This window comes from Muntiacus reevesi, chromosome 2 (assembly GCF_963930625.1).
Source record: "Muntiacus reevesi chromosome 2, mMunRee1.1, whole genome shotgun sequence".
NCBI lineage: Eukaryota > Metazoa > Chordata > Mammalia > Artiodactyla > Cervidae > Muntiacus > Muntiacus reevesi.
Window position 1 is genome coordinate 99,584,842 of NC_089250.1, and position 144,179 is coordinate 99,729,020.

Consider the following 144,179-nt stretch of genomic DNA (forward strand, 5'->3'; position numbering starts at 1 on the left):
GAGAGCCTGATTTGTGGTTCACTTCTAGAAAGATTTTGTGGCAGGTGTTTTGTCTGTTGACCTGTACTCTGAGTTTCCTTTTCCTCAATTAATCTTTCCCTCCTTTAGATTTCTCACTTATTCATTAAAAAATCATGTAATACATTTTTTTTCCTGTAATACTTTTGAAAGATATGTTATGCACTTTTAGAATAGGGTGAAGTCAAGGTAAGGGCTTCCCTGGCAGCGCAGTGGTAAAGAACCTGCCTACCAGTGCAGGAGACACAAGAGATGTGGGTTTGATCCCTGGGTAGGGAAGATCCTCTGGAGAAGGAAATTGCAACCCACTTCAGTATCCTTCCTGGAAAATTCCATGGACAGAGGAACTTGGTGGGCTATAATTCATTGGATCACAGAGTTGGCTATGACTGATCACACAAACACACACATAAGGTAAATAAATGAATACATGCTGTGTATTTTGTATAGTTGAGTGCTTGACCCAAGCTCAGGGATAAAGAGAGACAGCTTCCTGGAGGAAGGTGCTGGTAGAATACACTGTCATCAATTCTTAGGTAGTTTAGTCAATAATGAAATCCCCAAAGTGGCTTGTGATTTGAGGTCAGAAGTTGTAGGAATTAAAGTGAAACAGAAAATCTCATAAGACATTTTCATTAGAGTGGGAGACATTTGCCATGTAATGTAGCCTAATCATGGGAGTAAAATCCTATTATATTTGTGTCTACAGTGAAGGGGAGGAGATTATACATTCTGTCTACCACAGATGACTAATGTGCTTTAACAGTAGATTTTGTCTTAGTAAGAAGTAAGAACTTCCTCTATGCCTCTGGTCCTTTTTTTGACCATCACTTTCATAAGTGATCCAAGGGCATCATTGTGAATGGGAAGCACTTTGAGACCTCTACTCACCAATTATGAGACTCAAAATGCTTTCACCTTCCTAATTCTGGCTTATCCCTTAAGGTCCAGACAATCCACGAAGAGTTGTCTCACTCTCTAGAATAACCCATAGCCTATACTGACCTTGAACTACTACCTGATCCCCATCACCACTAAAACCATATCCACCTGTTATATCTGTCCAACTCACAGCCCACTTTCTCCCACTGCTCTTTCTTGAATGTAAAGGCATAGATGGAAACTTACCTGGCAGTTCAGTGGTTAGGATTCTGCACTTCCACTGCAGGGGGCATATGTTTGATACCTGGTCCAGGAACTAAGATCCCACAAGCCATGTGGCACAGTAAAAAAGAAAAAAAAAAAAAAAAAAAAGGCAATGGATGCCTTTTTAGTAATGGGTCTTTGAGGAGATTGAAAAAAAATTAGTATTCAGAAAGATAATGTTAATGATACAGATTGATATGATAGGCAAGATGATTAACAACTTTTTTTAGGGTCTATCCTGTGACCTTCAAGATCTCCATGTGAGTTTCCAGCTACAGAATTTGCTTCACGAAGTATCCTTTCTTAGAGTGGCTAGATGCTGTCTAGGAGCAGGGTTTGTTTTGCTTCCAGTGGCTGCCTTTAGAGAGTATGTGTATTCTCCAACCACCAGCTGAAATGAACCGTCTAAATGTTTGATAACACCAAGTATCCTGTCTAAGAGGGTACCATAGTAGAGGCTGCTTAGTCATTGCAAGTCTGTCTTGATACTAAGCCCACAGAATCTAGCTTTACCCAAAGTCGGGGATGACCCTGTCATCGGACGAGATGCACCTTTTTGCAAGCAAAATCCTGCTTTCAAAATAAAATAAACTCTCTAATAGTGGGACTTTTCATCTTGGCCTTTTCTGTCTTAAGTTTATAAAACCTCCTGCATATCACCACGGCCTTCCCAGAAATCTATAAAATGCTAATATCAAACTGTGCTCATTTTCCAGATCTGACAACCTATCAGGGATGTAGCACACAGCAGTTCCCGAATATCTGGAATATCTGAATATCAGGATGGACAGCTGGTTATAAGTCATATATTCCAGCAAACCTATTACAACATCTTTGCATTCTGTCTGCTTTGCAAAACCTATTGTCCTTAAACATAATGTTGAGAACTTGTCACATGGCTCCGGTTAAATGCAGGGAAGACTGGGAAATGCAGTCCACCCACCAGTCTATCCAGAAAGAGTAGCCAAGCTTGGTGATCATCTGGATATCTCTCTCACAGTTTCGAAAACAAAATGGAATGCACTCTTGAAAAGCTGAAATACACCTTCTAAATGTCTGATAAGACAAAATCCAAGCCAGTGTCACAAAACTAATTAGTAAAAGCCAAGGCACTTTAGCTACAGCAAATAAACTATGGCCTGGAACTGTAGTTGTTCACATTTGTCAGTGGGAGAACATAAAAATGAAACAGATTAAACGCAGAGCTCAGTCAAATCTGACTTTTGACTTGGTTGACATTCAGTACAATGAGAAATCAATAGTGTGAGTTTTAGCCACACCCAGAGGCAGAGATGAAAGTATCAGAGATGAGTCACCCAAGGTTCTAAAGAAAAGGGAGATGCTCTGCTCTGTCCAACTGGCATCAGAGCATTACAGAACAGGATGATTTATGACCTTGTTAAAAAAATCCTCTGTTAGGACGTGGGACTTTCCTGGAAGATGAAATAGTTTTTTCTCTTGAAATTCCAGTATAACGGTAAAAGTCACAAAAGTGAATCTGAGCACTTACCCTGGGCCAGGCAGTTTCCCTGCACTATCTTAGTTTTCTTCACAAAGAGGTAGGCACTATTAGCCTTACTTTAAAAAGTAAGTAAAGCACTATTAGGTGTACTTCATCTTACAGGTGAAGAGCCAGGACTTAGAGAAGTTAAGGAACTCTCCAAAGTCACTAGCTACTAAATGGTATAGTTGATGTACTGATCTCAATGTGTCTAACACCAGAGACCATGCGCTAAGGCCATCACTTGGAAACTCTTAGTGCAAGGCCTTGGACCTTATAAGAATTTTTATTAAGAAATGGTGTATGTACTAACAGCTTCCACTTATACGAGGTACCTAGAATAGTCAAATTCATAGACTCAGAAAGTACACTGGCAGATGCCAGGGCCTAGATGGTGGATGGGATGGAGGAGGTGGGAAGGGGGCATGGAGACTTAGTGTTTTATGGGACAGAGTTTCAATTTAGGAAAGTGAAAAATTGGGTAGATGGATGATGGTGTTTGAGCTGCACAACGATGTGAATATACTTAGCGCCACTGAACTGTACAGTTAAATATGGTTAAAATAGCATGTTTTATATTATGTGACTTATTGCAATAAAAAACATTAAAAAAGAAGTAATGAATGATAATATATCTGATATTATCATGCTAATTGGGTGTTGGAGAAAAGTGAGCCGGTAAATGGATGAAATAAATGTGGTCACATACTGAGTCTTAGTGAAGCTAGGAAATGGTTCATGGAGGTCATGATGTTATCCTTTTTACTTTTTTATATGTTTCAAGTTTTGTGTAATATAAAAAAGATTCATGAATGAATATACAGTTATGTTTCAGATTGAAATAAGCTTTTGAGGTTTGACAAAGAGAAATTCCAGATATTTATATCTGATCTTTCCGACACCCTCTGCCCTTAGTCTAACTGCTTCAGCTAGAATTTTACTCTCAGTGGAGAACAGTGATTTGTATTTTCTCTTGATGATGGTGACTGTATTTGCCTTTTTCAAATATCATGGCATTACTGGTTTCCATGTGTGTAGATAGCCACACCCTTTCTCTTTAAAGTCTCTGCTCTTTCTCTGAAAACTTCAGCAGGTTTGTCTGTTCCTCACAGTTGGGCAATGGGGCTTCCAAGGAACACAGAAAATACCCTGACAGACAAGAAACAGAGAGCGGGGGAATGGGATGTGACAGATTTAAAGAGTGAAGACAGACAGTCACTGTTATTTAGACCAGAAACCAATGTGAAAGCAGGGATTGAAAAAGGAGGAAGCAGAGACATCCATGCAGTTATTTAAGGGAAAAAGAGCCCAAAGTACATCGTAAAGGATAAAAATGTGGACATTTATATCTCCATTAAGGAGCTTATTAATTAGAGTTGAGTTGTTAACTGGTTTATAGTTCCCTGGGACTAGAACGAGCCTCTGAGAGGAACCCAAGCAGAGAACAGCCAGTCTGGATAATTACCGTGGTTTGCCTCGGGGTTTACCACAGCCTCACAGACAACTTAATAGCCAGTAGTGATGCTGTCAGGCCTGTGCTTCTCCACTGTGAGGCAGGACAGATTTCCAGGCTCCTGAGCAGCTGCCAAAGTGGGCTCCTCCCTTCCTTCGTTGGAAGTGAGAGACAAACTGAGTGGTCTTACGTGGCAGTGGCCTGGACTCTGGAAGCCTTTCCTGAGGTGGGAATGCTCTCGCACAACTGAGGTGAGCTTACACACTTTGTGTCTCTTAACCACAGTGATGCACGGGCACCATGGTCCCAGCAGCAAAGAGTGAGTGGTGTTTGTGTCAGTCAGAGTGTAGCCTCCTGTTCCAGCCCTTTCATTTTCATTTCTCTCTCTTGGTCTATCTCTCATTTATGGATCCCATACCATTGGGATTGATGATTTTGTTTATTTTCATCAGATCTTGACTCTTCAATTGTCCTTTAAGGAGGGGGAAACGAAACAGGCCAGGGGTGGCTAGGAAGGTAATGTCAATGTGCCAATGCTGGATAAAAAAATGATAGAAAAAGAAGGTGAGGACATGCTTTGAAGTGAACTTCCCTGGTGGCTTAGTGGTAAACAATTCACCTGCCAATGCAGCAGGTGTGGATTTCATCCCTGGGTCAGGAAGATCCCCTGGAGAAGGGAATGACAACCCACTCCGGTATTCTTGCTTAGAGAATTCCATGGACAGAGGAGCCTGGTGGGCTACAGTCCATGGGGTCGCTAAAGAGTTGGACACGACTGAGCAGCTGAACAGCAGCAACATACTTTGAAGTGGAGAGTGCCTATTCTATCTAAAGACATTCAAAGCACTGTTTCAGAGCAAATCCTGGCTTGGACAAACAAAATATACCAGAGGGTGGGTCTGTCCTGTGGGTCTGCAGTTGGGAACTGGTGATATTGATTGTCACTTTGGAACCCACCCCATGTTTTTGTGGGAATGTTGCCTGGGTCTATCCTACGGTGTGGGTGCAGATCAGGTATCTGTGGTTCAGATTTGGGTAAGGAGCATCCCATGATGAGGGTACATGGATTTTCTTGTCTTGTTCCTGATCCTGATAAATCCCTAGTGACTATGTCAGAGAGTACATTTCTTGCCACACTGGTCTAATGGCTCAATTGCACAAAAAGATAAACCACATGTTTAGCAACCAATGTCTGTCCCCTCCCTATACCTGCATTTATTCGCTTCTGTTTCCAAGTTTCTTTTCTACCCCTCTGTAAAGACTGCTGGCTTGGTATATCTGGACTCTAGTAAGTAATTAATACTTAATGGACATTTGAGTGTTAAAGGCTTAAAGTTGTACTTGTTTCAGGAGTTGTTCCTTTGGCTTATGGAGAGGTTAAGGCTTAATCTGAAGGAATATTCTCTAATTATAGTTCTCCATGTATTTTAGCACTAGAGCAATGAATATACCTGGAAAGTTAAAAAATATATGTATTTATCTATTTATTTGGCTGGATTTGGACTTAGTTGCAACACAAAGGATCTTTGCTGCTTCATGTGAGATCTTTCATTGTGGTGTGTGGGCTCAGTAGTTGTGGCATGTGGGCTTAGTTGCTTTGCAGTATGTGGGATCTTAGTTCTCTGACCGAGGATTGAACCTGAGTCCCCTGCATAGCTAGGTGGATTTTTAATCACTGAACCACCAGGGAAGTCTTTTATCTTGGGAAGTTTGTAGCAGTCATTTGGTAGATTCAGTTAATGGAGTTAATCAACCTCCAGTTTTAGTTAACCTTCCTTTATGGAGATATTAGAATGCTAAAAAAAAAACCAAAAAAACATTTTCAATAGCTCTTAACAGTTATGGCTCTGGATATGAAATAGATTCTTCCAACTGGATGGATGAAAATATAGAAGGTGGGAGGATGGTGAAGACCATTCTCTTGGCTCTTTTGTCTGTTTCTTCTGGCAAGCAAGGAAGGGGAAATATGAACAGAAGCAACTTGTGCAGACACAAGCATTCCAGTGTCTAATCTTGAATATCAAGAGGCAGTGATGGTTTCAATGGATTCTTGATTCTGCTCCTTGATTCTAGGGCTCCAGGCACAGGGATGTGATTTTGTATGTCCAGTGGCAGCCTTAGTGGTGGATCAGTTTTACATTGTTCTGTGAGTGATTCCTGGAGCTCCATCTCAGAACCTCTTCCCTGAGCCCTTCCATCAGTTCTGTAAACTTTGAATTCCCTGCATTAAATCGCTTTGTACTCAAAATACCTACAGTGCTTTATACTTTCTGTGTGAAAACTTGACTATTAGATCCTTCAAGTGGTTTATATTAAACTTCACTCCTGAACCTATTTCTACTCCTAGAATCTGAATCCTAAGTTTGACATGAATGTGGAGATGAAAAATAAGGGCCCTGTTTGTAGAGAAGACAATGCAAGTATGCAAACTAAGTGCCACAGACTGTGTCATTGGTTTGAGTCTGGCTCAGTGATTAGTTTTTACCAGATCAGGTGTTCCCTGGTATGAACATAAGCAATGTCTTGTGGAGGGTTTAGGTCATTGCAGATTGTATTGGCAGCCAGGGCTTTTATTTTTTAGCTGCCGTTGTGCTAAAAGGCAGATGAGGATGGGCTTCCCTGGTGTCTCAGATGGTAAAGAATCCGCCTGCAATGCAGGAGACTTGGGTTTGATCCCTGGATTGGGACAATTCCCTGGAGAAAGACATGGCAACCCACTCCAGTATTCCTGCCTGGAGAATCCCATGGACTGAAAAGCCTGGTGGGCTACAGTCCATGGGGTTGCAAAGAGTCAGATGTGATGGAGTGATGAACATACTGGTGCTAAAAGGCAGATGAGGGTGGCTTAAGTAAGAATGGGTACGTGTGTTTGCCTGTTGCCTAGCCCTTTCTTAATTGTTGAGATAGATCAGTGAGGATAATGTAGTCATATTTCCTAGTGGGGAATGTAGTTTGGTGAGGAAATAATTGAATTGGTAATGAGAAAGTGGAAGTGTTGTATTGTGCTGAAATATTCATTTCTCCCATAACTGTTGAGTAAATGTAGCCATTAGTGCATGCATACAATCTTCTCTAATCCTCTGAGTATTCCAGCAGCAGGGAGAACACTTCCTGCTGAGAAACATATTTGGGTACGGTGAGCATTTTAAAAAGAGCATGAATCTGTTTGCCATCTGGGACGGCAAGAATTATTCTTCTGTGTTCAGCATGAATTCAGGTGAGTTCAGGAGAAGGGGAGCAGTGAATTTGCTATAAATTTGGCTGCCTACTGAATTCAGCTTTCCTTGTAGCAACTGCAGCTGGAGATACTCCTGAGCAAACAATTGCATAATAGGCAGAACATCATGGAAAGTGAAGAATACCTTTGATGTCTTTCAGACAAGGAGTAATTAGAGGTAGTGCCAGTTTTTGTACTAATACCATGATCCTTTCCAAGATGGTCCTATAACCATTTTTAGTTTTCTGTAGAAATTTTCTTCAATATTTGGTTGCAAATGGCCTTGCTTCATATAGAGAAAACATCTCCATTCTCTTTATGTTTTTTATTTCATTCAATTAAGCCTCATGTAAATGGTTATTTTTGTTGTTCAGTTGCTCAGTCCTATCCAACTCTTTGCGACCCCATGGACTTCAGCACACCAGGCCTCCCTGTCCTCCACTATCTCCTGGAGTTTGCTCAAGTTCATGTTCATTGAGTCAGTGATGCTATCTAATCGTCTCATCCTCTTTCGCCCTCTTCTTTTGCCTTCAGTCTTTCCCAGCATCAGGGTCTTTTCCAATGAGTTGGGTCTTCACATCAGGTGGCCAGAAGCTGGAGCTTCTGCTTTAGCATCAGTCCTTCCAATGAAATTCAGGGTTGATTTCCTTTAGGATTGGCTGGTTTGATTTCCTTGCTGTCCAAGAGGCTCTCAAGAGTGTTCTCAAGCACCACGGTTCGAAAGCATAAATTCTTCGGTGCTCAGCCTTCTTTATAGTCCAGTTCTCACATCCATACATGACTACTGGAAAAACATAGTGTTTACTATATGGACCTTTGTTGGCAATGTGTTGTCTTTGCTTTTTAATAAGCTGTTTAGGTTTGTCATAGCTTTCCTTCTGAGGAGCAAGTGTCTTTTAATTTCATGGCTGCAGTCCACCATTTGCAGTGATTTTGGAGTCTAAGGAAAGAAAATCTGTCACTGCTTCTACTTTTTCCCCTTCTATTTCTCATGAAGTAATGGGACCAGATGCCATGATCTTAGTTTTTTGAAATGGTTGTTACTGTGTACCAAATATCAAGTCAATTCTTAGAACAAATCTTGGAGGTAGGTATGATTGTTTCCTCCATTTTCGAGATGGAAAAAATCAAGGAATAGATAGTTCAAGGAACTTAGCCACAGTCACACAGCTAGTGAACCAGGATTCAAAACCATGCAGTGGTTCTACAGCCCTGCTCTGAGCCACCGTGCCATAGACTGCTCATCTTTTGCTTCTTCTTCACCTCATGAACATGCCATTTTGCCTTCTTTCCAAGGCCAAGAATGTTGCATTTTGTATAGACTGTTCACTCCATAAGAGGGCCTAGACAAGGAGGCTTGGAGAACAAAGTCTAGCCTATCCTCTAGTCCCTGTTCTGTGCACCCACTCGGAGTCTGGTTTGGACTAAGGTGCTGTCCGGGGTAACAGCAACTCACCCTAAGGCTGACATCTCCATCTGCACACTGGATCCCACCCCTTCCTGGCTCTTCCATCACCTTGTAGCTTCATTGACTTCCCAAGCATGGGTAAGAGTTTGACATTTAAAAAATGAACCTATACTTCCTATATATATTTATTTTCTGAAGGTAGTTTAGGTTCTCTTAGGCAAGAGTACCACAAAATTAATGTTCAGACCCTTTCATTATCTTCATAACCTTTTTCAAGGAATCTTTTGAAGTCTCTAGGTCCCTTCTAATTTTAAAGCTACTCAAGAAGAAAAGCAAAGTCACCATAAAAAAAGTATTCATTAAACTATGAAGCCTAACTGCCCTTAATAGCATTGTTTCCATGGGAAAGTGTGTGCTGAGTTTCATTGTAGGATGCCTAAAGGGCTTTTTCCTCTAACCTAAGGGGTTGAGGATGTGGAGTGATAAGTGCTGACCATGAGATGGTGGCTGCCTATGTGACCTGGCCAACTACAGCTGGGTATTTATAGTTTGGCACACTGCTTCCAACTGGTTTCCTAAAGCCACTCTTGTTGTTGCTGTTCAGTTGCTAAGCTGAGTCCAGTTCTTTGCGATCCCATGAACTGTAGCATGCCAGGCTTCCAAGTTCCCTCACTATCTCCCTGAGTTTGCTCCAACTCATGTCCATTGAGTCAGTGATGCCATCCAACCGTCTCATCCTCTGTTGCCCACTTCTTCTCTTGCCCTCAATCTTTCCTAGCATCGGGATCTTTTCCAGTGAATTGGCTCTTCACATCAGGTGGCCAAAGTATTGGAGCTTCAGTATCAGTCCTTCCAATGAATACTCAGGGTTGATTTCCTTTAGGATTGACTGGTCTGATATCCTTGCTGTCCAAGATACTCTTGAGTCTTCTCTAGTACCACAGTTTGAAAGCATCACTTCTTCAATGTTCAGACTTCTTTATGGTCCAACTCTCACATCCAAACATGACTACTGGGAAAACCATAGCTTTGGCTGTATGGACTTCTGTCAGCAAAGTGATGTCTCTGCTTTTTAATACACTATCTAGGTTTCTCATAGCTATTTTTCCAAGGAGCATACGTCTTCTAATTTCATGGCTGCAGTCCCCATTCACAGCAATTTTGGAGCCCAAGAAAATTAAATCTGATTCTGTTTCCACTTTTTTTTCCATTTATCTGCCATGAAGTGATGGGACCAAATGCCATGATCTTCGATTCTTGAATGTTGAGTTTTAAGCCAGCCTTTTCACTCTCCTCTTTCACCTTCATCAAGACCCTTTAGTTCCTCTTCACTTTCTGCCATTAAATAGATATCATCTGCATATCTGAGGTTGTTGATATTTCTCCTGGCAATCTTGATTCTAGCTTGTGAGTCATCTAGCCCACCATTCTGTGTGATGTAATCTGCATATAAATTAAATAAGCAGGGTGATAATATACAGCCATGATGTACTTCTTTCCCAGTTTTGAACTAGTCTGTTGTTCTGTGTCCAGTTCTAACTGTTGCTTCTTATCCTGCATGCAAGTTTCTCAGGAGGCAGATAAGGTGGTCTGGTATTCTCATCTCCTGAAGAATTTTCTACAGTTTTTTGTGATCCACACAGTCAAAGGTTTTAGCATAGTCAATGAAGCAGAAGTAGATTTTTTTGGAATTCTCTTGCTTTTTATATCATTTAGCATATGTTAGCAATTTGATCTCTGGTTCTTCTGCCTTTTCTAAATCCAGCTTGTACATCTGGAAGTTCTCAGTTCACATACTGCTGAAGCCTAATTTGAAGGATTTTGAGCATAATCTTGCTAGCATGTGAAATGAGTGCAGTTGTATGGTAATTTGAACATTCTTTGGCATTGCCTTTCTTTGGGATTGGAATGAAAACTGACCTTTTCCAATCCTGTGGCCACTGCTGAGTTTTCCAAATTTGCTGACATACTGAGTGCAATACTTTAACGGCATTATCTTTTAGGATTTGAAATAGCTCTGCCACTCTTGTCATCCTCTAATTCACTTTTTTAAAATTTATTTTTTATGGAAGGATAATTGCTTTACAGAATTTTGTTGATTCCTGTCAAATCTCAACATGAATCAGCCATAGGGATACATATATCCCTTTCCTTTTGGAATTCCCTCCCATCTCCCTCCCCATCCTACCCTTCTAGGTTGATCCAGAGCCCCTGTTTGAATTTCCTGAGCCATACAGCAAAAATTTGGCTATTTTACATATGGCAATATAAGTTTCCATGTTATTCTTTCCATACATCTCACCCTCTCCTCCCCTCTCCCCATGTCCATAAGTCTATTCTCTATGTCTGATTCTCCATTGTTGCCCTGTAAATGAATTCTTCAGTACCATTTTTTTAGATTCTGTATATATGTGTTAGAATACGGTATTTATCTTTCTCTTTCTGGCTCACTTCAGTCTGTATAATAAGTTCTAGGTTCATCCACCTCATTAGAACTGACTCAAATGTGTTCCGTTTTATGTCTGAATAATATTCCATTGTGTATATATACCACAACTTTTTTATCCATTCATCTGTTGACAGACATCTAGGTTACTTCCATGTTCAAGCTATTATAAATAGTGCTGCAGTGAACAATGGGATACATGTGTCTCTTTCAATTTTGGTTTCCTCAGGGTATGTGCCTAGGAGTGGGATTGCTGGGGCATATGGTGGTTTTATTCCTAGTTTTTTAAGGACTCTCCATACCATCTTCCATAGTGGCTGTATCAATTTACATTCCCACCAACAGTGCAAGAGTGTTTCTTCCCTTTTCTCCACACCCTTTCCAGCATTTATTGTTTGTAGACTTTTTGATGATGGCCATTCTGACTAGTGTGAGGTGATATCCCATTGTAGTTTTGATTTGCATTTCTTTAATAACAAGTGATGTTGAGCATCTTTTCATGTGTTTGTTAGCCATCTGTATGTCTTCTTTGGACACCATATACAAAGATAAACTTAAAATGAATTAAAGACCTAAATGTAAGACCAGAAACTATAAAACTCTTAGAGGAAAACATAGGCAGAACACTCGATGACATAAATGAAAGCAAGATCCTCTATGACCCACCTCCTAGAGTAACGGAAATAACAAAAGTAAACAAGTGGAACCTGATTAAACTTAAAAGCTTTGCACAGCAAAGGAAACTATAAGCAAGGTGAAAAGACATCCCTCAGAATGGGAGAAAATAATAGCAAATGAAACAACTAAAAAGGATTAATTTCCAGGATATACAAGCAGCTCATACAACTCAATACCAGAAAAACAAACAACCCAATCAAAAAGTGGGAAAAGACCTAAACAGACATTTTTCCAAAGAAGACATACAGATGTTTAATTCACTTTTGACATAGGCAGCCAGACTGATCTTTAGAAATGCAAGTATGATTAGAATAGTCCTCTTCTTAAAATCCTTGAATAGCTTCTAACTGCTGTTAGCGTAAGATCCTTAACATGGCAAATAGAATGATCTGGCCCTTCTCTAGCTCTTCAGTTGCCTGTTGACCTGTTCTCCTCTCTGTCACTGAACTTTCACCACTTTGGTATCCTTATAGTTAGTTCTCGTGTTCTAAGTTCTCTTCCACTGTAGTTTTTTCATATGTGCTTTCCCATTTACCTGAAATATTCGACTGCCTTCTCCTCACCTGGACAACTGACACACTTATCCTTCAGGTCTTTATCTTAAATGTGACTTTCTCAGGAAAAAAATGTGTACTCTAGGCAACAAGTGATTTTCCTTTAGAGCCCTTATTATAGGTTGGAATTAAATGTATTTACTGTTTCTCTTCCAGTGAAGACTGTAACCTCCGTTAGGTAGGACCATGTTTGTCTTATTTTTTTCTTCTGCACCTATGTTTGAATAAGTATCTGTTGAATGATTGAGTGAGTGAATGAATTAACCAGATTTGACTTGCATGTGTGCCTGTTTTTTTACCCCCAATGTAGGCTTCAAATTTTCTGAAGGCAGAGGCCATATCTTTATTCATGTTTATAGGATCTAAATAGTCTAGTGCAGTGCTTTGTAAATATGGAGACTCAATGAAGAAATCCCAGTAAATAAATTGACCTGCCAAGCTCAAATGAATTAGGTAAGATATGGAAAGAATAAGGAAAAGGTCAGGATGAAATATATTGAGTCATTCTGATGAAAAAGTATGGTGTTTCAAAAATACAGTGACATACTGGTTCCTACTTATGTCCAGTGATCAGCAAATTAGTAGGTTATACCCTGTATTGAGCTCTGTGTTTTCAGCCTGATAGCTGATGATTTTTGTCTTCACTAAAAGTCTTTGTTGAGCATAGACTTTGGGCTGGGTTAGTAACAGCTGCTGATTGTATTTAATCTTTTGTTTCTGAGAGTGATTAGTGTTTTGCATCAACTTGTTGCAATGCCCAGGACCTCCTGTAATAGTAAGCTGATTAATCTCACCGTGAGGATGGAAACAAGATATCTCAGGGTTTATCTTTTAATTTATTGATTTTGGGTGGGGACTAATTTTCCTGGGTACAGACCGAATGTGTGCCACAATGATCTGCCTTCAATTCTTTCTGTTGGAAGAAGGCAGGCTGGACTACTGAGCCTCTGGTTCAGAGGGTCACAAATCAATGCTTCATCTGTACCTATTGATTCCATCTTAAATTAGTGAAGTTCTACTCTGTCTTTTTCTTTCTTTCCTTCTACGTTTAAAAAAGATTCTCTGCTATGCTGTGAAGAAAGATAGGGAAGCAGAAAAGTAATGGGAGTAGATTTTGCATCTTCTTTTGCTCTGTCTGAATTGTCAGCATCATTGACTTGTTTTCTTTCTTTCTTTGGTCATGTGGCATGTGGGATCTGAATTCCTGGGCCAGGGACTGAACCTGCACTCCCTGCAGTGGAAGCACAGAGTCCTAACCGACGGCTAGGAAAGTCCCTCATTTCCTTATTTTCAATACTCTTTTGGCATATTGTACTTTCAAAGCCCTTTCACACATGTTTATCTCACATGCTTCTCTTTCAGTCATTGCCCAGCTTATAGCTGAAGAATCTTGGGCTCACAGAGGCCAAATGACTTAGTTAAGTGAGTGCGTGTGGCTAGATAATGAGTGAAACTGGGTATGTTTTCTAGGACTCTGCTGGTTGTAAGGAATAAAAAATGAGTCTGAACCAGCTACTAGCAGAAGAGAAAAGGAATATATTGCAAAGAGTTTGGAGTTGGGGATATGGCTGTCAGGAGGGCTGCCATATATTGTGTGCAGTGTACAATTGTGCTCCATCTAAGGGTCACTAATCATACCTTAGAAATCAGATTTGTATGTTTTATTATGGCAGATTTCCAGCAGATGGCAGTAAAGTGTCTTTTCTAAAGAAAGTCAAGAAAATGATTTGAGGAGGTACATTTCTCTGGTTCTCAGAGGAACCAGAGATCAAATTGCCAACATCCGTTGGATCATTGAAAAAGCACAAGAGTTCCAGAAAAACATCTACTTCTGCTTTATTGACTATGCCAAAGCCTTTGACTATGTGGATCACAACAAACTGTGGAAAATTCTGAAAGAGATGGGAATACCAGACCACCTGACCTGCCTCTTGAGAAATCTGTATGCAGGTCAGGAAGCAACACTTAGAACTGGACATGGAACAACAGACTGGTTCCAAATTGGGAAAGGAGTACATCAAGGCTGTATATTGTCACCCTGCTTATTTAACTTATATGCAGACTACATCACGCAAAACGCTGGGCTGGATGAAGCACAAGTTGGAATCAAGATTGCCAGGAGAAATATCAATAACCTCAGATATGCAGATGTACCACCCTTATGGCAGAAAGCAAGGAGGAACTAAAGAGCCTCTTGATGAAAGTGAAAGAAGAGAGTGAAAAAGTTGGCTTAAAACTCAATATTCAGAAAACTAGAAAACTAAGATCATGGCATCTGGTCCCGTCACTTCATGGCAAATAGATGGGAAAATAATGGAAACAGTGACAGACTTTATTTTTTGGGGTTCCAAAATCACTGCAAATGGTGACTGCAGCCATGAAATTAAAGGATGCTTGTTCCTTGGAAGAAAAGCTATGACCCATCTAGACAGAATATTAAAAAACAGAGGCATTACTTTGCTGACAAATGTCTGTCTGGTCAAAGCTATGATTTTTCCATAGCTTTTCCATGGTCATGTATGGATGTGAGAGTTGGACTATAAAGAAAGCTGAGCACCAAAGAATTGATGCTTTTGAACTGTGGTGTTGGAGAAGACTCTTGAGAGTCCCTTGGACTGCAAGGAGATCCAACCAGTCACCTAAAAGAAATCAGTCCTGAATGTTCATTGGAAGGACTTATGCTGAAGCTGAAACTCCAATACTTTTTCCACCTGATGTGAAGAACTGACTCCTTTGAAAAGACCCTGATGCTGGGAAAGATTGAAGACGGGAGAAGGGGATGACAGAGGATGAGATGGTTGGATTGCATCACTGACTCAATGGACATGAGTTTGAGTAAGCTCTAAGAGTTGGTCATGGACAGGGAGGCCTGGTGTGCTGTAGTCCATGGGGTTGCAAAGAGTCGGACACGACTGAGCGACTGAACTGAAATGAACATTTCTCTTTCTTGCCCAAAGGTGCTTAGGGGTACCGAGGACCTTGTCTTCTGGTAGCTTTGAGATCATGCTCTTCTTGAATACAACCAAAGAAAAAAGAAAAACGTTTCCCATAACAGAAAGAACCTAGACAATAACTTTGATGTATCTGGCTTGGGTTCCATCTTGGATCAATTTCTGTGGTTGGGAATGGTTTGTGATTGACTCCTTACCATTTTCCCTGTAGCAGTCTAGTGTATATACATCCACAAACACTCATCTTTCTGTAAATGAAATTCCACTACTACTGCCAGTGAATTCACATATAACCACAGATATATTCCCCACCCCAACTCTTTCAGAGAGGTATTTAAAAGTATCACCAACTATTGCATTTACTAATAAGTCCAGGATATTTGGGAGACATGGCACCTCAAGATTCTGAACTCTGTGGGTACTGGGACTAATTTAACCATTTCTGACCCATCTGAGATAGTGCAGGAAAAAGTAGCCACAATAAGAATTCGGGGTTGGAAATGAGGGAGAAAGAGAAGCAACACAAGTTGCATCTCCAGAGGATATGCCACATTCCACTCTAGAGGACTGGTAACACATATCCATTTTTGTAAAAACCTTTTTATTTTGTATTGGCTAATTATCAAACAATGTTGTGATCCTTTCAAGTGAACAGCAAAGGAATTCATCTATATATAAACATGTATCCATTCTCCCCCAAACTCCCCTCCCATCCAGGCTGCCACATAACATTGTGCAGACTTTCTTGTGCTGTATGGAACTTGTTGGTTGTCTGTTTTAAATATAGCAAAGTGTATATGGTGATCCCACACTCCCTAACTATGCCATCCCCACATTCTTCCCCCCAGGCAACCATAAATTCATTTTCTAAGTCTGCGAGTCTCTTTCTGCTTTGTAGGTAAGTTCATTTGTATCATTTCTTTTTAGATTCAGCTTATAAGGGATGTCCTGTTATATTTCTCCCTCTCTGTTTGACTTCATTCAGTATGACACTCTTTAGGTCCATCCATGTTGCTGCAAATGGCATTATTTCATTCTTTTTTAATGGCTTGGTAATATTCCATTGTATATATGTACCATGTCTTCTTTATCCATTCTTCTGTCAATAGACATTTAGGTTGCTTCCATGTCTTGGCTGTTGTTAACATGCTTCAGTGAACATTGCGGGTGCATGTATCCTTTTGGATGATGTTTTTCTTTGGAATTTGCCCAGGAGAGTGATTGCAGCATAATATGGTAGCTCTATTTTTAGTTTTTTAAGGAAACTCCATACTGTTCTCCATAGTGGCTGTATCAATATACATCCCATGAACAGTGTAGGAGGGTTCCCTTCTCTCCACACCCTCTACTGAATTTATTGTTTGTGATTTTTTGATAATAGCCATTCTGGTTGGTGTGAGGTGAAATTTCATTGTAGTCTTGATTTGCATTTCTCTAATAATTAGCAGTTGAACATCTTTTCCTGTGCCTTTTGGCCATCTGTATGTCTTCTTTGGAGAAATGTGTATTTAGGTCTTCTGCCCATTCTTTGAGTGGGTTGTTTGTTTTGATGCTGTTAAATGTCATGGGCTGTTTGTAAATTTTGGAGACTAATCTCTTACTGATCACATTATTTGCAAATATTTTTTCCCAATCTGTGGGTTGCCTTTTCATTTTATTTATTGTTTCCTTTGCTGCAGTAAGGCATATCCATTTTTAAAATTTAATTTTATTTTTAATTGGAGGATAATTAGGCATATCCATTTTTGACTTAGTCTCTTGGCTACTGTTAGGTCCTTGGCATTCTGTCCTCAGGAGGCTTTGCTTTGATCATTTCCCTTCATGGCCACAGTAGACAAGAGGACAGCTCGTGCAAGGCTATATTCTTACAAAAGCCCAATTGCTACCATTAATAGAGAAAGACCCTGAATTGCCTTAGAGATGGAGCATTGCAGGCTTCTCATTTAAGAATTCTTATAGAAAAGCACCATTTAAAAAAACTAGCTGGCTATCAACATTGAGTTCACTCTGATGGGCTGTTAGCTTATAACCAGCCAGAAATCTTGCTGAGTCATAATATTTGGCTCTAGACTCTGCCTTTGAAATTTATGTCTTCTAGAAACACACCCGTAGGACTTTGACAATCCTCCTGTGGCCTCTGTTTTATAACTTCTTCCTTAGCCCCTGCCTCAGGGCAACTGAAGCTTTAGGCTGAAATGGTAAAATAGAGCTCGGCTGCCTTCTGGCCCCTGGTGGTTTCCCAATCGTTTTCACTGTATGATGGAAGAATTGCTACCCTTTCTTAGGGGCAAGTGCACAGCAGAAGTGGGTGGTCAGGCTTCTCCCATTTCTAGGTTACTCCTGGGTATCCCTTCTCCTTGGTGAAATCACTTCACCATAAGACAGAAAATTCATCTCTAACAGTTTTGCAGGCAGCATGGATTTCAGATCTTTAGCAGTTTTGGATCAGTAGCTACATGCAGAAAGGGCCTCTGTTTTAACAGCGCTATATAGCTATCTTTTCATTTCCTATCTATTTTAAGAAATGTCAACTTGGATTAAGGCTTATTTTCCTTTTAAGGGACCTTACCAAAGGCCATAAGAGGTATCCAATGTGCTCTTGTTTCTTTTTTTTTTCCCTTTCATTTATTAAAGTAATTGTTTTATCAGTCCTTTTTCTGGTACAAATATAAATGAAGTCACTGTTACATCTCTTGACCTCCTGTCAATATTCTATTGATACATTCTAATTTGAAAGTTTTTTAAATTGAAGTATACTTCATTTATGTTGATTTATAATATTATATTAGTTTAAGGTGTATATAATAGTGATTCAATATTTTATAGATATAAATTTTGTACATTAAAAAATTTAGAAATTTTAGTTTATAGATTTTATCCATTTGAGGTTATTGTAAAATACTGGCTCTTTTCCCTGTGCTGTAACATATATGCTTGTTAATCATTTATTTTATACCTGGTAGTTTGTACCTCTTAATCCCCTACCCCTATCTTGCCCTCTTCCTCACTGGTAACTACTAGTTTGTTCTGTATATCTGTGAGTCTGTTTCTGTTTTGTTATACTCATTCATTTATTTTTCAGATTGCACATATAAGTGATATCATACAGTATTTGTCTTTCTCTACCAAATTTATTTCACTAAAGCACAATACCCTCCAGGTCTATCCATGTTGTTGCAAATGGCAAAATTTCATTCTTTTTTATGGCTGAGTCTTATTAGTGCTTTTCTACCAAGCCACCAAAATATTATTGTCTGTCTGCCAATGTATATAGCAGATAATAATTAATATCTACTTTGCTTTCATTTAAGAGTTCCTGTCTTTCCCGCAAGGGAGTGGTATGATTCTCACTTCCTCTACCTCTTATCAACTAAGTACACAAAACTGTCCCAGAGAGAGCAAGCATACAAAGAAGTATAGCCTCTCACCCCCAGTCCCAAGGAATTCACAGTCAGGCTGAAGCTGTGTCCTGCTAAGCCCAGGCTTTCATATTCATTTCTGTAGTAATCAGTAATCTTTATATTGCTAGTGACATAAACTCAAGTGTAACTAACTTAAAGAAAAAAAGTGAGGAGGGGAGGAGGGAAATGTTGGAAGGATCTTGGGTCACTCACATAAGAACTACAGGGAGAGGTGGCTCTGGAAACTTCTGTGACTGCAACTGGAGAGTTGACTCCCCATCTCTTATTCCAGACGCTGTTTGTTGGCTCCATTTGCTCAGACTCATCCTCATGGTTACAGGAACGTCTGGGCCACATGCTGTACCTCACAGTCCCAGCAAGAAGGAGGGTTCTTCCCCTTTGCTCCAGGAGAAAGGTACTGGAGGAGGGCTCTTATGAGCTTAGCCTGGATCTGTCATTGAGGCTGAAGGGTGGAATTGACATCACTTAAATGACTCAGTGATCTAGAAAAGTATGGTTTGGGAATGCTCTTATCGTAGTAGAGTGGTAGTTGCTGAATTCTTGGTTAGTGCCTTGTTTCTTTCTTTTTTTTAATGGTGGTCGAAATTAAATACCTAGTACCTTTGAAAAAATTTCTTTCTTTTTTTTTTTGGCCATGCTGAATGTCTTGTGGGATCTTTGACCAGGGAGTGAACTGGGCCCTCAGCAGTGAAAGCACAGAGCCCTAAACACTGGACTGCCAGGGAAATCCCTACTCAGCACTTTAAAAAAAAAATTGAAATATATTGATTTTGCATTGTTGTGTTATTTTCAGGTATATAGCAAAGTGATTCAGGTATATATATATGTGTGTGTATGTATATTTGAGATTCTTTTCCATTATAGTTTATTAAGATATTGACTATAATTCCCTGTGCTACACAGTAGGCCCTTGTTTATCTATTTTATATATAGTAGTAGAGGGCTTCCCTCGTGGCTCAGACAGTAAAGAATCTGCCTGCAGTGTGGGTTTGATCCCTGGGTCAGGAAGATCCCCTGGACAAGGGAATGGCTACCCACTCCAGTATTCTTGCCTGGAGAATTTCACGGACAGAGGAGCTTGGCGAACTACAGGCCATGGGGTTGCAAAGAGCTGGACACAACTGAGTGACTAACACTTTCACTTTCACATAGTAGTATATATCCCAGTATAGTGTATATATCCCAGTATAGTGTATATATCCCAGTAGTTTGAAATCACACCTGAGGGACTGATAATTTATTTTTAATGATAAAAATAAAAATCATTATCCATTATCCTCAGAGTCAACCAAGTTTCTTTTTAAAAATGCTACGAATTTTTCTTGCTGATGCTATCCCTCCAGCTTTGGAAAAACAGTCATGTTCTGCCCAAATTATGCTTTTGATGAATGTGGTCCCTGGATGTTCAACTGGGACGGTGATCTACCAAGACAGCAATTGAAATGGTCAATCACCAGATACACTCAATCATGCCTGACTCCAGGTGTGTGATTAACAGCAGGTGCTAGAGATACCAGAGCTGGCAAATTAGAGTCTTCCCTGCTTCTCACCTTACCCATGCTTTAGGCTTCCCTGGAGCTGAAATTCCTACAGAGAGGGAAACTTGGTCACAAACAGCTGCTCACTGGATACTTACAATAGACTGCTTGGCAGTGGGAATTACTTTTAAAAGTTATACTTCCTGTCCCTCTGGGTTTCGCAGGTGGCGCTAATGGTAAAGAACCTGTCTGCCAATGTCGGAGAAATAAACAATGTGGGTTGGATCCCTGGGTCAGGAAGATCTCCTGGAGGACATGACAACCTCTCCAGTATTCTTGCCTGGAGAATCCCATGGACAGAGAAGCCTGGCGGGCTACAGTTCATAGGGTTACGAAGAGTTGGACACAACTTTAGCTTGACTGTGAACTTCTTGGGATTGGGGACCAGAGTCTGTACTACTTTGTATATTTGCTCTTTTTTGGGAGCAGATATACAAAGTTTTTGTGTACACAGAGCATGTGTAGCCAGAGTTGGAATGTTTCATGAAGGCATGGTCTGAGACAGGGTGTTGGCACCACTGGCTTTAAAAAGTGTTTTGGAAACTCTCCAGTCTCTGGTGAATGGGGAACTATGCCCATGGAATAAGCATTCATCTTGGAACCAATAGCTTCTGGTTATCTTTCCTACCCTGACTACTTTTTTGAGCAAGAATATTTATTAAATCAACAAACATTTGATTGAGTGACTATTAAGTGCTGGGACTGGGAAGGAAGAGTGGCCCTGATTTAAAAAAAAATCCCTTCCCTCATAGAGTTTTATTCTAGTGAGAGAATATAGAATACAAACGAGATAACAAGGGAGATAGTTACAGGTGATCAGAAGGTGCATAAAGTAAGGATGATATAATAGTGAGTAGCTGAGGTCTTCAGGTTAGGGAGGAATGGAATAAGATGCATTGGAGTTATGCAAGCCCTGGAATAAGACAGATCTGAGTTTGAATCTTGACCTCTCACTCCCTGTGTGTTGTATGGAGAGTTATGTAACCTCTCTGAGTCTTTATTTTTTTCATTTAGAAAATATACTTACAAGGTTGTAAAGAGAAATTAAAAAGGTATGTAAAACGAGTAATAAGTACTTATTGTAATCTGGTCACTGTCTTCTGGGTTGTTACAAAATGATATTGAATGTCTTATATAGAAAGTTTTGAATTTCTATGACCTTTGTGGTCCAGTTTTCTTGCTTTCTTTAAAAAAAGAAAAACTTTTCAATTACTTTTCAGGTTTGAATGTCTTTCAGTGAAATGAAAGATGGATAATTGTTATTTACACTTAACTTTGCAGTCTTCTGAGCTGAATGTCTAAGAAGGAAGACGTAATCATAAATCTTGCAAAATTTAAAATCCATTACCCAGGGATATGGTTAATGGTCTCCCATCGTGAAGTGTAATTATCTATTTAAGAACAGAAATGACTAAAGAAATCTTTCATTGATTAAGGAAGATTCCAGTTGCTCTTAATTTAATTTGTTGCATGTGGTCCCAGGTGTGGGTGTGACAAACCAAAGGATTTATTGGATGAACAGAATCAGATTTTTTATCTACATGTGTTTACATGTAAACAGATTAGAAAGGATAGTTTCTTTTCTTTCTTTTTTTTTCAGAAAGGATAGTTTCTTATAAAATACTATTCAGTGCCCTGAAGCACACATTACCTCCACCAGAGGTGGGGATGGGAAACCTAGTCCTATTGGGGTATAAGGCAGGAAGGAGCACATGGCAAGGCTCATATCCATCGGTTCAGTTTCAGTTCAGTTGCTCAGTCATGTCTGACTCTTTGCGACCCCATAGACTGCAGCATGCCAGGCCTCCCTGTCCATCACCAACTCCCAGAGCTTGCTCAAACTCATGTCCATCACGTTGGTGATTCCATCCAACCATCTCATCCTCTGTCATCCCCTTCTCCTCCTGCCGTCAATCTTTCCCATCATCAGGGTCTTATCAAATGAGTCAATTCTTCCCATCAAGTGGCCAAAGTATTGGAGTTTCAGCTTCAGCATCAGTCCTTCAAATGAATAGTCAGGACTGATTTCCTTTAGGATGGACTGGTTGGATCTCCTTGTAGTCCAAGGAACTCTCAAGAGTCTTCTCCAACACCACAGTTCAAAAGCATCAATTCTTTGGTGCTCAGTTTTCTTTATAGTCCAACTCTCACATCCATACATGACCAGTGGAAAAACCATAGCTTTGACTAGACGGACCTTTGTTGGCAAAGTAATGTCTGCTTTTTAATATGCTATTTAGGTTGGTCATAACTTTTCTTCCAAGGAGCAAGCATCTTTTAATTTAATGGCTGCAGTCACCATCTGCAGGGATTTTGGAGCCCCCCAAAATAAAGTCTATCATTGTTTCCACTGTTTCCCCATCTATTTGCCATGAAGTGATGGGACCAGATGCCATGATTTTAGTTTTCTGAGTGTTGAGTTTTAAGCCAACATTTTCCCTCTCCTCTTTCATTTTGATCAAGATGCTCTTTAATTCTTCCTCACTTTCTGCCATAAGGGTGGTGCATCTGCATATCTGAGGTTATTGATATTTCTCCCAGTAATCTTGATTCGGCTTGTGCTTCATCTGACCCAGTATTTCTCATGATGTACTCTGCATATAAGTTAAATAAGCAGGGTGACAATATACAGCCTTGATGTACTCCTTTCCCAATTTGGAACCAGTCTGTCGTTCCATGTCCAGTTCTAACTGTTGCTTCCTGACCTGCATACAGATTTCTCAAGAGGCAGGTCAGGTGGTCTGATATTCCCATCTCTTGAAGAATTTTCCACAGTTTGTTGTGATCCACATAGTCAAAGGCTTTGGCATAGTCAATAAAGCAGAAATAGATGTTTTTCTGGAACTCCCTTGCTTTTTTGATGATCCAACAGATGTTGGCAATTTGATCTCTGGTTCCTCTGCCTTTTCTAAATCCAGCTTGAACATATGGAAGTTCATGATTCACATACTGTTGAAGCCTGGCTTGGAGAATTTTGAGCATTACTTTACTAGCGTGTGAGATGAGTGCAATTGTGCAGTAATTTGAGCATTCTTTGGCATTGCCTTTTTTTGGGATTAGAATGAAAACTAACCTTTTCCAGTCCTGTGGCCATTGCTGAGTTTTCCAAATTTGCTGGCATGTTGAGTGCATTACTTTCACAGCATCATCTTTTAGGATTTGAAATAGCTCAACTATTAGGAAATGAAATAGCTCATATCCATACCTCATCAGAAATATTTAAGGCATTCTGTATATATGGGTTTCTCAGGTGGCACAGTGGTAAAGAATCTGCCTGCTAACACAGGAGACGAAGGAGACCAGAGTTCGGTCACTGGGTTGGAAAGATCCCCTGGAGGAAGAAATGGCAACCCACTCCAGTATAATTGCCTAGAGAATCCCCTGGACAGAAGAGGCTGATGGACTACAGTCTATGAGGTCACAAAGAGTCAGACACAGCTGAAGGACTGAGCAGGCATGCATCTATATATATATGACCTGTGAAGTCAATTCCATGGAGGCTAAAATCTCTGTCTCTTCTCTGAATTCAAAGCTTGTCCCTCAAAAGCTTTTGCTTTGATATTTATGGCGGGAGTAGCTTGTAAAGGAACTAATCGTAAGTGTCAATGTATTGATACTGTTGTTGGAAGTTAAGGATACCAGTTACCCATCTTTACCATGTATTTGAGTAATAGTTAAGAACAATTTGGTGGTCTGCCATCTATGGGGTTGCAGAGTCAGACACGACTGAAATGACTTAGCAGCAGCAGCAGCAGTATCATATGGAATCAAAATGCAGCTTTATTAATTGCTTAATAGCTGCCCTCTTTCCCTCAGTGATCCTGATATGTTTAACTTTACTGTGTTTGATGAACTTAGACCAGAGGCTCAAATGGGGTTTCCTAGTACCCCACCGAGCTCTCTCTGATTTCAGGGCAGCTGATTTAGACTAGGGCTGGTGTGACTTTCTCAGTCATTGGCTTCTTCCATGGGCAAGGACAGTTCATGGTAGGCCACCTACACAGGGACAGATAGGAAATGAAGGGGAGTGGTGGAGGGGAGAGAGAAAGAGAGAGATGCTCCTGGTGAGTGTTCCGAGTCACCCACTAGTTCACGGAGTTTCTGATGGGAGGAATATCTGTTTTCTGTGTCTGTGAGAAGAGTTCAAATTGTTCATGTCTTTTCCCATTTTTAGTTTTATTTTCATTTTAGGTGTGTGCTTTCACTAGTCCAAGTTCCTAGGTGCCCCAGCACTCGGGCCTTTGTCCTAGATCACCTAGATCACTCGGGCCTTTGTCCGAGATCACCCCATCCTAATGGCCTTTGTCCTCTTAGCTTGTCTTGTTCCGCAGGTACTTTCTGCCTTTCTCACTCTCCTCTAATATACCCGCCTCATGATCTGTTTCCTCAGCCTTCTGTATAATCTCAAGAACTAGTTTCTTTATTGATGTTCACATTTGGTCTTGCCATCATATTTGCTTCTTTTTTTTTTTTTCATAGTACTCTCATTAGACTCTGCATAGTCTAATGCAAAATTGTGACTTACATGAGAACTTTAGGTTTCAAGGCAGGCAAATGGGGAAAATGTTTTATTCACAGAAGATATCTCTGCCTTGCAAATCACGGAGAATAAGCAACAACCTGCTCTGCCTATGCACATAATTGGCTGTGATCATCTTCCATAGCTGTATTTTTCTCTTTACCTGCATCTCTGACAAGCTGAATCAAATTGATTCCAGACTGCTTCAAGGAACAAGAAGAAACTATCCTCTCAATATGACAACATCTAATTTAGTGTTAGAAGAACAGGAGGAACTGGAGATGTTTAGTGTAGAGAAGAGACATGATCTGCAGGACACGATAATCTGCTTCTTATATTTGAGTAAGTATTATTTGGAGAGGGTTTGTTCTTTCATGTACAAAGGGTATGAGTTAAAGACAGGCAGATTGGGAGTTTCTCATAGACAGACTTGCAGACATGGAAGGCTCTTCATTCTTGGAATAGACTGCTTTAGCTTCCTGACCTTGAAGAGGTTTTAAGCAGAGGCTAAGTGACTTCCCACTGTGATGCTGCAGGACACCTCCTATGTGCAGAACAACGTTAGACTAATGACTTCTGGGGTCCCTTCCCGTGCTGAGATCTAATGGTCTTTCAGTATCTTCTCTCCTCTACTGCTCAAGGGCTGGAGGAAAATCTGAGGAAAAAGACCTCAGACTTCCACAGGTGCCAGATTTCTTAGCTTTGTTAAAGGTGAAACAACTCTGGGAAGCCTGGGCTATGAAAGGTTAGAATAAGCTTTTAGAGGAACTGGTGAACCAGAGGATGTTGTCCTCATATTTGAAAGATGCCTTAGGATCGCAAGATTTCCAGAAAATTAATAACCTGCATTACAGTCTGGCTGATTTTGACGAGTGAAAGTGAAAGCGTTAGTCACTCTATCGTGTCTGACTTTTTGTTACCCCATGGAATTCTCAGGCAAGAATATTGGAGTGGGTTGCCATCCTCCTCCAGGGGATCTTCCCAACCCTGGGATGGAACTGGCATCTCCTGCATTGCAGGCTGATTCTTTACTCGCTGACCCATGGGGGAAGCAGTTATTAATTTGCATTTCCCTGATGACCAGTGAAGTTGAACACTTACTAATGTTGTTGGGAATTCAGTTGTCCTCATTTACAAAGTACCTGTTTATTTCATTTTCCTTCCTTTGCTCCCACCCTCCCTCCCTTGCCCTCTCCATTCCTACCTCCCTCTCTTCCACACATACCTTGTATCTGATTAAGAAAGTTTATTTCTAATTTGCTGAAAAAACATTTTCCTTTTTACCATTAAGGATATTGACTTTTATCAAAAGCGTTTTCTACATTTCTAATGAGAGAATCACTGGTTTTTCTTCTTTATTCTGTTAATATGGTGAGTGACATTGCATTTCTGGAATAAATCAAATTTGGCCACATAGCAGTCTTCTTATATGTCTGTGGATTTGCTTTGGATACTTTAATGATTTGCAGTATGGAATTGATGAAATATTTTTGCAAAAATAATTTTTATACTTTATCTGAGCTTCTGAAAAGGCATGAATACCATTTTTTTCTTTTAAATGAATTAAATATTTTGTCTGTGGTTGTGTTTATGCTGACAAGTTGATCAGACATCATTCGGTTTGAATATAAGTAATATAGTATCATTGTAGATGAAAAACTCACTATATGTATTTGCAGCTTATCTTCTCTGGAAGAACTTTATTTTCTACTAGAGCCAGAGTGTAGGATTTGCATGTTTGTACATGGATAGAAATTACAGAAGCTATTCTGTAATTACAGAAGCATTACTTTATTCCTTGTCAGCTAAAAAAGATGCTCAGTGACTTATATCCTGTGCATTTTATGTTCTCTAATTAATATAAATCAATAGTTTAAAATTTTTTATAGTGTTCAGGGGACTTTTTACCTCCATTATCTAATTTATTCCTCACAATCTTATGAAATATATAAAGTTAAGGTTATTGTTAATAAGATGGTCTCATAAAGAGATTTTATTTTCACACTGGAGGATAACACGTTTTAAAATTTTTCTTTCCCGCTTTCTTTGCTTCCATCCAAAACTCAACATGAACCTCAGCTCTGAATATTCTTTGATGGAGACTCTTAAGTGATTTAAAATGTCTTCTACATTCTGTATTTTGGTGACCCTTTTGAAAGGAACCCAATATTCCTGGATCTGCAGTTTAGAATGTTTGATGCTGGGAGAATACATAAGAATTTAAAATATTTTGAGACTACGGGACACAAGGAATGGTTAGATACAATGACCTCTTGTTTGGGTTTATGGATTGTCAAGGAGATGAGGCCCAGGAAAGCCCACCCTCTGTTCTTTTGTTCCTTTATTTTTGGAACATGGCTTGGTTATGATTGTAGGATAGGGAGACAAGTATATAGACTTGAGACAATATAGAATTGAGACATACAACATCTTTGTGACAGTTTTCCTTTCTATGTGATGTTTGGAGCAGAATTTAGCACATTTCCTTGGCATCCTGTGAATCAGTACCAACTGTGACTTCTCCAGGCCACGCTGCATCCTAAGGGACATGCAGACCATTCGGGGAGGGAATGCTAACAACACTAACACTTAATTTTCAGATCAGGTAACTGAGAGACTTGTCAGTTCTACACAGTTGAGGGCTAGAATGGGCAGTGGGGCTGGAACCAAGGTATTCCGACTCTAGTCTCTAAAATCTTAATTTTGACTTTTATATAACTTTCATTTGTCTATTATAAGTACCACTTAGCATTTGACGTGTTTCAGTATTTGCATTTCTGCAGGGGAGTGGTGAACGATCATCAATATTTGTACCTCAGGATGTTGCCTGCTATTGGTACCACAGGAGTGTGCCTGGCTAGGCTGATGGAATTTGTTCAACCCCTCTTCCCTTCTCACTTTTGCCTACTTATGTTTTCAAAAGCAAAGTCCAACTTGCCAAACCCTCTTTCACTGAATCTGATAACTGCACGTTTGTTTTAATTCTTTTTATGTTCTTCTGTTATATGAAGTAGGGTAGATAATTTTCTTTGTCATCATTTCATTGCTAGAGATGTTCAGGCCCAATGAAATGGAGAGAACCCTCCTGAGTCAAAGAACAGCTAAGTGAGGGGCGGATAGTGCAAGGCAATGGTCCTCAGTCCCTAGCCGGCACTACTGCAGAGTGGAGACACTGCTCCTCCTAAGCCTGGTAGTTGTTCTTGTTTTTTATTTATTAAATAACAATCTTATAGCAGCATTAAACACAAGTGTAAAAAGGAAAAAAAAATCTGTCATTCCTTTATTAAGGATTTGTCTCAATTTTTGTATGTTTCTCACTAGTCTATTTTAGTTATTGTTAATTTTTGTTTGGTCTAGGGCTTCGTTGCTGTGAGGGGGCTTTCTCAAGTTGTGGTGAGGGGGGTTACTCTTTAGTTGCAGCAGACGGGCTTCTAATTGCAGTGACTTCTCTTGTTGTGAAGTACAGACTTTAGATGTGTGCGTTCACTAGTTGTGGCGCATGGGTTTCATTGCTCCATGGCATGTGGGATCGTCTCGTACCAGGATTGAACCCATTGTCCCTTGCACTGGCTGGCAGATTCTTAACCATTGGACCATAAAGGAAGTCCTTCTCACTAGTCTTTATTATATTATACAATTGGTAAGTCGATATGCTTTAGAAATGAGAACCCTTTTGGACAAGCTAAACGCAACAGAAAGGTAATGAATGTGGCATTTGTTAGAAAAATCTTAAACTCTGGTTTTCTTTCTTGGGAAAATCATAGTGGTGACAGCTATGGGGCTATTCACAGACTTCTTTCTATTTTGATGTAGTGGTTGTGGTGTCAATTATTTTATCTTGATTTTACTCTAGGGCTTTTAGAATTAGATTTTGCTGGAGTCAGCTTTGATTTAACGCTTGTATGCATTACAGGTATTAGAAAAAAATCCCATTCGCCCCAAAGTCTTTGGAGTACCAGCAAACTAATTAAAGCTACCCAGCTAAGTAAATCCATTTTCCATTATCAGTAACACAGTTTTTTTTTTTAAAGTACAAAGTTTGCTCAGTACTTGAATAAAAAACCAATCTATCATATACAATGCTTGACATTCACTCAAAGTGTACCTGTAGATTTATAAATGTTTCAGTGTCTTTTTACTGCAAAAACCATGGATTAGCTCAGATGGCTAAATTAAGGTGTTTCAGGATCCAAGGACATGGATTTGAATGTTAGATAGGAACTAATTGGCTTTGTCTGCTTCATGACTTTACCGTTGCTTCTGACATGAATGAATCCATCAGTAATTATTGAATGTCCAATATTCTCTCACAGAAACATTTGATGTGATTTTTACAAAGTAATTTTTTTGTTATTAATGAAGCAAAAGTGTGGATGGGCCATTGTAACTGCAACTGTGAGTTTAGGGTAAACATCTCAATGCTTATCACACGGGATGGTGGTTTAGTGGTAACATCTCATATTTAAAGGGATCAGGATTTGCATTTCTCTGATAATGAATGATGTGGAGCATCTCTTCATGTGTTTGTTAGCCATCTGTATGTCTTCTTTGGAGAAATGTCTTTGGCCCATTTTTTGATTGGGTCATTTATTTTTCTGGAATTGAGCTTCAGGAGTTGCTTGTATATTTTTGAGATTAATCCTTTGTCTGTTTCCTCATTTGCTATTATTTTCTCCCAATCTGAGGGCTGTCTTTTCACCTTACTTATAGTTTCCTTTGTTGTGCAAAAGCTTTTAAGTTTCATTAGGCCCCATTTGTTTAGTTTTGTTTTTATTTCCAATATTCTGGGAGGTGGGTCATAGAGGACCCCGCTGAGATTTATGTCAGAGAGTGTTTTGCCTATGTTCTCCTCTAGGAGTTTTATAGTTTCTTCACAGTCCAACTCTCACATCCATACATGACCACTGGAAAAACCATAGCCTTGACTAGACGGACCTTTGTTGACAAAGTATTGTCTCTGCTTTTTAATATGCTGTCTAGGTTGGTTATAACTTTCCTTCCAAGGAGTAAGCGTCTTTTAATTTCATGGCTGTAGTCACCATCTGCAGGGATTTTGGAGCCCCCAAAAATAAAGTCAGCCACTGTTTCCACTGTTTCTCCATCTATTTGCCATGAAGTGATGGGACCAGATGCCATGATCTTAGTTTTCTGAATGTTGAGTTTTAAGCCAACTTTTTCAGTCTCCTCTTTCATTTTGATCAAGATGCTCTTTGTTTTTCACTTTCTGCCATAATGGTGGTGTCATCTGCATATCTGAGGTTATTATATTTCTCCTGGCAATCTTGATTCCAGCTTGTGCTTCATCCAGCCCAGCATTTCTCATGATGTACTCTGTACATAAGTTAAATAAGCAGGGTGACAATATACAGCCTTGATGTACTCCTTTCCCAATTTGGAACCAGTCTGTTGTTCCATGTCCAGTTCTAACTGTTGCTTCCTGACCTGCATACAGATTTCTCAAGAGGCAGGTCAGGTGGTCTGGTATTCCCATCTCTTTCAGAATTTTTCACAGTTTGTTGTGATCCACATAGTCAAAGGCTTTGGCATAGTCAATAAAGCAGAAATAGATGTTTTTCTGGAACCCCCTTGCTTTTTTGATGATCCAACAGATGTTGGCAATTTGATCTCTGGTTCTTCTGCCTTTTCTAAATCCAGCTTGAACATCTGGGAGTTCACGGTTCACATATTACTGAAGTCTGGCTTGGAGAATTTTGAGTATTACTTTATTACCATGTGAGATAAGTGCAATTGTACAGTAGTGAGCATTCTTTGGCATTGCCTGTCTTTGGGATTGGAATGAAAACTGACCTTTTCCACTCCTGTGCCCACTTTTGAGTTTTCCAAATTTGCTGACATATTGAGTGCAGCATTTTCACAGCATCATCTTTTAGGACTTGAGATAGCTCAACTAGAATTCCAATACTTCCACTACCTTTGTTCATAGTGATGCTTCCTAGGGCCCACTTGACTTTGCTTTCCAGGATGTCTGGCTCTAGGTGAGTGATCACACCATCATGGTTATATGGGTCATGAAGATCTTTTTTGTATAGTTCTTCTGTGTATTCTTGCCACCTCTTCTTAATATCTTCTGCTTCTATTAGGCCCATACCATTTTTGTCCTTTATTGTGCCCATCTTTGCATGAAATTTTCTATCTCTATCTCTAATTTTCTATCTATCTCTAATTTTCTTGAAGATATCTCTAGTCTTTCCCATTCTATTGTTTTCCTCTATTTCTTTGCACCGATCACTGAGGAAGTCTTTCTTATTTCTCCTTGCTATTCTTTGGAACTCTGCATTCAAATGGGTATATCTTTCCTTTTCTCCTTTGCCTTTCATTTCTCTTCTTTTCACAGCTATTTGTAAGCTATTTGTAGCCATTACCCTCATGTCAATGTATGGCAAAAACCACTACAATATTGTAAAGTAATTAGCCTCCAACCAATAAAAATAAATGGAGAAAAGTAAATAAGAAGAAAAAATAAAAAGAAAACATTGCTGGCACCATAGAAAGCAGCTTCACACCCCTAGTTATTCTACCTCTGAACTTTTAACACCTTAGCTGTTTTGCCTATTTTTAAACTTTATACAAATGGAATCATACAGTGTATATAAAATCCATCCAGGCTGTTGTACTTAGCAGCAGTTTATTTCATTCATGTTGCAGTACAATATCCCATTGAATGAATATGCCTTACTTTATCCATTCCATTGTTAATGGACATTTAAATTGCTCTTAGTTTTTCAATATTAGAAATAATAGTGCTATGATCATTTGTATACATGTGTTTTAGAATACTTCCAGTATCATATAGATTTTCAATGGTTTATACTAAAAGCTTTATTGTCTAACCTTTCACTACAGTTCTCCTGCAGTTTTGCACATATTCAGTAGATTTATTCCTGGGTATTTGATATTCATTGGTGATACTATAAATCCTACAGAAAGGATTTACTTTTGCTACTAGCATGTAGTTAGGATAGGGAAGCTTATCTTATTCTGATTTTGCATTGATCTAAACCAGATTTGAGCTTCATTCCTTTTGAGGGTTAGGTGTCTCCTGTTACCCTTATGCAGAAGACTTGTATGTATCCCTCCAAAATTAATATGTTGAAATCCTAACCCCAATGTCATAGTGTTTGGAGGTGGGGCCTTTGGGAGGTAATTTGGTCATGTTGGTGGAGCCTTAATAAATGAAATCCATGCCCTTATAAGAAGAGGCCAGAGAGCTAGCTAACTCTCTCTCTGCCAAGGGACAGAATCTTCAGCAAGAAGCTGTCCTTGCTGGCACCCTGATCTTGGACTTCCAGCCTCTAGAACTGAGAGAAATACATGCTTGTTGTTTACTTCACATAGAACATGGAAATATGTTACAGTAGCCTAAACCAAGACATTTTACTCATGGCATATTAGCCTTCAGAAATCCCAAATGAAAGCTTCAGTGTTTTCCAAGAGCCATCTTCTTTAGTAGGTCCTGAGAAATTGTTGACTTTTCTCTTCATTGATGATGCTGAAAGCTCTGCCTAACTCCTCTGTCTGTTAGCCATGGCTTCCTGCTTAGCTTCTCATATACTGTTGATGGGTCAGCAAATGACGCAAGGGGAAAAGTCATGCCTAACATCAGACTCATTTCTTAGCAGTTGCCCTTTCTCAAAGAGGTCTTAGACTCTTAAGTTTTGGTTACCTTGGTAGCACTTGACTCCTTCAAACAAAGAAATTAAAAAATCTTTTACACAGCTTTTAAAAAATTTTATTTTTTAATTGCTGAAAAGTTGCTTTAAAATTTTGTGCTGGTTTCTGCCATACAACAATGTGAAACAGTCATATTTATATATACATATACATATCTGTATATACATATATCCCTTCTCTTGTGAATCTCCCTGCCCTCCACCATCCCAACCCTCTAGGTCCTCATAGAGCACCAGGCTGGGCTCCCTGTGTTACTTAGCAACTTCCCACTAACTGTTTGTTTTACAAATGATAGTGTGTATGTATGTCAATGCTACTTTCTCAGTTCATCCCACCCTCACTTTCCCCCACTGTGTCTACAAGTCTGTTCTCTACCAGATTCATCATACCATTTTTCTAGATTCCACACATATATGTGTTAATATATGATACTTGCTTTTTCTTTCTGACTTTATAAGAGACTCTAGTTTCATCCACCTCAGTACAACTGAGTCAAATTCGTTCCTTTTTATGGCTGAGTAATATTCTGTTGTGGAAATGTATCATAGCTTCTTTATCTGTTCATCTGTTAATGAACATCTAAGCTGCTTCCATGTCCCAGCTATTGTAAATATTGTACACAGCCTTTAAAAAATCTGACCTTTAAAACTTGGTAGATTTTCTGGAGGGGAGCATGTCTTTCTTTCCCTGGAATCTATACATAATTTCTTTTCTCCATTTTCTAGTTTTTTTTTTCCCCCAAGTGATTGTTAGATAGAATTCATTTACATTTCAGGGAACTTTAGCTGGTCAGAAATGTTTTCCTATTTGCTAAGTAACACTTTGATATTACCTTTAGAGTTTTCAGGAATTAGAGCGTATGTGTGTGTATCAACTTACTATAGGTTTATTTAAATTTAAAATCTCCTTTTCCTCTGAAAACAGTATATGCTTGGGTTTCTATAAAAACCTGATATTTAATTATTAGGGTCTAAGTGAAATATTGCATATTTGTTACTTCAAAATAAGAATATCCTTGCACATCAACTACATCTTGCTACTTTAAAAGTGCTTTTATTATAAAAAATACATACAAAACCAGAGAGAATGTATCACATATATGTACAGTTTATAAAGAAAGAATAGAAAGATGAGGCACTTCCCTGGCAGTCCAGTGGTTAAGACTCTGTGTTTCCAAATGCAGGGGATGCAAGTTTGATCCCTGGTCATGGAACTAAGATCCCACTTGCCGAATAGCCAAAACCAACTCACCACCCATGAATCCACAGTATGGTTTAAAGATACAGAAGCTCCCCTCCTCTTTGACATACTCACCCAGTCCACTCTCACACCATCCTTTTCAAAAAACCTCTCTGTGAATTAGGAATGGGTGGGAATCTCCTTCACATGATGAACAGCTTCTAAAAATCCTTCAGCTAACAGCATTGTTGACTGCTCTTCCCCTAAGATAGGGAACAGTAAAAGGATATCCATTTGTCCCCATTTGTATTCAGCACTCTGCTGGAGCTTTTAGCAACTGTGGAAGGTAAGAAAACGAAAAGGCATACAGGTTACAAAGGAAGAAGTCAAACTGTCATTATTTGTGGAAAACATGGATTGTGTATGTAGAAAATTCTAAGACATTTATGAAGAAACTACCAGAAGTAAACGGTGAATTTATCAAGGATGCAATATACATGAGAAATATGTAGGAAACTGTAGTATTTTCTTTTTTAAAAATATCTTAATTTTATTGGAGTATAGTTGATTTACAATGTTGTGTTAGTTTCCGGTGTATAGCAAAGTGATTCAGTTACACACACATATATATTCATTCTTTCCAAGAATCTTTTCTCATACAGATTATCCCAGACTATTGGGTAGGAGTTCTTGTGCTGTAGAGTAGGTCTCTGTTGGTCATCTGTCATATATAGTAGTGTGTGTCTGTTCATTCCAAGCTCCTGATTTATCCTTCCCCCCACACTCACATTCCCCCTTGGGTAACCATAAGCTTATAAGTCTGCTTTGCATAAACAAACTTATAAGTCAATGTCTATAAGTCTGCTTCTGTTTTATAAAGAAGTTCATTTTTATCTTTAAAAAAATTAGATTTCACGTATGAGTGATATCATATGATATTTGTCTATCTCTGACTGACCGGCTTCACTTAGTAAAGAACTACTATATGATCCAGCAATCCCAATCCTGGGCATTTATCTGGAGAAAACCATAATTGGAAAAGGTACATTGAACCCCTATGTTCATAGATCACTATTTACAATAGTCAAAACATGGAAGCAACCTAAATGTCCATCAACAGAGGAATGAATAAAGAAGTTGTACATATACACAGTGGAATATTACTCATCCATTAAGAAGAATAAAATAAAGCCATTTGCAGCAATATGGATGGACCCTAAGATTATCATTGTATTGTCTAACATGTGACTTTTGCAGCCCAGATGAGGACGCTTGGGGTCTTGCCTTTGCAGGGCTCCAGGCAGAAGCATGCCTGGCTCCCAATGCTGGAGAGCTCCCTGGAGAAGGCAGTGTCTAGAGCTCTGACTTAAGCGTGAGGCTTGGCGGTGGAGCATCGTCTGTGATAGTTGTTCACAAGGAAGACCCTGGGGGCACTTGTGTCTGTGCTGCTCAGGGGTCTGTCCCCACCTTAGCACTTGCCAACCTGCAGCCAGCCCTGGCCACCAGCGTTCTCTGGTCATCGCATGGTTCTGGGCCTCCCTGGGACTTGACCATCCCTCAAGTCGGCCCCCACCCTCACAGGAGATGGGTTGTTCCAGCACCCTGGCTCTGGCCAGGGACCTGGCGGAAAGGGCTGGAGGATGCACAGGCACTGATTTCTAAAGTTGCCATTGAGGCCTGCAGGCGCCTGAGCAGGGCCGGCTGGGTGGCCTGTGGGTCTCTGCAGTCTTGATGAGTCTCCCGGAGTGCAGACACCTGCGTCCAAGTTCCACGAGGGAGCAGATGGCGGTTGGGCCGCCCTTTGCCCGTTGGCGCTCTTGGCTGGCTGCCCTTTTTCTGACTCGGGTTCCAACGGACTGTCTAGAGCATGTTGAGCGTGGGGTCGTCTGCCTCGCCTCGAGGAGTCTGTAGCCAGGCGACCTGTCCCGGCTTAGGCTCCATTCCAAGGGGCATACAAATTGCTCTTCTCTGGCAACGGCCTCGGAGAACCTTGCCTCTGCTTGCCCATCGCCCGTGAGTTCATCCCGCCTCTCTGCGCGCCATCTTTCCTACAAGATCACTCCGCGGGCCACATCTCTCCTCCTCCTCTTGGGCAGTTCCGTAAGGATCTTATGCTTTTACCCGTTTGGGTGTACAATTAGAGCTCCCAGAAGAGATGGTGTCCCATCATACCGGCTCAGTACTTGTCCGCGAGGCTCCTCTCTGCATCCTTAAAGAGGACCACTCACGTGTGACCACTCAGAAGAGCTAATACGGTCTGCTCGCATCTCCGAGAATTCTCCAAGGTAGGGGTCACCTGGGAATGGTAAATGCCCCTCCTCCAGGGAGCAAATGGACTCGCTGCCATTGGCCACAAAAACTGTTGATTATCTTTATGAGGCCAGTGCCATCCAGTCATCCTCCGGATCCTTGCCCAAAGGAGACTCAGCTGAGGGCTCCAGGAGAGCGCAGGGCAGGCCCAGGAAGGAGAATGGACAACTAGTGATCAAAGGCAGGATGTTCAGTGAAGAGACCCCACGCAGTGAGAGTATACCGTCAGTATCTATGCCTCTGGAAGCCACTGGAGTGTCAGTTCCTTAAGATGCGGTCCAGGGTTTCTGAACGGAAACCTCCAGTCCAAGCCCCAGGAGATTAAGGAAAAACTCTTGTCCTCTAAGAGGTGCTTCAGCCAAGGTCGGTGCCATGAGCTGCTCACAGCGCCGTCTGCTGGAGATGTTCCACCCCTTGGAGGAGTGAGCTGGTGGAGCAGGGCTGTGTGGTCCAGCCTCGTTATATTGCTGCTTCCCAAGAAACTGGCAAAGGCAGTGCTTGATGAAGGCCTAGGCTCAGTTCTCCATCTCACTGATGTCCAGGAAGACCACAGGGACAGACGCTTTCAGGCCTGTCAAGCAGGATTTCTCTGCCATATCTGCCAGCTGTAAACTCTGCAAGTGGGACATTCCAGTGCCACTGCTGTGCTCCGGCTCCGGGTGTAGGATGGAAGAGGGCTGCCCTTCCCTCCCCAGCTTTCTTGTACAGTTATTGCTGAAGACCTGGGTTTGGAGAAGACAGCCGAGCACCAGTGATTTAATAAGGCTTCAAAGGATAGAACTGAAACCACTCATCCTGTCCTTATCTACATTTACCTTGCAGATCCAGGTTACTAAAACATTACCAGTTCTTGAACTGGCTGACCTGCCAGGTCCTCAATCCTATGTGCCCCTCTGCCTTCTCTCACACCAGAGACTGATTATGAAATGAGATGTGCAGTTCCTAATTCTTCTTATGCTGTTCATGCTGACTCTCCTTTTAGGGTCAGGCTTGTTTGGGTGTTTTCACTTAGTGAGTAGAGAGTGACAGCCCTTGCATTCACATCACTCAGTCATAGCAGCTTCTAGTTTGCCCTCCCACACCTCCTAGCACCTCAGTCCTATCCTTCAGTCTGTCTCCTATGGAATGGAGTCACCTACACCTATGTGTATGGATTCTCCTCCTTTTCTAATACCTCTCCTCTGGTCACCTCCACCAGTTCTCAGATGTTATTTGCCAGCCCATCCTTGTCTCTAGAGCTGTCTCCACTCCTGTGATCAGCACCTCTGCACACTGCATTGAGACCTGCCTTTGACTGAAGAAATTGATGCGGTTACTGTGCCCCTCCCCAGGAGGTCATCTCTAGTCTCCTGTCTCCAGCGACAACATCTTCCCATTTTCCATGGAGCTCCCTGGTTCTGAAAGCATGTCACCTAGTGATAACATTGCCTCAGGCCCAGTTTCCACCAGCTTGCCTGCATAGTTGGTCAGTAACCCACATGCAACTTTCCAGGAACTACCCCTCAGCCCTCATTTGGAGTTCCATCCCAAATGGACTACAGCCTGGGGCCACCAGTGGCAGCTCTTGAAAACCAGGCAGCCCCAGTACAAGCTACTAATTTAACCTCTGACACACCCCAGCCATCCAGTGGTGGCACAACTCAGCCAGGTCTCTGGGTTTGACATCCTCATTTTCCACCTTTGGCATCCCTGTCTGTTCCCAACCTGCCTTTGGAGATGCCCCTGGCGTTTTCCCCATTGGCACAGCCACTACCTCTGGCATTAGAGCTGATCCCACCTTGGCCAGCACCAAGAACAGCAGCTCACTGTTTGCTAACACTATTGAAGACCCATTTGCTTTTCTGGGATCTGCAGCCCTATGGGCAGAAGTGACAGCTTTGGGATGAGTGTGGATGCCCCGGCCCCAGCAGGACCAAGCGGAAACTAGTCCTCTAAGTTGGGGACACTTAGACCTGAGCAGCAGTGTCCTACTGGCTTATAGGACTCCACTTGCCGAATGGAGAGTCCACTTCTACCGAGAGCAATTCTGTCCTGGCAGACACTTTCCTTCCTGCCTATTGTCAGAGCACACGGGGCTGGCCTGGCAAAGGCACTTCTCTGACCATTGGAGGAGTCAGCACCACTGAGAAGAAATGAGTGCTGGCTCACAGTTGTTCCTCCTAGCGATAAGATCAGCTGGCATCCTTCATGCCAAAGCACATCTGTTGTAGTGAGAGGAACAAGCACCATGCTTTGGTTGGGCAGTGCTCCTCTTATTGCCTCTGGCAGAGCTCCTTAGGGTCCCTCTGGCCACATCACATATGCCTCGAGGATCAGCAGCACCCTTGTGCCTGGAGGTACACAGAGTTGACCCTAGACGTTGCGGCAGCCAGTGCCATTTCTATGCTTGTAGGCCCTTATGCTCCCGCTTACAGTCAGAGCACCTGGGGTCCATATGGTACAATGGAAGAAGACATCACCAGACTTGTGCTTGGGGACTTTCTCACTATCATTCTGAGCTCCCGGGGTGCTCATGGTCAAAGCGCTTTTAGTACAGTCAGAGGGACAATGCCCTTGAAGATTTTCAGGGAGATATTTCTACTTTTGCCTCCAGTGAGAATACCTGGTCATCCAGCCATGGTACCCTCCTTGACTTCTTGTGACGACACTACAGAGAAAACACCTGTGTTTGGAGGCACTTTTGTTCCTCCCTTTGGTCAGAGTAGTTTCAACTCTGGTGTGGCCACAGCAAACTTCAGTTTTGCCTTTGGGGCATCTTTGTTTCTTGTGGAAAACAGACATATAGGACCACCAACCCTTTATTTCTCTTAGTGCAAGATGCAGGTCTCAGCAATTGAGAAGCAAAAGCTTCTATGAATGGGACTTGCTGTGCTGCAGAGTCTCAGTTCCTTGTAGTTGTGTCAAACAAACTTAACCTTTCTCTATCTTCCTACTGCAAGCCAAAAGTCCCATACCTCAGGGCACGTGTGTGTGTCGGGACAGATAGAGCTGGTCAAAAGTCAACAATCAGGACCTGATAAGTCCCACTGTTGAAGAGAGTTGAAGAGAGCTCTATATATATCAACTAACCCCTTCCTGCCTTTGACCATTTTCCTAGATAATCCAAGTTCCAAGTCAATTTCTGTCTCATTTTGGAACTGGTTGGATGTCCTTCTCCAGCCTACAGCTGCCCCTGTATCCTTCCTCGTTGCTTCAATGGGCCCTTATCTTTCTGGCCCCTGAGTATATATATAAAGCCTTGTTCTTGCTAACTCATCCCCTGCTCATGTGTCTTTGCTCCTTGACTCAACTTTGGAAGAAGAGTTGGTGTGTATGAATGCTGATGTGTTTGGCCAAGCTCAACCATGCAGAATTTTCTGTAGCCCGCTGAATAGGGAGTGGATGTTCCCATATTTGATGACTTCAGATGTTGACATCTGTAGTCTCTGTGCTTCTAGTATAATGGGTTAACTGTTAACTAGTATAACAAATAGTCTCAGTGCTTTAAGTATAACCAGGAGAACATGAGATCCAGAGGACAGAGACACAGACAGGTGTCTGCCCCCTGCCTCCTTTCTCTGGGCTTCTGTCCTACTATCTAACCTTGCTGTAGGCAAAACTATTGCTGATGTGTATTCAGAAACCACATTTTAATTTTAGTCACTTAAAATTATTTTTTAAATATATATTTAGAATATATATTTTTAAAATATATATTTATTTAATATATATTTTTAAAATATATATTTATTTAATATATATTTTTGGTATGTTTTCCTTTAATTTGGGGTTAGGCCAGTTACCACACATGAACACTACCCAGAGAGGATGGATTTGACATCTGGGCTTCTGGACCTGTGGGAGTAAAGGCCAGAAGAACTTACACCTGCTCTTTAATGGTTGAAACTATAAATATATTGCATATTGCAGTTGTTATACTGCTTAAAAAATCAGAACATGTCATCTTTTTAGAGCAGTAATATAGGGTCTATTTGTGAAGATAACCAGTTTGGTTCTTGCTTGTACTACGAAAATATCAAATTGCAAGAATTACCTTTTCCCCCAAATCTGGCTCACTTTGGAGTCCTGCTGTCTCCACTAGACTTAATAGCTGCCAATGCAGTCTTTTCTAAGGCATTCACAACAGGAGAACCTAACTTATTATGGAAGAAGAAAAGTACAAGCATTTCCCCTAGAAATATCCATATTACTTTATTAGGCATTTATTCAGTTGTGACTTTACACCAGGTCTGTGCTAGGCCCTAGTGATAGAGAGTTAAAAGAGGTATATTGCCCCAGAGGAGTTTACAATTCAGTGGGGAAGACAGATGAATAGACCAAAAATTATAATTGGAGGGGTAAGTGCTAGGGTAATTTGAGCAGGTAAAAGAACATAAAGCTAAGTCTGGAGTAGAAAAAAATCTGAGTTGCTCCTTAAAGAGAAAAGAGGAAATAGCTAGGTGGAGAAAGGTTATTTTCAGGTCAAGGAAATAGTATTTGAAAAGTCTAGGAATAAAGTGAACTCATGAATCATTGGGGCACCAGGCAGGAGTCCAGTGGCTGGTGACTGAATCCAGGGGTGGGACACACTGCTGGAGGTTTCAGGAGGGGCAGATAATGGACAATAATGTCAGTTATCTCGAAAGGAAGCACAGCCATGAAAGGATTGTAAGCAAATAAGGGACAAGATTATAGGCAGACACTTCCCTAGTGGTCCAGTGGCTAGGACTCCGTTCTCTCAATGCAGGGGGTTTGGCTTGATCCCTGGTTGGGGGAACTAAGACTTTACATGGCATTGGCCAAAAGGGAAAAAAATTATGTATAGACTTTAGAAACATCCCTGTGGTTGTGTGAGAAGGAAAGTTAAATGGGAGCCAGAGCAGAGGCAAAGAAACTTATAGGAATCTTTGCAGTGACCCAGGCAAAGACATGAAGGAGGAAATGGCAGCCCACTCCAATTTTCTTGCCTAAAAAATCCCATGGACAGAGGAGCCTAGTGGCCTAGTCCATGGGGGTCTCAAAGAGTTGGATGTGACTGAGCATGCACGCATGCACAGGTAAGGGCAAGACAATAAAACTCAGCTGGCAGAGGGGAAGGTGAGGAAGTAACAGAACAGGGAGGTGATAGAGGTAACTGCAGCAAGACCAGCTGTATTTTAGTCATCTTTTGTGGGTAAAGTTGACAGAAGCAGTTTTGGCAAAAACCATGTAAGCTCATTTTTAATAGTTTCCTGTGGAAGATCCAGATATCCAAAAGACAATTCATTCACTCTATCAATTTAACACATTTATTGAGAACCTGGGACATGCTAAGGACCACTCTAGGTGGTGCCATCAATTTAAAAATGGGCAAAAATCCCTACTTTTGTAGAGGCTATATTCTAGTGGGAGGGGAAGAAATAATAATAGATATGAGTAAATTATCAGGTTACCCAATAGCAAGTGCTAAGGAGATTACAGCAGTATATCAGGATTGAGATTACAATAGAGAGAAACCTAAGTGTCATTTTTAGAAGGGTGAACAAAGCAAGCCTTACTGGGAAGGTAAGATTTGGGCATTTGACTGAGCTACACAGATCCAAGGGGAAAGCATTCCAGACTGTGGGACCAGGCACTACAAAATCCAGAGGAAGGATGTCCAGTGTTCTCAGGAGCAGAAAATAATCTAGTAGCTCAGGAATGGATCAAGAAGTGGGAGAATGTGAAGCAAGGAGGATGGAGAGAAAAGGGCTCCCAAGCTATGGAGGGCCTTGGAGGCTCTCATAAGAAAGTTACCTTGTAATTGGTGTTGAGAATGTTTGGAGCATTTAGAGCAAAGGATGATGTGATCTGACAAGTTTTAACAGAATTGTTTTGGTTGCTGACATGATTGTAGAAACAGGAAGACCAGTTGAGAGGCTCAGTCCATAGTCCAAATCAGGTGTCGTGATGGCTTGGACACAGTGATCGTGATGGAGGGGAAGAAGTAGACTTGTGCATATTTAGAAATATTTACCATTAAGTTGGTTGATGAATGTGTCTGTAGGTGAGGGAGAGGAGGGCATAGAGTTGCATCCTGGCCTAGAGAAAGATTATGGCCTCATCGTTGTATAGTTGGTAATTGGCCCCAAGGAGACAGAAGGCTGAAGGAAAAAAATAAAGGGAAAGTAGGAGGGTAAAAACTCATGTAGTTAAGATCTTGGTTGTATATCTGGGGGAAATGCTGAGATCTTAGGGCTTCCCCAGTGGCTCAGCAGTAAAGAATCTGCCTGCAATGCAGAAGATGCAGGAGACCAGTGTTCAATCCCTGGGTGGGGAAGATCCCCTGGAGAAGGGCATGGCTACCCACTACACTATTCTTGCCTGGAGAATCCCGTGGACAGAGAAGCGTGGCAGACTATAGTCGCAGAGTCAGACATGACTGAAGAGGCTGAGCACATTGAGATCTTAACCTCAACCCATCTCAAAGATTTTAGATAGATTTAAGACACTAGATATTAAAAACACTATTAGGATAATTAAAAAAATATAGGAGATACTATTTACATTCTTGGGGTATGAAGGATTTCTTAAGATTAAAAGTGATAAAATATGGAGAAATATACATTGAAATTAAAAGCCTTATGTTTGAAAATGAGATTAAAAGAGAGAGGATAGGCTTTCAACTTCTTCTCATAAAAAGACACAACCCAGGAAATGAATGGCAACACACAGACTGGGAAAATACTTGCAAAGCATATAGCTAACAGAGGTCTAGTGTGTGGAATATATGAGGTCCTACAACTCAATAACAGAATGCTAAGCCACTCAATAAAATATGGATAAAACATTTAAACAGTCCTTTTATGAGGATGATTCACTGGTGTCCAATAATCACATAAAAAAGTGCTCAACATCATTAGTCATCAGGAAAAGGAAAAAAACCACTGTGAGATGCCATTACACACCCGTCAGGATGGCTAGAGTTTGAAAATCCTGACAGCTTTAAATGTCAGCAGATATGGAGCAGCTGGAACTCTACTAAACCTGAGTTAAGAGCATAAAATGTACAACCACTTTGAGAAAAGTTTGTGCAGTTTCTCATAAAACTGGATGAGAAACTACCCTGAGCCAACCATTTTATTCCTAAACATTTACTCAAGAGAAATGAAACCTTAAGTACATAAAAAGATTTGTTGTACTAGCATATTCACAGAAGCTTTATTCAAAGTAGGCAAACCCCAGAAATATTTCAGCCATAAGAGAACAGAAAACAAGCTTTGTATTCACACTACTCAGCTATCGAGGGGAATGGATCTGTTAACAGGTAGTAGTGTGGAGGAATCACAAAATCTTGATGCTGAATGGAAGATGCTCTGGACAGAGAAGTGCATCCTGTATAGTCCCATGTTCAGGAAATGCTAGAACAGCCTGAGTTAACTTGAAGTGGAAATAATCTGTGAAAGACTGGGCATGGGATTTGGGAAGACTGTTTGCACCCAGAGGTGCAGCTGGCCCTCCGTAGTGAGCAGAGTGGGGAATTGCCAGCTGAGAGGCCAGGTCAGCTCCAGCTGGGGTTGACCTCTAAGAGCTGAACTGTTCTCTCCCTGGGCTATCAGCCTGCTCCAGATTTAGGGTATCATTTCATGGATGAAGTTACCAGTTTAACTCTGCAATGCCAATTGAATAATAAACAGAAATACTGGATGACATTTTGTTCAGTACATTATCAGCAGCAAAAAGCTGCAGTTGTCCTTGATGGAAAGGAGGGAGGGAGTGCAAATGGGACCTTCTGGAAATCTGCCCCTTTCCTTCTCTGTTAAGTGAGATTTACAGTTCCATTGTTTATTTTTACCTAACTTGTTAAAATGAGCAAATATATGAGGAAATGTTTAAAGAAGATAAAGCAGGGAGTGCATTTTAGATATTTTCACTGTGATAGATAGGATTCTAAGACACCCCAAGATTCCCACCCATTGATGTAGATGACCTGTGTCAGCCCCTGCTCTTGGAAAGGCCTGTGACCATGGTGTGCATATGACTCTCAGAGTATGATTATGCTCCCCTTTATGGCAAAGGAGAAATGATCCCATTATCTGGGGTGGCTGTGTGCATGCTCCTTCATGTCTGACTCTTTGTGACCCTGTGGACTGTAGCCCACCAGGCTCCTCTGTCCATGGGATTTTCCAGGCAAGATTACTGGAGTGGATTGCCATTGCCTCCTCCATGGGATCTTCCTGACCCAGGAACTGAACTCACATCTCCTGCCGCTCCTGCATTGGCAGTGGATTCTTTACCCCTGGGCCATCTGGGAAGCCCTTATCCTGGGTCAGCCTGCCCTAATCAAGTGAGTCCTTCCTTACAAGTGAGGAGAAGTCACACCAGACTCTCCTTCTGGCCTGGAGGAAAGCAAGAAACTTTGCTGTGGACCACCTCTTAGAGGGACTGGGAGGTAAGGACTTGAGGGCAGCCCTCAGCTGACTTTCAGCCAGAAAATGTGACCTTAGTCCTGCAACTGCAAGGAATAGAATTCACCCAAAAATCTGAATGAGCCAGGCAGGATTCAGAGTCCCAGAGAAGACAGGAGCCCTAGCCCACACCATGACTTCAGCCTTGTGAGAGCCTGAGCAGAGAGCTCGGCTCCACTTTCCCCGGGCTTCTGACCCGTGGAAACAATACAATAGTAACTATGAAAGTAAGTCATAATAAAAATGAATAAATGATAATTATTTAAGCTACCAGGTTTGTGGTGGTAATTAGAATTTTTAAAAAAATTTTAAAGTTTTAAATTTTATGTTGGGGTAGTTGATTTACAATGTTGTGTTAGTTTCAGGTGTATAGCTATATATTCATTCTTTTTTAGATTCTTCTCTCATATAGGTTATTGAATGTTAGATTTCTCATATAAGTTATTCAGAATATTGAGTATTCTATTCTGGTGCTATATTGTTGACTTGACTATTTTTTGTATGTGTTAGTTGCTCAGTTCTGTCTGACTCTTTGCGACCCCTTGGACTGCCAGGCTCCTCTGTCCATGAAATTGCAGAAGTGTGTATATGTTAGTGCCAAACTATAAATTTATCCCTTTCCTCCACCTCACCCTTCACTTTTGGTAACTATAAATTTATTTTTTGAAGTCTGTGAGTCTTTCTGTTTTGTAAATAAGTTCATTTGTATCATCTTTTTAGATTCCACATGTGATATCATATGGTGTTTGTCTTTTTCTGACTTACTTTACTTAGTATAATAATCTCTAGGTTCATCCACATTGCTGCAAATGGCATTATTTAGTTCTTTTTTATGCCTGAGTTGTATTCTATTGTATATATGTACCATACCTTTATCCACTCTGCTGTTGCTGGACTTTTAGTTTGCTTCAGTGTCTTGTAGATAATTCTGCAATGAACATTGAAGTGCATATATCTTTTTGAAGTATGGTTTTCTCTGGATATACCCTGTATTTGGATTGTTTTATCATATGGTAGTTCTACTTTTAGTTTTTAAGGGAACCTCCAAACTGTTCTTCATAGTGGTTATACCAGTTTACATTTCTACTAACAGTGGAGGAAGGTCCTCTTCTCTCCATACCCTCTCCAGTATTTATTGTTTGTAGACTTTAGGATGAAGGCTCTTTTGATGGGTATGAGGTGACACCTCATTCTAGTTTTGATTTGCATTTTCATGTAGCAATTGAAAATGAATATATTCAGATAGCTAATGCCTTTGGTAGACCCTGGAAAGGTTTCCAATTCAGGAAATGTTACTAGAAGTAAGATGAGAGGCTGTCAGGGACGGCAGGGCTTGAACCAGATTCCTTGGGAATCGAAACCCAGGGAGACTTGGAAGGAGTCCCAGGAGTGCCTGGGAGGCATGTTCCCTGAGGTGAGGCAAGAAGAGGGGTCTTTCTCTTTGGGCATGAGCTGGGTGTGTCGGAGTCAGGTGTGAAACTGCCTAATCTGGTTGTGGCGAGGGTGTTTGTGTCCGTATTTGGGGTAAAGGATTTTGACTGAGAAAAGAGGCTGGTTTCCTCACACATAAGTGTGACTCTGTTCATGCTGGTTAGTGGGTGAGTGATACTTTCCCTGTGGCCTCATTTCCTGGGGTCTTTATTCTGTGGAGAGCGGAGTGTAGAGAGCATGCTGCGCTTGTCCACTTTGCATCACAGATACTTTTATTTGGACATGTCCTTAGGGGGTGCCCGTCCTGACTCCTGACACCCTCTGGCAGAGGCTTCTCCAGACTCTGCTCTCACCAGCGCAGTGAGTACCACTGTGGCTTTGTGAGGCCGTACAATTCTTGGACAGCTTGAGTGGTTTAGCATAGAGCTTTTAAAGACAAGGTCCTTCAGATATGTGAACATAAGTAACATCATCTTCTAATTGGCCCTATTCTCCCCATTTACACACACACACACACACATATATAAATAAATTATTCTACCTCTCCAGAAAGTTCCAGAACCACCACCCTCCTCCCTGGATACCCTATAGAAACTGTATGTCACACAGTGGTACTCTAGGTAAACTAGTTGTCAACATAACTCGAAGCCACCTTCTTCCATTTAGCACTGACTAACATGTGAGACTTGGACTACAAAGAAAGCTGAGCACAGAAGAATTGATGCTTTTGAACTGTGGTGTTGAAGAAGACTCTTGAGAGTCCCTTGGACTGCAAGGAGATCCAACCAGTCCATCCTAAGGGAAATCAGTCCTGAATATTCATTGGAAGGACTGATGCTGAAGCTGAAACTCCAATACTTTGGCCACCTGATGTGAAGAGCTGACTCATTGGAAAAGACCCTGATGCTGGGAAAGATTGAGGGCAGGAGGAGAAGGGGATGACAGAGGATGAGATGGTTGGATCGTGTCACCAACTCAGTGGACATGGGTTTGGGTGGACTCTGGGAGTTGGTGATGGACAGGGAGGCCTGGCATGCTGCAGTTCATGGGGTCGCAAAGAGTCGGATATGACTGAGCGACTGAACTGAACTGAACTGAACATGACTTTGTGGTTAACCATTACCTTAGTAACTGTAAGCATTCTAACAAGCTTTAGTGAGCTTATGGTGGTGGTTTAGTCACTAAGTTGTGTCTGACTCTTGCAATCCCATGAACTGTATCCCACAAGCCTCCTCTGTCCACGGGATTCCCCAGGCAAGAATACTGGAGCCATTTCCTTCTCCAGCAGATCTCCTGACACAGTATTGAACCCAGGTCTGCCTATATGGCAGGCAGATTCTTTACCAGCTGAGTTATGAGGGAATCCCAGGTTAGTGAGCTGGTGGGTGCCTGCAATTTTTTAAGGATCAAGGGGAGTAAAAATAAAATGACGTAACTCTGCTTTCTTACTACCAGGGCTTAAAATTTAGTTGGAGAAATAGCATGTGAACAGTTAATAAAATGATATATGTGAGTGTGTAATAATTATTTGTATGAATTCACAACTTTGAAGGAATTCCAAGTCCTGTGTAATACCCACTCTCTCTCTTGGTTTACACCAAATTTTATGAATGGTGACTCTTGGGAATGTTCAGACTCTCTGAGTATACTGGTTAAATGTTCCCATCTCCTGTGCCAACACCAGTCTTGGCTGCTGCAGCAGGGACTTCAGTGGTAAGTAGTCCTGATGCTTTTTCCTTGTTCATGTCCTGCAAAGGACTTGGATTAAAGAAAAACATGTCTCATATGAAATGAGAATCCCTATGCAGGCCACTTCTGTATGTTTGACTGTTTTAGATTCTGCCTGTGAGATCATGTGGTGTTTGTATCTGGTTGACTTCATTTAGTATTCCTCGGGTCCATCCATGTTGTTGCACATGGCAAAAAACATTTTTTAAAAAGGCTGAATAATATTCCATTGTAAGTGTATATTACCTGTTCTTTATCCTTCAGTTAGCATTTAGGTTAAAAAATGGGTAAAGGACTTGAGTAGACATTTCTCCAAAGAACACATAGGGACGTGAAACACATAGAGCAACAAGGATATGGAGAAGGTGCTCAAAATCACTAGTCAGGGAAATGCAAATCAAAACCATAATGAGATATCACTTTACATCTGTTAGAATGGCTATTACCCACTTAAAAAAAGTGTTGGTGAAGATGTGAAGGAAAGGTAACTACCACTGGTGGAGGGAATGTAAAATGGTACAGCTATCATTTTACGGAAATGGTATGAAAAGTATAGAAGATACTCAGAAAATTAAAAATTGAACTATATGATCCAGTAACCTTATTTTGGAGTATTTATCTAAAGGAGTTGAAATCAGGATCTCAGATGTTTGCATTCCCTTGTTCTCTGCAGCATTATTCACAATAGCTAAAATGTAGAAATGGTTATTTTTTAAAGTTGAGGAATCCTCATTTTTATGTGAAATCCTCAATTTTAAAAGGGACAAAATATAAATCAACGAAACTCTTTGCAAAGCAGCAAAAGAGATCTACATTTGGTATTAATGTGTGGTGAACATTGTTCTAAGCACTTTGTACAAATTTACTCTGAAGTACTAGGTGAGAATCATCCATAGAGGTAGGGGGCCTAGAATACAGGAAAAATGGGTTGGGGTCCCATGGCCCAGATGGATCAACTGGAACCCTCACGGTGGAGGTTACAGGTGGCCTGACCCTCCCCAGTGCCAGACCCACAAGCTCTGCTAACACAGAGAATGTTCCCTCTGTCCAACTCTCTTCTTTTTTTTTTCCCTCTTTGCTCTCTTCCTCTCTGTTCTCTGGGTTTCCCTGGTGGAAAGTGGAAGAAAGAGCAATAAAACTTTCCAATAGTGCTAAATTACAAGCTGTTGTTCCTAACAAGCCATGGGCAGAATTCTCTGTTATTACTACAGAGGAACTTAATTAATGAATTGTATTTTCATTCAGAACCTACACAGGAATGTATAGGCACTGGAGAAACACTGTTCTCTCCTGTTCTGTTGTTGCCCTGGAGCTGTTAGAAAGAAAGTGTCACTGCCCTGCATTCAGGAGGAGAGACCCATCAGCCAAAGTGGTGTTGGGGTGGGTGTGTATGCTTTCCCATAGCCTATGCTGAATGCAGCTTTCAGAGAGGCTCAGCCCTCTACTAAGGGCAGAGAGAGAAAATGGTAACACCACTGAGTTGGCAGCCCATCATACAGAGAAGCCTGAGGAGAGCTTCCAATTCAGCCCTCAATGCTAAGGTCTCAAAGACTGTTTGGAGAGATTCAGGTAAAGGCCAAGCTCTATATCTGACTAATAATAGGAGGTAAGAAGGAGGCATCTCCGGCATAGGACCTGGAGGAGAAGATCTAGGCTCGACTAAATAGAGTCTTCTCTCATGTCCTTCCAGAAGAACTGGGGACTGACACACTCTCTATGGCTCTTGTACAGGGTGTTCCAAAAATCTTAGTGTGGTTTTTAAGCTTTAAGAACTTTAAATGTGAAAATGCTATGAAATTACAAAAATACCATTTGAACGTTATTTCTTATATCTTCTTGTTGAGATTTATGAGCTTTAATAATAATAAATGGGTATAAATATATACACAACTAAGAAATGGTAAATTTAATTTTTTCGGCCTCTATCAAGGTGACAGACATTGAAACAAAATGGTAAAATAAAACATGTTTTAAAATTCACAAAGCTATATGAACATATAAAATGTAAATAATTTATCTTTCAAATTATACTTTTGTTGGCTTATAGTGTTTACACTTCTAGAATTTGGGTTCAAGCATCAGCTATCAGTGCTTTAGAAATTGTCATAAATTTTGAGAATAAGAATCTTTTTTCCCCCCAAATGTAATTTTAGAAAATTATTATCTCACCTTAGGAGGAGAATCATGCAGGTCATGGAATAATAGAATTTGAGTCTGCATTGTTTGGGTTCATTTGTACTCACACAGTTCTAGTAGGCTGGTCAGCAGTCAATCCCACTACATTTCCCTAATCAACTAATTTGCCATTTCACACCACTCCTCTCTTAAAACCACCAACCCTCTTACCTCAACCTGCACATTTTCTTTCATTGAGATAAAAACAACTCATCTTTCCATATGGAGTCTTCTAACCTACCTGTATTTGTGCCCAGATACTCTGGCTCCCTTCCATCTCTGGATGTCCAGTGGACTGCTGGCTGAAGTCAACCCTACAACCTGTACACTGGACACATAATCTCTTTAACTTACTAAGAGTTTTGTTTCTTAAATTTATCCTCTTTCTTCTATATCAGCACCATTTCTCTCTCTGCTGGGTCATTGCATCAGCACACAAACACAGTGTAATTTCCATAAGGAAAAAGCTTCCTTGACTCTACCTTCCAATCTAATTATGATTCAATATCTTTGGTCCTGCTTACAGGAAATCTCAGAAGAATTGTCCTTACTAATTGTTTACACTTTCCTCTCATTCTGTCTCAAACTCTCACAACAGGCTTGTATGCATCACCACTTCATTGAAAAAACACAAGTCAGGACCCGACTCAGTGACTACTCTATAGCTGAACACAAGGGTCAATTCCCAGTCCTGTGCTTTTCTTTTTAGTGTCATTGACTCACTCAGACACATCCTCTTTGAGGCAGTCTCTTCTTCACTTGCTTCTAGAGCATATTTACTGACTGTGGCCTCTCTGTCTGCTTTCTTGGCTCCTTCTCATTTTGCTCTAAATGATGGGACATCCAGGCTTCATTCTTCGACTTTTGCTGACTTAAAAAAAAATACACACATACAATATGAGAGTTTCAAATTAAGTTTATTTGGGGCAAAATTCTCCAAACCAGGCTTCAGCAATACGTGAACCGAGAACTTCCAGATGTTCAAGCTGGTTTTAGAAAAGGCACAGGAACCAGAGATCAAATTGCCAATATCCACTGGATCATCGAAAAAGCAAGAGAGTTCCAGAAAAACAGCTATTTCTGCTTTATTGACTATGCCAAAGCCTTCGACTGTGTGGATCACAATAAGCTGTGGAAAAATCTGAAGGAGATGGGAATACCAGACCACCTGACCTGCCTCTTGAGAAACCTGTATGCAGGTCAGGAAGCAACAGTTAGAACTGGACATGGGACAACAGACTGGTTCCAAATAGGAAAAGGAGTACATTAAGGCTGTATATTGTCACCCTGCTTATTTAACTTATATGCAAAGCACATCATGAGAAACGCTGGGCTGGAAGAAGCACAAGCTGGAATTAAGATTACTGGGAGAAATATCAATAACCTCAGATATGCAAATGACACCACCCTTATGGCAGAGAGTGAAGAGGAACTAAAAAGCCTCTTGATGAAAGTGAAAGAGGAGAGTGAAAAAGTTGGCTTTAAGCTCAACATTCAGAAAACTAAGACCATGGCATCTGGTCCCATCACCTCATGGGAAATAGATGGGGAGACAGTGGAAACAGTGTCAGACTTTATTTTTTTGGGCTCCAAGATCACTGCAGATGGTGAGTGCAGCCATGAAATTTAAAGATGCTTACTCCTTGGAAGGAAAGTTATGACCAACCTAGATAGCACATTAAAAAGCAGAGACATTACTTTGCCAACAAAGGTCCGTCTGGTCAAGGCTATCGTTTTCCCAGTGGTCATGTATGGATGTGATGTTAGAAAACGCCGCGGGAAGAAAGAGCCACCTCTAAGGACCGGTGGTAAAAGGCCTTTATTGGGCGGGCGCTCTCGGGCAGATCTCCCGGGGAGGGGCGGGTGAGCGAGGAGACAAAGGGAGTCTGCGAGGTATGAGAGGTGGGGAGAGGTTTTTATAGCTCGGGCCGGCGCCCAGGCCAGGTCTTTCTATATAAGGAAGAAAGCGCGGGCTGCAGCGGCGGTGGATGTCCAAGGGCTGTGTGTCGGTTCCTGATCGTACCAGGCTGCGAGGGCGGGGGAGGTGGGGGGGGGGTGGGGGGGTGGAGTGGGGGGTTCGGTCCCCGGAAGTTTAGCCAGCCTCCGGAACTTGTCTGTGGCACTTTTCCTGGGGCATGCCTCAACATACCCGACCTTTCATGTGAGAGTTGGACTGTGAAGAAAGCTGAGCACGGAAAAATTGATGCTTTTGAACTGTGATGTTGGAGAAGACTATTGAGAGTCCCTTGGACTGCAAGGAGATCCAACCAATCCATCCTGAAGGAGATAAGTCCTGCGTGATCATTGGAAGGACTGATGCTGAAGCTGAAACTCCAATACTTTGGCCACCTCATGTGAAGAGTTGACTCATTGGAAAAGACCCTGATGCTGGGAGGGATTGGGGGCAGGAGGAGAAGGGGATGATAGAGGATGAGATGGCTGGATGGCATCACCAACTCCATGGGTATGAGTTTAAGTAAACTCCAGGAGTTTGTGATGGACAGGGAGGCCTGGTGTGTTGCGATTCATAGGGTCGCAAAAAGTTGTACACAACTGAGCAACTGAAGTGAACTGAACTGACTAAATAAAGACTATAGCCTGGGAGACAACATTTCCAATATCTCTGAGAAACTGGTCCAAGGAGGCAAGGGAAACAGTATATATGTGATTTTGGTGAAGGGGGGCTGCATGCAACCAAGCACATGTTTTTGTGGGTGATTTCTGCTAGTCACGAGGAGTAGACATCACTGTTTAAGAATTTAGTGCTTTTCCAGCTCTGAGGAGATGCAAGGATTGGCCTCATAAAATCAGGTCCTGAAAATATCTAGCCATCTGAAGACTTGTTCTGCCAATTTCTGCCTGAGCACAGCTGCCTCATTCCTGTTCTTTACCCTGAACTCTCTTCAGGGGGTGTTGAAAGTCAGCAGCTGCGGTAATCCATGATTTAATCCTTGTAGAGGTGGATGGCAAGTGCCCATGGCAAGTCCCAATTTGTAGTTGACACTCTTCTCTCTCTACCTGTATTCTGGACCCATGCTCCTAAATCCTGTTTCTTAGATGACTCAGGTTTATATTTTGAGCCGCCATGTTGCTCTTCACCTCTAGATTGGTATACCCAACTCTTACCTCTTAGAATTCAACGGGTATTTCAAGCCTAACATGTTCCTGAAATAATTCATATTTTTCCCCTCCAAACTTGCTGTCTTTACTCCCTCTCCAGTAGTCAATGGCAGAACCATTTACCAGGTCACATACTTTAGAGTCATTTTTAGATTTGATGTTTTATCATTTTCATTGTGGCTACTCTTGTTAACTCTGGTTCTTGCCCACCCTTGCCCACTCCTGCACTACTACAATAACCTCCTCATTATTCTCCTCCCTTTTAACTTACCAGCCCACAGAACTTGTCTACACAGCAGTCAAAATAATTCCTCTAAAGCATCAAATTTGATCTTGGCACTCCCCTGCCTAAACTTTTCAGGTGGCTTTGCACAATACCTGGAATACATTTCTGTTGATCATGTGCTGTGAAGCCCTTCTTTGTTTAGTTCCTGTTTACTTCTCTAACCTCATTTCTTTCTTTAAAAAAAAAAATTATTTATTTGACTGTGCTGGGTCTTAGCTGTGGGATGTGGGATCTTTAGTTGCAGCGTGTGAGATCTATGAACTTGAGCTCCTTGCATTGGGAATGAAGTCTTAATCCCTCTGACCTCATTTCTTACCACTCTCTTCATTACTGCCCTTTAGCCTGCTGCTCCTGCTGCTCCTCAGGATCACCCCAAGACAGCCCCTTCCCCAGGCTCTGGGCCTGGAGTGCTCTTCCCCTATCCAGTTTCCAGACCTCATTCACGACTCTGCTGCAGTGTTGCTTCTTCAGAGAGGCCCCTTCTCATCATCCTGGGTAAAGCAATACCCTCTCTGAACCCAAGACTCATAGCACATCTTTTTACCCTGCTTTGTATTTTTATAAAACTTATCCCTTCCTGGTATTAGGTTATAGCTTGACTTAAAAAATTATTAATTATCTTTCCCTAAAAAAACAGAAGTTCCCTGAGGGTGGGGACTTTTTGGTTGGCTTTATCTCGAGTGCCTTTGAACAATCCTTGAAACAAGAGGTACTCTATAAATATTTGTTGAATGAAGAAAATAACATAGGCTGGAATTAGAGAAAATCTTCTACTCATCAGCAATGCTTTCTTCTTCTTCTCCTCCTCTTCCTTCTATTTCTTTCTCTTCTCCTCCATTTACCTTCTCTTTCTCCTCCTCCTTCTCCCCTTTCCTTTTTCCTCTTACTTAAAAAAGTTACTTTTAAAAAATATTAAGTAAAACAAAGTAGTTGAAACCATCAGGAATAATTCCCTATTTATTATGTAGTAACGTGTGTGTGTGTGTGTGTGTGTGTTGTGGAGGAAGGAGTGGGCAGTGGTTGCACATAGTGGATGGATGAGTGAGGGGCAGAACTCTGCCTTTAACAGGTGTCAGAGAAAAGGCTGCAGTCTGAGGTATAAGCCAGAATCAAGGAGACATGCATTCTGCTTTTTCACCTTTCTTTGTGTAGATGTTAATGGGGAGCCCAGCTGGGGTCAAGTCAGGGGTCAAAAGGGCTCTTTAATATTGCTGGTTACATCTACCTCAGCACCGTCCTCAAGCTGATCCTGCCTGGGGACAAAGGGTCATCTATTGAATGGATGGACAGTCGGTGCTACTTCCTTTCTTTACTCTGCATCCTTAATAAATAAGCTTGGCTTAGCCCCTGAGGGTTTCCTGCCCTTTAAGTGTATTACAAAGTGTAGTAACCCTTCCCTTATTTGTTGAGTTAATCTGGAGAACACTGAGAATTGTTTCCTAAATGTAGATCCTACATAATGAATAGAGGTCTTAGAATTCTGTATAAATAAGGTAGATTTCAAAGGAGCTTCCCATTTCTGTTCTCTTTGCCTCCTCCTCTCAGCACTCGTCAGTTCCTTTTGGCTACTGTTTATGGTGAGGTTAATCATTCAGAAAACTAAGATTATGATGTCTGGTCCCATCACTTCATGGCAAATAGATGGGGAAACAACAGAAACAGTGACAGACTTTATTTTTCTGGGCTCCAAAATCACTGCAAATGGTGGCTGCAGCCATGAAATTAAAAGATGCTTGCTCCTTGGAAGAAAAGTATGACCAACCTAGACAGCATATTAAAAAGTGAAGACACTACTTTGCCAACAAAGGTCTGTCTAGTGAAGGCTATGGTTTTCCCATCACATGTGGGGATGTGAGAGTTGGGCTATAAAGAAAGCTGAGTGCCAAAGAATTGATGCTTTTGAACTGTGATGTTGGAGAAGACTCTTGAGAGTCCCTTGGACTGCAAGGAGATCCAACCAGTCCATCCTAAAGGAAATCAGTCCTGAATATTCATTGGAAGGATGGATGCTGAGGCTGAAACTCCAATACTTTGGCCACCTGATGGGAAGAACTGACTCATTTGAAAAGATCCTGATACTGGGAAAGACTGAAGGCTGGCGGAGAAGGGGATGACAGAGGATGAGATGGTTGGATGGAATCACCAACGTGATGGACATGAGTTTGAGCAAGCTCTGGGAGTTGGTGATGGACAGGAAAGCCTGGCGTGCTGCAGTCCATGGGGTCACAAAGAGTTGGACACGACTGAGCGACTGAACTGAACTGAACTGAATCATTGCAATGATACAGAATCAGTGACCGGCCAATACTATCCAGGCCATGAGTGGAGAGTTTTCAGAAGTTCTGGGAACCATCTGGTTTTCTTTCTAGGCAGCTCTGGAGAACAAATTGGAATTGTAAAAGAAATCTTCATGTCTGTAAAGTAAGTTCTGAACTCTTCTAAGTTTATGAAAAAGAATTTACTTGGCTGACAGAGAGTTAATTATAAAGGGATTTACTGAAGAGTGCTTGAGGTTTGGTTCAATTAAAAAGTACCTACTGTTCAGCTGAGAGCTGAACAAATCTGCTCCCTGCATTCTTTGGTCAGTTGACACGTTAACTTTCTAATAGGTTGATTTTTGTCAGGCAGATAAGCATAGACCCTCCTGCGTTGTTTGTCTCCAGCAGTGTACATGAAGTGGAGCCCGTTGGTATGGTTTTGAGATTGGGGTGTGGGAAGAAGACGAACATGAATAAACATGAAGGTCAAGAAACCCAGAGTACAGAGGGTTTTGTTATTCTTTCAACATTTGTCACCAGATGCTTGCCTCAAATAAGTCTGGCTTCGAGAAACGGTTTTTAAGACTTGCTTGGATGTGACAGCTGTAAAAGTCCCTCATGAACTCTGAAAAGGCAATCTCAGCCCAGCTGCTCATGTTTAGGGCTATCCAGAATGAAAATGCTGTTAGCAACAGAATTCACTTCTCCCCCAGTAATGGCTCTAGCAAACTTTCAGTCCCAAAGATGAGACTGTGTTTTTCTTTTTCTTTTTTGTATTTTTCCTCCTTTCTGAACTTAACAATGGTACTATGTTCTTGATCACCAGGGGTGTGCGAAAGTAATAATAAACCTCCTGGGTAGTGAAAGCCACCACAGGGCACAGTAAGCATATGAATGATCTCAATTGGGGGAGGGCTGAGTTCCTGTGAGCACCTTGTGAGAAAGACTACGGAGCATCTAGAGAGAGAGAAGTACACCCAATTAATGAATTATATTGGAATTCATGCCTTTTAAAAAATACTGTTCATGGGGTTCTCGAGGCAAGATCTTATACTGGGGTAGTTTGACATTCCCTCCTCCTCCTGTTCTTTCCCTGATGCTGGGAAAGATTGAAGGCAAAAGGAGAAGAGTATGGCAGAGGTTGAGATGGTTGGATGGTATCACCGATTCAATGAAAATGAACTTGGGCAAACTCTGGGAGATGGTGAGGGACAGGGAGGCCTGGTGTCCTGCAGTCCATTGGGTTGCAGAGGCAGATAAGACTTAGCCGCTGAGCGCACGCATGCGCGCGCACACACACACACACACACACACACACACACACACACACACACATTGGAATGCATGTAGGAACTTGCCTGCACATCTCATGCATGTTGAAGTACCCTTAAGAATTTCCTTAAGGTGACTGAAAGTGAAAGTGAAGTCGCTCAGTCGTGTCTGACTCTTTGCGACTGCATGGACTGTAGCCTACCAGGTTCCTCCGTCCATGGGATTGTCCAGGCAAGAGTACTGGAGTGGGGTGCCATTTCCTTCTCCAGGAGATCTTCCCAACCCAGGGATTGAACCCAGGTCTCCCGCATTGTAGGCAGACACTTTACCGTCTGAGCCATCAGGGAAGTCCTAAGGTGATTGACTGGTGTTAATAAACAGTACAGAGTCATACAAATTTATTTATTTCGATAAAGTTAAGTTTGCCGCACATATTTGTGAATAGACACGTCTCTCTTATTGTCAACACTTTGAGGACGTGAACCGTGTCTCATTATGAAGAACAGTATCCTTCATAAACTCTAATATCATGTCATGCACCTCAGTTCCCCCAATTGATTTTGTTTTTGTTGAGTGACACATTAGGACATTAAAGCACTCAGAATCAACTGAAATGAAAACCATGTCAGGATTCGGAACTGAAAATGGGCTACCTACTACCTGTCAATTTGACAGAATGGCCTTCTCTGCCTACGTGTGCTTTACTATAGAGCCTGAGCCAGGGCGTCAGGAGTAGGTCCTTGCTCTCTGAATCCCTGTTTGTCAAAATTCTACTTCTCTTTTCATGGTCTCACTCAAATATCCCTATCTCTAAGAAGCTGCCCAGATCCCTCCACTAAAGTTAACTTTCTCCTCTCTATTCCTAGAGGAGGGTTTCTTAACCTTGGCATTATTGACATTTTGTGCCAGATGATTCTTTGTTGCTCTGGAGGGGGTGGGGAGAGAGGGGGCTGTTCTGTGCATTGTAGAGTGTCTAGCAGCATTTGTGGCTCCTAGCTATTAGATGTCAGCAGCATCTCTCCAGCTGTGACAACTGACAGTGTTTCCAAATATTTCCAGTATCCCTTGGAAGGTGACGTCACCCCTGGTTGAGAATCACTGTCCTTCAGCAGATTTTTGGACTGTCATTATAGCAGTTGTCCTTTCTCTCATTTTATGAGTATATATACTTGACTGTTAGATTTTTAACCTCTTTTGAGTGTGGGGGTAACCTATATTTTCAATCTTGGTAGCTCTCTCTACCAAACTCTTAGCATATTATATATATATATGTGTGTGTGTTTGTGCGTGTGTGTGTGTGTGTGTGTGTGTGTGTATGTATGCCTATCTATCTGTCTGTTTATCTATCTATATGGTGTAGAGAGCTTACCAAGATTGAGAAATATAGATTACCCCTATACTCAAAGAGATTAAAGTCTAACAGTCTATATCCATCTATCTATCTATCTCCCTAACTCCCTGCCCCACAGCCACCACCAGTCTGTTTCCTATGTCTGTTTCTGTTTCCACATATGTGATATCTATATATAATGTTTGTCTTTCTCTTTCTGACTTACTTCACTTAGTATGATAAGCTCTAGTTGTGTCCATGTTGTGGAAAGTGGCATTATTTTGCTCTTTTTTGTGATTGAGTAGTATTCCATTGTGTATGTGCACTATGTCTTCTCTATTCCTCTGTCAACGGACATTTAGGTTGTTTCCATGCCTTGGCTATTGTGATTAAGGCTGCTGTGAACTTAGGGGTGCATGTATCTTTTTGAATTATAAAGTTTTGTCTGAATATATGCCAAGGAGTTTGAACTGCTGGATCATATGGAAATTCTAGTTTTAGTTTTCTGAGAAACTTCCATACTGTTTTCCACAGTGACTGCACCAATTTACATTTCCACCAACAGTATAGGAGGTTTCCCTTTTCTGCATGTCCTCTCCAGCATTAATTATCTGTAGATTTTTTTGATGATGGCCGTTCTGACTGGTGTGAAGTTGTACCTTACTGTAATTTTGATTTGCATTTCTCTAATAGTGATTTTGAGCACCTTCATGTGCATATTGGCCATCTGATGTTTTCTTTAGAGAAATTTCTATTTAGGTTTCCTGCCCGTTTTTGGATAGCGTTTGTTTTTGAGTTGTATGAACTCTTTGTATATTCTGGAAATTAAGCCCTTGTTGGTCACATCATTTGCAAATATTTTTCCTTTCTGTAGGCTATCTTTTTGTTTATGGTTTCCTTTGCTTAGCAAAAGCTAGTAGGCTTGGTTAGGTCTCACTTATTTATTTTTATTTCTGTTGCCTTGGGAGATAAAAATGGTCTTGATAGTTGAAATGGTAGACTGAAGCCAATGAGAATATAGTGAGGATATTGGAAAAGACTTCTCAAAGGACCTATGGAATGATTTTATTCTCTAATGGGAATAGAGGTTGTTAATCTTGTAATAACTTTTCCTTCACATGGTGTGATACACTTTTACCTAAAAAATACCTTTGTGTCTACACTGGGGAAATATATAATAGGTAACTTATAACAGAGTTATGTTTGTGGTTCCTTTTGCTTTGAAATTGGGATTCTTTGTGCTAGCCCAATTGAATTAAATGTGGGCAATTGGGATTTTTTAGTCTTGAGACAGATTGTATGTGCTTGTGTGTGTGTTTTGGTTGGTTTGCTTGAACCCCAGTTGGTTCCCAGGGTAGCCTACTTTAAATTAATTTGAGAATGTCAGAACTTACTTGATATACTAGAGACCATGAGTCCTTAAAGTATTGTCCATGAATCCCTCGGGTGCCTGAATCCATTTCAGGGAATCTGCAAGTTCAAGCTATTTTCATAATAATAGTAATACTAAGCTGCTATTTTTTCTTTTTCACTGTGTTGATATTTGCATTATATTGATAGCTCAAAAGTGGTAGTGGGTAAATTTCTGGCTCCTTAGCACAAATCAAAGGAATGGCATCCAACTCTGCTTGTGGTGATTGTATTTTTCACTGCCATGCATTTTTGATTTAAAAAAAAGCCAGTTTTACTTAAGAATGCCCTTGATAAGTCAGCAAAGACTATTAATTTAATCAAATTTCAACTCTTGAGTGTATATCTGCAAGCATCAGGCATAAGTACAAGAGAATTACAGACACTATTTAATTACAGACTAATTACAGAGACTATTTCCCACAGTTGTGGAAAGCTATCCACTTGTAATAAATTCTTGTTCTATGTATCATTTAGTTTCTTTGATAGAATTCTGACTGATACAGGTCTAGGGGAGGGAGTTTGAGAGCTACCAAGTGGTTGCATGGCTATTATATAACTAAAAAAAGTTGTTTTCTTCTGTGTTGATTCAGAGACTAGAATGATGTCATCATGAGAGAAGTGAGAGGCAGGATAGAATTGGAACTCTGGAAACAGATTAATTTAGTTTGGCTTGGATTCCATCTCTGCCATTTACTTGTAGCTCTAGTTTTCTTATCTGTAAAGTGGTGATAATATGAGTATCTGTTTCATGTGATTGTTATGAGAGTTAAATGAGTTACTATTTGGAAGGTTCTTCAAATAGTGTCTTTCAGGTAGTAAGCACTATTTAAGGTTCTGTCAAAATTTTTAAAGTTGTAGGGAAATAAACTTTGCCTCTTCAAGAGTTTTTAAATGATCACAGCTGTCCAATGAAGTCGTGGAATGCTTTGCAAAAACAGAATCTCACTTGACCCTTGCCAGGAAGACAACAGGGAAAAGAAATACAGATTTTGAGTGTAAGGACTTAATTAAAGTCTTGGCTCAGCCATTTGTTAGCTGTGTCATCCTAGCAAGTCATTTAATCTCTCAAAATCTCCATGTCATCATCTGCAATATAATTTAGGTGAAGTCAGTCGATTGAAGGTGCTTTGCTATCTGCAAAGCGCCATATAAATGTCAGTCTTCATTATTTCCTTGAAAACTTTGAGGCAGAATCTGGTTGAGTGTCTCTTTGTCAGTGACACCAGAGAAAGGATTCTTGTGTCAGAAGTTTGGACTCGATATTCCCTTTCCAGTTTGGAGAGTTTACATATTTTTCTAAGTAGCTTCCCTGTCAAGGTTTGTGATCATGTTAAAGGAGTTAATAAGTGAAGGTTTTTCTTTTTTTTTGACAGAATGAATGAGATGGAGCTGTATGAAATAAGGAAATTAAATCAAGAAATCAGTGGGGAAAGTTAGCTCCTTTTGCATATGTAATTGTCATGATTTTGGTTGAGGCTGTTAACTCATTATTTCAGAGGTCCTTCATTTGAATCACAGCCAGTTGACTTGAAAGAGTGCAATTATATCTTCTCTATGAAGGTTTAGGACAATTTGACTTTCTCATTTTCCCTTTTAGAGCTTCAGATTGTTATGGTTAAAAATAAAGTATTTATCTTCGGTTTAGAAATCTCATAAAACTTTGACATGAGTGTGAAATGGTATAAAGCATCTCTTCAGCAAATCCATCTCAATAACACTTCCTGACAATCAAAAAACCTTCAGGGCCGCTCCTTAATGATTTCTGAAGTTTTAACGGATTTGTACTAAGGATGTGAGAATGACTGGAAATGGGTTTTAAAGTAGCACTAACTTGTTTGTTTTAAAATCTACTTTCTGGTTCAGTTTTTGAGAAGGGTTTGAGAATATACTTCCATTAAAATGTAGACTGATGAGGTGATTACAATAATGAGTGCTGCTTGCCTCTGGTTTGGAATTACCAGCGTACAGCTCCATGGTAAAACTTTTGTAAAGGGAAAAATAGTTTTGAAAAGGTTGGAATTGGGGAAAAAGGGTAGCTAGCAATCTATTGTTGAAGAGCTGAGTGATTATCAAGATTATGAGGTCTTGGGTAACAGGACCTAATGCAGATTCAAACAGCATTGGGCAAGTTTAAAAGATGCAGTGCTTCTTAAACCTTGGGCATAATCATGAAAATTAACTGGGAGATATTTTTAAGATCATGATGCCAAGACCTTAGTCTAAGAGATTCTGATTCAATAGATCTGAAATATGGGCCAGGAATTTATAGAAATTTATATAAACATAAATTTCCAGATGTTTCTGATGGTCAGCAATGCTTAGAAGTCACTAGAATGATGTTCTCAAGAGCTTATGTTTACATGAAAAAGACTGGGATTTATAGAGTGACATTAAGAATGAAGTCATTATAGGTAATCTTTAATTTTTTTTTTTTTTTTTTTGGTTACACTACACGGTATTCAGGATTTTAGTTCCTTGACCAGGGATCAAACCCATGTCCCCTGAAGCAGAACCACAGAGTCTTAATTACTGGACCATCAGGAAAGTCCCTAAAATTTTTTAAAATTATTTTTATTTTGGGAATTTCCAAACTTTCTCAAATGTAGAGAGACTAGTAGAAACAACCATGTAATCTGGGATGTCTCTGTCACCCTGCTTGAAAATTATTACCATACCATTGGTCCTATTTTACCTGCTTTCCTCTCCTCCCCTAATAAAAAAAAAATCAGAATGTTTTATAGCAAATCCCAAACATAAACATTTCTTCTCTAATGGATAAGGACATTTAAAAAAGTAAATGTCATGCTATTATTATGTCTAACAAAATGATAAATAATTCTTTAATAATCCATACTCAAATCCCTCAGTTGTCTCAAAACTGTCACAAGAGTGAATAAGTGGTAGACACTGGGATTAGAACAGGCAGTTAGACTCCAGCAGACTCTAAAATCCATAACTCAGGACTTCGTTGGTGGTCCAATGGTTAAGAACTCGCCTTCTAACATAGGGGACGTGGGTTCGATCCCTGTTTGGGGCCCTAAGATCCCACATGCTACAGACAAATAAAACCTGTGTGCCACAACTAGAGAAAGCCCAGACGCTGCAACAAAGAGCCCACACACTGCAACAAAGACACAGTATAGCCAAAAAAAGTTCATGACTTATGGAAAGAGAAAAGATGTTGTAGGTCATCTTGATGCCCTTGAATTGTGATTGCTGGTCTTGAGGATCTTAGAGAACTAAGAACCAGTTCTCAGCTCTGGTGGGGGCACTTGTAGACTGCAAGAGGTTTAGAGAATGGGTCAGCTTCAGTGATTTAGTTGTGTTATTCTGAGGCCTTGTGATGATAGCAAATGGCCCTCTGTCAATGTCTGACAGACAGAACTTAATGCAACTTAAACATATTCTTTCAGATTTGCTGAGGTCTGAGGGCATTTTCTGGGAAGGTATGCAGTTGCAAATTTTTGACTGCAGGTTGTCATATGGAATCTCATCTCATCTTTTCATCACATGTAACTATAGTATATCTTGGGGGCTTGGCCTTTGGTCCTTGGGTTCAGAATGAAACAAAGTATACTATATGTTTATCTGTATTTATTGAATGAATGAGTGAATGAGCTATAGCTTGTATTTGGCATTCAGTACACCATAGATTAACTCTGCTATATCAAATCCATGATTCTAATTGTCGTGAATACAATTTTAGTAAATAAAATGTTTAAGATTTTTTTTTTTAAATTTTAAGTGTATTCAGAGAATTTACTGTTAAGAATGATCTGGCAATGAATTCTTTCAGAAGGGAAGCAGCTTTATGCTGTGGGAATGACATGTCTTAATATGTCTATAGGACAAGTAATAAGTTTTAAATATTTTTTTCTCAAAATATGACTGACATATGCTTGTATTTTAGAGATGCATATATATATTATATATATATATTATATATATATATATATTAGGTAATATCAGAATAGGGAAGTAGGAGAACCTATAGTTGCTGAAGGGTCCCAATGGTTTAGAGCAAAGGTCTCCAACCTCTGGGATCTAATTTCTGATGATCTGAAGTGTAGCTGATATAATAATAATAGAAATAAAGTGCACAATAAACATAATGCACTTGAATCATCCCCAAACCATCCTCCCACTGCCCCAGTCCATGGAAAAATTGTCTTCCACAAAACTGGTCTCTGGTGCCAAAAAGTTTGGGGACTGCTCGTTTAGAGGAAGGAATGGAAAAAGGAAAGCTTGCAGGATAATTGAAGAGAAAGGTCTCTACTGCTTTGATTCTAAAGTCCTCTGATACAGCATCGAAACATATATATTATCTAGGGTGAAACAGATCACCAGCCCAGGCTGGATGCATGAGACAAGTGCTCGGGCCTGGTGCACTGGGAAAACCCAGAGGAATCGGGTGGAGAGGGAGGTGGGAGGGGGGATCAGGATGGGGAATACATGTAAATCCATGGCTGATTCATGTCAATGTATGACAAAAACCACTACAATATTGTAAAGTAATTAGCCTCCAACTAATAAAAATAAATGGAAAAAAAAATAAAGTCCTCTGATGCTGGGCTTAAATCTTAAGTCCTGTTGTTTTCTTGGGTAGAGGCTATTAACATTTTCCAATATCTGCCTTCTTCTTTTCTGCCTGGGCTCACAGCTGGAGCATATCTCCTAGCCTGCCTTACAAGTTGACATGGTTATATGACTGAATTCCGGGCAGTAAGATGTGACTTATAGTGATGCCCATTACTCTTGGTGTGAAGGGTCCTAACTTTTCATGCATGGCCCCATTCTCTTCCTCTGTCAGCAGACTGGATACAAGAAGTCAGGCAGAGAACTCCAAGGCTCCTTCCATCCTGTGGCTCTGCCCTCTCTGACAGCCTCAGACATTAGATGAGAGAGAAACCTATACCATGAGAGCCATTGGAATATGGCTGTTGTTTGCTACAGTAGTTAGTTTAGCCTGGCTTTTATAGTTTCTAAACAAATATATGAAATTGGCTCTCTTTAGAAATTTATAGAGGTATTATGAGAGAGAGGTTTAACACATACCTGAGCTTAGAAAACAGAAAACTTCTTGAAGTAATGTCTAGTCCCATCTCTGTTATGTAGCTCTGCAGCTTTGGGTTAATTACTTAACTCTTTTTTAGGTGTCAGTTTCTTCACTTACACAATGGAGACAATCATAATACCCACTTCAGAGGATGATTGTGAGAATTGAATGAAATTGCATATCAGAACAAATAACTGTTAATAAAGTTAGTGATTTTTATTAAAATTGACCACAGATACTTTCAAATTTATTCAAGTACATTTTCTAAGTGCTTAGTAGGTCAGACCAAGGTGTTCAGAAAGGATATAAAGATTAATGCCACCAGTTTTTGCCTTTGAAGAGTCCCCAGTCTAGGAAGATAATTGAGGGGCAAATGAATAATTACAGTATATGAATGGCTTTGTGAATATGTCAGCTTTAAGATCTGATGAGTATAATTTATTAAATATTCCTGTGCTAAAAATATGTGTTAGTGGGTGGAGGAGAAAAAGGCTTCTCTTGGGGAGGGGTGAAAAAATATTATATATATATATATATTATATAATTACTGAAGCACAATTGACCTGTGTAATTATGAGTGATAAAAGTAGAGAATTGGTCATTTCAGGGAAATGTTTAGAACCTTGTAAACAGCTTGAGATGATTAATTTACTCTAACAATGGATAAGAGAGCTGTGCTGCACTGTATCCTCAAGGCTGACTTTTTAGTGGTAATTTTACTCAGTCAATTACCTCTTTATCTCTTCATCAATTTCATATCCACCAAGCCATCACAATATGCAGAGGAAAATGCAGGTAGGTGATGAAACATAGGGTTTGGGAATCTTTCCATGCCTTCAGGGCATCTGGGAATTTTACCATGAAAAGGATATGGCATATTGAAACACTAATTAGACTTCCATTTAAAAATTTCAAGCTTGTATGGTCTTTGGAATCAAAGAGATATCCCTCAGGATAATCCTTATTCAAGAGCCTAGTAAACATTCTTTCTGACATGTGAACAATTTTTTTTTTTTTAATCTGTTAGCTGCCAGACCCTGTGCTGGAAGCTTTGGGATAAAATGATGAGTAAACAAGATCCAAACTTTTGTGAAAATTTCATTTATACAAATAGTTACAATTTTAAAATTTTATAAAACAAACAACTCATTGGAAAAGATCTTGATGCTGGAAAAGATTGAGGGCAAGAGGAAAAGGAAGCAACAGAGGATGAGATGGTTGAATGGCATCACTGACTCAATGGACATGAGTTTGAGCAAACTCCGGAAGATAGTAAAGGACAGGGAAGCCTGGCGTACTGCAGTCCGTGGGTTCACAAAGAGTTGGACACAATTGAACCAAAAATAGGTAAATATTCTAATTGTTGCGGTGTCACTGAAGCCCAGGCTTGATGCTGTATCATGAGAGATGCTTGAGGTTGTCATGGTTCAGCTGTGTCTTCAAAGGAGAATGGGAGCTCCCGGGTAGCAGGCTTTGCAGGCAGTAGAGACAGGATGTGCTTGTATAGGGCCCTTTTAAATTGTCATGACTTTTTGGAATCTGGGATATCTTAAAAGATGTCAAGAATCTCTGGCTGAAAGAACTGGGAGATTTTATTGAACACATGACACTTGCCAAACCAAGGATATTGACAAGACTTCTAAACTTGATTCAAAAAGTTTCATATATATATCCCAAACCCCTAAATGATTATTTTCTCAAAACAAATCCTCCCATTGCTATAATAACTCTCCTAATGAAAGGAGCAGGAGGAGAAAATGTCTGCTGTTTTCTTGTCCAGAGGCCCTGTTCTCTTTGCTAGCTTATGATTTATAATAGTTCGGCAAAGTGCTCCGAATATCCCAAGTTACCTAAAATTAACATATCAGTTAATTGGGTTTGATACTATTAGAGGAATGGGGAGATATTCTAAAGCAATTGGTTGGAGTCAAGGACATAAAAAAGCAAGGCATTATGCAAATGTTTGGTTTTTAAGATATTCTGCCTAGAGGGGATAAAGTCAGATAATGAGAAATGAATAAGAATCAAAAGTTTCCTGTGTGTTTTAATATTAAATTTCTTTAAGAGTATTTGGCCTCTTTAGTAGCATGTCTTTGCTAATACGAGGGGACAGAAGCATAAAAAAAAGTACTGGATACCCTGGGGGTGGGTGGTGTGTGGACATGGAGTATTGGGCTTAAGATGGGGATGAGATGGTGTAAGGAAGGCCTGGGGCCATGAAGTGGATGGTTTGATTATGGAGCACTTTACACATTGTATGGGGTTATTTTTTATATAGGTAATAATTTGTTCCTGAACATCTAATGAGGGTAATAACTGTTTATATACCTCCCAGGTTGCAAGACAATTTCCCATTCATTATCTCATGTGGCCATTACAGTAGTTTGGAGATGGCCTGGTGACTGCCCCAGGTCACATAATTAGAGATAGAGATGGATCTTTCTGAAGCTGCTTTCTCTCATTTAATGACTGAAAACAATTGGGATGACAGACCATGAATAACTTGTTATCTTTGGGCATTTAGATAATAATTGATAAATCTGGTTGGTAATGAGATTTTTGAACTTGAGGAAATTTAATTCTGGGGTTGCTGCATCTGACTTGAACAATTCAGGCCACTCACTTCAGTGGGAATCTTTTTTGCTTGATCAGGTCTTTTAAGGCTCCTTGACTGGGCACTGCAGTCCCTGGTACCTCAGATATTAGTTGAAGAAAACCCAACTTCTCTGGCACTGCAGGACTTTTCTGAGAGAAACTCCATCCTCAAGCATTGTGTGAACTGTCAGTAAGAGGGATGCTGAAGACTTCAGTTATGCCCCTCACGGTTCCACAGGGCACAACAGCCCACGGCCAGGGTGTCTGAGGCCAGAAGGCCTCACATAGTGAATCCTCATAGGGAGTAGCCTATTCATAATTTCCTTCATCTTTTTGTATGAGTTTATAAATTTCTAGTTTGTAACCTTAAAGTTGGAGAGAACTGAGCTGGAAAGAAGTGCTTAGGTCTGATTCACATTTTCTAGCAAGACAGTAAACTTCTTTCTAAATAAATTTTCTAAGTCTTGTCCTTCTGACAGGATTGTACATTACTGGAGGGCAAGGATCTTTCTTTTAGATCATTTGTTTTTTACATATGATCATTGGCCTCTCAGCCTTTATAGTTTGTTTTTAGAAGGGCTCCGGTAAAACCTCCTGTCTCATGGGAACAGCAAAATGGCATGGTTAAGAGTCAGGCTCTAGAGGCAGTGCCAAATCATTTCAGTCGTGTCTGACTCTTTGAGACCCTATAGACTATAGCCTGCCAGGCTCCTCTGTCCATGGGACTTTCCAGGCGAAAATACTGGAGTGGGTTGTCATTTCCTTCTCCACTAGAGGCAGATGGCCTGGTTTTTAAAATTCCAGCTTCATCACTCACTGGCTATATAACCTTTGGCAAGCAATGTGACTTTCCATTTCCTCAACTGTAAACTGGGGCTAATATTTAAAACTACCTAATATTATTGTTATGGAATTAAATGAGATATTACATTTAAAGCAGTTGGCACAGGGCTTCACGTATGCTGATCAATAAATGTTAGGGATTGTCCTCATCGATCACTACCATCGTCGTCATCATTGCTTTTATTTTTATTTATTTAAAAATTAATTTCTGGCTGTGCTGGGTCTTTGTTGTGGTGCGCGGGCTCTCCCTAGTTGTGGCCCTTGCCTTTCTCTTGCTGCAGAACACAAGCTCCATAGCGTGTCAGCTCAGTCGTTGTGGTGCACTGGATTAGTTGCCCCATGGCCTGTGGGATCTGTTCCCTGACCAGGGAATAAGCCTTCATTCCCTGGATTGGAAGGTGGATTCTTAAGCACTGGACCACTGGACAACCAGGGGATTCTCCATCATTGCTTTTATTCTTGTCATTGTTGAGGACAGTTGATGATAATGCAGGTAGAACTATCATTAAATTGTTAATTTTGATTATTTTCAGTCTGAAAAGTTGTTCTTGATGTTGCACCACCAGTCTCTGTCCTCTGCTTTATCCTGTTTAGGTGAAAGGAAGGCAGCATTGGCCAGGTTAGGGTGGTACATTAGGGTGATGTAGGAAGATTAAGAAATATAGAACTGACAGCATTCAGGTTTGAGATGATGAGCTAAAGCTGGTAAAGCTGCACACAGTGGAAGCAAGTATGTAGAATTACTTTCAAATTAAAGATCAAACAGATAAACGTAAAAGTGCCTACCTACAGGATGGGAGATACCTGACTAGGTGTGTAAAGGTCTTGAGGGTTTTGTTGATCAGAAGTTGAGTCTGAGATGCTGGCTTGAGGCTTTTCTTAGCAAATACAACCTTAGCCTACTGCCACAGGCTGAGTGTGTTTGTGTCTTGCCCCAAATTCATACATTGAAAATGAATCCCTAAGGTGATGTATTTAGAGGTAGTGCCTTTGGAGGTGATTAAATCATGAAGATGGAGTCCTCATGAGTGGAGTTAGTACCCTCATCACAAAGACCCCAGAGGGCTCCCCTGGCCTTTCTGTCATGTGCATGCTAACATGCTTCAGTCATGTCTAACTCTCTGCGACTCTGTGGACTATAGCCCGCCAGGCTCCTCTGTCCATGGGATTCTCCCGGCAAGAATGCTGGAGTGGGTTGCTGTGCCCTCCTCCAGGGAATCTCCCTGACCCAGGGATTGAATCTGAGTCTCCTGCATTGGCAGGCAGATTCTTTACCGCTAGTGTCACCTGAGAAGCCCTTTTATCACGTGAGGACAGGAAGTGGACCCTCATCAGATATCAAACATGCTGGCACTTTGATGTTGGACTTCCCAGCCTCCAGAACTGTGACAAACAAATCTGTGTTGTTTATAAGCCACTCAGCCCATGGCGTTTTGTTATTAGAGCCTGAATGGATTAAGACTGCTACATTAATCAGAGTGCAGTGTTCAGATCAAGGAAAGCAAAAGATCTGCTGTTTATTGCACCAGAATGAACGCTCTTGAAATATTATGTTCAGGTACCTTTGCAATCACCTTTTTATCATTTCACTGAAGGTTTGAGCTTCTCTCTTAGCAATGGATAAAATGAATTGGCAGGAAGACAGATTTGTAACATCATCCAAACTGCTTATCATTTTGTAGTTGATGACTCTGATGATAAATTTCGATTTGGGGGAACTTTCTTTTCTCAAGTGAGATGCTTCCTCTGGGCTTGATCTGAAAAGCCAGTTTTGTTGCTTAATTTTCTGTTTAAGAGAGCCAGGCCACATTTCTTTTTGACCATTTAATTCTCATATTATGTTACCTTTCCTTAATCTCTCCACTCTACGCCTTCTCAATATTGCACCTCTTTTTCTGCTCCTTCCCAATTATGTGCTCCCACCTTGCCTGCTGGGGTATTCCCTAATTTGCTACCTTTCATGATCTACTCCCTCTCTTTCTCTTCTAGTTAAGGGTTTCATTTTTATTGCAGCTATTTAGATAGCTTAATTTCACCAGGGACTTTCATAGCTTGGTAATGACTTGTATAATAATACAACTTTGAGATTATACATTTGTTTAAAATATAGTGACATTCAGTGCTCTAGCCAAAAGGAGATTAATGGCAAGAATTTCAGAACTTGTAGCAGGCTGGTGCACGGGAGCTTTCTTTCTTGAGAAGCCTCATCATTATAGTGGGCAGTGCATGGTGGTCGTGGTGGGCAAGGATGACTGACCTTTCAGCACTTGTGATGTTCATTTCTTGTGTAGAGGTGAGGGCTTGGCCTGGAGGTATTAGAGACTGGGGCAGAAATTTTTGTTATTGAGGTTATTTGACTCTGCTTTTATATCCTGTGGCCTGAAAGGTCTGCACACATTTGGATATTAAAAAAAAAACAAACACATTATTTGTTTTCTGGCTGTGCTGGGTCTTTGTTGCTGCACTCAGGCTTTCTCTAGTTGTGACGAACAGGCTTCTCATTGTGGCGGCCTCTCTTGTGGAGCATGGGCTCTAGGGTGTGGGCTCAGTACTTGTGGCACACAGGCTTAGTTGCCCCGTGGCATGTGGAACCTTTCCAGACCAGGAGTCAAACCCATGTCTCCTGCATTGGCAAGCAAATTCTTCATCACTGGACCACGAGGGAATTCCTGATATTTGGATTTGATTTCATTTAGCTGGGGGTCTTCTGGAAGCAGTGACTTGCTTTTATTATGATGGTGACTATTTTAGGCCATGCTGAACCAATGCAGGAAGGATATGAGGTGAGCAGAACTTTTATAGACCAATTAAGCCAGGTGACTGAAGCTGCAATTTAAATAAATTGCAGAGTACTTATTATTCTGTGCCTTTTCACACCTTAACTACACACATGGATCTCAATTTACATCTATATGAATCTCATTCTTGTCTATAGTGAGGGGAACTGGTATATCTATTTTGCAATCATTTTTACTGCAGAGCTCATACACTCCTCTTGGAGATCTTCCATGATTTATTTATTTTTTTGGTTACAAATTATGTCAGTCATGGGAAGTGATTAATGTAAGAGGTGAAGACTCAGGTGGAAGAAATTTTAATGTGGCACTAAACCAGTTGTGATTGCCTTAGTCCCTGCAGAGAAAAATGTCACATGACAATGTCTTCAAGTAAAGTGAAAGAAGTGAAAGGGTTAGTTGCTCAGTCTTCCTGTGTATTTTCACAGATGTGTGTCTGCTACGCTTTAAGGAAAGGAGGTTGCAGAAAGGATGATGAAAAGGAAGAAGAAAAGAATAATTTTTTGTTCTTGAGTTTTATAATTTTGGAACCCAGGGCAGAGCAATAATAAGAGAAAAGGTGCAAATGGCCAATTTTTGGCTCTGACCTTGAGAGAGACACAGGAGAGCTGTGGGAAACCAGTGGGCCCTTTGAGTCTTCAAGTCTGGGAAAAGGGAAATAGGACTGGAATTCTAAAATAGGCAACATGAAGAGGCCTGGTAGCAACATAGATGGCAGCCTCAGTGGATGCAGCATGGAAGGATGATGACGTCTTGGGACTAAAGGGATGAGTCACATCTCAGGGACACTCACAGAACAGACACCTCATAGACCTTAACACTGTGTAGTCTCGCCTACCCCTCCACTCCACCCTGGGTACAACCCTTAGAAAATAAGGATGTCCTAAATTGACGAAGTGTATTCCCCTCTTTCAGGGAGAGAGTCTAAAGGTTAAAGCCTAGGTTTAAATCCTGTTCTTTTTGTCTATCTGTGTGAGTCTAGCTGAGTTACCTAACCTTTCTCAGCTGGTTTACTCCCAAGATAAGTCTTAACCTCATAGGAATTTAGGAAGACAGAATGAGATAAACTTGTGAGCCCATTATGTTGTCTAGCAGGAAAGTATCTCAAAATTATTTCTCTTAATGTTCCTCTGGAGAGCCTGTTTAATGTAAAGGTGTAGAACATAAGTTAAAACTGGCTTGAATGTAAAAATTGTAATTTAAACATCGAATCAGCAGTAATTAAAGTCACACGTTCACTTGCTACCTTGTCCAGGGCTGGGTTGGAATCACCCTATTCACGGCAACAAATGATCAATGCAATTGGACCACCTAGAAGGCAGAGTAGGCATGGGGCTCTGTCTCTCTCTGAAGCTTGCAAGAGCTTTCACCTGTTTTCATCCCAAGTCTTCCTTTCCTTCTGGCAAGCACTGAGAGCATTGTTTAGTGGTTTTCATTCAGCTGCTGCCAAGCTTGAAAATCCTGGAGGTGCTCTTTGTTGTCAGATCTTGAAATGGAACTTGAATGGAGAGAATGTGCTTTCAGAACAATGTATTTTGAATGCATTCTCACTTTGGTGGGGAGAGGAGGCACAGATGGCTGACTCAGGACATGTGCCAGTTCTTTCTTCATGCCAGGCATCGAGTGAATCCAGGCTGTGGGAGAGGAGCTTCAGGAGACCAGCAAAGGCTGAAAGAACACAGAAAGTACTGCATGATACGGTCCCTGGGCCACCATTAAGAGCAACTGTTTTGGATAATCAAAGGGCCTCCCCTCAGAGATAATGCTGACTTCTTGAGTATTTATTGCTTTGTAGACCCTGAATAGTAGGAGTTGGTCTCTGTTATTTTCTTCAGAAGCTGGTCTATTAGAGAGAGGGGCTTGGATGAGAACAACCAGTGGCTGGGAGATCAGATCTCTCCACCCAGCAGCAAGCTTGTCAAGATGTAGGTTTCCTGACTGTACCTGCTACCCTCCAGCTGGGCCAAGTGGCGAGGTTGCTGGCTGAATGACACTCCTGAAGCTCTTCTTCAAAGTTGTTTCAAATTTCCTGATCCTCTGATCTGAAGATCCCCAAACAGCAGCTTCCTTGTTTCTAACTGCTTCATTTTCTCATTCCTAAACACTGCTGAATTCTCACCAAGTTAGCTAAATTCATTCAGGTTTCAGAGAACAGAGAAGCACAGGTTGTCCACAGTGATTGGCATTATTGTCGGGAGGTGTGAGCAAGAGAGAAGATGGAAAGTCTGCTTAGGAGCCAAGTAGTTTGCCTTAAGGAGCTGAGCAGATGTTTCTGTTTTAACAGTAGCTCTACATACATGTCTACGGGGCCTTCCCCAGTGGCTCAGTGGTAAATGCATTGCATTCTACCAATGCAAGAGCCACAGAAGACACAGGTTCGATCCCTGAGTCAGGAAGATTCCCTGGAGAAGGAAATGGCAACCCATTCCAGTATTCTTGCCTGGAGAATCCCATGGACAGAGGAGCCTGGTAGGCTACAGTCCATGGGGTCGCAGAGTCAGACATGATTGAAGCAACTTAGCACACATGCACGCTAGGTGTCTGTGTTCGTTTGCTAGGGCTGCCTCAACAAACTTCATAATTTGGGCGGCTTAAGCAATAGAAATGTATTAGCTCACATTTCTGCAGGCTAGGTGTCTGAAATCAATGTATTGGCAGAGTTGCTTCCTATGAGGACCATGAGAGAAACTCTGTTCCATGTCTCACTCCTAGCTTTTGATGCTTTGCTGGCAATCTTTGGCATTCCTTGGCATATAGACACTTCACCTGTCTCTTCCTTTATCCTCATGTGGTCTTTTCCCTGTGTATGTGTCTGTTTCTGTATTCCCACTTTTTGTAGGAGACCAGTCATAATGAATGAACACCTACACTAATGACTCGATTTGCACTTCATTGCCTCTTTAGGGAGCCTGTATCTGAATAAGGTCAAATTCCAAGATACTGAGGGTTAGGATTTGAACTTAGGGATTTGTAGGTAACAAAATTCAACCACTAACAGTGTTTAACAGTCATTCTTAATTCTTGGTCCCTCAGACTAAGCCAGATTCCTGAATAAGTTCATCCTACCTCAGTTTCTTTAGAGATTTTATCTTATCTGCTAGAGTCTTTGGGCAATATTCAAACTCCCTGAGAATCCCACTGGCTTAATTGTTCACTGTCTGGTACAGAGCATCCCTCTGGCCAGGTTCTGCTGTGGGCTACTCCATGGATTTCCACTGGCCTTGAAGGACTGACCCCTGGGCCAATCAGCTGTCGCCGTGATCTGGTCTCAAGGACAGATGTCAGCCTGTGCAGAAATTATCTCCCATGGCTGCTTTTCTCAGAAGGTGGCTGTGGACATGAGGATGTGCCACATGACCTGCACTGTGCCAAGCCTTTGGGGTTCAGAGAAAAACTATTGTTCCCCTCCAGTACATTCTTTGTGTAGATGTGCTAAGTGCTTGGCTCATAAAATGGAGGAATCTCTGGCCTGGGAAGATTTGATTTTCATGGTTCTCCTGACTTTGAGAAGCTCCTCACAGAGCCATCACTAGTTTCAGAGGCTACTGGTATATTAAAAAAATATTAAGAGACAACTTTAGAAGATTACAGATATTGCAATAGAAATGCTTATATGTAATTGCTTTTAATCCTTTTGACTATTCCTAAGATAATTATTCATTAGACAGTCTAGCAAAGAAACACAAGCTTATAAATTGTATGATGACTGTCTTTTAAAAATATAATTTTTGAATTAATTAATTTATTTGGCTTCACTGGGTCTTAGTTGCGACATGCAGGATCTTTTAGTTACAGCATGTGAGATATGGTTCCCTGATTAGGGATCGAACCTGGGCCCCATGCATTGAGAGCGGAGAGTCTTAGCCATTGGACCATCAGGGAAGTCCTTTGACAGTCTTCTTTATTCTACCCTGTCAGAGTGTCTAGTGAAAGTGAAAGTGTTAGTCACTCAGTCTTGTCTGACTCTTTGCAAGCCCTTGGAGTGTAACCTGCCAGGCTTCTCTGTCCATGGAATTTCCCAGGCAAGAATACTGGAGTGGGTTGCCATTTCCTTTTTCAGGCAATCTTCCTGACCCAAGAATCAAACCTGGGTCTCCTGCATTGTAGATGATTCTTTACTGTCTGAGCCACCAGGGAAGCCCAGAGTATCTAGTGGCTATGTCGAATCTCATTTGAGGATTCTATCAATGTCTAAAATTCAGGAGCTTTGTGAATGTGACTCCAAACTGGATGGTGTTCCTATCTACTCCAAATCTACTCCCTTTGCTTCCTCGGGAAGAATTGGAGACCAGAAATACAGGCCCAGAAGGGATTTTACTAAATTCACTTGGTTTTCTCTAGGTTCTAATATCAACCACTGAATTGTTACATAAGTGAAGTAGCCTACATTCCATGTAAAAATTCCCTTTGATTTTATAGGGATCATTAAGCTACACTCTGTGCCTAATGGTGCACTAGGCTCCCAGGAGAATACAAAATTCACTGAGGCAAAGTGTTGTTTCTGAGAAGCTCTCAGTGGGTGTAATTCCTTGGTGATAATCACCTTGTATTATGATGAATCTTCCATTTCAGCTCCGGGTTGCAGGCATCTGGGTGGCACTGCCCATAACCCTTGCACATCTCTAGCATTCCTCCACGTGTATTGACTCTAGAATTTCTTATCAACTTGTAGATTTTCTGGTTCTCATTTTCCTTTTGATGAGACTAACCATTTAGCCTTCCTGCTTCTCCACCAGCATTTCCTAAGGTTTATGTGGCTCAACTAAGTGTAAAGGGTTTTTTAACAAACATATACTTCCATAATGTTCTTCTCAGTGTTTCCAACTTAATGTCCTCATTTCTGTTTTGAAAGCAAGATGATTTGTGAGGGGTTCACAGAGAATTGATTTCTTGAGATCTGGGCGATCCTTGGCAACATGCCTCGGGTTTTGCTGACTAGTTCTCTAGGGTAAAAACAAAACAAAACAAATAAGAAGACATTACTTGAGAGGGATTTTATTTATCTGGTTTTCTCTGATCAAATAAAACCAGTGAATTCAGTTGTTTTATTTTTTGAATGGTGAAATTCACTCAAATACTCCTGGTTCAAGAAGAGACTATTTTTTGTTTGTTTTTGCAATAGTCACCTTTCTATTAGAAGTTAGAAGTTGAAATGGTCTTTCCTTTATCTTTCTCTTGCCATCTTTGTGCTATTTGAGCACTTACGTCTTATTCTGTTTTTTCTTGAGTGACTTCTTCCTGCAAATTTTAGAAATTTAAACTCTTGGGATATTAAAGCCAAAACATATTAATAGCTTAGAAATCTCTTGTTTCCCAGCTTTTTCCTTATTAGAAATACCCATTATATTTCTAAGAATTTTATGGTTTGTAATCCTTAAATCTGTCAAAAATTCATTAGAATAAGTAACTGAAGGCATAGAGTTGCCATTCTGACTTATTATCAAGCTGAGGAGTAGCCAACCACAAAGTAACTTTATGTTCTAGTTTGTTTGTAAGGTTTGGTGATGAACAAATTAGAAAGTTTTATTAACTATTTCAAAATACCAAACATACCAGACCTCTATACCTCCAGACTTCCAATTTTATGAACCACTGATATGAGTTTGTTCAGTTTAAATACTGTGACTAAAGGTCATATAGATAGTTTATTTTCAAGATGAATAAGAGTGATACAACTAATGGACAATGATTATAGCTTTGGTAATGTTCCAGTGGGATAGAGCCCAGAATTTGTACAGGTTGCTTACATCAAACTATTAAAAAAAAAATTGGGAGTCTTTCTGTTTGTCGCTCTCTGTCTCTCTCATCTCTCATCATAATCTCTTACATCCTACCATCGCAGTGCCAGTATAGGTATTTATATTTTGCCTTGATACTGTCTTCAGAGCAACAGAGAAGGAGCACAGGACGTAAGGCGGGCATGAACTGCTCGCAGCTCAGAGGAAAGGATGTGAAGCAAGAATGAGAAAGCTGGCAGGCATCTTTTCAGTCTCCCTCTGAAGAGACCTTGTGTCTCTGTCTCCTGGGGGCTTCTGTTCTGCTTTTCCTTTCCTTTCTGCAGATGCCTTTCTCTTTTGTCAGTGTACAAGGAAAAAGGTGGCTCAGGTCAGGTGCCGAGCTGAGAATGACCAGAGCTTCTGAATTCCCAGGAGAGATCGGATCGACCTCCTTGGGTCAGCTGGCTGTGCATGTTCCTTGAATGATCTCAGAGGATGGCAATTGGAAGACTGCTCTCTAACTTCAAGAGTGTCGGAGTCATGGGTTTAATGCTCTATAGTACACAGACTGCTTTCCCCAGGCATTAACTATGCTAATTTTCACTACAAACCTAAGAGTGGATATTTACTAGTGTTCCCATTATATGCAAGAGGGAACTGGGGTGAAGAGGGAATATATGGTATGTTTGTTTCTAGGGATGCTGAGCAAAGCACCGCAAACTCAGTGGCTTAACACAACAAAAATTTATTATCTCACAGCTAGAAGCCTGAAATCAAAGTGTCTTGAGAGTTGGTTTATTTTAGGGGCTCTGAGGGGAAATCTGGTCCATGCTTCTCCCCTAGCTTCTTGAGATGACCAGAAATCCTTGGCATCCTTGACTTGTAACTGAATCATTCTGGTCTCTGCCTGTGTCTTCACAAGGCCTCCCCCCTGCCTGTATCTGTGTCCAAATTTTCCTTTTCTTAAAAGGACCCTGGCTGGAATGGATTAGGCTCCTCAGGCGGTGCTAGTGGTAAAGAACCCACCTGCAAATGCAGGAGATGTAAGAGACAAGAGTTTGATCCCCAGATTGGGAAGATTCCCTGGAAGAGGTATGGCAACCCACTCCAGTATTCTTGCCTGGAGAAACCCATGAACAGAAGAACCTGACTGGCTACAGTCCATGGGGTCACAAAGAATCAGACAGGACTGAAGAGACTGAGCCCGCACACATGCATATTAGATTAAGGGTCGACCCTACTTTAGTAAGACCTCCTAACTTAGCTAATTACATCTACAAAGACCCTATTTCAAAATAAGGTCACATTCTGAGGATCAGGATTTAGGATTTCAGCATAATATAACAAGGATTAATCTGTAACTGAGAGCTTGCCCAGCTTTGAACAGAAACTCAGAACTCCCACCTCTTCCAAGGAACTCACCATTTCACTGGTTGCTTTGGCAGTACTAAAGTGGAAAATTACCATGACTCATTTGCCCTCTTTTGTTTGTCCCTGAATCAAGCAGTCATTTGATGGAGTAAATAAAGCCCCGGCTGCTTTGTCATTCACCATACTTAATCATACCAGATGCGAGGGTAGGAATTTGGAAAGGAAAACTTTGTGACCAGCCAATTGTTTTGTCTCTTTCCAAGGAAAATAAAATGACATGGAGTTTCCTTTAAAAATGGAAAATAGAGCTACTATATGTTCCTGCAGTCCCAATCCTGGGCATATATCCAGAGAAAAACATGATCTGAAAGTATACATATACTCCAATGTTCATTGCAGACTGTTTACAATAGCCAAGACATGGAAGCACCCTAAATGTCCATTGACAGAGGAATGGATAAAGAAGATATGGTATACATATATATATGTATATATTTATAAACACACACACACACACACACACATCAGAACATTACTCAGTCATTAAAAAGAATGAAATAATGCCATTTGCAGCAACATGGATGGACCTAGAGACTGTCACACTGAATGAGTCAGTCAGACAGAGGAGAAATATCATGTGATATCCCTTATATGTGGAATCTAAAAAGAAATGATACAAATGGACTTACAAAATAGAAGCAGAGTCACAGACTTAAAGAAAGAACTTATGGTTGCTGAGAGGGTAGGGGGATGTGATAGTGTGGGATAGACGTACACACTGCGGTATTTAAAATGGATAGCCAACAAGGACCCGCTGTATAGCACAGGGAACTCTGCTCAGTGTTATGTGGCAGCCTGGATGGAGGGGAGTTTGGGGGAGAATACAGGCATATGTATGGCTGAGTTCCTTTGCCTTTCACTTGAAACTGTCCCATTGTTTGTTAATCAACTATAGTCCAATACAAAATAAGCAATTTTAAAAAGGGGGTAAAAGTAAGGCTTTAGGAAGGACTGACACAAGAAATATACCTGATGCTATTGCTAAGTGGTTAGTATGGATAATCTTGGTAATTTACTTTCAGAGTATTCCAGTTCTCCCAGCCCACCGCAGTCTCAACCACATTGAAATCTCAAAACATTGGATGCTTAAAAGAAAAATAAATCCTCTGAATGTGACCATGCACTGAAAGGAAAAGATGGAAATGATGCTAGTGTCTGAGTTCTCTATCGCCCTACCCTTTGACCCAGAATAGGAAATTCCATTTATTTAGTTTTTTTTAGGATGGCATATGGCTAGAGTGATCATATAATTTATCACAAAGACTGAAGTTTTCAAGAGTGAAAGGTATGCTAAGAAGTCATTAAAATTGTATTGTTTGAAAATATTTGCTGATCATCAAATCACTCTATTTTTATTGGTGAATATATAGAATAGACTCATTCAAAGTCTACTTTCAAAATCTATTTTTTAAAATTTCTAAATTAGTTTTTATTGGAGTATAGTTGCTTATGTCATATGTATTAGAATATGTTGTGGTAGTTTCTGCTGTATAGCAAATTGAATCATATACATGTATACATAGAGCCCCCATTTTTTGGAGTTCTTTCCCATTTAGGTCACTACAGAGCACTGAGTAGGGTTTCCCGAGCTATACAGTAGTCAAAATCTATTTAAAAAATAAAATTTGTATGTGAATAATAAGGTAAAAGAGACACAGATGTAAAGAACAGACTTTTGGACTATGCGAGAGAAGGCGAGGATGGGACGATACGAGAGAATAGCATGGAGACGTGTTTATTACTATGTGTAAAATAGATGACCAGTGCAAGCTTGGTGCATGAAGCAGTACATTCAAAGCTGGTGCTCTTGGACAACCCAAAGGGTGGGGTGGGGAGGGAAGTGGGAGGGGTTTTCAGGATGGTGGGACACATGTACACCCATGGCTGATTCATGTTGATGTATCGCAAAAACCACCATATTATTGTAAAGTAATTAGCCTCCAATTAAAATAAATTAATTAAAAAATAAAATCTTAATTAAATATCCAAATATAAATATTTGAAAACAATATAAGCAGTGTAATTATTCCTGATAGGCATGTATCTTGATCAGTTTCCTAGCAGTATCTACCTCTAATGTTGTGTCACTATAGTCTTTCTCAAGAACATATTTTAATTGTTGTTATTGTTCAGTCGCTCAATCATGTCCGACCCTTTGCAACCCATGGACTGCAGCATGCCAGGCTTCCCTGTCCTTCACTATCTCCCTTCACTAAACCCTTCACATGAGTTTGCTCAAACTCATGTTCGCTGAGTCAGTGATGCCATCCAACCATCTCATCCTCTGTCATCCCCTTTTCTTCCTGCCCTCAGTCTTTCCCAGCATAGAGTCTTTTCCAATGAATCAGCTCTTCACATCAGATGGCCAAAGTACAGGAGCTTCAGCTTCAGCATCAATCCTTTCAGTGAATATTCCGGGTTGATTTCCTTTAGTATTGACTGATTTGATCTGCTTGCTGTCTAAGGGACTCTCAAGAGTCTTCTCCAGCACCACAGTTTGAAAGCATCTATTCTTCAATACTCAGTCTTCTTTATGGTCCAACTCTTTCAGCTGTATATAACTATTGGAAAAACCATAGCTTTGACCTTTGTTGGCAAAGTGGTGTCTCTGCTTTTTAATTCACTGTCTAGGTTTGTAATAGCTTTTCTTCTAAGGAACAAGCATCTTTTCATTTCATGGCTGCAGTCACCCTCCACTGTGACTTTGGAGCCCACAGAAATAAGGTCTGTCACTCTTTCCACTGTTTCCCCTTCTATTTGCCATGAAGTGATGGGACCAGATACCATGATCTTAATTTTTTGAATGTTGAGTTTTAAGCCAGCCTTTTCACTCTCTCCTTTTACTTTCATCAAGAGGCTCTTTAGTTCCTCTGTGATTTCTGCCATAAGGGTGGTGTCATCTGCGTATCTTAGGTTATTGTTATTTCTCCCAGCAATCTTGATTCCAGCTTGTGCTTCATCCAGCCCAACATTTTGCATGATGTACTCTGCATACAAGTTAAATAAGCAGGGTGACAATATACAGCCTTGACATACTCGTTTCCCAATTTTGAACCAGTTTGTTATTCCATGTCTGGTTCTAACTGTTGCTTCTTGACCTGCATGCAGATTTCTCAGGAGGCAGGTAAGGTGGTTTGGTATTCTCATCTCCTGAAGAATTTTCCACAGTTTGTTGTGATCCACACAGTCAAAGGTTTTCACATAGTCAATGAAACAGAAGTAGATGTTTTTCTGAAATTCCTTTGCTTTTTCTATTATCCAGTGGATGTTGGCAATTTGATCTCTGGTTCCTCTGCCTTTTCTAAATCTAGCTTGAACATCTGGAAGTTCTTGGTTCATGTACTGCTGACGCCTAGCTTGAAGGATTTTGAGCTGACATGTGAAATGAATGCAATTATATGGTAGTTTGAGCATTCTTTGGCATTGCCCTTCTTTGGGATTGGCATGAGAACTGACCTTTTCCAGTTCTGTGGCCACTGTTGAGTTTTCGAAATTTGCTAGTATATGGAGTGTAGCATCATCTTTTAGAATTTAAAATGGTTCAGCTGGAATTCCATCATCTCCACTAGCTCTATTCATAGTAATGCTTCCTAAGGCCCACAACTTCACACTCCAGGATGTCTGGGTGTAGGTGAGTGACCACACCATCATGGTTATGTGGGTCATTAAAACCATTTTTGTACAGTTCTGTGTATTCTTGCCACCTCTTCTTAATCTCTTCTGCTTCTGCTAGGTCTTTACTGTTTCTGTCCTTTATTGTGCCCATCTTTGCATGACATGTTCCCTTGGTATCTCTAATTTTCTTAAAGAGATCTCTAGTCTTTCCCATTCTGTTGTTTTCCTCTGTTTCTTTGCATTGTTCATTCAAGAAGGTTTTCTTGTCTGTCCTTGCTATTCTGTGAAACTCTGCATTCAGTTGGGTATATCTTTCCCTTTCTCCTTTGCCTTTCACTTCTCTTCTTTTCTTATGTATTTATAAGGCTTCCTCAGAAAACCATTTTGCCTTCTTGCATTTCATTTTCTTTGGGGTGCTTTTGGTCACTGCCTTCTGTAGAGTATTATGAACATTTGTCCATTGTTTTTCATGGACTCTATCAGATCTAATCCCTTGAATCTATTTTTTTTCAATACAGTCTTATTATTTAAATTAAAAAATTTTTTTTTCATAAATTGCCTGCAATATTCTTCAAAGTTGCATTTTATGATTCATAAATGTGAAATTGGTGTCATATTCAGTGGGCTTTTTGTGATAGGCTGTAATATTTTTTATCAATAAAATAAAATGATTGCTTTACTAATGCTGAGATACCTGGTAGACTGAGAGTGAATTCAGCTAAATGATCAGCATTCTCATTTATTTTCTTCAATTTTTTTTTTTTTTTGCACTTAAATGTGTAAAGATTAGTATAAATATTTTGACAGGTATTTTTTTGGGGGAATCTATTCAGAGCTCATTTATTTAACAGATATTTTTACAAGTTCAAAGCCTCATAAATAAGTTTTTTAAATAATGATTTTGGTTGTTTCACCAAACTTAAACATGACATATACCTTATCAATTTCTTTCTGATATTTTGGAGAATAAAGATTAATCAATTTGGGAGTAAATATGCCATCAAAGTATTCTTCACTTATGAAGATGGCATGTTATAAAAGCCAACTTTAGAATTTTAAAATTAAATCATCAATTCCACTTGAGCTTTCCTAGATTTCTTCCTTACCTTTGAAGGAAAAACATTTTAATTTCTTGCTATGTGCAAGCTCTGACTTTGATTATTGCAATTTGTAAAAGCTCTAGTAAGTTTTTTATCTGAAGTACATTGACATACAGTGTTTGTTAAGTTTTTTTCTTTATTAAAACATTTTAACCGATTTTGACAAAATACATATACAGTATAGAGGACTTATTTACAAGGGTCAGTATCATGGTAGTATACATAGTTTGAATTATAAAGTGGTTTTATAAAACCTCAAAGCTTTCTAAAATCCAATTGATGGTGAGCTGCAAAAACTATGTATTGACATGCTGAAGTTTGTTTTCCTTCAGCATTAGTTTAATCACAAAAATCTGTACTTCAGTTATTCTTTGTATATAAAAGAGAAACAGTGTAGCTTCTATTTTGATGGGTAGAACTATAGGCTATTTGGAGGCAATTATTAATTACTTGTGCAACATAACTAATTCCAAGAACATCTCTGCTCCATAGGTTTCTTAATTTAGTAAAAACATTGTTTCTGCCATGCTATTGTACACCAAAATTTGTGCTTATATTACCCCTGCAAAAATACTTTTTTTCCCCTTCAAATGAACTTTTTAACTTATAGTAATATCTGAAAAAATGTCTGATGTTTTACTTTCAACAGAAGAAACTTCTCAAAACTTTACTTTGATACTGTGAATTAGATGGAAAAAAAGAGAACTCTTATGGAATTAAGTTGATTGATTTTCTATTTGAAGCACCTAATAATTCTGATCTAAAGCTAGTGTCATCTGTGTGCAGAGCTTTTCTTCTGCTAATGGAGCTAACACATTGACAGCTATTACTTATTTTTTATACGCACAAGAATATTTGAGACAGAAAGTGTAGAAACAATTTAAATAATTTTTGATTTTGAAAAGTCATGCTTTGCCTAGTGATATAGAAATGTATTTTCTGCAACCTTATTTGTTGAATTCACTTTTCACCTCTTAAGAGTACTGCTAATCTTGGAAGAGACTGCATGCGCTTGGTAGCAAGACTGCTTAGACTCAGTTTTTCACATCAATTTCTCATATATCTAAGCTTTAATTTCTCGTATTTGCCATTGAACCTTCCCTTTCAACGCCTGGCAGTTTCATGTATCTTGCAGACTTCAGCATAGGTTGCAGGAGTTGTCCACCCACTGACTGACCATTGCCAGCAGCAGCACGAGATACTTCCTCTCCCGACACCTTGGCTAGAAGGAGGTTCCAGTCCTTGGATGCTAGTGGCAGAGCACACCTTGTTTATCAGGGGGTACTCTGCCTGTACCCTGGGACTGGGTGGTCTAGAAAGGGTCTGAAAAGTAGTTGAGTTGTCACTGCTTATCTTTCAGATTTAATTAACCAAAGATGAAAGTGCTTATGAATTTTTCTTTTTGTCTTACCTATTAAGCGATCATTCAGATTTCACGCCTGTTAGAGAGTGAGAACCCTGCTCAATGCACGTGTGTCTCACACGCTGGACTGATCCATGGCAGGAGCTAGAAGCACAGAGTAGAAATCTGTAGGTTTCAACTTTCAAAAAATATAACTGTTAAGGCGAACACTTTTGCTATAAGATGAAAACTCTGGAATAAATTCTAAATCAGGCTGGAAACAGAGATACACATGGAAATGGGTGTTTAACTGCCCTATGTACTACAGAGATGAGGTAATGGCTTCTAGCATGGCTGTGCAACTTCTTATATCAATTTGGATCTGGGAGCTGGTGGTAGAGTTGTGCCAAGGGTATCATACTAATAGGATAAATGCAAATCCTACATAGCAGCCGCATTCTGGGACTTAGAATGAGATCATTCATAGTCACCTCCACTTGATAGTGTGTTGCTAAGTGTTCAGCAGCTGGCTGGGGCAGGGTGGAGGGGAGAGGGGGAGGAGGGAAGATTTGTAGTATTTGATGATTTTTATGATGGAAATGCTCTTACCACTGCTGCACAGCTGCCAAACTTGGAGCTGGGAAGGGATGCATACAGTTGGCCAGGGCACATGGTTATGTTCTAGTCTGCCTCTCTGGAAGCTCTGTGAGCCCTGTTGTTTGCTTTTTTATGGAGGCTTCATTACAGAGGCATGATCGATTAAATCATTGGCCATTGGTGACTGATTCAGCCTGTTCCCCCTGCCAGGAGGTCAGGGGGCTTAGTTGAAATTTCAACCCTGTAATCACAAGGTTGGTTCTTCAGCCCCCATCCTTAGAATCATTTGTGGGTCACCTCATTAATGTAACAACAGAAACCTTTACTGTGCTCATGCTTAAGAAATCTCAAGAGTTTTATTTTGTGCCAGCTACTGAGACAAAGACCAAATATTCATTTCGTATTATAAATCATAATACCACACATACCATTTATATTTGTGATAGGTACTGAGCCAAAATATGCTGTCTAAACCTCAAGCAATTTGCATAATTCTGCCACCTGTGACCCTACCCTCTACCCTGGTCAATACCAAGGGAAGAAAAAACATTGTAGATTACTTTAGCATCTCCTTCTTGAAAAAAAAATTATTTGTCTGCACCAGTTCTTAGTTGCTGCATGTGAACCCTCAGTTGTGGCATGTGGGATCTAGTTCCCTGGCCAGGGATCAGACTCGGGCTCCCTTCATTGGGAGTGTCTTAGCCACTGGACCACTACTAGGAAAGTCCCCAGCATCTCCTTTTAAATGTCCTAGCTTCCCAAATTATATAATGACAAAAAGATTTTTAAGGTATATTGTATACAAATTTTAAGACCTAAAGTATTCAAATTGCAGAGCACTGACTTAAGTTTGTTGTGTTCTAAATACCACAGGGAAAGTTTCAGTGACTTAAGAAACCTCAAGTAATAAACCCGTGATGTATGTGAGTCTGCTCTTGTGTATAAAAATAGAAAACTTGTGTTTTATGCATCAGTTATGGATGTTATTATGCAACATTTCCTCATAAAACAGAATGTGCCTTATGCTAATTTGACATGAATATTTCAATATCATTTGGCAAAAAGAGCAGAGATATGACCCTGTCAAAAAACACCTCAACTTTGGGGTTACCACATTCCCCAGTGGTTTCTTTAATTACAGGTTTATGAAGTGAGACGGTCCCAAACAGGACAGAAATTGAATATACCAATCAGGAAGGAGGAGCTATTTAATAGTAGCAACTATGGAACACTGAAACTAAGTAGGTACAAAGCGAGAGCACCAAAACAAAAAGTGCTCCATGCTTCCATTACATGGAGCTGTGACAAGTCACTATTCTGTCTTAAGAACTGATGGAAACTGAAATCAGCAAGAGTGAGCTACTCATAAAACACCAGTGGACATTTATTAATAGGTGTTCCTGGGACACAGGAAGAGGATAGAAGTAAATCAACATCCTACTCTAGGAATTTTTCCTGACCTTTGCTATTTAGGAATTGCCCGACTTCTGCGGTAGTAGTTATTTGTCATTCCCATTCTGGAGTTAGTTTTACAGTACTCCTTTTTGGTGTATAATGTAATACCCTTTATGTGTATAAGGGAGGCTCCTGACAACTTCATACATATTGATGCAAGAGATTCTTCCATGGAGAAATGATTTATTGTAATGGTTTTTATGTTGTTAGAGCTGGCACTGAGACCATGATTTGATCTCCTCTGTAGCTTCATCCTGAGAAGAGAATTCTTTCTTCAAATGTCAGAGATCTTTGCCAGTGAGCTGGACCTGCCCCTCCCAGGTTTATTTTTGCTTCAGTGTACTCTAGAGAAGCAGAGAAAAGGGCCCACTTTTAGTGCTCCTTAAACCTCCCCTGTTTATAAGTGGTAATTTCTTAACCTGGAGGAGTCAGGAATGGGTCAAATCTTTGTAATACCTTTTTGCCTGGGAGCATAATCACTTTTCGTATTATTGGCAACTTTAATGGGGTGGGGAACATATCTTTTTGTTTGTTTAAAAAGTTTATTATTTATTTGTACTATATTTTTATTTGGAGTATAATTGCTTTACAACGCTGTTAGTTTCTGTTGTACAATGCAGTAAATCAGTTGTGTGTGTGTGTGTGTGTGTGTTCTCCTCTCCAATTAGGATTGACATATATACGTTACCAGGTGTAAAATAGATACCCAGTGGGAAAGTGCTGTATAGCACAGGGATCTTGAGTCAGTGCTCTGTGATGATCTAGAGGGGTAGGCAGGTGGGTAGATGGGAAGGAGTGTATCTTTTCTTAATCTATTAAGTCCATATGGCTATTTTAGAGATGCTGTAACAAGTGATTACTAAATCAGAGATTATTTTTCTGTTCATGGAAGGTCACTTTTGCAATACAGTAGCATCAGAATTGCTTCAAGGGAAGTTAAGGGAAATGTTGAATATGTAACAGATGGGACATAGAAACTTAAGTGAGCTTCATCTGAAGTACAAAGACTAATAAACTCTTTTTAGTTTTCTGCCTCTTCCAGATGCCTTGCGGGAAAAGAGCGGGGCTACAGTGAGAGATGGACCAAGATTTAGGGGTATGTATGCAGAGCTGAGCCTGATTTTGAGTGTGTTTAGTTTCCTGAAACTTATTTTGCTAACTCCATGCCTCAAGTTGACTGATAGTGCTCATTGCATAAAGTTTCAAAGATGTCTTTTTTTCTGCAGCAGAATGTCCTCAAGGAAGTTCAACTCATTTGCCTTCCTCTGAAAAAGACACTGAACTAAGTGATTGCTCGATGGTCCTGGAAAGAAATATCTGTTTCATTTGAAGTTTCCATTTTACCCTTAAAACCTAGGTTTGATGGTGTGAGAAATGCTTGCCTTCCTTTCTTTCTCCCTGGCTGAGTTACAGAGAATCATTAGGTGCTCATTAGACTAATGTGAAGGCAGATAGCACCAGTTATGGAACCCATGACTTATTTTAAAATTTTACCAGTTCTCTTTCACTTACTTCCTAAATTGCAGGCTTTCTTGTGACAGTAGATATCAACATTTATGGCTTAAAAAAGTTATGGTGCTTATCTTTAGAAAATTCCCGGTATGAGCCAATAACCAACCTCTTTACTTTTGTGTGTGTTTGTGTGTGTGATCAGCCTCTTAGTTGTGTCTGACTCTTTGTGACCCCATGAACTGTAGCTTGCCAGGTTCCTCTGACCATGGAATTTTCCAGGCAAGGATACTGGATCAGGTTGCCATTTCCTTCTCGAGGAGGTCTTTTGAACCCATGGATTGAACTCATGTGTCTTGCATCTCCTGCATTGGCAGGTGGTTTCCTATCACTGCGACACCTGGGAATTTTGTTTTGTATGTGTGCATGTTAATCACTCAGTCATGTCTGCCTCTTTGTGACCCCATGGACTTTGGCCGCAAGGCTCCTCTGTCTGTGGAATTCTCCAGGCAAGAATACTGGAATGGGTTGCCATTTCCTTCTCCAAAATTTTGTCTTGGGGCATGCCATATGCCAACTGACTTACTGAATCCTTTCTTTTTTAAAAAAATTTCTATTGGAATATAGTTGCTTTCCAATGTTGTGTTAGTTTCTACTGTACAGTAACATGATCAGCATATGTATACATACATCTGCTCTTCTTTGGATTACTTTTCCATTTATATCACTGTATAGCATTGAATAGAATTCCCTGTGCTATACAGTAGGTTCTTAGTTATCTATTTTATATAAAGCATCAATAGTGTATATATTCAGTTCAGTTCAGTCGCTCAGTTGTGTCTGACCCTTTGGGACCCCATGAACCGCAGCATGCCAGCCCTCCCTGTCCATCAGCAACTCCCGGAGTCCACCCAAACCCATGTCTATTGAGTTGGTGATGCCATCCAGCCATCTCATCCTCTGTCGTCCCCTTCTCCTCCTGCCCTCAATCTTTCCCAGCATCAGGGTCTTTTCAAATGAGTCAGCTCTTCGCATCAGGTGGCCAAAGTATTGGAGTTTCAGCCTCAGCATCAGTCCTTCTGGTGAACACCCAGGACTGATTTCCTTTAGGATGGACTGGTTGGATCTCCTTGCAGTCCAAGGGACTCTCAAGAGTCTTCTCCAGCACCACAGTTCAAAAGCATCAATTCTTCGGTGCTCAGCTATCTTTATAGTCCAACTCTCACATGCATACATGACTACTGGAAAAACCATAGCCTTGACTAGACGGACCTTTGTTGGTAAAGTAATGTTTCTGCTTTTCAATATGCTGTCTAGGTTGGTCATAACTTTCCTTCCAAGGAGTAAGCGTCTTTTAATTTCATGACTGCAGTCACCATCTGCAGTGATTTTGGAGCCCAGAAAAATAAAGTTAACCACTGTTTCCATTGTTTCCCCACCTATTTGTCATGAACTGATGACTGTGGCTCAGATCGTGAACTCCTTATTGCCAAATCCAGACTTAAACTAAAGAAAGTAGGGACAACCACTAGACCATTCAGGTATGACCTAAATCAAATCCCTTATGAATATACAGTGGACGTGAGAAATAGATTTAAGGGACTAGATCTGATAGACAGAGAGCCTGTTGAACTATGGATGGAGGTTCGTGACACTGTACAGGAGACAGGGATCAAGACCATCCCCATGGAAAAGAAATGCAAAAAGGCAAAATGGTTGTCTGAGGAGGCCTTACAAATAGCTGTGAAATGAAGAGAAGCAAAAAGCAAAGGAGAAAAGGAAAGATATTCCTATTTGAATGCAGAGTTCCAAATAATAGCCAGGAGAGGTAAGAAAGCCTTCCTCAGTGATCAATGCAAAGAAATAGAGGAAAACAATAGAATGGGAAAGACTAGAGATTTCTTCAGGAAAATTAGAGATACCAAGGGAACATTTCATGCAAAAATGGGCTCAAAAAAGGACAGAAATGGTATGGGCCTAACAGAAGCAGAAGATATTAAGAAGAGGTGGCAAGAATATACATAAGAACTGTACAAAAAAGATCTTCATGACCCAGATAATCACAATGGTGTGATCACTCACCTAGAGCCAGACATCCTGGAATGTGAAGTCAAGTGGCCTTAGAATGCATCACTTCGAACAAAGCTAGTGGATGTGATGGAATTACAGTTGAGCTATTTCAAATCCTGAAAGTTGATGCTGTGAAAGTGGTGCACTCAATATGCCAGCAAATTTGGAAAACTCAGCAGTGGTCACAGGACTGGAAGAGGTCAGTTTTCATTCCAATCCCAAAGAAAGGCAATCCCCAAAATGCTCGAACTACTGCACAATTGCACTCTCTCACACACTAGTAAAGTAATTCTCAAAATTCTCCAAGCCAGGCTTCAGCAATACATGAACTGAGAACTTCCAGATGTTCAAGCTGGTTTTAGAAAAGGCAGAGGAACCAGAGATCAAATTGCCAATATCCCATAGATCATCAAAAAACCTAGAGAGTTCCAGAAAAGACATCCAACGCCTTTGACTGTGTGGATCACAATAAACTGTGGAAAATTCTGAAAGAGATGGGAATGTCAGACCACCTGACTGGCCTCTTGAGAAACCTGTATGCAGGTCAGGAAGCAACACTTAGAACTGGACATGGAACAACAGACTGGTTCCAAATAGGAAAAGGAATATGTCAAGGCTGTATATCATCACCCTGCTTATTTAACTTATATGCAGAGTACACCACGAGAAACACTGGGTTGGAAGAAGCACAAACTAGAATCAAGATTGTTGGAAGAAATATCAATAACCTCAGATATGCAGATGATGCCACCCTTATGGCAGAAAGTGAAGAGGAACTAAAGAGCCTCTTGATGAAAGTGAAAGAGGAGAGTGAAAAAGTTGGCCTAAAGCTTAACATTCAGAAAACTAAGATCATGGCACCTGCTCCCATTACCTCATAGGAAATAGATGGGGAGACAGTGGAAACAGTGTCAGAATTTTTTTTTTTTGGGCTCCAAAGTCACTGCAGATGGTGACTGCAGCCATGAAAATAAAAGTCGCTGACTCCTTGGAAGCAAAGTTATTACCAACCTAGACAGCATATTAAAAAGCAGAGACATTACTTTGCCAACAAAGGTCCATCTAGTCAAGGCTATATTTTTTCCAGTGGTCATGTATGGATGTGAGAGTTGGACTGTGAAGAAAGCTGAGCGCCGAAAAATTGATGCTTTTGAACTGTGGTGTTGGAGAAGACTCTTGAGAGTCCCTTGGACTGCAAGGAGATTCAACCAGTCAGTCTGAAAGGACTGATGCTGAAGCTGAAGCTCTAATACTTTGGCTACCTGATGTAAAGAACTGATTCATTTGAAAAGACCCTGATGCTTGGAAAGATGGAAGGTGGGAGGAGAAGGGGACAACAGAAGATGAAATGGTTGGATGGTATCACCAACTCGATGGACATGAATTTGACTAACCTCCAGGAGTTGGTGATGGACAGGGAAGCCCAGCATGCTGCAGTCCATGGGGTGGCAACGAGTCAGACATGACTGAGTGACTGAACTGAATTGTGCTTAGTAATTTTACATTGTATGTACGTATCTTCTTTATCCACTCCTCTTGGTGTATGTTCAGGTTGTTTCCATGTCCTGCCTGTTTTAAGTAGTGCTGCAGTGAACATTGGAGTGGATTTGTCTTTTTTTTCCCTTAGAGGTTAATTACTTTACAATATTGTATTGGTTTTTCCATGCATTGACATGAAACTGCCATGGGTGTGCATGTGTTCCCCATCCTGAACCCCCTTTCCCCCTCCCTCCCCATCCCATCCCTCTGGGTCTTCCCAGTGACCGGCCCCGAGCACCCTGTGTCATGTATAGATCCCGGACTGGCAATTTGTTTCACATATGATAATATACATGTTTCAATGCCTTCTTCCAAACCATCCCACCCTCGTCCTCTCCCACAGAGTACAAAAGACTTCTTTACACCTGTGTCTCTTTTGCTGTCTCGCATACAGGGTTGTCATTACCATCCTTCTAAATTCCATATATATATGTGTTAGTATACTGTATATACTGTTAGTATACTGTATTGGTGTTTTTCTTTCTGGCTTACTTCACTCTGTATAATAGGCTCTAGTTTCATCCACCTCATTAGAGCTGATTCAAATATATACTTTTTAATTGGTTGCTGAGTAATGTTCCATTGTGTATATGTACCATAGATTTCTTATCCATTCATCTGCTGATGGACATCTAGGTTGCTTCCATGTCCTGGCTGTTATAAACAGTGATGCAGTGAACATTGGGGTACATGCATCTCTTTCAATTCTGGTTTCCTTGGTGTGTGTGCCCAGCAGTGGGATTGCTGGGTCATATGGCAGTTCTATTTTCAGTTTTTTTAAGGAATCTCCACACTGTTCTCCATAGTGGCTGTAACTAGTTTGCATTCCCACCAACAGTGTAAGAGGGTTCCCTTTTTTCCACACCCTCTCCAGCATTTATTGCTTGTACAGTTTTGGATAGCAGCCATTCTGACTGGCGTGAAATGGTACCTCATTGTGGTTTTGATTTGCATTTCTCTGATAATGAGTGATGTCGAGCATCTTTTCATGTGTTTGTTAGCCATCTGTATGTCTTCTTTGGAAAAATGCCTGTTTAGTTCTTTGGCCCATTTTTTGATTGGGTCATTTATTTTTCTGGAATTGAGCTGCAGGAGTTGCTTGTATATTTTTGAGATTAATTCTTTGTCAGTTGCTTCGTTTGTTATTATTTTCTCCCATTCTGAAGGCTGTCTTCTCACTTGCTTGTAGTTTCCTTTGTTGTGCAAAAACTTTTAAGTTTCATTAGGTCCCATTTGTTTATTTTTGCTTTTCTTTCCAATATTCTGGGAGATGAGTCATAGAGGATCTTGCTGTGATTTATGCCGGAGAGTGTTTTGCCTATGTTTTCCTCTAGGAGTTTTATAGTTTCTGGTCTTACGTTTAGATCTTTAATCCATTTTGAGTTTATATTTGTGTATGGTGTTAGAAAGTGTTCTAGTTTCATCCTTTTACAAGTGGGTGACCAGTTTTCTCAGCACCACTTGTTAAAGAGGTTGTCTTTTCTCCATTGTATATTCTTGCCTCCTTTGTCTAAGATAAGGTGTCCATAGATGCGTGGAGTTATCTCTGGGATTTCTATTTTCTTCAATTGATCTATATTTCTGTCTTTGTGCCAGTACCATACTGTCTTGATGACTATGGCTTTGTGGTAGAGATTGAAGTCAGGCAGGTTGATTCCTCCAGTTCCATTCTTCTTTTTCAAGATTACTTTGGCTATTCGAGGTTTTTTGTATTTTCATACAAATTGTGAAATTATTTGTTCTAGTTCTGTGAAAAATACCATTGGTACCTTCATAGGGATTGCATTGAATCCATAGATTTCTTTGGGTAGTATACTCATTTTCACTGTTTTGATTCTTCTGATCCATGAACACAGTATATTTCTCCATCTATTTGCATCCTCTTTGATTTGTTTCACCAGTGGTTTATAGTTTTCTATATATAGGTCTTTTGTTTCTTTAGGTAGATGTATTCCTGAGTATTTTATTCTTTTCGTTGCAATGGTCAATGGAATTATTTCCTTAATTTCTCTTTCTGTTTTCTCAAATTCTTTTGGTCTCCCTTCACATGAAATATTTTTTTTTCCAGCCCTTCACTTTCAGTCTATATGTGTCCCTTGTTTTGAGGTGGGTCTCATGTAGACAGCATATATAGGGGTCTTGCTTTTGTATCCATTCAGCCAGTCTTTGTCTTTTGGTTGGGGCATTCAACCCATTTACATTTAAAGTAATTATTGATAAATATGGTCTCGTTGCCCTTTACTTTGTTGTTTTGGGTTCATGTTTATACAACCTTTCTGTGTTTCCTGCCTAGAGAAGATCCTTTAGCATTTGTTGAAGAGTTGGTTTGGTGGTGTCAAATTCTCTCAGCTTATACTTGTCTGTAAAGCTTTTGAATTCTCCTTCATATCTGAATGAGATCCTTGCTGGGTACAGTAATCTGGGTTGTAGGTTATTCTCTTTCACTACTTTAAGTATGTCCTGCCATTCCCTTCTGGCCTGAAGAGTTTCTGTTGAAAGGTCAGCTGTTATCCTTATGGGAATCCCCTTGTGTGTTATTTGTTGTTTCTCCCTTGCTGTTTTTAACATTTGTTCTTTGTGTTTGATCTTTGTTAATTTGATTAATATGTGTCTTGGGGTGTTTTACCTTGGGTTTATCCCGTTTGGGACCCTCTGGGTTTCTTGGAGTTGGATGATTATTTCCTTCCTCATTTTAGGGAACTTTTCAACTATTATCTCCTCAAGTATTTTCTCATGGTCTTTCTTTTTGTCTTCTTCTGGCACTCCTATGATTTGAATGTTGGGGTGTTTAACATTGTCCCAAAGGTCTCTGAGGTTGTCCTCATTCTTTTAATTCTTTTTTCTTTTTTCATCTCTGTTTCATTTATTTCTACCATTCGCTCTTCTACCTCACTTATCCTATCTTCTGCCTCCATTATTCTACTTTTGGTTCCCTCCAGAGTTTTTTTTTTTTTTTTAAATCTCATTTATTGCATTATTCATTTTTAATTGACTCTTTTTTATTTCTTCTAGGTCCTTGTTAAACCCTCTTGAATCTTCTCAATCCTTGTCTCTAGGCTATTTATCTGTAACTCCAATTTGCTTTCAAGATTTTGGATCATTTTCATTATCATTATTCGGAATTCTTTATCAGGTAGATTCCCTATCTCTTCCTCTTTTGTTTGGTGTGGTGGGCATTTACCCTGCTCCTTTGCCTGCTGGGTATTTCTCTGCCTTTTCATCTTATTTATATTGCTGTGTTTGGAGTGGCCTCTCCGTATTCTGGCAGTTTGTGATTCATCTTTGTTGTGGAGGTTCCTCACTGTGGGTGGGGTGTGATGGGTGGCTTGTCAAGGTTTCCTGGTTAGGGAAGCTGGTGTTGGTGTTCTGGTGGGTGGAGCTGGATTTCTCTCTGGAGTGCAATGAAGAGTCCAGTAATGAGTTTTGAGATGTCAGTGGGTTGGTGTGACTTTGGGCAGCCTGTATATTGGAGCTCACGGCTATGTTCCTGTGTTGCTGGAGAATTTTCATTGTATGTCTTGCTCTGGAAGTTTTTGGCCCTTGGGTGGTGGTTGGTTTCAGTGTAGGTATGGAGACGTTTGATGAGGTCCTATTGATTAATGTTCCCTGTAGTCATGAGTTCTCTGGTGTTCTCAGGATTTGGACTTCAGCCTCTTGCCTCTGGTTTTCAGTCTTATTCTTACAGTAGCTTCAAGACTTCTCCATCTATACAGCACCGATGATAAAACATCTAGGTTAATGATGAAAAGTTTCTCCACAGTGAGGGACACCTGGAGAGGTACACAGAGTTACATGGAGAAGAGAAGAGGGCGGAAGGAGATAGAGGTGACCAGGAGGAGAAGAGAGGGAATCAAAAGGGGAGAGAGCAAGCTAGCCAGTAATCACTTCCCTATGTGCTCTCCACAGTCTGGATCCCTCAGAGATGTTCACGAAGTTACACAGAGGAGAGAAGAGGGAAGAAGGAGACAGAGGTGGCCAGGAGGATAAAAGGGGGAATCAAAAGGAGAGAGACTGGTCTAGCCAGTAATCAGTTCCCAAGTGTTCTCCATTCCCAGACACACAAAGAGATTCACAGAGTTGGGCAGAGAAGAGAAGAGGGAGGGAGGAGATAGAGGCAACCTGGGGGAGAGAAAGGAAAGTCAAAAGGGGAGAGAGCAATCAAGACAGTAATCACACTCCCAAGTAAAAATATGTACTGAAGATTGGGTTCTTAAAGGTATAAAATTGATGATAAATACCAAAAAACAAAGATTAAAAATCTAGAGTAGACATTAGATTCTCAAAAGTATGATATTAAAGAAAAATCAAAGTCACAAAAATTATAATATATATATGAAATTTGCTTTAAAAATAGGGCTTTTTTTTGCAAAGTAATAGTAGGTTATAAAAATGAAAATTAAAGGAGTAATAGAGGACTTAAAAATAAATTAAAAAAAAATAAAAAAAAATATAATAGCAAAAATATATCTAGGACTTTCTCTGGTGTTGTTGTGAACAGTGTGGGGTCAGTTCATTTTCATATAGTTCCTTGATCCGGCTTATACTTCTCAAAATCTATAGGCCCCTTCCTATGTAGTCAGTGGTAACTGCAGGGTTTTAATTTGTTGCACCTGTCACTTCCAAAGCGGTTCCCTCTGTTTGTTTTAGCTTCTTCTGTTTGCTAGTCTCTTCAGTGTCTAATTTCCGCCCTGACACAAGGGGATGAAGGTGGTCACATATTTAGGCTCACTTGTTCAGTTGTGCTGTGGGGAGGGAGGAATGCGCAAACATATGTCACTGGTGTGTGTGGGGAGTGCTCGCAGTGTCTCGGCCGCACTGGGTTTGCCCCCGCTCATGGCGTGCGTGTTTTCCCAGTCTGCACTGCTCAGGCGCTAGGTTGCTCTGCCAGGAACTCTCTGAGGCGGGCCCTGGGTTGCATGCCCTTCCCAGGACTAAGCCTCTCAGGTTCAGGTTCTCAGGTCTTCCACAGAGGTGCAGACTTACTTGGTTGGGCCCGCGTTTTGGCTCTTCCCAGGTCCCAGCTGTTCAGGTGACCAGGTGTTTGGCGAGCGTGGTCGCCCCCAGGTGGGGACTGTGACTTATCCCCTCCCCCATCCCTGCCACTTAGCTTTCTGGGTGTATAACCAGTGCGCCTTCTCAGGTGTGCCCTGTGTCTCTTCTGGGGAACTGATCTCTGGCTGCGACCCTCCCGGGGGATGTTGACCGTCCAGAATCCCAAGCAGTCTTGGTTAGCAACTGCCTGCAGTTTGGTGTAGGATGCCTCCCTGGGGCTGCGATTGCCCCATTTCGGCTCTGGTTGCCCTCACCTGCCAGTCTCTGGCGGGGGATGGCGGTCCGCAGCCGGCTAGCTCTGCTCAGTCCTTTGTTCTGTGAGCGTGCCTGGCGGTGTCTTAGGTTAGGGCTTTGTGCGGGGTAGCTATCCCACAGTCTGGGTTGCTATCTCTAGTTAGTTCCCTCAGATTGCCCTCGGAGCATTCAGGCCTGGTCCTTACTCTAAGCAATGCAGCCTGCGCCTCCCTGTCCAGCCCCCACTTGCTAGTGGCGGATGCAAGTGTCCCGCGCTGCTTCTCCGCTGGGAGTTTTAATCTGTGGGTTTTAATTATTTATTTATTTTTCCTCCTGGTTATGTTGCCCTGTGAGGTTCCAAGTCTCACCACAGACTCGCCGGTGAGAGTGTTTCTTGTTTCCTATTTCGCAAGAACAAGTGTTCTTGTTTGGAAACTTCTCTCTTTTTTAAGGCTCCCTTCCTGGGAGGGATCTCTGTCCCTACCTCTTTTGTCTCTCTTTTTATCTTTTATATTTTTTCCTACCTCCTTTCAAAGACAATGGGCTGCCTTTCTGGGTGCCTGATGTCCTCTGCCAGCATTCAGAAGTTGTTCTGTGGAATTTTCTCAGTGTTCAAATGTTCTTTCGATGAATTTGTGGGGGAGAAAGTGGTCTCCCCGTCCTATTCTTCTGCCATCTTAGGACTGCCCCATTTTTCTTTTTGAATTATGGTTTTCTCTGGGTAGTGGAGTTGTTGGGTAACATGGTAGCTATATTTTTAATTTTTAAAGGAACCTCCATACTGTTCTTCATAGTGGCTGTAACAATTTACATTCTGACCCACAGTGCAAGAGGACTCCCTTTTCTCCACACCCTCTCCAGTGTTTATTGTTTGTAGATCCTTTCAACATTATTGCCAGGCAGACATTACTTCCATTTTACAGATGTGGAGGTTGAGGCTCAGAGGGCCAGTAAACAAGAGAGATCAGATACAGAAGTCTGTTCTTGACACTTGACTACCTTCCAGTGATGACTGTGAGTAAGTTAAAGCTGTGGAACCCTGTGAATCTGAGAAGAGGACAAGATTTGGACAGTCCAAGCTGATGATGGCCATAAGGGTGCCCATCAGAGGATACCCATATCTGGAGGAGGATTAAAATGACCATTTATTCTCAACTTAGCTATTCAAGTTGATCTGAAATTAGGAGGCCGCAACTATCCTTAGGGGCAGGTAAAAGCTGATAAATTGTGATCTTGTAATTGGACTCCATGCTTTTTCTTTCTAAAATTATCTTTCCTATTTATGATATTAGTGTTATCTCTCTTGGCAACCCACTCTAGTATTCTTACATGGCAAATCCTATGGACAGAGGAGCCTGGTGGGCTACAAGCCATAGGGTTGCAAAGAGCTGGACATGACTGACTAACACACACTCTTCCTCCCCAATCTGGGAAAGGCCTCTATGGTTGTATATGCTCTCTTTAGAGGGGAGCATATGTTGATCCACAAATCCTGGATGTTATTTGATGATTTCTAGTTTAAGCAAATGTCTTCAACTTGCACAAGCTATTGGAAGTAAGAAAAATAAAAGCTGTTAACAAAAACTTCATAAAGACAAAGGAAATAAGATATTTGATATATGAAATAAAGATCTACAGTATCTCATGAGTTTAAAGACTATTTTGTTTGAGGCTTAGATGACTGATTCAGACATTATTCCACTATTTGAAAGGTATAGAATATTACAGACTTTCCCCTGTAAATTCTTTTTTGACCATCTTATTCCCTATTTCTGATTTGGGGATTTATAGCTATTGCACATCAATTTCCACTTATAGACATGGCAGATGTGATTATAATGTACTCCATGAATTAGTTCCAATTGTTTTGTTTAAAAAGTCAGTTGTGATTCTGGAAACTGACTTGAGACGAGAAAGAATAAAAGGTTGATGATAAATTATAGCATACCCCCCTTTTGGGAAAAGGTGTTTGGTGGTAAGCCCCAGGGGATGAGTTTGGTTAACATTTTCATTAATAAACTGGTAAAGGAAGTAAACAACACAAATAAAAAGAGCAGATGCACCTAAGTGAGCTGAAGCCAATGAAAATGGACTTTATGTAACTTTTAAATCAAGGCAAATGGAAAGAATATATGAGTGATGTTCAGATGAAACTGGTGGTGACCCTGAGGAAAATGGTTGGAAATGGTTATGACACAGGAGGTATTATGCAATGTCCCCCTTTTATTTTATTTGAAAATTTATGCCCATAGCATCCAGGGACATGCTAACTCTATCTCAGTAGGATACTAATTTCTTCATTCTCAGAATATCTATCTAATTTGACACTATCATTTCCTCAGTCACCCTGGCTCACATCCTAGAAGCTATCTTTCACTCATTACTTTCTTTTATCTGTAGTCAAATAATAATTAACATCTATTTAACACTTACTACATGAAAGCCACTATGCTAAGCAGCTTACATATATCATCTGACTTAATCCTCAGGAAGACTGTATGACATAAGTATTGCTGTTCCCATTTTGCAGATTAAGGAACAACAGGTCTTCCTGTGTAAATTCATCTGGAGAGTCAGCCTGTGGGGTAGCACTCACCATCCTGGCATCGCTTGGTAGTTGTGCAGACAGTGTTGCCACACAAAGTGGATGAACAGTTGGACCCATTGCTTTCCCTGAAAAGGACCTAAAAGGACAGTGTGGTTGGATGTAGCAGCAAGATCAAGCTCTGAGCCTTTGGAGTGGGAGCACTGACTCCAAGACCATAGACTACCAGACTACTAACCCTAGGGAGTATCAAATAGTGAGAACTCACAAAAGGAAACCACTTGAATACAAGACCCGGCATCACCCAACCACCAGTAGCACCCTGTGCAGGATGCCTAATCTAAACAAGAAGTAAAACAAAAATATAAACCCAGTCATCAGCAGGCAGGATTACCACCTCACTCAGCCTTGCCCATCAGAGGAAAAACAAACAAACAAAAACCCAGCACAAATCTCCCTCTATATGAAGCTTACACAAACCACTGGACTAAACTCAGGCAGACGGAAACCAAGAGGAAGAAAGAATTCAACCTTGAAGCCTGGGGAAAAGAGACCTCAAACACAGTAAGTTAAATAAAAAAAATATATATATATGATGAAAAGACAGAGAGATACTACACAAATGAAGGAACAAATTAGAAACACAGAAGTCCAAATAAATAAAGAAGAAATATGCAAACTACCTGAAAAAGAATTCAGAATAATGATAGTAAAGATGATCAAAAACCTTGAAAACAAAATGGAGAAGGTGCAAGAATTAATTAACAAGGACCTAGAAGAATTAAAGAATAAAGCTACAGGGACAAACAACACAATTACTAAAATTAAAAATACTCTGGAAGGAATCAATAGCAGAATATCTGAAGCAGAATAATGAATCAGTGAGCTGGAAGATAAAATGGTAGAAATAACTTCTGAAGAGCAGAATAAAGTAAAAAAGAATAAAAAGAACTGAGGGTAGTCTCAGAGACCTCTGGGACAATATCAAATGCACCGACATTCATATTATAGGGTTCCAGAAGAAGAAGAGAAAAAGAAAGGGCATGAGAAAATTTTTGAAGAGAGTATAGTTGAAAATTTCCCCAGCATGGAAAAAGAAATAGTCAATCAAGTGCAAGAGGCACAAAGAATCCCATACAGGATAAACCCAAGGAGCAACATGCCAAGACACATTCTAATTAAGCTAACAAAGACTAAACACAAAGAAAGAATATTAAAAGCAGTGAGGGAAAAGCAACAAGGAACATTCAAGGGAAACCCCATACATTTAACAGCTGATCTTTCAGCAGAAACTCTGCAGGCCAGAAGGGAATGGCAGGATATATTTAAAGTACTGAAAGCAAAAAAAAAAAAAAAAAAAAAAAAAATCTACAACCAAGATTACTCTACCTGGCAAGGATCTCATTCAAAACTGATGGAGAAATAAAAAGCTTTTCAGACAAGCAAAAGGTAAGAGAATTCAGTACCACCAAACCAGCTTTACAACAAATGTTAAGTGGACTTACATAGTCAAGAAATTCAAGAGAAGGAAAAAGATCTACAAAATCAACCTCAAACAATTAAGAAAATTGCAATAGGAACATATACATCAATAATTACTTTAAATGTAAATAGATTAACTGTTCCAACCAAAAGGCACAGACTGGCTGAATGGATACAGAAACAAGACCCATATATGTGCTGTCTACAAGAAACCCACTTCAGACCTAAAGACACATATAGACTGAAAGAGAGGATGGAAAAATATATTCCATGCAAATGGGAAGCAAAAGAAAGCTGGAGTAGCAATCCTCATATCAGTAAAATAGACCTTAAAATAAAGAAGATTACAAGAGATAAGGAAGGACACTACATGATGATCAAGGGAACAATCCAAGAGGAAGACATAACAATTGTAAATATCTATGCACCCAACATAGGAGCACCTCAATATATCAGACAAACACTAACAGACGTAAAAGGAGAAATTGACAGTAACACAACATTAGTAGATTTTAACACCCCACTCACACCAATGGACAGAACATCAAAACAGAAAATTAGTAAGGAAACACAAGTCTTAAATGATACATTAGATGAGATGGATCTCACTGATATCTTCAGGAAATTCCATCCAAATGCAGAAGAATACACCTTCTTCTCAAATGCACATGGAACATTCTGCAGGATAGACCACATCTTGGGTCACAAATCAAACCTCAGTAGATTTAAGAAAATTGAAATCATATTAAGCATCTTCTCTGACCACACTGCTATGAGACTATATTAGTTACAAGAAAAAAATTGTAAGCAACACAAACACATGGAGATTAAACAGTGCATTTCTAAATGACCAACAGGTTACTGAAGAAATCAAAAGGGAAATAAAAAAAATTTCTAGAAACAAATGACAATGAAAACACGACAACTCAAAACCTGTGGGATGCGGCAAAAGCAGTTCTAAGAGGGAAGTCAATAGCAATACAATCCTACCTCAAGAAACAAGAAAAACATCGAATATACAACCTAACTTTACACTTAAGACAACTGGAGAAAGTTAGAACAAAAAGCCCCCAAAATTAGTAGAAGGAAAGAAATCCTAAAGATCCAAGTAGAAATAAATGAAAAAGAAATGAAAGAAACAGTAGTAAAGATTAATAAAACTAAAAGCTGGTTCTTTGAGAAGATAAACAAAATTGACAAAGTTATAGCCAGACTCATCAAGAAAAAAAGATAGAAGAATAAAATCAACAAAATTAGAAATGAAAAAGGAGAGTTTACAGCAGATAATGCAGAAATACAAAGGATTATAAGAAACTATTATGAACAACTGTATGGCAGTAAAACAGATTACCTGGACAAAATGGACAGATTCTTAGAAAAGTTCAATCTTCCAAGACTAAACCAGGAAGAAATATAAATTATGAACAACCCAGTCACAAGCACTGAAATTGAAGCTGTGATTAAAAAAAAAAAAAATCTCCAAAAAAACAAAAGCCCAGGAGCAGATGGCTTCACAGGAGAATTCTGTCAAGCATTTAGAGAAGCGTTAATGATGTCCTTCTAAAACTCTTTCAAAAAATTGCAGAGGAAGGGACACTTCCAAACTCATTCTACAAGGCCACCAGCACCCTGATACCAAAACCATACAAAGAAAACACACAAAAAGAAAACTACAGGTCAGCATCACTGATGAACAGAGATGCAAAAACCCTCAACAAAATTTTAGCAAACAGAATTCAGCAACACATCAGAAAGCTCATATACCACGATCAAGTTGGGTTTATTCCAAGAATGCAAGGATTCTTCAATATACCCAAATCAATCAATGTGATACACCATATTAACAAACTGAAAGGTAAAAACCATATGATCATCTCAATAGATGCAGAAAAAGCCTTTGACAAAATTCAACACCTGTTTATGATTAAAACTCTTCAAAAAATGTGTGTAGAAGGAACCTACCTCAACATCGTAAAGGCCATATATAATAAGCTTACAGCTAACATTATTCTCAATGGTGAAAAACTGAAAGCATTCCCTCTAAGATCAGGGACAAGACAAGGGTGCCCACTTTCCCCACTTTATTCAACATAGTTCTGGAACTCCTAGCTACAGCAATCAGAGAAGAAAAAGAAATAAAAGGAATTCAGATCGGAAAAGTAGAAGTAAAGCTCTCACTGTTTGTAAATGACATGATACTGTACACAGAAAACCCTAGAGATAGTATCAGAAAATTACTAGAGCTAATCAGTGAACTTAACAAAGTTTCAGGATACAAAATCAAAACACAGAAATAACTTACATTTCTATATACTAACAATGAAAAATCAGAAAGAGAAATTAAGGAATCAATCCCATTCACCATTGCAACAAAAAGAATTAAATATCTAGGAATAAACTTACCTTAGGAGAACAAAGAACTGTACACAGAAAATTATAATACACTAATGAAAGAAATTAAAGACGACATAAACTGATGGAGAGATATTCCATGTTCCTGGGTAGGAAGAATTAATATTGTGAAAATGACTATACTACCAAACGCAATCTACAGATTCAATGTGGTGCCTATCAAAATTACCAATGACATTTTTCATAGAACTGGAACAAAAAATTTCACAATTCATATGGAAATACAAAAGATCCCGAATAGCTGAAGCAGTCTTGAGAATGAAGAATGGAGCTGTAGGAATCAACTTTCCTGACTTCAGATTATACTACAAAGCTACAGTCATCAAGACAGTATGGTATTGGCACAAAAACAGAAACAGGCCAATGGAACAAGATAGAAAGCCCTGAAATAAACCCATGCACCTATGAGTACCTTATATTTGATAAAGGAGGCAAGAATATACAATGGGGCAAAGACAGCCTCTTCCATAAATGGTGCTGGGAAAACTGGACAGCTACATGTAAAAGAAGGAAATTAGAACACTTCCTAATACCATACACAAAGATAAACTCAAAATGGATTAAAGACCTACATGTAAGACCAGAAACTATAAAACTCTTAGAGGAAAACAAAGGCAAAACACTCGATGACATAAGTCAAAGCAAGATCCTCTAAATCTACCTACCTCCTAGAGTAATGGAAATAAAAACAAAAGTAAACAAGTGGGACCCGATTAAACTTAAAAGCCTTTACATAGCAAAGGAGACTCTAAGCAAGGTGAAACAACAACCCTCAGAATAGGAGAAAATAATAGCAAAAGAAACAACTGACAAAGGATTAATTTCCAAAATATAGAAGCAGCACATACAACTCAATGCCAGAAAAACAAACAACCCAAGCAAAAAGTGGGGAAAAGACATAAACAGCCATTTCTGCAAAGAAGACATGCAGATGGCTAACAAACACATGAAAAGATGCTCAACATCCCTCATTATTAGAGAAATGCAAATTAAAACTACAATGAGATATCACCTCAACTGATCAGAATGGCCATCATCAAAAAGTCTAGAAACAATAAATGCTGGAGCGGGTATGGAGAAAAGGGAACGCTCTTGCACTGCTGGTGGGAATGTAAATTGATACAGCCACTATGGAAGACGGTATGGAGATTCCTTAAAAAACTAGGAATAAAACCACCATATGCCCCAGAAATCCCACTCCTAGGCATATATCCTGAGGAAACCAAAATTGAAAGAGACACATGTATCCCATTGTTCATTTCAGCACTATTTACAATAGCTAGAACATGGAAGCAACCTAGATGTCTGTCGACAGATGAATGGCTAAAGAAGTTGTGGTACATATACACAGTGGAATATTACTCAGCCATAAAATTGAGTCAGTTCTAATGAGATGGATGAACCTAGAACCTATTATAAAGAGCGAAGTAAGTCAGAAAAAGAAAGATAAATATCATATTCTAGCACATATATACATAATCTAGAGAAATGGTACTGAAGAATTTACTTACAGGGCAGCAATGGAGAAACATACATAGAGAATAGACTTGTGGACTTGGGGAGAGGGGAGGAGAGGGTGAGATGTGTGGTAAAAGTAACATGGAAACTTACATCACCATATGCAAAATAGATAGCCAACGGGAATTTGCTGTATGGCTCAAAAAACTCAAACAGGGGCTCTGTATCAACCTAGAGGGGTGGGATGGGGAGGGAAATGGGAGGGAGTTCCAAAAGGGAGGTGGGATATATATATGCCTGTGGCTGATTCAGGTTGAGGTTCAACAGAAAACAATAAAATTTTGTAAAGCAATTATCCTTCAATAAAAAAAAATAAAGAAAAAACAACAGATTTTGAGGGATTATGTATGCTGACCAAGTTTTGATAACAATATAATTGAGTTCTCTGTATAACTAATGTATTGTAACCAAGCATGACAGATTCTTCCTTGGTGTGGCCTCTTTCAGTCCTTTCTTATTCTCTGTTTTCTCATTACCCACAGTTTAAGGAACTGCAGTCATTTCATAACTGGTAATCTTATGATCAGTCTGCTTCAACCATATGCATTAACTGTATACAAGTTCTACTTCAACCATTTAACTACTGTTAACTATCATTCTCAAAAATATTTACTGATTTCTTGGTGTTTGATACTACAAATAATTATGTTTCCATAACTTTTAAAGAATGTTTCCCTTTTTATTATTATTTAACTTGTTCTAGATAAGATTTATGGGCTTTCCTGGTGGCTCAAATGGTTAATAATCTGCCTGCAAGGTGGGAGACCTGGGTTTGACCCCTGGGTTGGGAAGATCCCCTGGAGGAGGGCATGGCAACCCACTCCAGTATTCTTGCCTGGAGAATCCTATGAACAGAGGAGCCTGGCAGGCTAAAGTCCATGGGGCTGTAAAGAGTTGGACATGATTGAGCAACTAACACACAGATGAGATTTACCTTTTTCATAAATGATACAAAATAAAGCTAATTGCAAAGCAGAAATAGAGACACAGATGTGGAGAATGAACTTAATAGATTCCAAGGTGGGGAAGAGGGTGGAATGAACTGGGAGATTCGGTCTGATATCTATATTGTATACATACATATATACTATATATATATATATACATATATATATATATATACACATACATGTATACTACTACTATGTATAAAATAGATAACTAATGAGAACTTACCATATAGCACAGGGAAGTCTCATTGTTCTGTGGTGACCTAAATGGGAAGGAAATTAAAAAAAGAGGAGAGATATGTATGTGCATAATTGATTCATTTCCCTGTACAGTACAAAGTAACTCAACATTATTAAGTTACTATACCCCAATAAAAATTAATAATAGAAAACTAAGTACTAAATGCATAGATTTAAAAAAGGAATACAGAGAAAACTGATCATATGAAAAAAGTACATGAAGGCAGATGGGAACAAGTCCCTGCATATTTGCTGCCTAAATGCAGATGACTTCCAGATGTCTACGATAAGGATTGACACTCAGGTTGTAGCATCATTCGTAAGAATGGTAATAGAAAAAGGTGGCCAACTCTGATACAATATGTGATACTTATTTCTAAGGTAAAGATGGTTGAATTTTCACCCGTGTGCCACCATTCAGCACCCCCAGGTTCTGTTCATTGATATATTTGGTCAGGAGTTTTCTATTTAGGTTGATTGTAACTGTTCCCAAAAGGAAGTTTAAAAGAAACCAATCTATTTTCTGATGCTTCTGGTAGGGTTGCATTGGACTTCCTGCAAGTATTGATATTTTTCATCCCCCCAGGTGGGTCAGGTAAATATCAGAAAGTTAATCCAAGAAACACCCAATTTCACAGTGACCCTCAAGACAGGAAAGCAAATTCAGGTTGAAAAGAAGAATTTATGATCCTCTGAATTCGTGGACTCAACAAGTGGCCTGAAATTGAACTTTGTGTGCTTTGCATGAAAAGATAAAACTTGGAAAGCAGTATATGTGGGGATATAAATGTTTTGAAATTCATATATTTTATAGGAAAATAATATTAAAATATCAAAAATGTCAACATATTACTGTTCCTACTCTTGGGATTCCAATATCAGGAAGAGAATTTTAGTTATTATACTGCAGATGTAAGGAAATACATCTTAGCGTGTGTGTGCTGAATGCTACCGCTGAAAGTTGCTTCTCTGACAGGCAAGATCGTCTTGGCCAAGGCAGAATATAACTAAATGGGTTCTGGAAATATGTTATCTGTTTGTTTTCTGAATTGAGACTTTTTACTAAGGAGGCAGCCAATCAAGCACTTTCAAAGACTATGGAGAATGATATCAGCAGCTGGTGATATCACTAGAGGATCCAGTTTTTCAGGAAAACTCTAGGAATGTCAATGCATGAGGCTGGTTAGAAATTACAGTATAATCAACCAGGTTTTGTGTCAATGAATGTAGGGTACAAGGCAAGAATTCTGATAGAAAATAAATACATAAAATCAAGAATAGTGCCATTATTGCTAAGACAACTATTGAGTTAAATCATTTCTAGAACTGCATCCTGTTCTCCCTTTAAGAAGCAGAGAGAGGAGTCCTGAAGTCCTATGGCAGATATATCCTTGTTCCCTAACAGTTGCTCTCAAGGAAGATACTAGGCCCACAGTCTGGGAGTAATTGGGCCTCACTTTTCTCATAGATTTTGATATTCTGGGATGGTTTGTTTTCTCAATGCAGGTCCTAGTAAATTAACAACAGTTGAATGTTTCTATAAAATATCCCTCTTTGTGAAAATGTCAAGTAAGACTAACTTTTCCCTAGTAAGTAAAGTGAAGAAGTGGAAGCCTAGGAGATGCACTGAGAGGCTCATCAGATGTCCTTGCCAAGATAAGAGGTGGGCTTAACATGGGGATAACTCATTTGAGGCCAGTACCCCGCCTCCACCCTCCAGCTGGTCCTCCCAGTGGGTCTCCTCCTGAATGTATTGGTTTGTTAGGAGGCTCCACAGCTTGGAGGCCCTGGGCTTCACTGAAGTAGTTCAGGGTATCATATGGTGAGTTCTTCCTACAGAGATTCTTGCTTACCATTATCTACTCACTCATAGTATACTTGTGACATATTTTGCCTTAAATTTAATGAAGCCATTTTTCCCTCCTCCAGTTTCTTGCCTCACTCACCCTTTCTGCCCATCATTTTTTTTTTTTTCCCCCTGTATATCTCTATTTTGGCTTTCTGCACATCTTCATAAATTTAAAAACAAACAAAAAAAATGTTTTACTGGCTGGAGAGTGGAGGCAGGGTACTGGCCTCAGATGAGTTATCCCCATGTTAAGCCCTCGTCTTATCTTAGCAAGGACATCGGAGGAGCCTCTCAGTGCACCTCTTTTATACCCACCAAACAGTAGTAATGATTACAGAGCCTCATATATAACCCAGATAGATCAAGGCGCAAGAACCTAGAAAGTTAAGTGGACTGACTGGGTGGAAATTAGAGTCCTAGAAAGTGTTACCTCATTGGCTTTTCTATTTTTTCAGGTGAGATTTTCTGGGACTCATTGTAAACAGAACTAGGAAGTTCATGGGGGTGCAGGTGGAGTTGGGGAGCAGGTTGGAGGGAGATCTGGAGTTGAAGAATAAGTAGAAAGTCTCTGATCTTCCCTGTTATGGTGACAACAGCCGTTTGGCTTTACCTCTTACCAGTCATTGTGAGAAGAAAAAAAATTTTAAAATAGAAAGGTAGAACAGGAAGAAAAGGGAACTGTCATTATTTTATGAAGAAGCATAGATGTTTAGAACACATAAATTGGGAGTAAGATCAGAGAAACAAGAAAATGAAGACAGAGGAAATAGAAGTTAAAAGTATGAAAGAATGAAGCGCCAAATAAAGATTAAAGGTTAAACATTAAAAAAATAATAAAAAGATAAAGTGGGTGAGATTTATAATAAATGAGAAAAGGCGATAGGCCAATGAGAAAAAAGGTTAAAATCATGAAAGTAAAAGAGATAAAAGATTAAGATAGAGGGGATTGGCTGATAAGTTAAAAGTATGAAAGTAGATGAGATTAAAAATTAAGCACAGGAAATAACTAACATGCTAAAAGTAAAAAAGTATAAGAATGGAAAGCTTTTGAGGGGAATAATTCAAATAAAAAAAAAAAAAGCATGTGCATTAGACAACTGGATGAGCTAAAAAGGGTCAATTGTGTAAGAAACACAAGGGCTGAGAGGCTGGCTTCCTGCAGGGGTGAGTCCACAGTGAAGGAGGTGCCCTGACACAGGGATAGGAGCAATGGGGCTGCCTTGGTACCCTGCCATTTACCATAGCATCTCAGGCTTTGTCTGTAATGCCAGAGCTTTTGGACTAAGGCAATCAGACACCCTGGGGTATTAAAAAAAAAAAAGTCCAGTCTTTCCTGGGGAGAACTTTTCAGGTAAGCCAGTTGAACTCATTTGAAAGGCTTCCTGGTCTTTTTTTTTTTTTTTTTTTCATTTATATAAATATTCTAAAATATTTAAAACCTATCAGAATTTCATTCTCTTTTAAGATGCCTTTCCTGCCTCCATAAGTTTGCTTGAAACACCCTTGAGCTGTGAAATTTGGTGCTTGTTTACATGTTTTGATGTTCTCTATTTTATTTAGGCATTTTAAAGCTCTCCCTAAAAGGTAAAAGATGAAGAGAAAGTGTAAGAGAGACTTTTAGATAGCTGTCTCAGTGTCAAAGATTTATGCTGTTATAAGATTTCATGCTTCCTTGGCTAAGAGAATTTTGTACTTGTCAATCTGTTCCCCTGCCCGCTTCTTTCTTACCTTCTGAAGAGGTGTTCTTTCTTACTGGAGGAGAGTTCTCTTTTGTCAAATAGGCTTCTCCCATGACAAGTGAAATGTATTTGCATTCAAAAGATCTGCTCATATTGAACGAACATATCACTGTGTTACTTCCAAATTTCTAGGAGAGGGAATCTGATTAACACCTCTTGACCCAACTCTGGCTTAGGATAGAGGATGTTAAGGGAAGTAAAGCAGTGTTGAACTGAACAGTGAAAGAGCTTGAAGATGATGTGGGGACTGCAGAGATGTTCTGGAGTAGCTGTGAGGTTTGATGGAAATGGATGAAAGAGAAAAGTAATTTTTATATTTTTTGTGGTGCTGTGGACTGTGTATTTGTGCTTTATAAGAAAGCAATCAAGGATTTGGGGTTGAAATTATTTTTTGGTTGTTGAATTACTTTTCTTTGGATAAGCAACTATTCTAGAAGCAAAACACCTGGATCTTGGTTTTATTAAGGTTAAAATAAGGATTCCAATATGTAAAACAAGTTTAGTGAAGTATGGGTGCGCATGTGCTAAGTCACTTCAGTCGTGTCTGACTCTTTGCGACCCTACGGACTGTAGCCCACTTGGCTCCTCTGCTCATGAGATTCTCCAGGCAAGAATATTGGAGTGGACTGCCATGCCTTCTTCCAGAGGGTCTTCCCAACCCCCAGAGATTGAACCCATGTCTCCTGCAATGCAGGTGATTCTTTACCGCTGAGCCCCTGGGGAAGCCCTTGGTGAAGTATAGCTTATTATAAAGTTATATGGCAATGCAATGTAGTAGAAGTATTGAAAGAATGTAAGAAAGGGGTTAAGTCTAAACAAAGGCTTAATTTCCTTCTTCCATGTTTCTTTACTTTTATTTGGGTAAATGCTCTGTACCATATAATGTGTAAGTGCTCTATGTGTGTGTGTGTTCAATTGTGTCTGAATCTTTGTGACCCCATGGACTATAACCCACCAGGCTCCTCTGTCCATGGGATTTTTCCAGGTAAGAATACTGGAGTGGGTTGCAATTTCCTTCTCCAGGGGATCTTCCTCACTCAGGGACTGAACCTGAGTTTCCTGCATTGCAGGCAGATTTTTTACCAAATGATGCAAAAGATGAATAAGAAATTTGCTTGCAATTTAATGAGAGAGAGATAACATGTTAATCAGTCACAAAAAGAAAAAAAGTATGGGGAGATAAACGTCAAAAGAAAGATTTGTTCAGTGATGTATGGGTTTATCAGAAAGGAGATATGACATTGACCTGAGAGGGTAAGAGGGGTTCAAGAGGATGTCAGGTTCCGCCCCCCCCCCAGAGGGTTATAAAGTCAGTAGGATTAGGATCATTGGTCTTAGAACTGATATGACAATAAGGCAGAGAGTAGACAAGCAGTTACAGAAGCAGAAAAGCCTGAACATGTTGGCTATTTGAGGGAAGAGTAGCAAATGGGGACTTTGTCTAAAAGGGAGAATTGGGTTCAATAAGACAAATAGTCATAGTTTTTCAGAAAGAGTCATTTGCACCAAATCATGAATTATCTTAAATTTTAGGATAGGGAATTTGCACTCTCAGCCATTGGGAGTCTTTGAAGACTTGATCTGGGAAGTGACATCTGTGAAGTTATGCTTTGATATAGTATTAGATTAAAGGAAGTGACTCATTTGAAAAGATCCTGATGCTGGGAAAGATTGAAGCCAGGAGAAGGGGACAACAGAGGATGAGATGTTTGAATGGCATCACTGTCTCAATGGACATGAGTTTGAGTAAACTCCAGGAGTTGGTGATAGACAGGGAGGTCTGACATTCATGGGGTCGCAAAGAGTTGGACACGACTGAGTGACTGGAAGGAAGTGTTACAAAGAAGGGGAATAGATGGGAAAAATAGGATGATTATGTTAAGGCGGAAGACAGATTATCCAAATTCACTTCACTGGAACAGAATTCCTTTGAAATGATATAAAGGAGATACTTCCAAGAGCACAATGGATAACGAGGAAGAATACTATCAGTGAAACACAGACACTTGTGAGATATTTCTGAAAGATTCAGAGTTGTCAGCTAGATGGAGAAAGGAAACCTGAGGAACTTACAACTCAAAATATAAACAGAAGATAAGATTGCTGTGGAGCAGGAAAAACTAAGAGATGACTATGGGTAACTGGACCAGAGTTGGGTCAATACAAGTTAATTAGGTTTCCTCTCCTGGAAATTTGGAAATAAGACTGAGATATTTTAGTTCAATAATAGCATATCTTTTGAGTGTAAGCATAAAAGCTGCAGAATGACGATCTTCCATCTGTTGTCAGGAAAACCTAGTTACTGAAAGAGACAAATGATGCAAGACATGGTGAGAGACAATTATCCCTTTCTGCTTTCTGGTTTTCTGGTTTGTGGTAGTGAATGGAAGCACCTGTCATTGGCTTCTCTGAGGAATCACAGTGGCCTCTTATCACCTTCCTGTTTCCATCTTAAATAAGTGGAAATTGTTTTCTGTTACTTGCATCCACATCTTAACTGATAAAGTGAGTGCTATGAGTTCTCTGCAAAAGTTACTTGAATATTTTTTTAGGTGCTGCATGTGAAATGACAGTTTTGTGGGTTTTTACAAAATTTTTATTTACTTTTGTCTGTGCTAGGTCTTTGTTGCTGCACAGGCTTTTCTCTGGCTGCAGAGAGTAGGGGCTACTCTCTAGTTGCAGTGCATGGGCTTCTCATTTCAGTGGCTTCTCTTGTCATGAACATGGGCTCTAGGGTGTGCGGGCTTCAGTAGTTGTGGCTCCCAGGCTCTAGAGCACAGGCTCAATAGTTGTGGCACACAGGATTAGTTGCGTGCGGCATGTGGGATCTTCCCAGATCAGGGATAGAACCTGTGTCTCCTGCATTGGCAGGCGGCTTCCTCACTACTGAGCCACCAGGGAAGCCCTGTGTTTGTTGTTTTTGAAGGGGGTTGTTGGGAGATGGAAGGCATCTCTTGCTTCATATTGTGTTGGAAGATACTAGAAACTAAGTTGTTTTCAAGGTTGAAAACAACTCATTTAATTCATCATAAGTCAAATTAATATTGTCCGATGGCAGTGGAAAGAAAAACCTCACTGGAAAGCACTCCATAACCTCTTAATTAATATCAGTTCATTGACTAATAGTCTGAGGTGAATTCCAGTTCCAAAGACGATAACCTCCATCAGTCCCTTGAAATTTTTTTCTACTTTAATATATTGCTGTTTTTATATTGTTCCTTAAAATTGAGAACAGATTCAATATTCCCTTTCCAGTTCTTAAATTGACTCTACCCTTTGCATACATCTAATTTATTTATTTTCCCATGTGCTTAGTTGCTCAGTCATGCCCAACTCTTTGCCACCCCATGGACTGTAGCTTGCCAGGCTCCTCTATCCATGGGGATTCTCCAGGCAAGAATACTGGAGTGGGTTGCCATGTCCTCCTCCGGGAATCTTCCCAACCCAGGGATCGAACCCAGGTCTCCTGCATTGCGGGTGGATTATTTATCAGTTGAGCTACCAGGGAAGTCCTGTTTTCCCATAGACCATTGAAATACCTAGAAACTTTGAATGTTTGAGCATTTGGAATATTTGAGTTCAAAGTGCATTCTTCAGGCTGCCTCATTCACTCTGAAATGGCACAAAAATTATTTGTCTGACTATGTGTTCTAGTTTTTCACTTGGGAATTATGATCCTATAGCTAAATTTGCCATCATGTAGGGTAGAACAATTCTAACCTCTATCAAGCTCTGACTTGTCACTTCAGCCAGTTTTGGGGAGAGAACTGGAGTCACTAGTTAATGCTGGTTTTAAAACACCTTTTAGTTACATGGCCCTTGAACAGCTCTGGTGCAGACAGACTTATCAGAGAGGTTTACATGATCATTTTTCTTGCCACCCCTTTCTTCTTTTTATTTTCTAACTCCCAGCCTCCTTACATGTATCTAGAGAGCTTTCCAACTTCCCAGGATACTCTGCACTGGGGAACTTCTGTCTATATATTGCCTTTTACTCTACAAACATTCTGGCCCCCACCTTGGACAAAACATTTCTATTCCATGTCAAGAATGACTGAAAATATCTTGAATATTATAATGCTAGAAACCAATATACTTTTAACAAGGAACTTTAGAGTGTTAAAGGAATGACTTGTGATGGGAATTTCTGATGACAGAATAGCCAATGCAATGGACAAAGTCATGGACTTGTCCGCTGGGTCTGTGACCATCTCTTTCCCTGTGAACTGACCTTTCTCCCAAACGTCTGCACTGTGTCCTGGGAATGGGCCTGGCGGCTGAGCTCTGCTGGGTCTGTCTGCTTCCTTGGTTATGCAGATTACACTAGGTGAGCAACTGAGTTCAGCTGGTCCAATCAGATTTTCTCTCCAGAAATTTGGAGCTGGAATCAAGAGAAAGTTGCAACTTTATAATGTGAACTTGAAGATGGAAATTCAGCCATGTTTGCCATGTGACCAACAGATAAGACAGCCAGCCTAAAGACATGATGCAGTGTCTGGTCAGAATGAAGGTAGCTTGGAGGTCTGATGGGTCTGCTTGAGCCTCAGGCCTTACTGGGTTCTGCCTCCTCCTCGGCCAGTGTGTATATTTAAAAATGGTAAGGAGGGGTTTGGAATAGAAGTTCAAAACTTAAAAATCCCTCATCTTCCTGATTGTAATACTTGATGATGATAATATGTTGTGTGGACATATTGTATGGGTTGGACAATTTAATGGAGAATTCTATTTATGCTAGTCAAAAACATGATTTCTTGTAACTGCCTAGGAAGAAAAGAGTGTTAGGTGCAAATGTAGAGTGTTTAGGTTGGAGGTGGAAGCAGTGTCCTGAGAAACATGCTATTTGTAAAACAAAGCAAGCATCCAGTGTGGGAGGAGAGTTTCTCAACTGGCCAGTGGTGAGTGGGTTGCAGACGTGGTAGAAATAGAGTCCTTCAGTCCCTGGAGTTTGTGGGGTGAGGGGGAGATCTTGTCATTTCCCAGCTCACCATACAAACAATTAATATTTTTTCCCCCCAAATGCCTGTCATGACATGAAGAAGGTAAGGGAGGCCCTGACCCAGAATAATCATTAATATTTATTGAGTGTTTGCTGTGCACTTTGCATTCTTTATCTTATTTAAATTTCACAAGAGCTCTGTGAGATGGGTTCCTTTACTAGTCCTATTTCACGGATAAGAAGAACAAGGAGTCCAGAGGTCAAGTAATTTGTACGAGTCACACACCTGATTGAGTTTGGAGCTGGACATAGACTCACATAGTATTGCTATAGACACTGGATATTGTGCTCTGAGCTACTGCGCTATACACGTCCCTACTGAGAGCTGCTGGGAGGCATCACAGCTTCTGCGGAGATACACAGCAATCGCACAGCCTATGTGGAGGTCCTATACAGTTGCTTCACTCTGTACCATCTCAAGACAATTGACTTACCAACTAGTGCATAGGCTGTGCAACATTTAAATGAAAGAGACTGTACAAGCATTAAGTTATGAAAAAGAAAACCAACTGATCTTTCTTTATCTGTGGCAGGATGATTACCTTGCTTCTAACCCTGTTAAACAGGCCATGGATAGTCCAAGCTACTTGGTGCCAGGCACTGCAACTAGAGCAGTACTTCTTATCACCATTGGCAGATGCAGTTGCTGATTATCTTTGCCATCAATGAGCCTCATTAATAAATTTGTCATACTCCTTATAATGGAAATATGCCTGGTTAAAGAGGCCTTTTATTGCTTTGAAGTTACTTGGACTGGCCACATCCTTTGTGGGTTTCTTTACCATTAAATAAGCCAAGAACCTGGGTTGGGAAAGTCCTCTGGAGAAGGAAACGGCAACCCACTCCAGTATTCTTACCTGGAAAGTTCTATGGACAGAGGAGCCTGGTGGGCTCCAGTCCATGGGGTCGCAAATTGGACACTACTGAGTGACTGAGCACACACACTCAAGCCAAGAACAGGGGGAGAGAAACTCTTTCCTTCTCTTTATTCTTAGGGTCAGTTTCTAGGGAAAAAATGAAATACCTTTCATAATTGGTTTGTCCTTGGGGCAAAGCTGTCACAGAGATTTAATACATGATCACCTTATTTAGGATTTTTGAAATTTAAACCCAGCATTTAAACTCCTTGTTTGCTTAATCTCACCACACACTTCTATTTCTTGCTGCTAAAGATTCCTTTTGGCAGGAAGTGAAGAAGAACTGAAGAGCCTCTTAGTGAAAGTGAAAGAGGAGAGTGAAAAAGTTGACTTAAAGCTCAACGTTCAGAAAATTTACATCATGGCATCCGGCCCCATCACTTCATGGCAAATAGATGAGGAAACAGTGGAAACAGTGGCAGACTTTAGTTTTTTGGGTTCCAAAATCACTGCAGATGGTGACTACAGCTATGAAATTAAAAGACACTTACTCCTTGGAAGGAAAGCTATGGCCAAACTAGACAGCATATTAAAAAGCAGAGACATTACTTTGCCAACAAAGGTCCATCTAGCCAAGGCTATGGTTTTTCCAGTAATCATGTATGCATGTGAGAGTTGGACTATAAAGAAAGCTGAGTGCCGAAGAATTGATGCTTTTAAACTGTGGTGTTGGAGAAGACTCTTGAGAGTCCCTTGGACTGCAAGGAGATCCATCCAGTCCCTCCTAAAGGAAATCAGTCCTGAATATTCATTGGAAGGACTGATGCTGAAGCTGAAACTCCAATACTTTGGCCACCTGATGTGAAGAGTTGACTCATTTGAAAAGACCCTGATGCTGGGAAAGATTGAAGGCAGGAGGAGAAGGGGATGACAGAGGATGAGATGGTTGGGTGGCATCACTGACTCTATGGGCATAAGTTTGAGTAAACTCCGGGAGTTGGTGATGGACAGGGAGGCCTGGTGTGCTGCAGTCCATGGGGTTGCAAAGAGTCAGACACGACTGAGTGACTGAACTGAACTGAAAGATTCCTAACTAATAGGGTTTGGGAGAGAGAATTTGGAGCTGAGTATTGGGAAGGGGAAAGCATTCCTGTCTCTTAAATTAGGTGCTTCATCAGGTGAAGGGCTGTTGGATGCAGTCTTTGGAAATGGGTAACAAGACATTTCTCTCAGTCCTGGATCAAAATAAAGCCACAGAGTTAGGGGGATGCCATCTTTGCCCAAGGATTTGACATTGTATTTTCTGTTTTCTTTTCCTCTGGTGCAAAACAGGAGCATGATTGACCCGTGAAAGCTTTTCTACCTCTGGTTTTCATGACTTTTGCTTCCCATTTTTCAGAAAACATAGTTATTACCAAAGAAGCACAACTACCATAGCCTCTTCAAAATATAGAATAATGACATTTTCATAGCAAGTGATTGTGGGAGGCAGTGCAGGGGTGTTGAGCTGGCTGAAATCCAGAGGTGTTTAAAGAACCAGAGAAAGGTCGTTCACCTCTTAAAAAGTGACAGTTGTGAAAACAAGACAATTTTAGAGTTTGTCATCTGGTGTTAATGGTGTACCCCTTTGTAGTTACTGATATCTGTCAGAGTAAATGCCAGCGGTAAAGAGCTCGGCTACAGGCTTTGCTGAGGAGACGGAAGGCTTGAGTTTTAAGTCTGTGTACATTTCCTTGACTTGCTGGAGGGAGATGTGGTAGAAAGAGCTTTGGCTGGGAATCAGGAAGGACCCTTTGTCCTGACTATGACCCTCAGTAGCTTCTTGAGGTTGCAGTTGATGAATCTCTCTGCTTCTCAGTCCCATTATCTGTGACATGACTGGGTAGGACAAGGTTATCTCTAAGATCCTTCCAGCTTGAAATTTCTGTGATTCTAAGTCCTGGATAAATGCCATGAATGACAATGGTCTCTGCATTAAGTTTGAGTTTCCCCCCTCCCAGATTTGCTTGAGCAAATAAATGGCTATTAAAAGTCCTTGTTTAGGGTTGAATCATGGTGGACAGACAGTTTGCCAATGGCATTTTGGAAGAAAAACTCCTGTTCAGCAGCATTTCCTCCCAACCTTGATTGGCAGGGAGGGAGACCCTGGCTGCAGCCACATGAACGTCTTTGCATTTTGCCTCTTAGGTTAGCATCCTTGTAAGCTGGTGACCTCTGAACCAACTACTCAGGAGGAGCTTCTTTTGGTGTATCTGTGCCTCGATCTATCCCTTAAAATGACACGTTGTTGTGCAGTTTGGTTACTACTAGAATCACAGGTTCTAAAAACTACAAAGAGATGGAGACACCATGGGGTTTCTGATGGTCAGTTTTATGTGTCAGCTTGGCTAGGTTATAGTCCCCAGTTACTTGAACACCACTCAAGGGGTTGCTGTGAAGGTGTTTTGTAGATATGATTAATGTTTGTAATCAGTTGACTTGAAGTAAAGGAGATTATCCTGGATAATCTGGGTGTGTTTGATTAAATCAGTTGAAAGCCTTTAAGAGATTTCCCAGAAAAGGAAATTCCTCCCATGCACTGCAGCTTCAGATTGTGCCTGAGAGTTTCAGCTCACTTTCCCTATAGAGTTCAGACTTATAGCCAGGCCCCACAATCTTATATGTTAATCCCTTGCAATGGATCTCTTAATATCTATCTTCTACTGGTTCTGTTTCTCTGGTGAAAGTGAAGTGTTAGTTGTTCAGCTGTGTCTGACTCTTTGTGACCACTTGGTCTGTCCATGGGATTCTCCAGGTAAGAATACTGGAGTGGGTTGCCATTCCCTTCTCCAGGGGATCTTCCTGACTCAAGGATCAAACCTAGGTCTCCTGCATTGCAGGCAGATTCTTTACCATCTAGCTTAAATCACACTCTAAGTCCTGAATTTTTAAAAATAATTTTATTCATTTATTTATTTTTGACTGTGCTGGTTCTTCGTTGTTGTGTGGGCTTTTCTCTAGTTGTGGCAAGTGGGGGCAACTCTCAGTTACAGCGCATGGGCTTCTCATTACCGTGGCTTCTCTTGTTGTGGAGCACAGGCTCTAGGGTGTGTGGGTTCAGTAGTTGCAACTTCCAGGCTCAATAGTTATGGCCCATGGGCTTAGTTGCCCCAGGCATGTGGGATCTTTGCAGATCAGGGGTCAAATCTGTGTCTCCTTCACTGGCAGGTGAATTCTTTACCACTGAACCACCATGGAAGCCCAGTCCAGCATTCTACAGAAGAAGAAGCTGGGGTTCAATCCCTAGAGTTCACTAATGGGAGAGCCAGTCACATTGACTCCCAGGCTTATGAACTCTCCATAGCACCACATTTCAGTTGCCTTGAATCCAGTTTTGTGGATACAAGGCATAGGAATAATACACGAAGTACAACTGCTTCCTTACTGTGTTTGTCTGCTTATGTCCACTATGGCTTAGTTCATCTGTTCATTGATCCAATGAGGAAGTCTGTCCTCTTGTTCATATGAATCCCCAAGGTAAGAATTCTTGCTTGATGTTCAGTCACCTGGTTGTGTCCGAATCTTTGTGATCCCATGGACTGCAGCACACCAGGCTTCCTTGTCTCTCACCATCTCCCGAAGTTTGTCCAAGTTCATGTCTATTGCATTGGTGATGCCATCCAGCCATCTCATCCTCTGATGCCCTCTTCTCCTTCTGCCCGCAGTCTTTCCCAGCATTAGGGACTTTTCCAATGAGTCTCATCAGATGACCAAAATACTGGAATTTCAGCTTCAGCATCAGTCCTTCCAACAAGTTTTCAGGGTTGATTTCCCTTAAGATTGATTGGTTTGATCTCCTTGCTGTCCAAATGCTTGATGACCTATCCTATATTGCTGTTTGTTGTATTTTTATTAAATTGTCATGTGTGTACATCTTGTCTCCTACCTGAATTAGAAGTTTTTGAACAGAGTGAAGTGAAAGTCGCTCAGTTGTGTCCGACTCTTTGCGACCTTATGGACTATAGAGTCCATGGAATTCTCTAGGCCTGAATACTGGAGTGGGTAACCTTTCCCTTCTCCAGGGTATCTTCCCAACCCAGGGATCAAACCCAGGTCTCCCACATTGCAGGCGGATTCTTTACTGGATGAGCCACAAGGGAAGCCCAAGGGAGCATGAAAAATGTTGGTTCAACATAATGTTTGCATCATGATAGTGCTCAGTAAACAGTGGTCAACTGATTGAAAGAACTGTGGAGCTGCCCCGCCTCTTCTCAATGACAAACTTCCCTCCATGGGCTGCAGTGTAGTGGAGGGCTTGAGGGCATGTACTACCTTCCTTCCCATCAGAGAGACAGTAGCTATGCTCCTGTGCATATTATTAGCTGTGCTAACTTCGGGTAAAATTTCCTACACCCTCTAAGCCTCAGGTCCTCATCTCTAAAATGGGGGACATTGTAGAATTATTGTGGGCATATAATTAGAGAATGCATGTAAAGTATCTGGCACAAAAAACACCCTGCACATATCAGCATTATTATTATTCCTTTTGTTCCTCTGGTGAAGTCTCTGGTTGATGTAGTAGTCAGGTTTGGAAGTGATCTTATGGAGAGAGCAGCCAGTGGTGGCTTGAAGCAAGATCTTAGTTCCCTTCCCAGGAATGGGACCTGGGGAGCCTGGATGAAAACCAGGACTCCTAGCTACTAAGAGAGTTCCTAGGACTCCTAGCTTTAGCAAAGGCTACAGGCTAGAAGCAAAGTTTCCTTGGCTCTTGTCCCATTTGAAAGCAAGAATGTTTCAAGGAGGTAAAAACTGTAAAAACAGTCAGAAATTTGATTACCAGAGATGCCGCAAAACATGTTGGAGAGACTATAGAAAAACTGTTGGTTTAGTTATGATAGAAGCAAGGCAGAGAAACATACCAAGAGAGAAAGGGTGTGAGCGTCCTCACTAATGAGGAGGAGTGCCCAGAGCGGTGATGAAATCACTTATATAGGGCAGTTCTTCCAGGTCTTTGTTTACCTTTGGCCAGTTATTTTTTCCTCCCCTGGCCTGTCTTTGAGCAAAGAATTCTCAAACTACCTCACAATTGCATTCATCTTATTCATCTCAAGCCAGGCTTCAACAGTACATGAACCTTGAACTTCCAGATGTTCAAGCTGGTTTTAGAAAAGGCAGGGGAACCAGAGATCAAATTGCCAACATCTGTTGGATCATCAAAAAAACAATAGAGTTTCAGAAAAACATCTACTTTTGCTTTATTGACTATGCCAAAGCCTTTGTCTGTGTGGATCACAACAAACTGTGGAAAACTCTTAAAGAGATGGGAATACCACACCACCTGACCTGGCTCTTGAGAAATCTGTATGCAGGTCAGGAAGCAACACTTAGAACTGGACATGAAACAACAGACTGGTTCCAAATCAGGAAAGGAGTGCGTCAAGGCTGTATATTGTCACCCTGCTTATTTAACATATATGCAGAGTACATCATGTGAAATGCTGGGCTGGATGAAGCACAAGCTGGAATCAAGATTGCTGGGAGAAATATCAATAACTCAGATACGCAGATGACACAACACATGGCAGAAAGCAAAGAAAAACTTAAAGAACCTCTTGATGAATGTGAAAGAGAGTGAAAAAATTGGCTTAAAACTCAACATTCAGAGAACTAAGATCATGGCATTTGGTCCCATCACTTCATAGCAAATAGATGGGGAAACAGTGAGAGACTATTTTTGGGGGCTTCAAAATCACTGCAGATGGTGACTGCAGCCATGAAATTAAAAAGATGCATGCCCTTGGGAGAAAAGTTATAACCAACCTAGATAGCATATTAAAAAGCAGAGACATTACTTTGCCAACAAAAGTCCATCTAGTCAAAGCTATGGTTTCTCAGTAGTTGTGTACGGATATAAGAGTTGGACTATAATGACAGCTGAGCACCGAAGAATTGATGCTTTTGAACTGTGGTGTTGAAGAAGACTCTTGAGAGTCCTTTGGACTGCAAGGAGATCCAACCAGTCCATCCTAAGGGAAATCAGTCCTGAATATTCATTGGAAAGACTGATGCTGAAGCTGAAACTCCAATACTTTGGCCACCTGATGCAAAGAGCTGACTTATTTGAAAAGACCCTGATGCTGGGAAAGACTGAAGGCAGGAGAAGAAGGGGATGACAGAGGATGAGATGGTTGGATGACATCACCAACTTAATGCACTTAAGTTTGAGTAAACTCTGGGAGTTGGTGATGGACAGGGAGGCCTTGGCATGCTGCAGTCCATGGGATCACAAGGAGTCAGACATGACTGAGCAACTGAACTGAACTGACCTTTCCTAAGCCCCTCGCAACATGCATGCACATCTTTTAGCCAAGATGGATTCTAGTGCAGAGGCCTATGAGGAGGTTGACAACACACATTATGGGGTGCACCACCCCCTTCCCTGCACCACTTTTGACCATCAAGGAATTTTACTACGTATGTGTGTTCTGGGAGGTCTCCTTGACCTCAAGAATGAGAAATCTGTGGTCTCTTTATCTCTTATCCACGCAGTACTCAGTTCCTCCTTGCTCCTGCCATTATCTTTGTCCACAGGGGATAGATTCCAGCTGCTCAGCCTGGAGCCCATCTACCTCCTGCCTCAGGAGGACCTGGGTTATCTCCAGCCACTGAGGAGGGCAGCAGAGGGCTCTATGGCTATGGGAACGAAGTGTGGTGAGTTGCCTGGTTGAGGTTGAATCCATGAACTGAGGACAGTTCATTTGGCTCCTCAGTCCCCATCTGCAAAAGTGTTCCTGGTGGGGGGCAGCGGATGCAGCTGGCCTCTGAGCCTCCCTCAGTTGGCCCAGAAGGGCTGGAGTTACTAACACTGGCTTCTCAGGGCATTTTATCAGCAGGAAGCAAGCCTTGACTATTTTCAGGAGCAATAAGTAAACAGTACTATTTCCCTGTAGGATAATTAGAAAACCAAAGAGTTTGTGCTGTGAAATAAAGTAGGGAGCCAGTTGTTCATAACACATTCAGAACAGCCACTTGATAGGCATCCCCTGAAGGGCCCTGGAGGTGCGTGGTGTTGGGGGTGCACTGCAGGCGAAGCAGCTCCCCTGCTTTGGGAAAAAAGGGTAGTCTTCAGACAGAAGGAGCTACCCATCCTTGGTTCCTTCTGCCAGTGCTGCTCAGAGATGAGCTCTCTGCCCAATTAGGCAGCCTCTGTGGAGATTGCTTTCATCAAGCCTTGTTAAGGAAAATAACAGAATGTTCTCACCGTTTTCACATTTACTTTGAAGCTTACATTTATCTGCCAGAAGGAAATATTGTCTTTCCCCTGAGCTGGTAGGTGAGCCCTGGAATTAACAGGTGATGTTTCTGCAAATACTGCTCAGTTCAACAGTATCATTAGTCCCATTCTTTGCTAGGGATTAATGGCCAGGAAAATGAAGACTTGGGGTATTTGGGCTTAAAGTAAGGTGTTTGGTAAGAAGACTCTCAGATCCTATTCAGAGTTTAAATTCTCAGGGCTTTGCTCACTGACTCCCAAACACGCAATTCAATCTACTGGGAGCTGGTGACAGAGATGGAAAACTACTGCATCAACACCCTTAAATGCTGTTTTTGTTATGTAACTCTCTCCCTCAAAATCCTTATTTGCTCTCTACTTCTTACCATATGGTATGATTTCCTTTGCCTGGGTTTCAAGATTGCTTGTAATTTGGCATCATGCTATCTGGTCAACAACTATTTGCAGAGTGATGAATGAGGTAATCCACAGACCACACTTAAACACAATATCTAGCACCTGGTAGGAAATAATTAGATTTTATTAATACTATTTTTATTTGTGAAAGCTATTGCTTTTGTCTGCTCAGCATCCATCCATTATCCTCCTCCTTCTAGTAGTAGTATCCTGACCTTAAGCAAGTATTTCTTCCCTTTTCCATAAAGTGTTACTGGGTACTGGCTAATCATATTGCCCCATTTCCCTGGTTGTAGAGCTGGGGCTGCAGATGGACATGTGACTTAAACTGGTTTATTAAAATCCTTTCCTAGCATTTCCTACATTTTTCAAATTGAAAAAAAAAAAGCAAAGCTCCCTTTCCCCCCTCTGGATATAAAGTTGTTGAGATATAAACCCAGTACTGTCTGTGGCCATATTTTTTCCTCTTGGGGACAAGCAATCTAAGAAAAGTCAAAAAGTAGGGGGAAAAACCCAAAGATGGATGTGGGGTGTGTGTGTGTGTGTGTGTGAGAGAGAGAGAGAGAGAGTGTAAAGGCAGAGAGATGATGAAAGGAGGAAATATTAAAGTCCCCTGATTCTGATAGTTCCTAAGTCCAACCCTACTCATAAATGTCTTTAGATTGCACATGTGAACCTTCTGTTGTTTCCTTTTGTGTTTCACTAATTCGAGTTGGCTTTTACTCTCCTACTGGCACTTGGAATATAAGGATAAATGAAGCACAGCCCCTGCCCTCAAGGGATCCCCTTTTATGGAGAAGGCAGAAGCATAAATATCATAAGCAGTCACAATTTCAGTAACAAAAGTATGTCCTGGACAATAAGTTGTACCATGAAAACCACTCTTCTAATCTGATCACCACATCTGGACTCCTACTTTGTGATGATTGAAGAATTGTCTGGTGTCTGAATATGACTATAAGGAATATCAGCTAGCGTTTGTTTTGCTTTGTCCCCATGCCACCTGGAATTTCCTATGGCGTGAGACACAGGAAATCATTTTAATAAATAATTTTAATTTTTATTAAAATTTTTAATTTTAATAGATGATGAAGGTTTTGCATGTAGCACAGGGCTTTCTTTCTGGGAGTAAGAGTAGGTGAGTGAGGGACTTTCTTGGTGGTCCGCTGGTTAAGAAATCTGCCTGCCAATTCAGGGTACATGGGTTTGATCCCTGGTCCATGAAGATTCCACATACTGTGGAGCAACTAAGCCCATGTGCCACAACTACTGAAGTCCACGCACCCTAGAACCTGTCCTCTGTAACAAGAGAAACCACCACAAAGAGAAACCAAAGCACTGCAACTAGCATAGCCCCCACTCACTGCAACTAGCAGTGAAGACCCAGAGCAGCCAAAAATAAATACATAAATAAATAATTTAAGTAGCTGAGTGACCCCTCCAAAGAAGTTCTGTGATAGAGGTTCTTAACTTAAAGTCCATAGACCCCAGCAGGCATTCACAGGTAGGTTAAAAGAATTACCTTCTGTAGCATTATGCATAATTTCCAGGCTACATGTTTTGGAAGTATAGGAAGAGAATCTATAGCTTTTAAAAGATTCTCAAAGGATGCTCTGCAAGGAGGTCATGTGAAAGAACTCCCGAGATGCATTGGAGTGACTGTGGGGAAGAATGCAAAAAGAATTCTGAAGGCTGCTTTGGAGATCTGGAACGAATAGGGAATTCCTCCTGGCAAATCTAAAGAATAGTGACAATCCAATTATCCCGAGTTACAAAGACATGCATCTCTTCATTAAGGAACATCCTAGGGCTTTCAGCTGAAGACCTGTCCAGTTTCTAGGGATGGAGAAATATCATCCTTAGATTTCCAATAAAGTGAATAATTGTATCAAAATGCCAGAGATAACAGTCCTTCCGCCTGGAGTGACCTCTTGATATTCACATTGACTTCATGACTTCCTTTAGCATACTATGCTATTGACCTCACTTATTAGTGAGGCTTCTGTCTATATTTTGTTTTTCTTTCTATAGTATTTAAAATGGCATGATCATGCCCCCTCACCCTGACACTTATTTTTCCCTTATCCAGCTTCATTCATCTTCTAGCATGTATCATGCACTGAGGTGTCTATCTGTGTAATGTAATTATATATTTGTTTTCTATCTTTCTCAATGGAATGTAAGCTCTGGAAGAGAATAAACTATACTAGACTTGTTCACAGTTGTGTCTCCAACACTGAGAACAGTTCTTTGCACAGAGGATCTGTTGAATGAATGGATACATAAGAGAATGTCTTCTCTTTGTTCTTCCACCTAAGTATTAATTGTTCTCTTTGCCTCTTCTCCAATACTTTGGCCACCTGATGTGAAGAAATGACTCATTGGAAAAGACCCTGATGCTGGGAAAGATTGAAGGCAGGAGGAGAAGGGGATGACAGAGGATTAGATGGTTGGATGGCATCACTGACTCAATGGACTTGAGTTTGAGTAAGCTCCGGGAGTTGGTGATGGACAGTCCATGGGGTCACAAAGAGTTGAACAGGACTGAGCGACTGAACTGCTTTTTGTGATGACAGAATAATATGAAACTTAAAACCACAGGTCATGGTATCAGTTCAGGTTGAATCCAAACTTTGCCCCGAGAAATATCTTTGTTGATAACAGTTACAGTGATAAGTGAGGTGGAGGTTTGCTATCCTGAGAGGCATGAAAACCATGTACACGAGTCTCTTTGACTCAGTTCTGCAGGTATGGTGGATCTTTGGTGGGTTAAGAATGGATCTCAAGCATAGACTTGAGCATTTCCAAGAACTTAGAGACATGTGTCAGCAAAATGTTGTTTCCTTCAGTTTCAGACCATCTGATAGTTATCTGCTGGCCTGTCTCCTTGGTTATTAATGAGAAGACAGGCCACACACTTACTGAGAAATGTAGACCAAATTATTTGACTTTTCAAGCCTTAGTTCCTTCATCTTTCAGCAACAGCTCCCTCATTATCTCTGTGAGATAGTGTGTTTATACATTTAGCACAGTGTCTAAAACAGGAGTTAGTGCTTAGTAAAGGTTTGTGGTTATTGGGTTGTGCACACAAAATACCCCATAAGGTAACTGCTATTCTAAGCCTTTTCTGACCACTTTAGTACCTTCCTGTCTCTCTTACAGCACTGATGATCTCTCTCTCTCTCATTCACACTGTGGCTGTATCGATCAGTGTGTGTGTGTGTGCGCATGTGTTTGCACACTGTATTTTCTCAGATAGGTTAAATTCCCTGTAAGTCTGCTTTTACTTTTCATCTTCATAGAAGGCACAATCCATCATCAAACACACAGTCCTTGTTAACTTACTGGAGTGGGGAGTGCTCCCTGATCACTTGAAAGTTTCCTTTCTGTTCTATTCTGTTGACTTTAAAGAAAGGGGAATCTTTTAAAATGTACACTTTCTCCTCGATTCATGCTTGGAGAAGGCCTCTGTGCACAGAGGGAGCTCCAGATAAGCCAAGTGAATGCCTCTTGGCTTGCTAATACCTTGCATGACAAAATACCTAATCCACAAATCTGTTTCCTCCAGATTCAGGGTCCAACTAAAATGGCTCTGGAATAAATAGCCCATCTCTGTGATCTTTTCAGAAAGAGGAATTTCATTACAGCCTTTACTGAATCCTGAGCTCTTTCTTGACTTTTTCTGCTGTAAAATGAGAACTATAATGATCCTGGGTAAGTTTGCGAGAAGACTGGCCAATTTCTACCAATCACTTCTGGCTGTGGCACCATATGGGAGGGCCTAGTTCTCAGCATTAGCAACACGGAGCATTGCTAGCAGTCTTGCTTAGGGTTTACCTTCACTTCTGGTTTAGTAGCTTTGAAATTTGTCAGTGATTGAAGTTTTCTAGGTGGAAATCCCATGGAGTTTCAGGCCCAAGAATTTTTTTTTCCCAGATCTTTGAGAAAATGATTTCTTTAGCTTTCAGATTTAATTTCACATCTTTTGGGAGCCCTTGCTGACCTCCCAGTTACACATGATCAGGGTGCCTTCATGGTTCTTATCACAGTTTGGAAATAGTCATTGATTTGTCTGATTATCTGGTTACAGTCTGCTTTCTCCATTATCCTGTGAGCTTGACTGGCTCAGGATGATTTTGCTCAGTGGTGTCTCGTATGCAGTAGGTACTCAGTAAAGCTTTGTTCAGTAGTGAATCAGTGAAGAGAAATGTTCTTTGTTGGTGAGGAAGCAGAGAAGGACCTGATGCTTCTGAAACCAGGAAGGGCCTGCTGGTTTTCCTCTATACTTCCTTGGAAGGCCTGTCTTCTCATTAATAACCAAGGAGACAGGCCAGCAGATAACTATCAGATGGTCTGAAACTGAAGGAAACAACATTTTGCTGACACATGTCTCTAAGTTCTTGGAAATGCTCAAGTCTATGCATTAAATCTCATAAATAGTATCTGATGAGACAAACAGTGATTTGGATCAAACAGGAAAGGAGTCAGGGGGCAGCTTCTAGAATGTGAAGGAAATTACATGGCTTTTTAGGACAGCTGTGTCTAGACAGGCTGCAATGCAGACTGTGGCCACATAGAACAACGTCCCTGTTGGACCATCACAAATACCTGTGGTGTCCAGAGACTGCCTTTGTTTTTCTCACTGGCTTTCTTTTAGTCCTTATAAATTGTATCTCAGAAGGATTTCTGGGGATCTCTTCTGACTCATTTCCCCTTCATCTTTTCTTCTTGCATGCTTTCTATTCTCATATATTTTCTATTCACCAGTTGTCCCCTGTGGGGCCCAGCTCTTTCCTGACTAGTTCCAAGGCCTTTGAGATTCTGAGTATGTCTCTTCGCTTGATTCTGGAGGACCTGTTCAGGTCGATAATGAGTGCTGCTATAGTTCCCTTGGGCTTCCTTGGTGGCTCAGAGGGTAGAGAATCTGCCTGCAGTGTGGGAGGCCTGAGTTTGATCCCTAGGTCCAGAAGATCCCCTGGAGAAGAGAATGGCTGCCCAATCCAGTATTTTTGCCTGGAGAATTCCATGGACAGAGGAGCCTGGCTGGCTACAATCCAAGAGGTTGCAAAGAGTTGGACAAGACTGAGTGACTAACACTTTCACACAGTTTTCAGATTGTTTAGGGTGGAGCAACCTCAAGACAAAAAACCTTTGTTTTGCTAGTTTTGTCCACTTTCATAACATGATTTTGCTGAAATAATCTGCAAGCAAAGTCTGTGTCCCTTTACTCTGTCTAGTGCCTGGAGGCTATATGCTTAGAATAGTGTTTCCCAAGTTGTATTTTGTGGAATATCAGTTTTATGATGTATTTACTAATTCAGTCTTCAACACATAATTAACATTTACCATGTGCTGGGTTCTGTGCTAACCACTGCCAATAAAAGGGTGAAAAAAGTCATGGGCCCCCATCTTGTGGAACTTACCATTTAATGAGGAGACAGCTGCTAATAAAGTGATCAGACAACTATGTGTGAAATTTTCATGAGGTAAGCTTCATACATGAAAAGTGCTGCGAGACCACATAGTCTATGGTACAGGGTGGCACTGCTTTTTCTGTAAGGAGCCAGATAGGAAATCTTTTTGCTTCTGTGGGCCAAATGGTCATTACTCAGCTAGGAAACTCTGCTGTTGCAGTATACAAGCAGTCACAGACGACACATAAATGAGCATGGCCGTGTCCCAGTAAAATTTTAGGAAAATGTGATTTTTGAATGTCACAGAAGAAAAATATTATTCTTCATTTGATAGTTTTGAACCTTTTAAAAATGTGAAAACTATTCTTAGCTTGTGGGCTACACAAAATAGGCAGTGGACTGCATTTGGCTCATGGGCAAAAAGGATTTGTCAACTCTTCCTCTAGGGGTTAGGGAAGCCTTTCCTGGAGGAGAAATGTTTGCTCTGAGACCTGAAATCTAAGTAGGATATCTGGGGAAGGTGGGGAAAGAGGTGATGGTGTTAATGATGCTGGAGGCTAGTGGCTAGAACCACTTCAGTATGTCAGTGGTCTTGCAAACAACAGTGTGCATTGTGCATTGTGCTCAGTCATGTCCTACTCTTTGTGACCCCATGGACCATAGTCCACCAGGCTCCTTTCCCCATGGGATTTTCCAGGCAAGAATAGTACAGTGGGTTGCCATTTCCTACTCCAGGGGGATATTCCCAACCCAGGGGTCGAACCCGTGCCTCTTGTGCCTCCTGCATCTCCTGCATCGATTGGCTGGCAGATTCTTTACTATTGTGCCACCTGGAAAGCCCCAAATAAAAGGGTATCCATGGTTATGTAAGGGAAACATCAATCCTTTAAAGATTCTGAGAAGTTACAACAGCAAAAGAAATGCATTTGATTTTGCTTTAACCAGTGTTTCCCAAACCTGTTTGTCCATAACACTGTTCTTAGATTGGACACCTACTAACACATAGGAACCACATTTTTGGAAATGCAATTCTAGGGAGTCTTTGGCTATAAAGGAACTTCAGAATATACCTGAGTACCTTTCACCAAGAAATTTATCCATGCAAACAACTCTAGAGTCCATGTAGTACTTTCAAGGGGATATTTCTGAGAATTTGTGTCTCTTCACTGAGGGATCTTTTCGGTTAGGGTTTGACATAACTGTTTTTGCAAATAGCTTCATGTGAACTTGCCTGGGGGCAATGGGTTGGACTATATGGCTCCCAGAAGTTCCCGTCTGCCACTTAATGATGGCATTATAACTGCAAGAGAATTGAATGTAGTTTACCAAATGCTCAGTGGGGAAAACAATAACAATAGATATTTAGCTGATGATGACATACAGCTCCTCTGGAGAGCTGTGAGAACCTATTGATTCTCACTTCATAAAATGCTTATTTGAAAACTCATAATATCTGTAAGAGTTTGCCAAATGCTTTTCCATTAATGTGGTTTCTCCCAGAGCATCCAAGTGAAAAGTGGAAAAATTTGTCCTACATCTATATGTCCCCAAATATTTAGACATTTGAGTTGACTAGGTATTTATTTAGATAGTAGGTTGAATTTTTCACCATTTATCCAGCATTTTTGGCGATTTGCATCCGCCTCTTTAAATGTGCACACAGATTGTTTGCTGTTGGTTTTTGAAACAAGATAGTGTCTTCCCTCTAATTCTTTAAAATTTCCTTTCCTTACTAAAGCCAGAGAAAAATTAAAAAAAAATTTCTTTCAACTGGAGATTAATTGCTTTCCAATGTTGTGTTAGTTTCTCCTGTACAACACCATGACTCAGTTACAAGTATCCATAGATCCCTTCCCTCTTGAACCTCCTTCCAACCCACCCCCCAACCCTTTTAGGTCATCACAGAGCACTGAGCTGAGCTCCCTGTGCTACCCAGCAGCTTCCAACAAGCTATCTCTTTTACACATGATATTGTATGTATGTCAATGCTATTCTCTCAATTCATCCCACCCGCTCCTTCCCCCTCTGTGTCTGCAAGTTCATTCTGTACATCCACATCTCTATTCTTACCCTACAAATAGATTCAGAGAAGTTTTTGATAAGCACTTTTTGATTGGCACTTGTCACAGTATGTTCACCTCTTGGTCTGGGACTGCTTTCCTGTGGCGGCTACGTGTTGGGAATCAGGGCAGGTCCTAATAAATTTTGGTGTTGGCTTGTTTAGGAAGCCAATTAACACCATGAAATGGAGCATTCGAGGTAAATAGCTGAAGCTACAACTAAGTAACTAAGTTTCCTCTCTTTTCTGCCTCAATCTCTTTCTTTTATTTCTGTCTGTGTCTTTTTATTTGCCATACCTCAGCCTGGGATCAAAACAGGAGAGAAATAAATACGCACCGAGAGCCTCTGCTCCTTTGTGCAGGGCTGTTGCTGAGGTAAATAAGTGATTCGGGTGAGTCTGCAGCACTTTCCCATTATACTTGGAGAGGAAGCTGCATTCATTACATATCAGAGCAATTTGCTGTAAATGGTGTCTTTATCTCATTTCCTCTAGTCGAGTTTAAATCCTCAGTTGGCATCTATGTACGTCTTGCTTAAAGCCATAGAACGCTGAGGCTGAAAGGGATTTAGGCAGATTTTTACTCTGGGCTTTCTTATTCTCAGAAGAGGAAACTGAGGTACTGAAACAGTGGCAGAGCCAAGGCTAAGTCCCATCCTGCTCTACTACTGTGGGTCCCTTTTCGGTCAGCTTCTGTTTGCCATCTACCACCTGCTATCCTTCTGACGTGTTGCTGATGTCCTCTTTTGATGTAATGTAGACAATGACCTGACAGGACTTAAGTTTAAGACACAAGAGGGTCTCCCTCCTAATAGAATACAACAATGATATGCTCCCTTCCACGCTGAAGGAGAGATGGGCTAATTTTTATGGGAAGTAGAAAATAGGATATGCTATTGGACTAAGTGGAGAGAAGAGTGTGGGAATGGGGACGGGTACTCTTTTACAGTTGCCAGATATATAGAGTCTCATAAACCAACTGAGCACAGGTAATAAAGAAACTGCTTTTGCTCTCTTTGTGTAGATGGCTGGAGGGAAAGGTAAGCAGTAAGGAATTTATGAGAATTGGTGACGGAGCTTCTTTACAAGCTCGTTTTACAGGGCATCTATGTAAGCTGAGGCAGTAGCAGGTAGGGCTAAGTCAGTTGCAAAGGTACAACTTAGTTTAGGCTCTTCTTAAAGAAATTTAATTGAGAAGTGGGTAAAACACTTAATTTTTATGAGTTTTTGCTCAATGAGTAGCTTTAGTTTGAGAGAGTTGGTACCCATTTATCATAAAGTGCTTATTAGCATTCTCTGTATATGATACTGTGTCAGAAACTTTGGGGTACATGTAAAACAAACACCTGTCTCCAGATAGCTTAAATTAATCCGTGATTATTCAACATGGACTTATGCACAGAACTGCCAGATAAAATACAAGATACCAAGATAAACAGCAAATAATTTTTAAAATTATAAGCATGTCCCAAATATTGCATAGGGCATGTCGGGGGTCTTGGATTATTACTTGGTAAAATCTGGCAATTTATTCAGGGGTGGGTTACTGGAAGTTTTTGATGAAGCTCAAAGATTTTTTATTGAGATTAAGACTGGAATGGATCTTTGAGACAGTTCCAAGCCCTTTATTTTAGATGAAGAGAACTTAGGCTTAGAGAAGATAAGTGAGTTACCCTGGTTCACATAGCTGGCAAGTGACTGAGTTTGGCTCTCTGTTTTCTAATTCTTAGTTTAATGTTGCACACTGACTTAATTAGTAGAATGAGCATCATGGACTGTTATGTTCAAGAAAGCTACAGAAAGGAAGTGAGATTTTGGCTTTTTTTTGGGGGGGGGATGACTGTGTTTTGAATCAAGGTAGAATGGTTTGGGGGAAGGCCTTCTGATGGAAGGGAAGATATAAACAAAGGTAGGAATACATTTTTGTTTAATGATGAAATGGAAAAGATGTCACTGTGGGACATAAATCAGTCATTAGACCGATGGAGTTTTTTTGGGGGGGAAATGAAAGCAGAGAGTATTGAAAAGGTAGATTAGATAGGAGTTAGATTTTATCACACCTTGGCTAAAAGTTTAAGGGTTTGGATATTATTTGAATGCCATAAGGAGGGAATGCTGTAAGGACTACTAAATGTTTCTGAGTAGACAAATCAGCTGTTTGTCAATGGCAAAAAAAAAAAAAAATTGAAAGGGAGCTGTTTTAAGAATTTGAATGCCAATTTTTAAAAGTCTTTAGTGTTAATTTACCATTCCGGTAGCTAAAATGATCACACAGACACTTTTCACTTCACCTGGGGAGGAAGAATAGCAACATCCTAATTCCCTTCAGAAAAATGAACTAATAGTGGGGCATTATGGGGATTTTCCCACTATGATTATGATCACAATTCTGGTGGGGGTGGCTGAAATTGAGAACTTCTGGCTATGTTTTGTGTGTGTGTTTGTGTGTGTGTGTGTTTATGTACCAACTGAAGTAACCACATGAAGCTTCCAAAGCATCATGAAGAAATTATCTGAATTCCATATCAAATGAATATCTCAGTGATTGCTCTGATGAACAGATGTGGTCCTGTCTGAAATTCTTGGAGTAAAGGTATTGGTGGGGAAAAATCAGAGTTAGTGGACAGGTTTGGGAAGTCTATTGGCAGGAACAATATAAAAAGCCAGTGCGAACGTGCATGCTAAGTTGCTTCAGTTGTGTCCAACTCTGTGCAACCCTATGGACTGTATTCTGCCAGGCTCCTCTATCCATGGGATGCCCCAGGCAAGAATATTGGAGTGGATTGCCATGACTTCCTCCAGGGAAAAAGGCAATGACACTTGGGTAAGTCTGATTGACTTGGTAGCTAGGAAATAGGTTTTCTGTACTTGTGAGTAGGATTTCATTAGGCTTGCAAAAGTAGGAGAATCCCCTGTAAAATGGCAGAACAACATAGTTTCTGACCCAGTCGCAGATGGTCCAAGGCTTATTAACCTTTAGGACCAGGGTGAGGAGCAGACTGACCTAAGGTACAGGGAGAAGTCTAGTGTCTAGGCGACATGGCTAAGGAGATGGAGTTTTCATCCAAGTTTTCTTTTTAAATTAATTAATTTAATTACTTTACAATATTGTGATGGCTTTTGACATACATCAGTATGAATTGGCCATAGGCATACATTTGTTTCCTACCTCCCTCCCCACCCCATGCCTTCAGGTTGTCCCAGAGCACCAGCTTTGGGTGCCCTGTGTCATACATCAAGCTCCCAATGGCTGTCTATTTTATATGTGGTAGCGTATATATATCTTTCAGTGCTATTTTCTCAAATCATCCTACCCTCTCCTCCCACTGAGTCCAAAAGTTGTTCTTTTAAGTCTGTGTCTCCTTTACTGCCCTGCATGTAGGTTTGTTGGTACCATCTTTCTCGATTCCATATACATGAGTTAATAAATGATATTTGTCTTTCTCTTTCTGGCTTACTTCACTCTGTAATAGGCTCTAGGTCCATCCACCTCATTAGAACTGACTCAAATGTATTCCTTTTTACAGTTGAGTAATATTCCATTGTGTACATGTACCACTGCTTCTTATCCATTCATCTGCTGATGAACATCTCGGTTGCTTCCATATCCTAGCTATTGTAAGTAGTACTGCAGTGAACATTGGGGTACATGTTTTTCAGTTCTGGTTTCCTTATAGAGAAATGGAAGATTCTTGCTTGCTTGGTAAGAGAGCAAAGGGCTGGCTCTCTGGAAGTTGAGCAGAGGGGATGCCAATGGGGCATCCTGGGAATTGAGTTTGAAGTCTGGAGCAGCTAACTCTAATGACATCACAGGTTTCCTGTTGTGAACACAACTTCCTATCATCATTGTGTGATATTCAAACAGTAGATGGTCTCTATTTTCAATTCTGTCCAACTCGTGGGATCTGTGCTCTGAGGTTAAACCTTGCATGCCCAAATGAACTACTTTCTCTCTGGAAGAGTCCTGAATGGGCTGATGAAAGCAGGGGCCCTTTTGGGAACCAGAGATGTGAAAGGGTTCACCCATTAAATAGCTTTCAGCTTATACTCCTGTCTATAAAATAGTTGCCTCCTCTTAGTATTAGATCTGAAATTAAGGGATAAACATAAGACACCCCATTGCTACAGAATGTCCCAAACTGAACTCCTGAGAGTTGGCATCTGCATGTTATTACTTAGGGCACATAATTCTTTTATGGGTCCTCACTTAGTAAAGAATTCACATTTACATTCACAGCTCATTAGGTTGCTTGTGAATTTGATTTGAACATTTTAAGTGGGATTGTTTTTAATCTTTGGAGGCACTATAAACCCACAGTCATGCTCAACTACCACAGACTGTAGGAAGAAAAAACTTATAAGTGGTTTGTTTTGCTTCCTAGGAGGAGTCTTATAAGGGAAGGGCTGAACTGGCCATGAATATTCTAGGGGGGGATTTTTTTTTCTTTTTTTTCTGAACCCAAGGTTTATGGGGTGATCAAAAGTAAAGTTACTTGAAACTCTGACGGAGAAAGAATGAATTTAAACATGACTTTTGAATTGTTATAAAAATCATAAAATAACAGATCTTTCAGCCAGATGTTTAATTTTAAAGTAGCAAACATTGCAAACTTTCTAGAGATTGTCAATGGTTTGAAAAACCAATTCAGTCTCTTCCCTTGGGCTCTCACACTGCCTGGTAATGAGCACTGTTGGTCTTTAGCAAGGCAGTCACTACCAGCAGTACATTCGGAAGTGCACCATCTAATGAAAAATTTTTTGGGGGAAGACAGATACATTTTGCAATTTATTCATGGTGCCAGGTGTTCCTTAACTATGCACTTTGGGGCTTGAGTTAAGTGCCTGCAGTTTTACTTTTTCATGGGAAAATTATAGAAGGAGAGGTTTACTGTTTTACTATGCTTGACGAAAGCAGTTCCTTCTTGAGTCTCTGCAGGCACGCCTGATATCAAATTCAAATGTAATCTCAAGGAGACCTTCCCCTGCCTTGATACTCCAGTGTGGATGTTGGTTGGTGTGGGCTGTATGTGGAGCAGGTGCAGATTGTAGCCTTAATTTTCAACAGAGTAGAGAAGGCCAGTTAATCCCTTGCAACCGTGGAAATAATTTGTTAGTTTTGAATAATTTGTTAGTATCTGTTCAGGTAGTCATATGGTTGGGGGCGTACTTGGACAAATGTTCTATGAAGTTTCTTATGTAAAAGTAGTGCTCTTTGAGCAATTTTCACCAAGATAATTACTTATAGGATGGTTATTAAGAAAACGAGGAAGAGGAATTGGAGAAGGTAGTGTTAACACAGGGACCCATCTGTTTTGCACTAGACTTCAACATCAGCTGCCACTGGAGTGGGTTGCCATTTCCTTTTCCAATGAAGGAAAGTGAAAAGTGAAAGTGAAGTCGCTCAGTCGTGTCCGACTCTTCGTGACCCCATGGACTATATAGCCTACCAGGCTCCTCCATCCATGGGATTTTCCAGGCAAGAGTACTGGAGTGGGGTGCCATTGCCTTCTCCTTGAGACACTGCTAGAAGGAGTCAAAGGTAGAGTCTTTTTCTGCCCTCTTTCCCCACTTGACTCTCAGTGCAGTCCATACCCTCTGCCCAGGCCTGCCCTATGGAGCGTTTTCAGCTGCCTTCTTGCCTTTTATTGATCTCATGCTCTCCTCCTTGCTCTGTATCTGGTTCCTTTAGCTCCTGGATCTGTACATTATCCTCTGATAATTCTAACTTTCCACCCTGTCCACAACCCTAGCTAGCTTTCCCAGTCAACCCTAATGATTTCCTCCCCATAGGACTAGTTGCTATCCAGGCATCTCTGTAAGACTGGAAGTATCACCAAGATGTTGGAGCTTCCCAGACTCAATCTAGGGGTTACGACTGAGACTTGCACCCCTTTCAGTTCAGTTCAGTTCAGTTCAGTTGCTCAGTCATGTCTGACTCAGCGACCTTGTGGTCTGCAGCACACCAGGCCTCCCTGCTGGAGTTTACCCAAACTCATGTCCATTGAGTCGGTGATGCCATCCAACCATTTCATCCTCTGTCATCCCCTTCTCCTCCCGCCTTCAGTCTTTCCAGGCATCAGGGTCTTTTCAAATGAGTCAGATCTTCGCATCAGGTGGCCAAAGTATTGGAGTTTCAGCTTCAACATCAGTCCTTCCAATGAACACCCAGGACTGATTTCCTTTAGGAGGGACTAGTTGGATCTCCTTGCAGTCCAAGGGACTCTCAAGAATCTTCTCCAACACCACAGTTCAAAAGCATCAATTCTTTGGTGCTCAGCTTTCTTTATAGTCCAACTCTCACATCCATACATGACTACTGGAAAAACCATAGCCTTGAATAGATGGACCTTTGTTGGCAAAGTAATGTCTCTGCTTTTTAATATGCTGTCTAGGTTGGTCATAACTTTCCTTCCAAGGAGTGTCTTTTAATTTCATGACTGCAGTCACCATCGACAGTGATTTTGGAGTCCCCCAAAATAAAGTCAGCCACTGTTTCCACTGTTTCCCCATCTATTTGCTATGAAGTGATGGGACCAGATGCCATGATTTTAGTTTTCTGAATGCTGAGCTTTAAGCCAACTTTTTCACTCTCCTCCTTCACTTTCATCAAGAGGCTCTTTTGTTCTTCATTTCGTACCCTTTTATTGTAGGTTATTTTTCCTTTTAGAAATGCAGCTACTTCAGTGAGGGATTGCTGTGGGCTGAATGTTTGTGTCCCTTAAATGTTTGTGTCTCCCGCAAATTCATATGTTGAAATCCCAATCCCCAAACCTGGTGGTATAAGGAGGTGGGGACTTTGGGAGGTGATGAGGTCATGAGGGTGGACTGCGATCTGTGGCTTATAAAAGAGGCTCCAGAGAGATACCAAGCACCGCTTACCTTGTGAGGACACAGCAAGAAGGCGCTGCTATGAACCAGGAAGAGGGCCTTCATTAGATTGTGATCATGCTGGCAACTTGATCTTGGACTTCCCAGCATCCATACCTGTGGGGAATACATTTCTGTTGTTTATAAACCACCTGGTCTGTGGTATTTTGTTATAGCAGCCTGAACAGACTGAGACACGGATTCTTAGTGTTAGAGACCTCCCAGGTTCTGGAAAATGCTAAAATTACAATTTATATTTCAGTTCTATTTTAAAGTCTAGAAATTAACCATTTACTAAGGGGCATGTAGAAGGAACAAGTGAGTTTGGCTGTGGAAAATGGTGGGTTAGGGTGCTGTCATGCACTACTCTAGGAGGTGCCATTCCCAAGATTCAAATGTGAATGATGTCCCTAGAGTTGTGTTATGTGGCAGTCCTAAGGGTTTTGGCTTCCTAGATGTGCTAGTGGTAAAGAACTCACCTGCCAATGCAGGAGATATAAGAGATGCAGTTTCAGTCCCTGGGCTGGGAAGATCTCCTGGAGGAGAACATGATAACCCACTCCACAATTCTTGCCTGGAGAATCCCATGGACAGAGGAGCCTGGCAGGTTACAGTCTCTAGGGTTGCAAAAGAGTCAGGCATGACAACAACACCTACTTGAAAATAAGGAACTGGATCAACAGTAACCTTTTAACCCAAGCTGGACCACTCAGAACCAATGCCTTGGAAATTTGAAGGAGGACAGGAAAGAGTCTGTCTTTGTTGTCTGAGAGAGTAATTTGTGAACCCAAGATGTAAGGGCAATCATCTTCTCCCAGCCACATGAAGAACTGAGTAGCAGAAAGTGTTGGTCTTCTCCGAAAGAAGGAAGAAACAGATGTATAAAAAGAATCAGAGAGTAAAACTGATGCACAATTGCTTACTGGGTTTTTAAGACCCTGCTGCATCTTTGCCTCTAGGGGATCTTAAACATTCTTGTATCCTCTTAATAAACTCTCATTTTATGGCTCAGCCAACTCAGGTTAGATTTTTGCTTCCCTCAGTCAAAGCATTAAGGGGTTTTGTGACACATTTTCTATATAATGATTTTTTCCCATAGGTTTAAGTATAGCCCAAATGCTCTTCCACCCCACAGGAGAAGATCTCTGTATTGTGAAATAATAAGGAATGGTGGTCTTTTTCTGACAGTTTTGATCAGAAGCCCAGGATTTCTAGCTATGCCACTGTCTCTTCTTATTCTCTCTCAAGGTAACAAGCATCCCAAACTCAGCCTCGGTCTCCATGGTGACCAGGAGTCCCCAATAACATCTGCCTGGTGAGGGCCAGACAGCATCCATGGCCGCAGACGTGTGCAGTATGCTGAATTAATGTATGCTGTTGGGGAAGCAGAAGGAAGGAAACCAGGCCGTTGAGGTTCCTTTTTATGCAATTAATGACTTTCATTTCCGCCTACCTTTTCACCAGTGCAGCAGAGCAAGGTGCAGAAAAGCCGCTACAGAAAATTAGCTGTAATTTAGGTAATATCTCAAATGCCCTGTCAGTCACTTGATTATGTGATTGAAAGGAACATTTCATTTGGAGATTTGCAATTTTCTGGTGCTATTGGCATTACACAATTACGTTTCCTGTCATTTATCACATTGTGGAATACCAAGACAAATTCGCTTCTCCTTACATTTATCACATTATTGGGAAATACAGAGACGGATTTCACCAATTGCTTTGCACCAAATGATGTCCCTTGTTAACTGGGGACATTCAGCAGCTTTTCAAAGATCTCTCTTGAACAGATTCTGCACCAAGAGGATTCTACCCCCCATCCCCGCCTTACTTTGAAATTGAGATTTTCCCCTTAACTTCAGCACTGCCTTCCAAGAGGAGGAGCAGAGGCCTATCTGCTTTCTGCAGCAGGTACAGCAAGTGAACTGAGAACGATGCTGCCGCAGAGTGACTGTCTTCTCCTTGGGAATCTGAACGCAGTGCGGCCAAGATGGGGCGTTTCAGCAGGAGGCCAAGAGAGAGCGTTAGAAAGGTTTAAGTACTGACTTGCTGCAGTCGTATTTAAAAAGCTACTCAAAACATTTAGCTTTTAAACAAAGGTAACTTAATATTTAATTTAGGAAGCAGGTAAAGAGCCTGTGGGGCCTTACACAAATGAATGTTTCTGCAGGCAGTGTTCTTCAGCTCATGGACTGACCTAGATTTTCCTTTTCTCTGTGAAGATAGTATTAAAAATAATTTATTCTCTGCCCCTTGATTTACTAGGGCCTTTGAATAGTTTTAGTTTGTGTGTACCTGGTACCTACATCAGAAGCCTCTGCTTGGCAAAAGTACATATTTTCCCCAGCCGCAGCCAAAGCTTACGGAAACACACTATCTGGGACTTGAGGGACCTACATTGTAGTATATGTGCTGCTGAAGCAAGCACAGAAACCTACATTTTAAACAAGTGCTGGAGGTGATTGTGTTAGGCACTAAAACAATCATTTACATCCCTGGGTGTAGAATAACCCAGGGAGAAACTTCTGATGCCCTGGCTACACCCTAGATTAAATCAGAATCTGTGGGAGTAGGAATTAGATATCAGATGATTTTAATACTCTCCAGGTGATTCCACTGTGCAGCTGGCCTTGCACTGAATTGTGGGAGAGTCACTAATAAGAAACAGGACACCTGAAGTCCAGGCTGCCCGGGAGCATACAAGATGGAGCTGGGCTCCTGTGGCTGCTGGGATTTGGAGGCTGGGAAGGCCATGGCATCTCTTGTGCTCTCTGCAGTCTGAGGACAGCTGGTCCAGTCTCTTGGGGAGATGGGGCTGGTCAGGACCACATTTCTGGGAGCTGGAGCAAAAGCCAGGATGGTGAGTGTCAGTGGTGGGGTGAGGAGGAACACAGCTCCGTGACCAGCAGCTGCCACATTCCTTGGGTCATCTGGACTTTGGAGTGTACATGAATTCCACACTGCCTCTGCAGGGGGAGCTGGGAAGCCTCTATTGCTACAGGCTCTGTTCTCAGTAGCCTGAGATGGAGGGCCTCTGGCTACAGGGAATTAGTGTCTGCAACTGGGCTGAGCTGGGGAAAAGCCAGAATGAATAGCTCCTGTTGTGTGCCACCTGAAATCCGAGAATCCTTTCACGGTCATGGGGCTCCCCAGAGCATTGGCATCGGGTCCAAAGTCCTGATGCCTGGTAGACCTGCCTGATATCTGCATGGACATCTGGTTGGGTGCGTTGGATAAACAGTTTACCTCTCTTAGCCTCATAGTTTCTATCCTTTAATGAAGTTGGTCTTAGGTTGGGAAGCAAGCAAGTCTCTAAAATACTTAAGATTCATATTAAATAAAAACAAGACATTCTCTTTTTCATTGTCCACTGCCTTTAGGTACGCTATGTTAAAATGTGATGTAAATATGAACCTCTTACTCAGTACTGTGGGTTTCTGTGACTTCTTGTTTTCTCTTTATTTCTCCACTCAGACACATCCTATCTGCTTTCAGGTTGAGGTCTTGGTTGCTGCCTAATCAAGATCTTGGGACAAGCTGTATGTAATTGCTGATATCCCTCTTAGACTGGACTTGTCTCCAATCGATTGCTTGCTTTTTCATTCATTCAGTAAACTTGTATCAAACATTTACTGTGTCTCAATCACTGTGCTAGATTTGGACATGTGGGAATGAAAGGTACTACTTGCTATCAAACAGTTTGAAATATGCTATGTGTTTGGTGGAATAAGCAGAGTCTAAAAAATTATTCTTTTAAATATTTGTTTGAAATGGACCCTCTAGAGTAACAGCAAGCTTTATACTTTCCCAGTTGTTCTCATATATGATCTCATCTAATCACTGAAGACATCCAGGAGGGAGCAGCATTGGGGAAATCAAGGAGGGAGCAGCATTGGGGAAATCAAGGTTCCCACAAATGAAGTGAATAACTCCCAGTTGCATTGTTAGTGAGTGACAGAGTCCCACTTATGACCCCTGACTCCAGATCTGATGCACTTGCCACAGCCCCAGGGCTCAGCTGTCAAACACAACCGTCTACACACATATGCACACACATATACACACCCCTTCAGATTTACTGATGTGAATGTTTAGTGGGTGATCATTACAGAGAGGTTCTTAGCAAGACATTCTGTACATCTTGCTAGCCAGCTTTCAAAGGGGGGATCTTTTCAGAGCTGAAGATAACAGATCTGGGTTTCTATTTCCCAAAGAGATGGCAGTTAGGTGGCATCACCTGGAGTCCAGCCAAGGCTCAGTCTGGCCATCTGACCAGCAACAGATCATAGAACCATTGCCAGAGGTGAAGTATGAACTTCCTCTCTCTGAAGTACATCGCCTGCTGGTGAAGTAAAAGTAATTACTTGTCCCTGCTAATTGAATCCTGAACTTTAAAATAGAGGTTCTGACTTAGGTTAATATGACATAGGCCAGTTTAAAATTTTAACTTAAAGGAAAAAAAAATGGCAATGAATCTCAGTGCTTAGAATGCAGCAAGCTTAGTTTCCCAGGGCCAGAACTAATTTTCACAACTTCTGTAGACACTGATTTCCTGCAGAACTGTCTTCAGCATGCCCTGCCTGTAACCTTGATAATGCAAAAGGGTTCTGTTATTGTGAGGCAAAAAATATTTCAGCCAGTTTCATACTGTGGGCTTTCCTCTTACTGAATTTCCTGTGCTTAGTTTTAGGGCTAGTTTTTTTTTTTTTTTTTTGGCTTTACAGTATTGTGTTAGTTTCTGCTGTATAACAAACTGAATCAGCTATATGTGTACACATATCCCCTCCCTCCCACCCCACCCCATATCCCACCATCTAGGTCATCACAGGGCTCCAAGCTGAGCTTTCTATGTTATATGGCAGCTTCCCACTAGCAATCTGTTTTACACGTGGTAGTGTATATATGTCAGTGCTTCTCTCCCAATTCATTCCACCCTCTTTCCCCCTCTGTGTCCACAGGTCCATTCTCTACTTCTGCATCTCTATTCTTGTCCTGCAAATAAGTTCATCTGTACCATTTTTCTAGATTCCATATGTGTTAATGTATATCTGTTTTTCTCTGACTTTTCTCTGACTTTTCTCTTGACTGTGTGACAGATTCTAGATTCATCCACATCACTACAAATGACTCAGTTTCATTCATTTTTATGGCTGAGTGATATTCCATTGTATGTATGTACCACATCTTCTTTCTCCATTTATCCATCAATGGACATTTAGGTTGCTTCCATATCCTGGCTGTTTAAAGTAGTGCTTCAATGAACATTGGGGTGCTTGTGTCTTTTTGGGTTATTGTTTTCTTGGGGTATATGTGCAGGAGTAAGATTGCTGGGTTTTATGGTAATCTTATTTTTAGTGTTTTAAGGAACCCCCATACTGTTCGACATAGTGGTTTTATCAAGTTTACATTCCCACCAACAGTGCAAGAAGATTCTCTTTTCCTCTTCAGCATTTATTATTTGTTGACTTTTTGATGATGGCCATTCAGACCGGTGTGAGGTGGTACCTCTTTGTGGTTTTGATTTGCATTTCTCTAATGTGATGTTGAGCATCTTTTCATGTATTTGTGGACCATCTATATGTCTTTGAAGAAATGTCTTTTTAGGTCTTCCACCCATTTGTTGATTAAGTTATTTGTTTTTTGATATTGAGTCGTGCTTACATATTTTGGAGATTAATCCTTTGTCAGTTGTTTCATTTGCAAATATTTTCTCTGATTCTGAGGGTTATCTTTTTGTCCTGTTTATAGTTTCCTTTGCTGTGCAAAAGTTTTTACGTCTACTTAGGTCCCATTTGCTTATTCTTGTTTTTATTTTCATTACTCTAGGAGGTGGGTTAAAAGGGATCTGGCTATGATTTATGTCAAAGAGTATTCTGCCTATGTTTTCCTCTAAGAGTTTTATAGTGTCTGGCCTTGCATTAGATCTCCAATCCATTTTGAGTTTATTTTTGTGTATGGTGTTAGGAAGCGTTCCAGTTTCATTCTTTGACATGTAGCTGTCCAGTTTTCCTAGCACCACTTATTGAAGAGGCTGTGTTTTCTCCATTGTGTATTCTTGCCTCCATTGTCATAGATTAGTTGACCATAGGTGCATGGGTTATCTCTTGACTTTCTATCCTGTTCCATTGACCTGTATTTCTGTTTTTGTGCCAGTACCATACTGTCTTGATGACTCTAGCTTTGTAGCAGAGTCTGAAGTCAGGGTGCCTGATTCCTTCAGCTCTGTTTTTCTTTCTCAAGATTGCTTTGACTATTTGGGGTCTTTTGTGTTTCCATACAAATTAAAAGTTTTTTTGTCCTAGTTTTGTGAAAAATGCCCTTGGTAATTTGATATGGATGCATTGAATCTGTAGATTGCTCTAGGCAGAGCTGGTTTTAAAATTATTTTACTGTCTTTGAATAATAGTAACTAACATCTATAGATTGCCTACCATGTGTTGGGCATGGCTCTAAAACATTTATTAGAATTATCCTAAAAGATAGGTATTATTTTCTCCACTCAGCAACTGGGTTAACTGAGTCACAGAGAGGTTTAAGTAATTTGCCTAAAGTCAGAGACTAGAAAGGTGGCACAGCCAGTATTTGGGCCCAGGTAGAATGGCTCTGGAGTCTCCATGTTGAACCTCTTATAGTATTGTCCAATTATTATGTTCTCTTGCTCAGGACATGTAATGTAACCTGGTGGTCTGGGTCAGTCTGGACTCCACAGGTTTTTGACACCTTGATGATAACAGGCTGGCAAATGCCTGGCCTGAGTTTTGTGTATTCTCTTCCTGCATGGGATGCAAGTATCCCATACAGAATGCTGTTTAAGGCCAGGTAATTCAGTCTTTGGGGAAGAACTGATGTCAGACTGCTGTGTGATTGTCTCATGGGCATTTATTGTTGTTGTCCTTCTTCTCATACACCATGGTGGAGGTGGACTTGACCTCAGAGTGGAAATCCTCAGTGTTAAGCTGCTCAAGGAGAGAGAGGGTCTTTCAACAGAGATGAGAGGGGAAAAAAAAAATCTCCAAGAGCATTTCTGAGGTTAGTGATTGAGCTGCCTTTAGGAAAGTGAAGTGAGGGATTCCAGGATGAGTCTGCACTTGCAATGTAATTATAAAATACTTCCTGTGTGCGTTTTTTTTTTTTTTTTTTTTTTTCTGTGTGCGTTTTTATCTCTGTGTTGCTGGTCACTAGAAAGTCAGACCTGAGCAATATCTGGGGTGAAATAAGCAGGAGACAGGATTGTCCTCTTCC